At 38.6% G+C, this 144,179-nt stretch overlaps 1 protein-coding gene across 1 annotated transcript; it reads left to right on the top strand.

Annotated features, from left to right (window-relative positions):
* Positions 1-51,476: 51,476 nt before the first annotated feature.
* On the top strand, positions 51,477-126,139 carry KCNK2 (potassium two pore domain channel subfamily K member 2). The gene is made up of 7 exons (XM_041477065.1): positions 51,477-52,164; positions 53,142-53,452; positions 66,891-67,008; positions 100,582-100,742; positions 103,147-103,333; positions 111,630-111,769; positions 125,822-126,139. The coding sequence occupies exons 1-7, from the start codon at positions 51,477-51,479 to the stop codon at positions 126,137-126,139; spliced, it is 1,923 nt and encodes a 640-aa protein (XP_041332999.1).
* The last annotated feature ends 18,040 nt before the right edge of the window (positions 126,140-144,179 follow it).

Genomic DNA, 144,179 nt, shown 5'->3' with positions numbered 1-144,179 from the left:
AGTTATGTTGTTATTTTCAGTTTTTCTGATACAATTTGGTCAGGAGACAACATAAAACGAAGTAATAATAAATATTGGTCTGGTTCTGTAACCTTTTATTTGAGTGAGTAATAGCACTGAGACTGGAGGCATTGCTACTTCTGCAGGTAGAAGAACAGTGATGGGAACATTTTGTTTCTTAAAGATTTAATTCATTAATAAAGTACAAGAAGGATGTATAAAAATTCAGTGTTGCTGGACTTTTCAAGAGGCACAGCAACTAAACAAACAGCTGAACGATGTAGCAGCAGCAGGAGACCTGCTAATGCAAATACTTAGTGGTGTGACTCATAGAAAACAAGCTGAAAGAAAAACATTAACCAGCTTGCCCTTTCTCCCTCTGTCCTTCCCTCCCTCCTTCCCTCCTATCTGCTTCCCTCTCCCCCCATGTTCTATCTTAAAAGCACAAGCAGATCAACACCACAGAGTTTTTCCCTACTTGCGGGTTGTATATCCAAAAGAATTGGTAAGGAAGGCAAAGGTGTGATGTCATTCCATTTTAAATTGTAAACCAATCTATGCCAGTCTCCCTCTTGCTGAATCCCCAAAAGAGGTCTAAAGAGCTTTTCTATCTGTCTTCCTACATTTGTTAGTCACCATCTCAGTGGATAGGGCAAATCCAAACATGGAGAACAATCCTGGAGTAAAAAAAGCCATCAAGTCTAAGACTTCAAGTGTAGTGGTGCTGCAAAAAATTCCTTAGAGGCTTTAGAACCTAATTTTCAGAACCATAACTGTCAGACATAACTGTATAATCCCAATCTTCCACAATCTTAATCCAACTGGGATAGTTTTGGGATTTTCATATGAATTAATGGCTTTGGTTCTCTGCTTTCTTTCTCTCTGTGCTTCTTTCAGTGGATACTGTTAAAAGCTGGGTGAACTGTGATATGTTTGGAGTTTTCTCTGCAGTTGTCTGTGGCTTTATTATTCTAAATTTTCTTTCCAGGAAGCTGCAGTCATATGAATTTAACCAACATACCTCTCTCTCATTGCAAAGTGGTCACACTAGCAAAGGGTCACGTTTGAGTCAATGTGAGATTCAAATTATTAGAATTGAAAAGTATTTATTGATTGTAGTTGCCATATACAATTATCACTCAGGGAGGAGACCATTCCCTTAATTGGCTCCCTGAAGCACAGGCCTTACTTCTTTAGAGAAATTACCAACTGTCAATACTTACATTATCCTGTGAACATCAGTAGAGATTGTGCATATTGCAAATGCAAGCACACCATAAAGAGTGCCGAATTAAGATGCTGCTGAGATTATTCCAGCATCTTTTTTTTTAATATGGAATGTAAAAAAACTGCATTTTCACTCATCACCAAGCTAAACTGATGGGTACTTAGAAGTGTACTCACATCTGCTAATTTTTCTCCAGACTACATCTTAATGGCACAGTTACAAGTTACTCTTGGTTTTGCTGAAATTTAAAAAGTAAAATCTATCCTCACCATTTCTCATCTAATATATAAATAGCCTGATTTCTTTCTTGGAAACCTTAATTCTCACTGAAATAAACTGGTAGAGGAACACGTTTCTAAAATACGTTTCCTACCACTGGGAGGAAGTCTATCTTACTAGTATATTTATCATTAATCTGCTATAATGATCCAGAAAGTCAAACCAACAGGAAGGATAAAAATATAAAGGCAAGCCTTAAATAACTTGTTGATATTGAAGATTTAGAAGTAAATTTAACCTCAATCTCAGCTACAGTGACCACTTGCCACTCTGGTTTTGCATGGCATTTTATTCTGTGCTTCTTACTGGCTCATCAAACATCTATAGAGCAGACACTGTGCCTTGAGCCTTCATAAGAAGCTACACAGCCAAATCCAGTACCATAAGAGAAGGCAGGATTTGGGAATGGTGCAAGAAGTCTATTCTCTAAGCCTGTTAGTGGGTGCACCATCAGTACCTACCACTTTGCAGGCTGGTTGATTCTACTGGTCCTAAACTCATGGGGCTAATTAGGCATTACAGTGATGAAGTTCCTTAGCCTGGATGAACCCATCCATGAGCCATATGGAGCACTGCAGGAATTCTCTGTCTGGAGTGACACTCAAGATAGAAGTGTTCAGTCTGATAAAGGAGAGTATCTTGAAGCCATGTGTCAAGTTAGGCTTGGAGTGGAGGAGTTAATATCTTCACCTGAGATTCTGCTGAGTATTGCTTTTCTGTGTTTACTGCAGAAGATGCATCTGCACAGTGAAAGGAAAGATGAACACAGATTCAGTCTGTTTTTAAAAAAAGCAAGATCAAATATAGGTTTGCAGACAGAGCTTAATTTTTCCAAAATAAAACTCATGATCCAGTGATTCCAAGCCTTCGACATTCAAAGGAAAAACAATACAAATGCTGATGGACATGCATGAGCTTTAATTCCTGGTATTAGTAAGAATTCAAATTATTACTGTCGTTGTTAGTAATGCAATTATTTCATGAACAAGTTTAAAAATAATTAGATGAATCTGTTTTATAATATTTTCAACAGATCTCAGTCTGGATGTAGATGGATGATCCTTGTTGAAATGCAGGGATATCTGCTGAAATATTTAATATTTGTTACAAGGGCACATTCCGTGGCATTGCCATGTCATGTGTTACCTTGGCTGTAACATTATATTGCCTAAATCACTATGAAAGCACAGTTCAATGCATTGTGCAAGAGACCTGGTGACTGCTTCCCAGCAATGATGAGAATGAGTTATGAGCCTCTCTGCTTCTTCCTAAAATAACAGGGAATGAATTTCATGTGGGCAAACACTTGACTCATTCTTCTTGGAACTGATAGCTTACCACACAGGACTTGGAGGCTGCTCAGTGAACCAGTCCACGGTTCACAGGAAGAAGAAGCCTCCAGAGGAGCTCAGACACTCAAAGAATAGCATTCTTGGCCAAAAATAACTCTGAGCACTGAAAACAAATTGAAAAAAAAGTGTTGGTCTACTTGTAAATCTGTTGCAGCAACATGTACCTCCAGTCCTACTTGAGAGATGAATGGTACATCCATCTTTGTCTCTTTGCTTCTCTGTTTCCAACCAAAGCTTCTTCCAACCTAACCAGCACTATACAGGATATACATAGGCTTGTGACCATGAGTCACAGGATCTATGTCAGCTGCTGCTGGTGAGGACCCTTGTGCAAGATGTGAAGGTAAGAACGGCTGCCTTGGGGCAATTGCAATGATGCAGAGATATCTGCACAGGGGCTGAGAAAAGCAGGAGGGCTGAGGACAGGCTGGAACTGTAGTAATGGCAGTGTGAGAGAGGAACAGTCCCACAAAGGATGCTGTACAAGCAGGGTGGATAGGCATCATTCTTGGAGTGTCCTGAATGAATGTGCAAAGGATGAAATGCACCATGTTGGGTTGGGGGTTTCAGCAATATTTCATGTGGATGTGTGTGAGCGTTGGTGTTGGGGTGAGACGTACCCAGAATAGCAGAATCAATACATCTCTATTATCTGTTCACACCCGCTGGTGAACTGGAGGTCACCTTTCCTCCTGTATCCTCCACAGATGCTGTCTGGCTTGCTCTTGGGTCTGTAGCAGACTGTAGGAATGGCATGGCCAAATTTTTGAGTCTATGTGTTTTGTCTTGACTGACAGACTTCTGCAGACACTTTGGCACAAAGTAGAAAATGGCTCGCTGACAGCAGAAGGAATATGTCCTTAGTGGAGATGTGAATTCTTCCTTGGATGGAGGAGCTGCTGTGTACTGCCAGCCAGCATTCTTGCTGAATGTTAAGTTTCCAAATCAAAAAAATGATTTAACTGTACAAAAGGCAACATGTGCTATGAAATGCTGCAGTGCCGTTAATCTTTATGGACTATTGTGTAGATAGGGAACCAAGCCCAAACCCATCTACATACCTTCTTTCCTGCATTTGTGTTCACTTCTCTACTCCCTTTGTAACCATTCCTTTATGACAGTAATAAAACATTCATTCCTTGCTCACCGGTTTAAATAGGTGGATAAAGAGAGTGATCAGCCTGACAAAAGCAGGGCAAAGGGTCTGGAAATATTTGGTGAGAGTAGGAAGAAGAAGAATTGATCATTTTGCAAAATGTGGTCACTCTCCATTCCCTTGCTTCTGAAAATATATAATTCCAGTACTGGTATCAGGGAAAATACTATCCCTGGGAAAATTTCAGGTATGCCTGCTCCAAGAATTATACTTGACATCCTTGTTTCTATGCTAACAAATCAGCCTTCATTCCAGAAATGGCACGTGTCTCCAAGGAAAGATAACTTTTCGCTTCCAGAGTACTCATGGCCTGAGGCTGATCTCTGTAAGCTGTCTACAACTGAGGTTTCTCTGCACTGGGAAATTATATTCATGTTGGAAAAGGAATGCAGGAAATTAATGTGGTAACAAACACTGTGCTAAACACAACCATCTATATTTGGAGTTGGACTCTCCTTTGTGCTAAATCCTGCCTACCTATACAGGAAGCTATAAAAGGATCTTGAAGTGGATAAAATTATTAGAATCACAGCTTTTAAACACTACATGGAATATACCAACTTGAAAGACATGTTTAAACACAACTTACTGGTGTAAAGAGAGCATTAAAAAAGTAATCTAAAGGAGATTTATCATTGTCTAAATTAGTCGTAGCAGCTTCATGCTGAAGTTGAGTTTGTACTTGATAACAGAGATAAGTAAAATAAAAAACCCTGTGAATATCTCTATATACTCAATGAGGATCATGTTTTTATTTTAGTATTCTAGAAGAAATATGATTGATATGGTTATGTTCTCCTGAAGACACACATGCCAAAAAAACCTAGGAAGTATCCAACACCATTTGCCCTTGCCTATTCTTGCAGAGGGTTAGGAGGTACCATTTAAAAATGGCAGGCTGAGATTGACATGAAAATCCCATTTGTTAAATGTCTTTTAGGACCAAACTGTCTCTGTTCTACTCAGTTGATGGTTTTGTTAGGACCTATGCATCACTGGAAGTGCTCCCTGTTACAATATGTTAGTTTTGAACAAAGATAGGTTTCACCTGCCATATGTAAGTACATGTAATGGATTTGAACAAATCATAATAAGACTGGAAACATTAGACAGTAACTACTTAATCCTGCAATGATTTTATTAATTTTGTCTTTGTTTCAAAGGTAGTAAAAGTAATTGAAATGTTAATCTAGAATATTTACTAGGGTGTTATGTCTACTCTGTATTCAATTTATGTTGCAGGGCTGTGGGCTAAAGACGGAATCACTATCAGAAAAAATATTAAATTCTTGGATCTCTGCACTTTTGACTTAAGGGATTGAGCTGCATTAATTGTACTTGTTTTCTGCCCACAAGGTGTAAAGCAATGATCAAACAGTTGGCAAGCCTTATATGGCTTTGATATTGTTGTATCCTAACAACAATGGATCTGCAAAAGTAGAAATTTCTCTGGAAGTTAGCCTATAGGGTACCTATTTTTGTAGGCAAAGTTGTGCAGGTGTAAAAAAGTTAGTGAGGGTGTGACCTTGGGGAGTTCTATACTTGTTGCATTCGGATTCAGATCATGGGTTCTTTTTGCTGAGCTTGGATAGAGTTACATGAAATGTTTTTAAAATTAAGGGATATACATAGTACAAGGTGGAAAATGCTGGTGTTATTTTAAGTCTGTTTTTATGCAACATAGAAAATGACACAGCGTTTTGGATATTGTCCTGAGAAGAAAAGCCAAGAAATTCTGTTTTTAAATCCTGATACTGACACTTATAGCCAGAAAGAATGAGGTAGCTCCTGAGGCACAGTTACCCTACTTTTTCTGGAGGATCACTAATTCCTCTGTAGTTACTGTATTTTCAAAATGTAGAAACAATTCTTATATTATGAAGGTTAAACAGATTGTGTATGACAAATTGCATTGAAGAATGAGTATTGAAGAAATTACATACTCTTAAATAGGGCTCAGTATTTAACAACCTATCAGATGACTGGCTCCTGCTCCCTCTACCTTGCAACTATTTTGCAATTTGTTTTAATGACAGTAGAATGACTTCCAGAGTTTCTACAGTTTTCATCCACATTTTATTTGAAGGCTGCAATGCCTGTTCTATATTACTCTTTGTGTTGTCTCCAACTCCAGCTCCATGTAGCACTTTTAGTCCTGTGATGCTTCAGGAGACAAAACAGCTACTTAAGCCATAAGACCCTTTAGCATTTGAGATATTTTATCATGTATCTGAATTCCAGCATTATGTCAGATGCAGATTTTTCTCTACTGTCATCGCTCATTATCCACTATTCAAAAAGAAAGCCAGTGGTTCCATCAGCTGAGTACCTCAGTATATAGATGTGATCAAAGTGAAATCATGACAAATAAACAGAAAAGCATAATTGTACAATTGCAGGCAGAGAATCAAGTGTGTGCCCACTTACTCTATTTGGACTGGAGAGAACTATTGTTTTGTAAGAATAATTTCCTGGCTATGGGAAAAGGAACTTAAAATTTCTGGCATATCTCTTAATCTGAAAATTTAGGGTAATTTAGAGCTGCATGTGAAATTTTAAGTTAAGACCCAGCTCTGGGGAAAGTAGAAGTGTTGATGAAGTAAGTCCTGGTAAAATGATGACAGATAAGTCTGTGAGATAAATGGTGTGATAAATCTGTGAGGGTCTGCCAAGTGAGATGATTTTTGTTTATGCTGTTCTAGTAATCTGTTCTGTGTGTATACTTGTCTCAATTCTCAGACAGGTGCTAAGGTGCTGAGCTGACTGCCTCATTATTCTGGGTGGATATGGAGGTTATTGGAAGTTGTACCAGTTCCCCTCTGCATATGGGAATAGGCAATGCTGTATGCCACTCTTCCATGTCCTTGACCTGATGGCTTCACTTCAGGAGTGGGGAACAGCAGGGGTGGCCTCAGGTGCTTGTAGCCTGGTCCTGAGCCCCTGGCCTTGTACCATTGGCATTTTGGGTGATTTGTAGATCTTGCTCACTCTTGTCTACTCCCCATCTCGTTCCAAACAGCACAGTTGGATTTTGGCTTTACACTCTCACACAAGAGCTTCTCTCAAACCTCAGCTCTTGGAAGAATGAAGAGAGAACATTGTCCAGGTTTCCTAATGTGCCAGAGCCCCACACAACAGGTAGGCAGGATGTTATGTGACCATAGCCTTGCTGATGGACACAGGGCTATGCAGGATATGTCTCTCTTCCCAGAGCAGACATCCAGATACATTTTAGTAGGAATTCCTCACTGTTGCCTCAGAAACTTGTAGGGCTACAGTAGTACTTGAAAGTTCAGGGTTGCTCAAACCTCTGGAAAAGAATTTGGTCTGTACTAAGTAAATTGTATTGGATTCAGAATCTGTTGTTGACTTCCAGTTAAATCAACAATTATGAATGAGAAACAATTAAATACATTGCTTGCTAACTGCACAGAAGATGTATGTGTTCTATTACATCTCATTCTGTTATTTTTGTCCTTTGGTTAATAAATATAATAAACATGCCCAACCTAAATACATTACTGCAGGATGCTAATATACTGAGGATATTGAATATAATAGTTGTCCTGGAGAAATCGTCCAGCAGAACAAATAAGAAAATACACAAACAATTTTATTTGATTTGATGTGATTATTCTGTCTTAAATTTCTAAGGACAAAAATTATCACTCTAATTACTTTCTCAGAAGTCCTAAATAGCAAGATAGAGGAACAAAGGATAACCACCAGAGTCACAGACCAGTAACAGACTTAGACCATCTACAGTGAATTTCACTCTAGTTTATTTTAAACAGTTGATTGTGCAGCATATGCATACCTAAGGGAGTCTTACCTAGGAGAAGTAGAAATAGTAATGAAAAACATATTTGTGCTTTATAAAGGTATATATTAATGAACGTAATTTATCTGACCTTGGTCAAGCTTTGCTTATCTGTCAGAAGACTTCTCATCTTTTATGAAAAATGTATTTTCTGAGAAATAAATTATTTATTTCAGAGCAAGCCAGCTACATTTTTTCAGTGAAACAAACAAAATTCCCAGATTCAGAGCTTTCAAGCACACAAGAATGTTGAACTAGTCACTCAGTATTATTTTGTGTTCTTTTGTAAAGGTTTCAACACTGCAATTTAAATCAGCAGGCTACCTGTTCAACATGATTTTCAGAGAGATTCCAACTGAGCCCTGATCTGTAAAAGTATATACTTTAAAAAGGTTCTCATTTTTGTAGTGCAAGTACTCAAGGATTGAATGAAAGAGTGAAATCAAGGTGTGTATGAAGGCTTATTTTTAGTTTTGCATAGCTGGTTTGGTTGCAAATAGGATGTGTGAACTCTGTAGTAAGAATTGAAATGCAGACCACAACCATGTATTTCTTGAAATAACACATGATTAAATAGATATTGATACTTTTACTTCTGCGTGAACCATGCTCCATGGATTTCTTCAATAAATAAAAAGCCCCAGGAAATTGATGCTTTGAGCCTTCAGAGTCTTCACACATCCTTGCAAGACCAGTGCAAGAAACCTGCTTACTCCTTCTGTCATTTTTCTGTTATCAATCATGTAATTCATATCAAAGGAGTTGAATCAGAGCCTCTTATACATATACATGGAGCAGATAGCTCTGAAACCAGCTGCCTTGAAATACAAAGTTGTTCTTTGCAGGGAACAGCTCTAGTCTTGTCTGTGTTGGAGATATTCCCATATAAGTAGTATTTCCTGAGTTTTCCAGTGGTTTTCCTTAAACTTGACAGGCTCAGTTGGTTTTGGGGTTTTAGGCTGTCATTGTGTTCCATTTCCAAAATGTGACTGAAAGGGGCCTGTGCTTTAATCTCCATGTGACTGCTGGATTTTTATGTTCCAAACACCCACCATCCCAACTGCATATATCTAAAATATGTTCCATAGCTTCCTGCAAATCTCCATAGATGTTCACAAATATTAGTCATTTTGAGGAATGATGCTCTTTTTAATACAGACAACCATTACATGCCAAATAACTTTCTGACTCCTTACCTGTGCACTTGTATTGCTAAAAAATTGTTTGTATCATGCAGAATTGCAAAGCAGTGTAGATAAGTCCTTGTATGGCCTCATAGAATTTTAAGTTTACTGCTTGAAGGCTGTGCATGAAAGCACTTTGTGCATCATTAGCTTGTTCCTTGCCAGATGACGTGGTACCCACACAAATATTACCATCTGGTAACTTCTGCTTAAAGCAGCTGTTATCAGAATATTCCAGAATTTTAATCAGTTTCTAGATTTCTAAATTCCCAAGTCAAGATACCTTAGATTTCCCTGCAGGAAGAAGAGCTTCTTGGATGATAGGGCTGCACTATAACTTGCTGATCTCCTTTTTGAGCTGTGCCCATGCACAAAAGGGTGACATTCCAGGTGTAAGTCTTTAGATGACAATTGACAGGATAACTTCCTGTGGGAACATCTTCCAGGTCATACTGAAAGAACTAAGGACTGCAGAGTACATGAGGACAAGAGTTGTCTGCCAAATTGTGATGGTCTAAAAGTTGCTTTGTCTCTTGAGTTTTAAGGTAGGATGCAACAGAAGGTGTGTTGTTTATTTTTGTGTGATGCTTCTTAACGACTGTGCATTGATAAAAACAGCTACTTTTAGGTTTTGGGATATTTGGGTCAGATAAAAATAAAACACTGAAATAGCCTGGGCTAAAAAGGAAAGGAATCTTCTATACAGCTTTGCAAATGGGAAAATCCTAAATCATCGTGGGTTTTTTTCATAGGGATTTATCTGTAATTTCAGAAGGACACAGTAGTGGGAAGATATTGATTTAAAAACTGGCAAAAATAGGTCTTGGATTGCTGACATATAACAGTTGTGAAAACTTACCCTCCATTTCCTTGTGTCACCATAAAGTTTATGTTTTAAGACACAGTAATCACTTGTAGACATTTTGTTGTAATATCGTAGTACGGATTAGTGTTGATTTAGCTACAGACACTGGATGTAATTATTTCTTTACCAACACAAAGGTGGATTTTTGTCCAGTGAATTTTGTTTTCCAGTAAGTGGACTTTTGTCATTAATGTATCATGTAATGAGTATGACCCATAGTTGTAACTGTAGAAAACAATTATGTGTTGCTGAAAATTATGATTCTTTCTAGGAATTTTTGCAGGAGAGAAAACTGGGAGAATTATCACTAAAACAGAGGGTAAAATTAAATCCTCTACAGAAGAATTTCATTGTGATGGGATTTCTATGAAACAGCAGAATGTAGGTAGAAAAGTCAGTGGGTACTTTCTTTAAAAGTTTAGCACAAAAGAGTTAAAATAGAAATTTGCTATCATCTGATTTTACTTGTTACCAAGACAAACAACCAAAACCCTGCCCTCCCCACCCCCCTCCATAGTTATGTAATATTTTGTTTCCCTGAACTGTAAAAATTTGTCTGGTCTTGTTTTTCATATCCCCTTCTTATACTGGTCAAAATTTGTGTTCATATTTGCCATGCAGCCCTTAAAAAAACACCAACTGCAAAGACTGGGCTACTCTTCTAGGAAGTGCAGATACTAATGTTGCTCCTGGGAAATGCTCTTTTGGAGTATTTTCTAGTCTAGACCCTGGTGTATAGAGATATTACAAATAGAGAGGAGAAGTGTTTTACTGTGGTTCTTATGTTCTACAGATTCTGAAACCTCTCCTTTCCTGCTGAATTCTTATTAAATTTTTTCCACATTTGTGGCAGCTGAAGTTGTGTGGGATTGATGTCTGTCTGTCCCATGGAGTCTAAGAAAAGGTGGATTATTTGCCTCAGCAATGCCACAGAGTTGCAGATAGGTGGTTGGTGCCTTCTGCCATTGGCACTGCATGTTTTCTGCTGTTTGTGGTGAATTTCCTGCTCAGTTCTGGCAGAGTGGCTGGATACCCTTTCACCTGATACGGCCACTTCTCAGGTGATTAAGGGACTGGATCTCCTAGTTTTTCACAGTTATTGTCACTGGTTTGCTTCATGTCAGAGCACAAGTCAAGAGCAAGCCACATTTTTTTCTGTGTTAAATGGCTGCACATAGCACAGGAGATTAATTTGGATGAACATGCTGAAACCAAGTATATATGAGGACATATACTTTCTGCATTCCACTCACTCATGTTTAATGCATATTCTTTATTTTGTATGCATATCAGTCCAGGCAAGAGAGTGGGTTTCTGCAAAGCACTTTGTTTTTCCTTTTCCCTGGCTTCTCTGAAGGCAGAGACACGCTCAAGGCACCCACACTCTTTCATGCATATCTAGTGCTGTTCATCAATCAGAGAGCCACAGTCAGATCATCAAGGTACTTTGCAACCTTTGTCATGTACAGTTGCTGGTGGTTTTTTTCCCCTTCCAGGATATAATTGTTCAGTCCCTACTTTATTATAGATTTAATAAGATGTTTTTCTCAACCATTCAAGTGCTCTAGTTAAAGTACAATTATAGCAATTATATTAAGGAAAGTTTTGAGCTGAAAAAATGTACAAAGACTTATTTTGAAATGAGGCAATATTAGCAACAAAAATGACATGAATCTTGGAATTTGATCAAGATAGAGCAGATTAAAGAAGACCAGCTTTTGTACCATGATATTTTTTGAAGATCATAGATGTGTTGAAAGAACTGGGAGTATCACAAGAATGCTGATTTGGAAAATACAGTGGAATTAAATTGTTTCGTTCTCACTTGACTAGATCAAGAGTGATTCCATTCAAGCAAATATAATTCTGCCAATAGAAAACCAAATTAAATAGGAGGAGAACTGACTTAGAGAATCCTTTGAAAGCATTATGCACAAGTCAACTCTGACATTTTCTAATAACTCTCTTGAAAAAATCAAAACAAAACTGGCTCATTTTTGTTTACTTTTGTGCCCGAAACAACGCAGGAAAGTGTGGATGACAAATGTAATTTCAGTATGAATTGCATATATGCATGCACTCTACTGGTACAGAAATCATGGCACTTTGTAGGGCACTCTGTTGCCTCCTACTCCTCCAGTTTGACAGATTAAACTTCAGAATAAATAGTCATCAGGAAAAAGGGAGCCTGCAAAGCCATAGCATTTCATCAGTACTTAGCTTCCCTCAACAAAACTCTTCATAGGCAGAACACAAACAACAAGTTGTACATCTTGAGAACCATCTGATATGACTGAATTTCTGCTTGGTACACCAGCAGTGGTCTGCCTTGTGCATTCGGAGCAGACCATGACAGTAGTCTGATTTTATCAAGCCTCCTTCTGCAACACTCATATTTCTATGAGTTTTAGAGGATGTAGGGACATATGACTTTCTGAATATTTTTTGACTGTTGACTGATCAGGTCAGATATTCTGCTTTCTACAATGGCCATGACCTAATACTTTATACTTGCAAATAGTAACTCCCCAGATGTTGCCAGTTTAAAGACAGAAAGTAACTTGTCTTCTCCTGTCACAGCTTCAAGATTTTAAACTAATTATCCATATTCCTTAATCAATAGCTAACATTGTTTTAAAGGCAGCTCCACATACTCTCTGAACTTATATACTTCTGTTGTCACAACAAAATAATGTTATAGAAGAGTCTCTTTTTATAAAGCAAAGATGCATCTATTGTCTTTGAACTCAAGTCAGAAAAATGTAAGTCCTCTTCTCCCCCTCTCTTATATAAACATGGTAATAAGATCTTAACTGAGTGTATCTCAAAAATGAGAGAAGGAGAAACTGCAGCTTGCTCTGCAACACTACTGATGGAACTATTTCTGGTACTAAATTTTGTTCAGGTGTAAATCTGTGTTGGCTTGAGCCCTCAGCCACCAGCTATAGATTTAATAAATGTTTGGAGCTGGATGAATAATTCAGTATGATCTATTCTCTTTCAGCTTGTGAAATCCATCTTCAGGTTTCATCTCTCATGTATTTTTCCAGATACTACCTGAATCCTTTGAAAGCTGTTCTTGTCTCCCTTTGGGATAATGGTTCAAATAACATGAGCAGTCTCTCAAGTACTACAAGGAATTCTGCTTAAACAGCAACAAATGAAAAATGTTGTGCAAGAGCAAACCTGCAAAATTCAGCCCTGATATTTTAGTCTCTGAGTTAAATGGGAACATAGGTGATGTTCTAACATGGGTGAAGTGAATGGCACAGTTCCCATGGACTTGTAAAAGAGTCTGGTTTCAGATTAGGTCCCAGTTCCTGCATGTGAGAATGTGAAATTCAGAGCTGTGAACACAGTTTTGGGATGTGTTTTCCATGTTCAGCTCTACAGAATATGTCTTGTTGGTTTAAAGAAAGAGAATACAAAGATAACTGCAATTGTTGAATTGTAAATATTTGTACAAATGCTTATTCAAACTGTTTTATATAAGTTTTTATATGCAGAAAATTTCAGGTTGGCATGATTGAAATATGACATTCATACATTAAAGAGGTCTAATTTAATGACCTGGTGTAAAATAATAATAGATGATTCATTCCCCTTCCAAAAGCACAGCCTGACTTCATAGATGCAATATAAACTTGGTGGGAAATGTTGAAATTTAGGGTTGGGGATAGTCATTTGCAAGTTCAGAATGTCTTTGCTGGAAAAGTTGTTCTATAGCAGCCCTATGCCTGGACTAAATGACCATCCTGCATCTGATTGTATTTTGGGCTTCTGGTTCTGCTAGGCCTCCACTGCATTATGTGTTTGAGTTGATGTACTTCATGTCTTTCATTCCCCATTAGTAGAAGCCAAGATGCAGTACTTAATACAACTTATTTCTAACAGCTACGTAATGTTTCTTTCTTTTTTTTCCCCGTTTCTGTGTACAATCCACCCAGAATCCACTCTTTTCAGTGAACACTTTTAGCTACTGACATCAAGAAAGCAAAATTATACATTTTTAAAACAACCAAGGTGTGACAGTTAATGGTGTTATGTTGAAATAGGCATAATGTGGTGATATCATGGGCAGTAGATTGATGTTCTTAATTATTAATTTTCATGCTTTTAGGTGCTTGGATTTTTAATGTAATGTAATTGGTATCATTTTATCACACTGTTACGTTTAGTGCCTTCAGCTGGATTTAGGGATATGTGTGATGATTTGTTTTTTTCTTCTGGTAACTGGCAACATTCAGATGAAATGCAGAAACAACATGTAAAATGACAGGTTGGTGAGAAGAAAGGTCAGAGAGATATAATTCCCCCATCATGGGGAAGATATAGGCTAAACAAGGTTGTCAAACAGTTTTTCTCTTGCGACTTGTGCTGTGACAGAGCTGCTGCAAAGATTTCCAGCAATGTGGGAAGGAAAATTTATTTCTGTTGCAAAAGTTAATGGTTGAGGCTAAGACTGGAATTGGGTTAACTGCTCCTTGTCATGATTATAAGTGGTCACAAGGAAATTTAGTTTGGTTACTTACATTGCCCTATTGACTTATTCCTCAGCTTTCCCTAGGACAGTTGAAACTACCTTAGCTTATAAAGGATTTGGGAGGAAGAAAAGGTGTAAAAGCTTCTGCAGTTTTCCTGTTCCTGTCTTTGACTTGCTTTTCCAAGTTGCTACAGTCGACTCAGTAGAGATGGAGTCCTCTCCTGTATTTATCCTAGCCTGTATTTTTTTCCCCATCTAGTATGATTGTTGCTGGCCTTGAAATGTAAATTTATTTGTCAGAGGAGTGGGAGAACACCTCTGTATCCCTGTAAGACTTTTCCTTGACTGTGGAACTAACACTACAGGAGGAAGAAGGAACAGGATCCATTTTTGGTATGACTTCCCTCACCTGGTGAACTGGTGAAGAGTAAATTCCCTTCCTCAAGCACACCAGTTAGCAGCATCTCCCTGTATTGCTGCAGGAGGAAATGCATGCTTTTAACTATCTATTTGTAGAACCCAAATATCCATGAGTCCATGAAAGAACAATACAGTTTCTTGTTATGGAGTACAGCAACTTTGGAGTCCCTTGTCCTTTGGAATAGTTTGGGTACAGATTTAAACTGATTCACTTTTTAGCAGTGATTCTCTATACTTTGTATAGAAATGGCTGGAAATATTTATGTTTTCTCCTTTTGCCTGCTGGTCAGAAGATTATATTATGTTTCAGATCATGACCTGAAAATATCTAATGTTTGTTTCAGTGCAATGGAGAACACTTTGATTTTCATGGATGCTAGTTTGGATTTAGCAGCTCAGTACTTATTCATCTTTCAGACCATTAAATCTGACATATGTACTCCATGGGAAATAGAAATAATTTTGTTCCTCATGGTTATGAAATCATTAGAAAGGATGAGGTATATCTGTAATGGATGTCCATTAATATAATTATTGTATTTAATAATAGGCAACCTGTAGGCTTGGATTTTCTTAACGCTGTTACAGAGAGAATTACTAATACTGAACTTTTCAAAGGACCAGGGAGCTTTTGCCTTCCTTCAGATGAAGGCAAAGGGAGATATTCACACCACCCCTACCATCTGGAATATACTGCCCAGCAGCACTGAAAGAGAAATGTAGCTATTAGACAGGCTTTTGGTTCAACACATTTATGTGTTGATGTTTCTTGGGTAAGAATTTTCATCTCTCTACTATGGCAATGTAGATTTGAGACTTATACCAGAAATTCTGAGTGGGTGGTGGGGATGTGAACAACTTAGGAAGCCAGTCTTGCTCCAGAGATGCTACTTGGATGGCAGTCAGGCTCATCAGAAAGGCTCATTACAATTTCCTAATGTCACATTGCCATCATCCAACACAACAGCTTAATTAAATGCAATCGACATGTGTGAAATGTTTGAGTGTCTGGCATCACCTATTTTATGTATAAATATTTAAATATGATCTTATGGGGTATTGTTTTTCTAACATGCAGCTCTGTTTTTCTAAGACAGAGCAGCCATCCGCCTCAAACACACAAAAGCACCAATTTTTTATATAACTGAATGTACTCTTGTATAATTGAAATAAAGTTTTAGTCAGTTTCTGAAAAGCGACAGTAAATAACTCCATTTTCATGCTAGGAATGTGAATTTATGCTCTTTCTAGTGATACAGTCTCACAGTCTTCAAATTAATCCTGGCTCCGCAGATCTGTTGGGCATAGCAAGTTACTGCAGATCTAGCTGCAGACAGCATCCATCTGATTGTGTTCATCCAGCAGGAACAGAACCCAGCTTTCAAAATCCATCCTTGGCTGTGCTGAAATTGGGAGTTTGTGAGCATGTATGAAGAGATCATCTGCTTAAGGAAAAGCTGTTTCTCTCTTCTTTGGAGGAGGATGATCATACAAGAAAAAAAGAATGCAGTAGATATTTGAAAGCTATGCCAGATTAAAACAGGACAGAATTGGATTGTTGGTTATCCAAATTTCTGTTTTTGTACTCCATTCTCTCCTCCAAATTGGCAGCCTCTTCATGAGCACTCATTCCTTCCCCTAACTGTTGTCTAAGCAGCTATATCTAAGGCTGCTGCAATATCATTCATGATGAGAGTGCTTTTCTTAGAAACACAAGTTGTCATATTCCTTTCCCCTAAAAGCCAAATACATTCTCATGCCACACTGTTCCATGTAAAATGGCTGAAATAGTTCATTTTTCCTTCCCAGATAATGGCCAAAGCATAAATATTAATTTAACAACAACCTGGTGACTGCCATTAACTTACCTCACGGTTACATAGATTTTTCCATGGAGACATGGGGTGTCTTATTTTTGGGGGGAACTCCAGCTTAGTAAGGTGAGTAGGATGATGTTAATTGCACAGTCTTCCTTATTTCGTTAGATTTCAACCTTTCTGAGTCATCTGTTGTTTCCTTTTTCCATTTTGAAGTAATGAGTCTGTATTTTCCTTTGTTTTTCTCTGAATTTTGAAGTACTAATTGAACCTCCCCTTGGTTGCTTTATTTTTTTTCTATCAATCATTGCTTTTAAAACTCATATTGCTTCTTAGTCTTTCTGATTCTGTTATTGTATTCTAGTGCTATTTCCTCATATTCATTCTTGTGGTTTTTTTCCATATCCATCCTTTGACCTGTGTCTTTCTTACACTTTTTGCATGATTTATAATCTTAAATATTCATAAATATTTAAATTAAGAAAGATAAATTTTATTAATATGATATTAATTTCTTCTGCATCTTTCATGACAAGTACATAATTCTGGATATTCTTCTACATAAAAAAATAATCACATAAATACTTGTAGTCATTTGGATCTTTTAAATTATTATCACACTGAGTGAAAAGTAATGTCTCTTTAGTTTTGGTTTCATCACCTTTTACTTTCACTGCATCTGTGGTTTCATGTCAATATAATATGTAATATGAAAGCACAAGAAATGTTCCTATTGTTTAATTTTTGTGCCAACAGGTGCATATAGATGTCTATGCCTTTAAAAATGTGATTTTGCATCTAAAATTCACAATTTGGTCCCTGTGGATCTATTTCTTATTCCTTAGATGAAAACAAAATCATCATTGCACATACTTTAATTATACCTGAAATCAATGGTGCCGAGACAGTTTTACCTGTGCTGCTACTGAAGGTGCATAGGTTCAAACCCTTATCCTCCAACAGTTTCAGTAGATCAGAATTTTGTAGGGATTGCATGACTATTCTGTAATTGCAGTGTAATTGAGGGATTGAAGAATTATGCAGGAGCAGTTTTAACCCTAATTCTTCCAGTTCTGGCACAGTCAAGGTACCTTATTTTGCCCAAGGATTTGTATTTCTACAGTAGTATACAGTCAATATTGCCTCAGTAAAATGAAATTGAATACAGAAGCATTATTAGAGAACCTGTACATAGAGGGCTGGTTATTTAGGATCCATATGTCTTTGAGAGAGGAGAAATTTTTATTTAGAAAATTAGTTTACATTTCTAACTCTAAAGAGTTTTATGTGGGAATTTTCCAACGTGCTCTTTGTCATTGATTTCTAAAGGAATTAAATTCATCTGATAAGATTTGATAAGGAAAATACTTGCTTTGAGTATTTTATTCCTGAATTCATAATAATGTCATTCTTTCAGTGGTGCAGTTTGTCCCTATAAATAGCATATCTGGTATAAATATATGAAACAATCCACTTTTAGGAAAGTTGTATCTTCACTGGGCAATATAGCTGATGTCTTTATTTAAATAAGGAAAGCATTTGTCATTTCAATGAAGACAGTGACGGATTCAATAAAAGAGTGCACTCCTGGTTTATTTACCCACTCTCATTTAGGGCATGCTTGCTGAAATGCTAAACTTGCTCATTTCAGGGGTTAGCAGGTTTACAGCCTACCTGTGGGACAATTTTCAGGCATTGTGGCTGATGTGAGAAGTAATAGCTAGAAGCTACGAGGTAGCAAACAGCTCACTAAAAGCTGATTCACTGTAAGGCAGCATGTGAGTCACACACACTGTGAGTGTGGTTAAAATCAACATCTGCAATTCCTGAAACTCAGCTGGTTTTGGTCAAGAGGATAAGGACATAACTTCAGGTACCAGAGAGAGAGGAAGATGTTGATGTTTAGGAAGATGTTAAGGTCTGATTATTGGGTTTTCATGCCCTTGACAAGGACTAAGTGTGCCCATGGCATGAAACTTTGAGGGAGCAGCTTTCCCGTGTGCTCAGGCATCTCTGTGCACTGGCTTTGAACCTGGGCTATGTTTGGAATTGGCCCGTTTTCTCGGATACTAGGCATTGAGGCCAGTTACTCCACATGATGAAGGAAGTGGATGTCTTTAGCCTAGTACTTTTAGTAACTGACCGGTGGGAATAGCCTTGTGGGACAGTCAAGTGTTTCCTCTGTCTTTTTTGGTAGTTTTCCATGTCTTAGGTGTGAGGAAATCTGAACTTTGTTGAACTTTGCCAGCAGTAAAATCTTTTATTACCTTCTTCAGAGAAGGGCAATTTGAGTAAATTGGTTTTATTTGTTACAATATGTCAACAGGTTTATACCTCATGGTAGAAGGCAAAAACTTTGAATGATTTCTATCTTCTATTAGTTGATACAGCATAGCAAAAATTTCTCTGCTACATTAGAGAAAATGGTTCTGGGGTCAATTCTAAGGTTGGGTGTAGGTACACAATTTGTGGTAATTGGGAGTGGGGCTGTGGCAGAGCTTCATCCCTAATGGGCTACAGCTGTGAGAAGCAGGTGAACAGCATTGAAGGTAATGAGACATGGAGTGCCCAGGTGTACTGACCAACCACCAAAGGGAACAGAGGGCACACAGGTGCAATGCATGAACATGAAGGGTATAAAAGGTTGGGCTAAAGAACAAAAAGGGTGAATGCTAGCAGCCTTCTGAAGTGATGTTATTATGTATGGGTTGGTGTTTTCTGAACTTGTATGATGATGCTCTGTGTATTGAGGCTGTCTCAACTGTGGCATATGCTGTGACTGTTAGGTGTATTTTGCTGCTGTGCTCCAAAGCCTGCATAGCTGTGCGTATGCATAGTGTGTGGTTGTGGCACACTAGTCAAAACTGAATGTGTTTTCATATGCTGAAATTCTGCCAAGAGGAACTTGTAATTCATTCATGGAGTTTTTGATGGAAAAAGAGAGACAGGTAAAGCAATTTTGAGGGGTTAAGAATATTCTTGATCTCTACTGAAATGCATAATTTGGACTTTAGGGGGACTATATTCACAGCTGTAAATTGCAATCAGCAGAGGCAAAAAATATATAAATGAACAAAAATACAGAATAAATACCAAAAAAGGCACTAAAATCTTTTCATAAAGCAGATAAACTTATGGAACTAATTTTTGTGCTTTATGTAAGCTTAATTTTCTCTGAAGTGAAGATCTTCTGGACCATCTAAGTGTATACTACAGATGAGACTAAAGAAATCCTGAAAAAATATTTTTGGAGGCAGGGTTGGAGAGAAAAGAGTAGAGAAAAGAAAGGGGGAAACAGTAAGTCTAAAATTGAAATAAATATAGGATATATAGCTGTAATATTTTTTTCAGTTTCTAGAAAATGAAAATTACTAAAATGGAAGAGAATGAAGAGACTTGATGTCGGATGATGGCTGCATAGTCTTAGCCTATGAATGAGAGTTGCATTATTTAATCAAGAAAAGATAATTTGATCTGCCCTAACTCTCAGTGGAAAACCCAGCAGAGATCCCATTCCCTTAGGAATTCCAAGAAAACTTGTCAATTAGTCTCTTATTCAGAGTCTAAGTCTTCTCCTACTCTGGATTTACACATGAAGACTTTCATTAACTGTCTCATATGAAGTGACTACAATTCACACTTTCCTAATTATTGTCAGTACCCAAGTTCAGGCACACAATATTTAAAGGGAATTGTGGCAGTTGCTCACAAAACTGAGTTACACAATTTAAAAGAAATGAGACCAGGTAATTTGTGTGCTTCTGTAACAACCAAATGATTGAAAATAGTAAAGAGAATCAATCATCTGAAATAATTTTCTTGAACGTGCACACCAGACAAATGAACTTATCTGTAGAAAAAACAAGACAAGCACTCAAAGCAGAATTAGAGCAGAAACACATGCTATGTGGAAAATCTCTAGTGATCATTTGTGCTTTCAGGCTTGCTTTGACCACCTTTGGTCATTCTTGCAGTTCTAAGAATTTTATATTTATTTTTTACCCAAAGTTCCTGTGGCTTGGTTTTCTGTGGTATTGATTTTAGTTGGTTCTTAGGTGGTAGCATGTACAGAGAGTGGTAGTATTTTCACAGAGAGACAGAAGGATGGTTCAAAAGGTCTGTATCACTTCAAATTTAATGGGAGCAGAGGAGCATTGTCTATCAAAATTACAGGATAGCTGGGACCCTGTACTATAAATGTGAAAAAGTAGAAAGTATTCTCTAATTTCAAGTTATTACACTAATGATTAGTATCAACACACAGATAAGTCTTGCTGCAAGGCAGAATTTCCTTGAATTTGCATGTCCATCTCCACCATAACTATCTGGCTCTTGGTAAGAACGAAGTTTCAAAGTCAATTAAAAATACTACAGTGTTCCTGTTTTGTTTGGTCTTTGTCAACTACAACTCATACTTGCAACTTTTAACTGCAAAAAAAGACTAACAGTCAAAGATAATAAATCAAAACCCTGGTGGTCTACAGTATTTGCCTGATTTCAGGGCTTTAAGCAAAATATTAGAGCTCCTGGTAGAATGTTGTGAAACTATTTAGGTATGTGAAACTATTGTATTATCTATCACAGGGACTCACATATGGCACTTCTCCCTGTTAAGAAGTTCTATGAAAATCTTAAGAAATTACATCATATGACTGTACATGAGCTCCATGGTTTAATTCTATCACTTGTGGTTCTGTTTCTGGCACCTTGATCCAGATTAGCAACTTGTGAAATTCATGAGAGAAAGTTCATTTTTCACTGAATAGGAGTGGGAATGCGTTTTCTGTGACACAGCCTTCAAAAAACAGGTGCTGTTTTTTTCTGATTGTATTATTTTGAGGTCATCTTGGCCAAAAAGACTTAGGTATTAAATAGTGGCTTGAAAATGAAGCATGTGGAGTTGTTTGGCTACACTTTAAAATCTCAGAGGTCAAGCTAGACTTTCTTTTGCTGATGAAGGTATTCCTTTGTTTGTGCCTGCATAGATTTACAAATGGATTATATAGAATATTTAAGAGAGAGAGGGAAAGATGGTTACAGTCATTCTCTTAATCCCTCATGACATCTTCAAGTATTTCAATATGTCAGACATTTAAGAATAAGGCTATATGACTGCCATATTTCCAATTTACTTAAAATATGATTCTTTGTCTACTTTGTTACGTGACTGTAGTGCAATTATACTGTGATATGATTTTCTAGAATATGGAATAATTGCAACACATTATTTTCTTTTAAGGAATTCAATGAAAATATAAGAAATATGACTCAGATTAATGACATCTGAACTTGGCAAGTCTGTGAACAACTGAAGGTAAGGACATAAAAGAATCAGGATCCTTTTTCAAAATGTACATCTCTGATGTATCCATAATATTGCAGCACATGGGAAGACAAATTTCGAAAAAAAACTTAAAAAAAGAAAACCAGATTCTAAAGATTGTTATTCCCTCCTTAAAACCACTAAGTCCTCATCAGCATCCTGATCTGTAGCTATTGATACAGTTGAGAAAAGTTGCTTAACAACCTATTTTGTGACTGCTCCTTAGGAAAATAATAAATAAGAAAAAGAATTGTAGCAATGTCCATCTTCCTTCTATGAACAGTGGGACAAATTTTCTACTTGGAGGCACACCTGACATCCTGGGGACCTTTAGCAAGAATTAGTCTGCATGCTGCATGTGGTTCATGTGAATGATGCTTAAGAAAGGAAGAATTATTGGGAATGCTAGTTTTCATTTATTGATTTAAAGAAGGATGTTCTTTTAAAACTTCTGGAGCATTTCAGGTACAATTATTCAATTGTTTAAGAGACTCAAGTAATTTTGGTTCAGGTCTGTAGGCCCTTCTTAATATGTTGTATCAGTGACCATCTGTAAAGTATTATGAAAATGTACAACATTATATAAATGCCATGTGTCCGAACTACTGACTTTCCACTTTACCTGTATTTGTACATTTACTCTTTTGAACAGGAAATACGGAAAGATAAAATAACTGTGCTTCAAAAGAGAATATGTTGTGAAGAGATGACTTGTTTAGAAGATTTCTTAAACACAGCAATAAAGAAAATGCTTTATCTTAGAACAAAAGCATGGTGACTCCAGAATATTGCATCACCAAATGAGGAACCCACAAGCAAGACATAACTTTTACTGTAAGTACTGCTACTAAAGACAAATACAATGTTTAGTTAAGCTTTAATGGTTTTAATCAGTGTCCATTACAGATTTTCTGGATTCTTCACCTTCATTTTTAATGATCATATATTCTTCCTGGAGTGTTTGTTCAACTCTGTCCTCTGACTTCAAGATTTCAATCCCTTCCCTGAAAGGAAAAATTTCAGGATCAATTGGGCAAGTTTTGTTGCATATTCCTGCACTTCAGGTCATCCCATTATCTTTTCCAGTTTATCTGTCCTATTTTTTTTTTTTTTTTAACTTCAATTCTTCTGTTTCACATTTGCCTTGTTGTTTCCATTCCTTCCCAGATTTTAGTGATTTCAATGGAAATAATTTTGACAAGTTTTGGTCCTTCTCACTTCACAGCATTTCATCTCAGTACCCTTAGTTGTAGTCACTCCATTTCAAATTTTCAGGATTTTTCAGTTTCATTATTGAATGACAGTAAGTCTCTTTTGGTGTGTTTGTTCAACTCTGTCCTCCAATTTCAACATTTCAATGTGGATTAATTGGTCAAGATTTGGTAAATATTCTTGGCCTTCATGTCATCCCTTTGGCTTTTCTTGTTTTCGCGTCATGTCTTTCTTTTTTTTTGGTATTTCAGTTCTTTGTCTCTTCTGTCTCTTTGTCTGTTTTTTCTTCCCTGATTTTAAGGGTTTCAAATGGAAGAATTTTAGCATGTTTTTGGCTACTTTCCTGCACCCAATTTCATCTCAGTAATTGTTGAGTAGATGTTCTTCAGGTGGTGAACTAGAATGCAGAATTAGATAATTGATTAAGAATTAAATTTTAGGAAATGCTGGAATGATATGCATATCAATTTTAAGTATGTGTGTCCTCTTTTTGTTGATGGGTTTCCTTTGAAATGTCAATTTTGTAGGAAGGTCTTTTTTTGTCACAACTCTTGAGTATATATTTTATGTTTCCTATATCTGCATGGTATTTAGGAAAATTAGACCAGTTATCCAGTATATTATTCTTGAGAATGTTTATTTGGGAAGCTGGAGAGATCTGTAACTTTACCCTGACCACAAATATCACTTTTACACTGTGCATATGTTACATGTAGCAGTGTGATGATTAATTTGGAACTTGGAAATTAAGAAACTGGTAAATAGAGTGTTCTTTTCCTAGAAAATGACACTTTAAACATTACTTTCATTTAAATGCCTTAATGTGAATAATTACTATCGGAGTCAGATATTGGAAGACTTTGCGTTTTTATGTGGGAATTATCAGCAGGTATGTAAGTTTGGACTGCAAAGTTTGCTCAGGCCCTGAGGAAATCTCAGTCAAAATCTCAGAAAAAATTAATGCTTCAGTGCTTTGACCACATGAAACAGGAAAACCTGTTTGCAGATTCCTGTCAAACAAGGGATGGTAATTTCTACTGTAGTTTCTGAGTTAGACATGAGCTACTATAAGAAGGAGGAGGGTTCAGAATATTTCCCTTGCTTTTTTGAGTTTTTTTTTTTTTTTTACCTTTGCCCCCCCGCCCCCCAAATTTATAAAATATCTGCTTGTCCAGTGTTATGTTTGTGATTTTTCTTTCAAAGCAGGAATTTTCTCCTCCTGCTTGTTTGCCTGCAGTCCACACAGAGCATATAAGGTAAACACAATCTTGAGTAATAAACAGCCTTGGATTAGGCACAAAGAGTCTACTACCTTCACAGCAGAACCTTTAGTGCCATGCAGCAGAACTCTAGTCTCTGAAGCAGTTCTGTTGATTGCAGAGGTTTTTGTCTTCTTTTGAATTGCTGTCTGCAGATCAGAATTTCTGAAAGTGAGCTAGAATTTTTCTTTCTTTTGGATGTTTAATCATGCTGAAGTGATGGCTTCCAAAATACTTAACCCTCTTAACTGAAGGATCACTTCTCCTTGAAATAAGAGAACTGAACCTTAGACTAATTTTACTGCTTTAAGGTATGTACCACAGAGACGGATGTTCAGTCTGGAGTTACTGATTAAAAAGTCCCAGCCTGCTGGTGATTTCTCCTTGTTGTACTTCCTCTCCTGCTCTGTTATCTCTGAGTTATCAGTGATTACATACTTTTCTCTAGATTTAGTTTAACACTGCTTTCTCAAGCAATGTCAGAGGCTTTAGATAACCTGTCAATCATGAGCGTTAAAGCTGAAGAATGAGCAGTTTTACTTCTTTAGGAAGATAATGTACTCAGTCTTTCTTTTTTAAATACTGAAAACAGTTGTTTTCTATCAGGTTTTTTCCCAGGATTCTAGAAAGTATGGAAAAGAGCTGAGGTAAGTTATACTGAAGTACTAAGATTGCTGTAGCATCCAAGGGTAGCTGTTCCACTGCTTGAGGCACCACTATAAAATCATGACAAATGAAGAATACACTTGCAAAGTCTAAAGGAGACCTCAGGCAGGTTGAATGTAATTACATAGCTAGAATTCAAGTAAGGCCTCAGGACCCACCTGGGAAGGAAAGTGTTGCTCACCATTAGCAGGGTGCCAGGCAGGAATTGTGTTTATTTACTAGATAGAGTAACCTACAGTGCAGCCATAATCTTAGAGTGATAGAGTACTAAAGAGAAAAACATACTGTGTGAGTAATTTCCAACCTAATAATGAAGCATAATGGAATAGAGCCATCATGCTGTATTATGCAATCTGCATTTTATAGAATGTGTGAATATAAATGCAGTTATTTGTTGCCTTTTGGGAGAAATTGCACCAACTTAATGTTCAAAACCAAAAAGTATTTTTCAAAAGTAAAGTGAAGGAAGTAGCTACTCTGTCTTCTCTGAAATGGAAGTGTCATATAAGAGCTTGGATTTGTGGAACATAGGCCTTTTCTTTATCTTATCTGTGGCATTAAATCTATTGGAAAATATTGGAATAGATCTCAAAAGAAAGTTTCTGCACCATAGGAATGTGGGGCTAAATACCATAAAACCCTTTAAATACGAAAAACAAAATACAGACAAACCAACAAGATCAGATGGGATTTGAAGGTTGTGTGTAATGAATATTTAATATGTACATCCTTAGAGTTATTGATGCTATTTTAGTATTCCCATGATTGTTGTTTCCGGAAAAGATGTATTCTAAAATGAAAAAGGTGAACCAAGAACAGAAATAAGGAAAAATCATAAACAGTCTAATAGCACAAATGGCAACTCAATGTCTTTCTCTGAGGATGCTGAGGTAAAAGTCTTTAGGAGAATAGAAGAAAAAATATTTCTGGTATTTCTAAATGCCTTAGAAATAGGTATTATGTTGGAAAGTGGAGGAAAAAGAGCAAAAGACTGCCCTAGAACTGGCAGTCGTTCTTATTGTTCACCTTGCAAATATTTTTTAGAACATCCTAGATTGTGCTCCAGCCAAATGAATGATGTTTTGTTCCTGTAGCCTCTGGTTTCATTGGTCTTCAGCCTTTCTAGTTCTCTAGATTAGTTAAGGAGCTGCATCAATATATACAAAGATTATTTAAATTTATGTATGCTTAGTATGTGTGTTTGATGTTTCTCCTGGGCCTTGGTGAGAATTCTGCTTGGTCAAGATCTTGAATTTGGAAGTATACCAAGTGCAGGAACAGGGGAAAGCTGAAAAATGTCTGAAAGAAGATAATGTGTCAGGGTTTGGAAAAGATTGAGCAAAAAACCAGATGGAAATTAACTCCCAGTACCTGTCAAGTATGAAGTCAAAAAGATCTGCACTACTGACAAAGCATGTTTGAGGATTTGAGAAGCATCATGTTGAGATTAAGCAGACTTTTCACACTTTTATTTTAATATGATTGATTGACATAGATAAAATAGATGGTAGTTTAACTTGTTTGTATAACCACTTCCCATCTAAACTAATCTGCAATTAAAAGAGTGGATTTACTTCCTACATCCACTTTTGGAAGAGAAAGGAACCCTCTCTGCTGGCAGGCAAATTGACATAACATTCAACAGGGTGTAATGCTGAAATCTTCAGCATGATGTGGTAAGCCACAAAATAGCATGAAGACGAATACCTTTTTTGGCTTCCTTCCACTGTTTTATTTATTACATCCTTCTTTATTTTTCACTGGTGGAGAGGAAAAAGAAGTGCATGATTTAAAGTAGTTTTGACCACTTTTAAGCAGTTTCAAGTTTTGAGACAATACTTTCTACACAAAATATTACAGTAAATGCATAGAGTTGTCCATCTATAATTTTCTGACTTAAAGAGAGTCTGTCTTTCTAAAGGGAGGTCAGAGTGAGCTGGGAGAGGGATATTTTTATTGCTGTAGTATTTCCTGTAAAGATAAAATGCATGTTCACAGCCCAGTGTCATAAACCATAGTCCAGGTTTCCACAGCCCTACTTCACTTGGTTTTTTTCTGATTTCTCTTTCATAGCCCCAGGAGTTTAGGCCAGGAGCTAAGAATTCTTTTCCTAACTGTTCTGCCAGCTCATGTTGACTAATAAAAACCAAAAAGTTTGGGCAGGATCTGTTTCCTGTTGATATAAACAATCCAAAATCTTTGGGCAAAATTGTCCAATGTGATTTTTCAGAATAAGTACTGAGGAAAAATTGCCTGTGACTTTTGAGTTTTGGCCTTCAAAAGCACTGCTGCATGAGCACTCTCCTAAACCAAAATCAGTGATAACAGTTGTGGGACACCAGCCTACCTTCAGTGTGCAGCTTCAGGTCCAGCGCTTTGGAACGAGACGGAGTTTGGCTTTATTTGGCTGTTTATTGCTTGAAATGGCATGACCAGGGCTGAGTGGAGTAAGTGGATGCTCTGTTCTCCATGAATGACTGTAACTGTGATAGACAAAGTGCTGCCCTGCAGGTGTGTGAGGATACAGTGTCAAAGCAAGGGATTCTGGTGGTGGGAACAAGGTGTCCCAATGCATGAGCAGTGGCTGTGATGTTCCTTATGAATTCTCATCAGGCTGAACAAAGACATTGGGCCACATGTCTGGGAATTCTTGTACTTTGTTGTGCCGTCGCCATAACTCCAGCACCTTGCCCACTGTGTAGACACAAAAGCTGTTGGCTCACTAGCTCTTACATTCTACATTAGACTTCACAACCCCTTGGATTTTGTACAATGAGCTCTCATCCCACAGTAGCCTTCTTGAAGGTGCTGGCTCACAAGCCACAACACACTGCCACAATCTCCCCACTCCCACAACAAACTTCAGTATGGAGCATGGGGCAGAAATGACAGCCATGTGTGGCCAAGGCAAAGTATAGGAGGAGAGAAATAAGGACAGAAAAGGGAGAAAGAACAAAGAATATCAGTAGTCCTTAGATCCGATGTCTGGCCCTGCCATGTGAATGGTCCAGAGTTGGAGTTTTGAGGAAGGAGTGAAAGAGAAAGAGAGCAAGGGGGCCCAATCCCCTTTCTTTTGCATGCCTCATATGCAAACTAGGTAATTCATGCATTTTATTCACTTGTGCAAAGCCAGCCCTTAGAGCCCTCCTCCAGGAAGTGAGTTGAGGGGGTTGGACTGAGCAAGGGTCTCAAGATGAGCAGTCTCAGGGTGGGGCTACGCCACCTCTGTGGGACCCCCTCCTCCCATTACATCTTTCCTGCCACAACAGTCAGAAGGTTTGACCCAAACCACACTTATTTCTGGTTCTTTCCACAAGGTGAGTGGCCCAGACCAGCAGTGGCAAGGCTGTGATATTTAGTGCTCAGTCTGCATGGTCTGGGGAAAAAGAGAGAAGAACCAGGTACTTATCTAGGCAAACTAATATGTGTTGTCAAAAAGAGACAGAGCTTTCTGCAGAGAGCTTTTAAACTCCTGCCTCTGTCAAACTACACCAGACTGACCTTTGTACAACTCTCTAACTTTTGACTCCTGACTTTCTGTGCTTATAGTAAAGCAACCCCACTTCAGTAAAATAAGATAAAATTGTGGCAGAAAAAGTCTGGATTTTTAAATTTAATATTTTTCTGGATTTTTACTTTAATCTTTTTTGCTGAAATGCTGATAATTTACAGATCATCATTAGCAGTAAGCTTTTTCTCTTTATTAAGGTTTAGTGAAAACCACATTCCAAAAAGAAGACTGTTTAATTCTTGAAATTAATCCATTGCATTGCAGGGACACAGCAATCTAAGTAATCAATGGTTTTTATTTTTTTTTTTAAAAGACTCATGTGTTCTATGTTATGTAATATTGAAAGAGGTTTTAATACTTACAGTCTAGAATATGCTTTAACGTATATCCTGCCAGAATCTGGACACCGAACAATAAAGACAGGCTGTTCTGAGGCATAAAAGCAAAATTCCTTTGCAAGTCAACAGTGTTTCAAGCAGAAATCCATTTTCATGACTACATTTACTTCAGAAAAAATATGAAACTAAAGAAACTCAGGATCCGTGAAACAGAAAAAACATTAAATTGCCAACTGGTGAGCTTGAAGCATCAAATTTTGCAAATTTCAAGTTAAAGTAAGTTGGAAAAAAGTCCCCAATATGTTTTTAAAAAGAAAAAGAACATCACTCCTTTGCTCCACAACTACTAAAATGCTTTAAATAATGTTAAAGTTACAAGGAAGATGTTTTTTACCCCTACCTAGCATACATAATAAATTCCAAGGTACATGGAGTACCTATTTTTTCCTTGAATCGATGCTAAGACTGCAGAACTTCTTTATTTCCTTAAAGAATAGTCCTTTTGTAACAGACAACTTCACATTTTGTGGCCAGGGGCCACAAAGTTGCACTTCCAGGCAGCTTTCTTGAAGTGGGGAGTCCTATCTTCAGTTCTGGCTTTTAGGAAATGGATTTACAAACAAGTGACCGTGGCAAAAGTCTGCTTTGAAGTCTGCTTCCAGCAGGCAGGAAACTGTGCTCTGGAAATGTGTTGTTTATCTAGGGCTATGCTCTAAAAGTGTGTTGTCTATATAGGGCTGTGTTCAAATGTGAGGCCACAAGGCTGGTAAATCCCTAGTTCCAGAGAGTGTAAACAGCAAAAGTGTGTCCATGTAAAGCTGGTTCATATGCTCTCCCTGTTTTCAGGAAAAAATTAGGATATTTTAAGTTTTGATTTTAAACAAATTATAAAATGCACTTATAGACCCACAAACATCTCTTTCTAAGTAATGGAAACTCCTTTGAAATGTGTTAAAATTTGTCACAAAGAATCAAAGTTTGGTTTCATTACTACAGGGATTTGTTCTTTGAAACAATACCCAAAAGAATTTTGATCCCTGGAAATTAGATATATGTTAGTAAAATGTTATCAAAACCTAGAGGTTTAGGTTTGGGGTCAAATTAAAGGCTATTACCATCATTTGGAGTGTCCTTAGTAAAGGGATTTTCTGAGAGATCAGTAGATCCTACACAACTTGTTTAAACATTAAGCTGACTCTGTTAGATGAAGAATGCCTATTGCTTGTTACATGTAACAAAAACCCCATAATTTCCCTTTAATTTTGAGCATGGCTATGGACCAATTTAAAAGCCCCAAATATATCCTAACATCTCTTTGCATCTCGATTAAGTTTTTGTCTTAGTCTTGGACTCTTCACAAGTTAAAACAGTCACTTATTTAAAAGCTTGATGGCTAAACTAGGCAAGTATTCTATTTACTTTGGAATCAGAATTCAGATTAAAATATAACGTTTTTTTACTGATGGTATGTGGTGAGAAGAGAAGCCCAGAGAAGAACATTTTTTCCACAAAATGAATTGGTAGTTTTAGTTGTTGTACTGGGATGATGTATTGGATACAAATAGATCAGCTAGAAGACAACTTAGGGAAGCTCATATGTTAACTTTGTATGTTTATACTAAAAAAAAATGCTATGTGTACGTTATTAAAGAGAAATATTATTTTGTCTCCTTCTCTCCCTCACAGATTTGGAGTAATATATGGTGTATCATATTATAAACTGAGTATCTGTTAATACCAGAAAAAAATGTTTCATAACAACCATTTGAATAATGGAGTGTTGCTAGCTGAACTGATCATTTGAAAATTCATTGAGTTGCACAGTAATCACAGAATCTCCAGTTTTATTATCCTGTATGTCACTGAAAAATGCTTGCTGTTGTGTTCTCTTTTCATTTTCATCATGTTCAAAACCAGAAATGTATCACTGTCTAAAAGGTATGTTGGTAGGTAATAGAGAAAGGCAAGTGAAAGGTCAAATCTCTTGCAAACTGGTGAAACTAGTAACTTAAATTTAAGCAGAAACCACATTGCATGACCAGAGATATAGAATATATGGGTAGTATGATTTATAAAGTGAAGAATGTTATCATTAAGGCTGCTTGGGACTGCAGCATTCATGAATAAGGCAAAATTCCCACTGACCTGGTTTTAGATGTGTGCTGGATTCTTGGTTGGTTGAGTTAAGGATGTCTGCTTGGATTTCCTCTGCCCTATCTAATATCTCCTTTATTTGTTCCCACTCTGAACAAAAACACATGTACAAAACAAAAACTCCTCACTGGGAGACATGCCTACATAATGATTTTATCTTGCTAATATTGCCATTATTCCCTCAAATAGATCTTTCCATTTTCCCACTTCCCATTTGCTTTACATGTGCTCATAAAACAACATACCGTATTGAGAGCACTCATGTGCACACAGGAAAGTTGGTAGAATGGTAAAGCAGGTGTTGGCACCATGCTTTGTTTCCTCAGGCTTGTAACTCTACCTCTAAAGAACTCTTTGTAGGCTGTTGCAGGATCCCTTCAAAATCTTGCTCTGCCCCCATTCCTTGGTTGACAAGGATACATTCAGGGATGTTAGAACCATCCCTGAAGAGGCAGGAGGGATGCAGGGGCTATACCAGATGTGCAGGTTGATATTTGTTGCACAAAAGACAAGAGCTCAGATAATATCCCCAGCCATAAACACATGGCTTGAGGCTGTGCAGCCTCAATAGCTCTGAGGGCTGAATCTTCACCCCTTTTGGAAGAGCTCTCATGGTGTGAGTCAATGAGGCAGTGGCAGCTGCTTGTACCTGTGAACCCGTCCATAGGGCAGAACAGATCTGCCTTCACTCCAGTGCTCCTCCCATGTGAACAAGCCAGAGCCTTGAACTTGTGGTTACATATTTGGATGAGATTATATTTGATTATTGCAACACCACAGCTGCCCAAACTGCCTCTGGCCAGCTTTCCAGAAGAAAGGCAGGCAGATCAGCAGGGTCCATCTGTAACATGCACCTTACTGGCTGAACCTCATGTAAGTAGTCTGATCTCTCCCAGAATAAGTATTTGCTTCCAAGGAAGTCTAGGCAGGCAAAAATTAAACACTGGAGCAGAGTGCAATATTTTGCAAAACACTATTAACTTATATTACAAACTTTTTGTGAAGATGTGCTTCCAGAGTAACCTTGGCTATTGCAAAGATCAAAATAGAATTTGCAGATTTACAGAGGTGATTCTATCCCTCTACTACTCTCAGCTGAGACCCAACCTGGAGTGTTGCACCCAGCTCTGGGGTCCCCAGCACAAGAAGGACATGGACCTGTTGGAACAAGTCCAGAAGAGGCCACCAAGGTGATAAGAGGGATGGGGCACCTGTCCTGCAAGGAAAGTCTGAGAGAACTTGGTTTTTTCAGCCTGAAAAAGGCTTTGGAGTGACCTGATTACACCCTGCACCTGAAGGGAACCCACAGGAAAGATGGACAGAGTCTCTTTACAGGGGCATGTAGAGACAGGAGAAGGAGGAATGGCTTCAAACTGAGTGAGAGTAGATTTAGATTAGACAGTAGGAAGAAATTCTTTTCTATGAGGGTGGTGAGGCACTGGCACAGGTTGACCACAGAAACTGTGGATGCCCTATCCCTGGAAGTGTTCAAGGCCAGGCTGGATGGAGCTCTGAGCCACCTGGTTTAGTGGAAGTTGTCCCTGCCCATGGCAGGGGGGTTGGAACTATGTGGTCTTTAAGGTCCCTTCCAATGCAAACCATTCTATGATTCTGTGAAGTGATATCTGCTGCTACTACTAAACTTTTCCTAAGGCCTTTTGTAGGATGCTCTGGTGCTTCAGATAAGACATTGACTGCTTTCAAATGTTGTAATAATTTTAAGGATTTTGAAAACCATCAGTCATGAAGAGTATAAAAAACCCACAATTGCATATATAACCTGAAGTGGAAAGAAAGTATATATAGAAATAATGTGATGAAAAATCATAATAATTCTCACACTTTTGCCACAATCCGGTATCTTCATACCATCAGCAAACAAGGGCAAGACACTCAGGAGATGCCATGTGCTACTGCTTCCCTGTTCTTTTTATGTGCTGCTTGCAGTTGAGTTCTTTTTGAGCGTGTGAAATTGCTACCTGAAGAGACAGCTGTGGCTTTACAGTGGTTCTGTGAGTTACTGACAAAGGGCCACTCTCAGCCTGTGAAATAAAAGCCACAAAACCAAAGGAGAAAGTGACAGTACTTAGCCTTTTCAAGGTGGGGCAGAATTACTGCCTTTGCCAAAGTGTATGATGCAAAAGTAAAATTAATTTTAAAACTCAATTGAGATCAGTGCTGAAGTTTAGTAAAATCAGTATTTCACTTCAGATGTTTAACAAGAAAGTCCTGGGCCCTGCACATGAACTGTGATGCCACTTGCCTGTACAGCAAGTGTCCTGGGAATCTTGCTTACAACTCCTGCAACATCATTAGTCCTTTTGCTGAATGAATACAGCCTGATATTAAAATTCCAAAAGAAGGTGATATATAACCTCTGCCTTTTTGCCAAAGGTAATAAAAGATTAATTTAATGAAAAAGAATTTGTAGCAATCGGTATATTTCTGGTATTCATCAACAATGCACAATATATTAAAAATGCATCTGAAAATCCTATTCTTTATATGAATAAGAAGAAAAAAACTGTTTTATTATAAGTAAAATCCTCAGAGAGAAGAAACCATATGTTACCCACCTTGCAAAATACATGTCTTTGGTCTTTTATGTGCTTCATCCCATTAATCGTACCTTTTTGCAGCCTGTAAGGAGGCTGGAATACTTGTATTCAAGAGTTTGATTCAAGTTTCTATTCAATGGAGCTAAGTATCCAGCAGAAGGGGACAGCCACATGAAAAGCTCCCCCAGACTGCTATTGTGTGTTAAAAAGAAGGTACACAGATGAGGAATGAAGTCCTGTATAGAAGTCTTCTATAAGTTACCGATGCTACTGCTTCCACAGAAAGCTGAACCCTTGTGCAAGGATGAGAGCATCTTCACAAGTGTAAAGGCATGGAGTAGGGTGGCTTAAAAGATCATATTTAAAACAGGTGGTTGTAAAATGTTGCTCAATAGAGATATAATGATAGGAAAGAAAAATGCTTCTATCTGGGAAACATTCTTATCAACAAGCTTTTCTAAAGTATTTGGGATTCCTAGTAAAAACTCTCCAGAAATCCTGGGTTTAGGTGTGGGTGGAGAGCAGCTTCTCCACAAAAACTCAAGTGTATTCAAAGGTATAGGCAGACAGAACTGTGGAGGGGCAGTGATGGCAGAACTGTGGATGCCTTCAGCTGTATGACTGGAGAGTGTGTTGTAAAGCAGCCTCTATGACAGATGTCTAGGCAAAAAATCACCAGCTCTTCACCAGAGAACTTAACCTTACTTGTGCAGGTTAAGAATGGGGGAAAGTCTACTATTTTCTTTACTTAACTCAAACATTCTTTCAAAATACTTCAGCTAGGTAGGCTTTTGTCTGGAAACCTCTGTTTTGGCTTCTCAAGAATGTATTTACTGATCCATTGGACACTGTGCACTTTTAAGCTAACATTAAAATGGGCATCAGAAATCTGTTTCCTATAATCTGTGGGAAAAACAATGGGATGGGAACTTCGCTTTTACTGAGATTATTCAACCTTTCAGAGAGCCTTGGCCATGCACAGTTTTTCTGCATGGATGTAATTATTCCCTGTACTTTAGCTATGGGTGTCTTTTTGTATCTCTGCAGAGAGAGAACCTAGGGATTTATGACACTCATGAAAGACCAGTGCCCTCATCCAGGCTGGTGATAGACAGAGCAAAGCATCAGGAATGCACATCTGGCATAGTGGGAACAAGGCTCTGTGTCTGTTCTTTGCTGCCATGAGTTGGAGATGGTGAGAAATTTTTTTGAGGTGTATTAAAATATCTTTGGTGACAGAAGCCAGTTCTTCAAGAAAACAAACTTTGCTCACAGAAAAGCACTGGTCTAACTGAAGCTTCCTATGGGAATCTGCATTTCAGCTCTGCCATGACCAATAGGGCAACAACTTGATACTGCCAAGCTAGCTGAGGTGGTGGATCAAGCAGAATAAAACTGTCTCTTGACTGTTCAGTATTCCAGGTGAGGGCCCTGACCTGCAGTAATCCATCTTCTGACTACCTGACTACTCCTGCAGTCAGTGCACACACTGCCTTCTTACTTTAGTGCCAGCAGTTGCCTTCCTTTTTTCCCCCTCTTCATCAGCATTGGCCTCTGATGCCCTTTGATGAAAGAAGAAAAGGGTATTATTTATCCAAAGTGAGAAAAAAACCTCTTAACAGCAGAGAAAATGGAGATAGAAAAGTCCTGAAAAGAAAATATTTAGATAATCAAGCAACTCACAGTCAGCCCATACCTACTTTCCTGATTCATTTTCCTTGCTCTATCCATAAACATCTATTTTTTTCCCCTGTGACTGCCCTAGAAAAGTTTGTCCTCCTATTCCCAATTATATTTTTTTCATTTTCACATAGGACAAAATACAACCTCTTCTGCAGTTTACAAGCACATACTATAAACAGAAATATATTGTAGCAGAAAGTAACCTTGCTAACATATGCAAATATGTTAAAGAAGAATGTCAGGATTAGATTAGAAAGGGTAAAAATGGTTTAGTAATATGAAGAAGTAGCAAAAGCAGAAAAAGAGTGTTCCCACTGCTTTTTAAATCTGTCTTTAAATTATTTACTTGGCACTTTGACAGCTCACAATTTAACTAATTTCATTCATCTTAATATTTAATCACAGTTTTTAATTATACTAGTAACTTGAGGCTACTTCTTAACTCAGCTATAGCTTCATCTTCTATTAATAAATGGCACATACCCTTGGCTTTGACACTTACTTGCTGTAAGTGTTTTGGCTTTGGTAGAACATGCAGTTCAGGACACTGTTATTGCATCTTAAGTCTCAAATCTTCTTAAATTATCAGTACAGCATTTAACCCTGGTGATAATAATTTAACATTAAAATGTTCAGTCTTCACTATAATTCTTAATGCTACTGTTACTAAAATTGCAGAAGATCAGAGAACAAGTACTTATAAAAAAATCTTACTCTGAAAAATATTCTTCCAGATGATTTTTCTTCTCGGTCTGCAGAAGAGACAGTCTGGTACCTGAGAGCTGTGGGTTGGAAGAATGTTACATCTCTATGTGTGGCTGGCAGGGTTTGGGATGAAGGACTTGGGGTTTATTTTTGAACTGTGTGCCAGATGAACTCCCTTGCTGGGGTTACAGCTCTTGTGTGGCACTGGGCTGCATTGGTTTGGAGGCTGCTGGGGAACAGGGGCCATCTAGCCCAAACCCACCAGGGAACACTAAAATATCTGGGGCTTGCTGAGCTATCTCTCCCCCCACAGCTCTCTGACGTCTGTGTGGTTCTGTGATGACAAGGGAATGTGATTTATGGATTCAAAGTAGTTGACAATCTTTCCCCAGAGCCTCTGAGACCAAACTCCTGTTTTTGCAGGCAGCACGTCAGATAAATATTTTTTCTATAAATTGGCCACCCTCTATTTTACAATGTTAAGTTTTCATTCTAACCCTCCTTATTGAGAGATTGCTCCAGAAGTTGGCTCTTCTCTTGCTTTTTTTGTGATTCCCAGCCAAAATTTATTCACAGAATAAATTCCAGTTTTGTTGCCAACATGGTTCCTTAGCTCAAAAAAGACTATTTGATTGATCTACACACAGCAATCAAAGTCTTCTCAGTGTTCATTTTGCCAGACTAAGTGAGCTGAGCTCTTCCAGTTTCTTTTGAAATTATTCATCTAGAAATCTTTACTGTTCCTCTTTGGATTAATTTTTGTGGATTGCTGATGATTAGAATTAGGTGCATTTTCCCTCTGACACTTCACCAGGGTTGGCACACAGTACTCTGATAGCACTTGCTGGCCAAACCTCACCTCCTATGTACTGTTGATACAAAAATAACAAAATTAATCAGTATGAGCAAAATGGTGGATTTAACAGAACCGCTATTAAATTTGGTTAAATCAGACTACAAGGACTGAGATTATTACGCGGCATGTCTTTGTATTTATACAGTGGCAACACGAGGATCAGGAACCAGGATACAGTGGTCCACATGGGTAGTGCTATTTGTAGGTCATCTGAAAGGATCAGTACTACAAATGTGTGATGTTTGGTGGCTTTTTGCTCAAGGAGCTGGCCACTTTGGGCTCTATTCGTAATGTATTGAGTCTCCCCATCCACTTAGTGGAGACTTACTGCCTGTAAAAATTTCTTTCCTGTCACCTGTGGCCACAAAGATTATCTTAGGCTGAAGCAAGCATTTAAGGTCAGCTAGACCCTGAATAGTCTAAGTCAGAAGTGTAACATTTCCTGTGCGAAGTGTTGCTTTGAACCAGAACAGATCAACACCAAGAGGAAGAAGAGAAACATCAGCTTCCATTTCTTCCAAGATCCAGTGTTAAATATCCCTGTTAAATATTGTTAGTTTACCTGTTAACCATTAGAAAGATTCATCAGGGTTATAAGATCCAACCCAGGCACTTGCAGTAATTACCACTAAGAGCACTCTATGGTATCTGAAGAAGCAGCAGGAAAAATAACATACATTTGGTGTCAGAACAGCAAAAGAAAATGTGAGGGATGAAGGAATTGGAATAGCAGGTAAGGACTATAGCTATTGCTTCTGGGCTTCTTATGAAATTGATCAGAGGGATTAAAGTAGTGATTTTTACCCTTCAAAAAGAAAAGTTTCTAAAGAGTGAGGTGGGCAAAAGCTAGCTACTCTTCTTTTTCCATTAACCTCAGGCCAGAGGCAGTGGATGTAATTTAATAACCTACAATTAAAGGAGAGCAGTCTAATTACAAGTTTGTGATAAAAAAAAAAAAAAAAAGTCAGGAGAATCACACTCTTTGAAAGAATGAAGTTCTGAGAGGATTAATTGCAAGTGAAATACCCCAAAGAGAAATTTATTTAATGTTGTAAAAAACCCCTGAATTTTGCTGTTTATGGGATCCTAATTTTTAGATCAGATTGCAGTAGAGAGATCAAAATTGAGAGAGAAATATGGAATGAGATTCTGACTCACATTTAGAAGCAGCTGTGTTAGTGGGCCAGTCTGGAGAACACTTTTGCATGAGAATGCAAGTTTTAGAAAGAAAAGAGGTGATGGTACAGAAGATTGGACTGACAAATCTTAGTAAAAAAAAAGGATTGACAAAATAATTAAAAACCCCTTCAACAATTAACTTCTTATATGGAGCAAATTTATAAGTAATGTGAAAGTTTCAACTTGTCAGAACAAATGGGAACAAAGCAATGCCTGGCCTTGAGTGAGCTAAGAGACAAAGCCATCTATAGGAGGCCGTACTTAAAAGGAAAATAAGTAAAAGTATTCTGCACAGCAAAGAAGCTTTTCCTATGGAGACTGCTCAGATTGAGCCTTATATGAGATGACTGAAATGTGCCCTTGAACATGAATGGTACTGTTGCTTACAAACTGGATATTGATACTCAGATCAATATGAAACCTTAAATCAGTTTGGATACAGAGAAAAAAGCCCAGGTTGTACAGTGACAAAGTCAGTTCAATAACAGCTGTATACAAACTAAATGTAATTTCAAGGCCATGAAAACAGAATTTTACTTATTATTGAGAAAGATAGAAGCTGGAAATATGTGTGGTTCTTCTTCTCCTAGGGAGAATGTATAAACTAGAAAGCCAGAGGAATCTGGAGATAGAAAGAAAAACTGATTATAAAACTCCAAATTAATTAAGAAATAGGCAGCAAAGGAAAAATTAGGAGGGAAATTTCATGTACACACACACAAAAAAAAATTAAAATTGTCATTATGGTTGCAAAAGAACACTGAGAAAAATGTAGAATGGAAATCGCAAATATTTAAAGATGTGCATGATGAAAGAAATTTTCTATCCATGATCATGATATCCTTTATATGTTTTGGAGATTTTAGAAACAAATGTCTATTACAAAGGAAAAAAAATGGCCCAGTCCTCTCAGTGAACATTTACCACACAGAGATAAACCCCAACCTGTCAAAGGAAATTCCTTATATAGTGTTCTTAAGTCACTGTTTTCTAGATCCCCTTAATAAAAATGGACATAACAGTACTTTTTCACCTCCAAGAATTACTGAAACAGAGAGCACTTTGCAATGCTTAGCATATATATGCTATTGTAATGAGGTCAGTGCGCACATCTTACTACCTAAACTTGGTAGTCTGTATTAGGGAGAAAAATTTATGTTAAGGAATAAATTAATAACTCACTTTGAACAGTTTGCATTCTAAATTAATATGTGACTGCATTTTGGCTTGATTTATACACTGATTTTAAATATGAAGGGTAAGTGATTTCTATCATAGTTCTGCTTTATCCAAACCCAAGATGCATACTCGTTTTTCAGGCACAGTTTATATTAGTGTTTGCCTTTTGTGCTTTCCTGCTGTGAGTATTTTCTAAGACCTGTGCTCTGTTGAGCACCCACAGCAACTTCTTAAGTGGACAGGCTACTCCTGTGCCATGGTATGTGCAAGTGCTTCCCATTTCTTGGTGCTCAGAAGCAGGTGCAGGCTGAATGTCACTGCTGTACTGGGGCAAGACCCAGGTGTGCACCAATCCTTTGTCCCTGAATCCTGCAGACCCAGTTCCCATGACAAGGGAAGGCCAGGCCCAGCTGGAAGATGAGCCACAGCATGCTGTAGCTGGGCGTTGGTCTGCAGCATCCGTGCAGCAGGACCCTGGGGCGTGCCAAGGCATGCAGGGGAGCGTAAGCACAGACACTGACACACAGGATGTGAGAACCGACTGCTCCGAGTTTCCAGGCTTCCTTTGAAGTCGATGGGAACTCGCCTGAGTAAGGTACACATGAAAATGGAATAGAAGTGTTCAGTTTTGGCCTGTTAGGACATGGGTGTCAATAGAAAATGTTTCATTGCTGAAATCATAAGCAGCTTGCTAAATATTTGGGGCTTAAGAATACTCCACCCAATGGCTTGCTGATTAGAATGTTCACAGGGAGGTAGAAGATGTGAGCGTAGATCTCCTCTCCTGTCTCCTGGGTGAATGTTTCAGCCACTGACTTGCACTAAGTGGTGACTTTGTTCTCTCCCTTTTTCCTCCATTTCTTTCCATTTTTTACTCTGTCCTTGTTAAGCTCTTAAAAAAAAGCCCACCAAAACAACACCTGGAATCTGAAGTGTGGACACTTCCTCCCTTGACAGATTTAAATCCCAGAGCCTGACAGGGTTTAGTGCACTTCCTTTCCTTGGTGTTGCTCAGTGCCTAGCTGCTAGCAGTTCCTGGAAGACCACTGTGAGTTCTTCTCGTGCATGACTGACTTTCCCCACACAGGGAACACAGAAACTCAGGAACTTTGGTCTGCATCTGCTGTGTTTAACTACAACTAAATGCATCAGTGCAGAGCATGGCGACTCTCAAATTACTGTGTTGACTAAGCCCGAAGCCCAGAAGAACTGAAGTGAAATCACAAGAGATAATGACCATAAGAGAAACATAATCATGGCTGATTTTATTTTGGTGATGTAAATAAAATGTGCTGCATCAATACACAGTAACTGATGAGATGTGAGTCTGGACTGGAAGAAAGACAGGGTCAGTTACCCTTGTCCTCCCTTATTGAAGGCAACTAGACCATGTAATTCCTTTCACAAGCTGGTGACCCTCCAGCCTGACATTATACATTCTGTATAAGTAATAACTTGAGCTTATAGCTCGGGTGTAAGTGCAGTTATATGTAGATAAATATGTAGATAAAACAGATGTCTTGTATGTGCAAGTGGTATATTGAGCATGCATTGCAGTTAAGACATCAGTAATTGTTACATGCAGCTTCAATGTTACTTTGAGAGAAACATGGCTGGCTGGGACTCTTGAAGTATAAATTGTGTTTTTCCATATATAGCTTCCTGTTAAATATTCTACACAGCAGCCACTATGCTTAGGTTCTTTCCTAAGTGGTCATTTTGAATGGCAAGCGGTTCAGCACTTATTGACAGGCTGCTTTCTTGTTTAAAAATAGAAGAATGTGTGGATCCTTGTACACAGCAGGTAGCCAAGTAATAACGAAAGTGATTGATGATAAAAAGCTTACTTTCTACTCTCCTGTCATCAACAACCTATTGGGATCAAGAGAACACTGGGATAGAAATTAATCTTCCTTGAGTTATTCTAAACAGTCAACTGATAGGAGATTTCTTTGATCTCATTCAATTGAAATTGATTAATTCTGTTAATTACTCTGTTTGAACTGAGTTAGCAGGAATTTTCTGCGTGTTGCAGCATCCTTGATGGTTTGCCTTTTTGCATGCCAAACAAGAAAACTTGGTAAAGAATGTGAAAGCAGATGATGTCAACCTAGTGTTTGCTGATTTAGACTGATAATGACTATCAGTGATAAATATCTGTAGAAATTATTGGATGTAATTTGTTTCTGTACTTTGATATTTTACTGAAACTGTCACTGTTTAAAATACATAAACAGTTCTTGGGGCAGGAACTCATGAATTCTTCTGCCAAGGAAATGCATAATCACTAAGGTAGGAATATTTTCTCTCTTTCTCCCTCTGTCCATTTCATACCTCATGAATCTTTAATCCTATAGGAAGAACTGGGATTACATTAGAGTTCTTTAATACCTGCTGGACTATGGGATTGTTGTAAATCTAGGGTGTTCCCCCAAGCTTTATGCCATCTCCTTATTCCTGATGCCTGCTGGGAAGGTTCAGATTAACGTTAATAGTCCAGGACTAATGTCCTACCTGGAATCTGGGTTTTTTTTGGGTTAGCAAACTGAATCTTATGAGCTAGAGGAGATATTTGGAGTGCTTGGAAATGTACAAATAGACTAACATACACTGAAGGATTTGCCACATACCAAGGACATGGCTGCTTCAGGTTTGTCAGCCATCCTGAAGTCTGTCTTTGCTCTATCTAGCTTTCAGTCAAAAAGAAAACTAATTTATTGTGCTAAAATGTTATTATTAAAAAAAATTATCAGTGAGTATTTCTGGAGAGAGGTATGAGAAATGAAACAATAAAACATGTTGTAGGTACATCTTATTCTAGCTAAGCTTCAAACTGGTTTGTCTTTCCCATGTATCTAATAGGGACTTGAGCCAAAAAAATTTCCAAAATGCTTGTCACAGCTCTCTGATGCTGGGATCCATTTCTTTTGCATCCTGCCTGATACAGGTTAGTCTCTGCTCTATAAAGATGCCTTTGGAGTGCCCTTCTGTGACACTGTAGCTCAGCTGGAAGTCAGCAGCTTCTTGACTCTGAAGAAAGCCTTTATGCAATAGGAAGGCAAAACATCCTGACAAGCTCAGTACTTGCTCTGGGGATAAACAGGTCATTTACCTGTTTTCAGTAAAATTCTTTCTGCTGGTGACAAGGGAGGTGAAACTTGCTAAGAACCCATGTGAATGTATTGCTGTTTATAAAACTCAAGTGTAAAATCTCTTGTGCATAAACATATAAGTGAGAACAAAAAATATAGCTCAGTAATATTTCCTAGGGATCAGATGCAATCACAGAGCAGTGCCCTGGAGTCCAGTAAAGTGCTAGGATCAGTGATCTCTGAGTGTGACTTGCTTGAACTGGGCTTACTTGAATGCTGGAGTGATAGGCTCTCTCCAGGAAGGTTGAAGATGTGGATTTGAATGCCTTTATGCGGAAGAAATGCCTTTATGCAGAAGAAATAATTAGAATTATTTTTGCTTATCCTGAGAAAGTCTTGCAATCATTGCACTATTATGTAAAATCTGGAGGCTTTTCTTCTGTTCATGTTTTCAAAGAAAGCAGTAACCATATCTACTATTTGCATAAAGTTTGTTCTGCTAGCCTTCCAAACAAGCCAGGTGAAGGGCTATTTTCTGGATCAATTGGGCATAAGAATTGGGCATAATGCTGAGCAGCATGGTGGGAAGTGTGTTTGTGTCCAGAAGCAGAAAGCTTGTTCAAGAACACCAGTGGTGAAAACTGAGCCAGACAGAAATTAAAATAAATTGCTTTCTTTGGGGATCACTATTTTGCTTCTAGACACCTCTGTCCACATCAGATGTTACCTTTCATCTGCAAAATGACATAAAACCTCTCAAAGCAGCTGACAAAAAGGTAACTCCAGAACTGGAGGCAACATTCACATGCCATGGAAGTACCATAATTAAGGGAGTTTGGCTTGCTGGGGGTCAGGGTTCCCAGTTTGAGTGTCTGCTGGGAAGATCATCCCTGCCTTCAGAAGCTGGAAATACTTTTTTGTTAATGCTGCACAATCCTTTGCATGCAGCAGCTGCCTCTGAATTCCCACACAGCTGTTTGTGTGGGATTCTGCTATGATGTACAGCAGATATATCCAAGATATCCGAAATCCATCACATCTGGATTGTATGTATTTTTGTGGATTTGCTAGCAGGATGAAGGACCCGCTCCCTGTGACCCTGTAAGTTAGGAATAAGGGATGGGGTTTTGTTCCCACAAATCTACTTTACTAGTTATAATATGGTGATCAGAGCTGACCTTAAAAAATATTCTAGGCAATTTTTATGAGTTAGTAAAATCACCAGATCTTCTTTGTAAAATAAAGAAATTGCCAATAAGTCCCCAAGAATCTGGTGCAAATATTCAGCCTGAGGCTTCTTTACTCACTGCTTTTGTTGTATGTCTTTCATTGAGATACTCTTACTGGATAAAGCCTTAGGTAAATTTTTTGAGTCATAATCCCCTTAATATCCAAAGTTGTTATGAGAGAGAACATGAAAAAGCTAAGAAAGCAATAATTTCAGAAATTGGTTTCTTTATGGATTTTCTATTAACTTTTTCCTGGCAATCATGCTCATTAATTTGGTATACTCCCCTTTTTAACACACAACACACAAAATCACAGAAAGTTTACATAAATTGTTATAGGGGGTCACTTATGCTGTGTTTGTTGCCAATATAAATAATTTAGAAAAATAATTATTTTTATTGAAGAGTACCTTTTACACTAACAATGATTTTTTAACAATTTTACTCACCCTTTTTTTGTGATGGGGCAATTAATCTTTTTGGGCAAGTGATTACAAAAATATTAATCTGCTGAGAATTTTAGAAATAGAACAGCTTTTATATCCAGGCTGCTAAAATGTAATGGAAATTTCATAATATTAATTTTAGCTGTTTTATGTGAAGGGATCATACAAAATAACTTTCTCACCAGTCACAGCCCTAAGCGCATCTGGTTCTATTTGGTGCCTGGGGTATTACATCTGGGGAATATTTATATTTGCTGTGCAAAGAGGAAAATATGGGCCAATCTTGCCCTGTATTTTCTACCTATATTTTGCTTGGAGCCAGAGTCCAGCTTTTAATGTTCCCTCTACCAAGAGAAAATAAAACATAAAACTGTACAAGCCCATGGCTGAGTTTCCTTGCATACTTAACATCCGTGGCAGGACACAACAGAAACACCTTTATTCCAGCAAAAGTACATAGATTAGAAGCCACTTCAAAGCTGAAGAGATGAGTTTGCGCAGCCTGTTCTCCTGCCAACACAGTCCATAACTGCCAGTCAAAGATTAAACCACTAAGCCCTGAATTTCAAGATCACACTTTAAAGAAAATAGAAGGAAGTGCCTTCAAGGATGGAAGTGCTGAGCAATGCAATGCATGATGCATCTGAATGGCAGGAATTTGTTTCTTGCTGCCCAAATACCTTATGAAAACTGGGCTCTGCTCACCTAGCTTTCTGCCTGCATGGTGTTAGTGGCATCTTTGTCACAGCAGAAAGAACAAGCACTAGAACAATCTACTGAATTAAAAAAAACAAACAAACAAACAAAAAAAAAAAAAACCCAAAAAACAAAGAGTACCAAATGCTATCTTTCTTAAAAAAACCTGTAACATCCTTTCCAGACATATCTCTATGTAGCTGAACATAGAGTTTGCCAGAAAATAGTCTCTTGTGCATATTTGAAAATAATTCATAGATTTCATTACACTTTTATGGCTAAAGCCAGGTAGAGTCGAGTCTGGTGGTTTTATAACATAGATACTTAATGTTGTCCTTTTTCATCACCTCATTTATATTCTTTATTTCTGCTAGCAAATTCTTTCATTAGCCTTGCATGATACTTATTTAGTATTGCCAGGGCTATTTTCTCTCGTTTTCTCTTTGGCTGTTTTGTTTTGTTTCTTCCAAATCTGATTTGTGGATTACTCGAAAAGAAAAACACTAACTCTATTTTAGGTGATTTCCAGTGTCATCTGTCTGTATTTTATTTTATTTTCAGATTGTTGTGTCATAGGTCTGTGTCACTAATTCCAGAGTTTCCTAAAATGTGGATATAGTACTTTTACAAACACAATAAGTCCTCAGCTCCTCAAGGCATGGTTTAAAAGTGAGCCTACTGACTCAAGGAAAACTCCCTTCAGAGTCAGCACAAACTTTAGCGATTCTCATCAGGCCTGAGGTCTGCAGTCATACATACAGTTTTTTCTTTCAAAATATTCCCTGCTCTTTTCCAGTCTGCAAAGACAATAGAGAGATTAGGTTTCCATCTCATCTCATCATTTCATGGTAGCACCATGAAAATCAGTTGCAAGGTTGGTACTATTGGGTGTGGACAGACAGATATGAAATCTAGATATTCCCATTGTCTGCCTCCTGTTTTGAAGAGACCACAATGGCAAAAATGGAAAACAAATTATAAACCAGCAATTTTGTAGAACATTTTGGTGATTACAGAAAAGCATTTTGTAATCATCCCAAAGCACTACTTGCTGTCCATCAAGGACATCAGTAATTCAAAGTAGTCCTAAGTTTTTTCTGTGAAGAAATAATACATAATAATTGTGACATACAGCAATTCACATTTATCATTGATGAGAATGGCACTGGAAGTTAGTTGTAATCAATGCTTCTGAAGCTCTCCAAGCATAATAGATTTGTGGAAACAAATATGAAAAAAACAGTGGCAGAACATGTGATAAATAAATCGCATTAGGTCTGATAATATGACACAGGCAGGGAGGAAACCCACTGGGAGATTTGCAAGTCAGTAAAGAAAAATACACATTCACAATATTAATTACAACAGTCAGTGCTTTACAGGTTCTAAAAGAACTTCCCTGTTGCTGCAAGTGGATAAATAGATAAGGCTTGCTAGCAATGGAAAGAATTAGAACATAATTAAGACTGACAACTGAGCTGTGTAAAAATAGATGAGCACATGTAAACATTTTTTTCTAGTAATTGATGAGGTGAGAAACAATGGCTTTTCTGCTGAATAAGTAATTTGTCACACTGTAGGACAGATGCTCCTGGTAGGTGTAATAACTTGCTCGTGAGGTAGAACTCATTAATATTGTGTGGTGCAGTCAACACACTGGAGTGAAGGGATGCCATCCAGAGGGACCCTGACATGCTTGGGAGGTGTCACTCAACATGAGCTGGCAATGTGCACTCACAGCCCAGAAAGCCAACAAAATCCTGGTCTGCATTCCAAAGGAGCATGGCCAGCAGGTCAAAGGAAGTGATTGTCCCCCTCTACTCTGCTCTGGTGAGTTCTCGCCTGCAGTGCTGCATTCAGATCTGAGGACTCCAACATAAGAAGGACATGGAACTGCTGGAGCAAGTACAGAGAGGTAATGAAGTTGATAACAGGACTGGAGAACCTGCCCTACAAAGGCAGGCAGAAGAATTTGGGGCTGATCAACTCAGAGAAGAGAAGGCTGCATGGAGAACTCATAGCAACCTTCCAGAATCTGAAGGGGCCCTACAAGGAAGCAGGAGAGGGACTCTTTGAAAGGAACTGCAGTGATAGGACAAGAGGGAATGGGTATAACTTAGAAAGTGGGGAATTTTCATTTAGATATTAGGAAGAAATCCTTTTCTGTGGGGGTGGTGAGGCACTGGAACAGGTGGCCAAGAGAGGTTGTGGATGCCCAAACCCTGGAGCTGTTCAAGGCCAGGTTGGATAGAGCTTTGGGCAACCTGGTCTAGTAGGAGGTGTCCCTGCTCATGGCAAGTGGGTTGGGACCAGATGGTCTTTAGGGTTGCTGCCAACCCTTACCATTCTATGATTCTGTGATTCTGCAGTACATATTCTAGTTACCCTATGTATGCTTAAGTAATTTCAAAATGTGAATTAGATGAGATCACGTATTTTGCAATGGGTCTGTTTAGGGCTTTGCCATCTTCAGAGGCAGAGAAGGGCTGAGTACCACTCAGCTGCAAGTGTTTCCTGCCTATTGCCTTCTCCCCAGTGTTGGGAGGGTGTGTTTCCAGCAAGGTCACTCGGAGCAGCCTGACATCTTTGCTGCCTGTGAAGAACATGGTCTGCCTTCTCCTTTGCTCTAAAGAGAGAATGGCTGTGTGCCATTGGTCCTTCATTTAGTTTAAATTCCCATAGTAGGATACAACTAATGGTTTATGGTGAAATACAGTGGCATGGCATGGTCTTAATGTCATAATTATCCATAAAGAACTGACAGAGATCTTTTAATGTCTCCAAAGAAGTCAAGAGACAAGCAATTTGTTGAGTCCTGCTGAATAAGTAAAATGAACCTTAAAATTAACTTACTATGCAAGTCCAGTAGTATTTCTGCAAAGCTTTCTGGTAATAAAATCTAGCAGTAGCAGAGGTGTATCCTTGACTTTAACTGGGTGTAGAGTTTGGCTACATTCTGAAGAGAAGCAAAGGTTTGCTGCTATCATGTGATGAGGAAGAGGGGATGCTGTGTTCAGGAGGTCCCAAAGCCTATAGCAATACACTGTTTGATCAAAGGCACAGGTTCCCTGTGGTCTGTTAAACAGGTGCCCACATGAATAAGCTGCTGTTGAAGTCAGTGAGGCAAATGCCCTCACTGGAACCCTTGTCATAGCAGTCCCTTGGGAATGTAGAAATCCTCAGCTAAATAAGATTGAAGAAGGCTGGAACATGTGATGCCTCCCAATACACATCATCCCTCCCTTTAACCATCCCACAGCTGGTTAAAGAAGAAGAGCATTTATTGCTCACCGAGGTGGGGACTTAGCAGAAACCTCTTGTTCTGGGCACAAAGCAAGTCTTCTTTATCATCTCCCAGGGAGGGGATGGCTCCTGAATTAGGAAGAGGAAAAGAAAATGTTAGTGACAAGTAAGAGTACTTTTTACTTGAGAGTTTCAAATTGGTCTTTATAGGGTAATACTTCTCTGGAATAACTATTTTCCTGTAAGAGACCTCCTGTCCTATCAAAGCTACGTTTAGATCATCTGCAGCTGTTATTTCCATGAATATGGGATTGCTGTGTTTATCATGTAACTTTGACTTCCTCTGCATGCTGCATGCCTGTCTCTCTTGGCTGAGCCTACTTTTAACATTTCAAAGAGTTGAGCAGCTTCCAGCACCCACCGCCTGTGAGTATTGTGGTCATCCCAAACTCATGCCATTTTTGGACAGCATTTGACAGTTCTGTACTTTGTGATTTTTTCTTGTGTTAGCATGAAATGCACAAACCTGCTTATACTTAATTTTAGACAATTTTTTTCCCAGTTTGTTCAGATAAATCTCCTTGGCTCAGCAGCAAATCCATTTGCTTGCAAGGCTGGAGCTCTGTGCTTTAGCTCCTTTTATTACTTAATTTTTTCTGTGTTGGTTAGTGGGAAGTTTTGTCAGCACTGCATTTAAGTGTGTTTGTTTAGCAAAGCTCAGGCCTGATGCATCAAGCTGGTCAAATGTCGGTTCCAAATTTGAGGGCAAAGTGGTAACACACAATATTCAAACAATGTTTGGTGTACATTGCAAAAAAAAAAAAAAATATTGATGGGCACGACTCCATAGAGTAAAGGCTAGTGCTGTAAAAGACCTCCAGAAAATAGGAGTTGCTGTACACAATAGTTTTTATTGTAGACCAAAAAGAATTACTGGTTTTCTTGCTGAATGTGAAGATCAGTGCTGTATGTGGAGTGTTTACATCCCTGCTAGAAATGAGAATGCACAGCTCAAGTCCACTTGAAGTAAGTGGTAAGATGAGGATCCAGCTGAGGATTGCATCTGGGATCACAGTAGGTGGAAAATATTATCCAACTGGAAGTAGACATTGGAGATATTTACTAGGTAATTAATGGAAATAACTGCTTTCTCAGAGATAGCTCTTCAGGTCTTAAGGTTAAGGCACCAATGCAGTCGTTCCTGGAGCGGATCTCAAAATGGTTTCTTCCCATTGGGTGGAAACCCTAAATTTAAGGCCTGCTCCAAACCCTCCTGAAGCTATTGGAAGGCTTCCCATGGATTTCAATTTGTAGGCAATACATATGAGCCTTTTTAAGCTTTTAATAATAATTCCTTCTCTCAAAGAAAAACAAAATCTCATTCCAGATATTTAGATTGCTAAAGAAAGGCATGTAGTATTTTCCACAGTATTTTACGGAGACACAGGTTAGCATGGAGGAAAATGTTCATGCCTGTTTTTCCATAGGATGTTCAAAGAAATCATGCAAAATTATTATTTTCCATGAGATAGGAACAGCCAGTGTTTACACAGGCTAATAATTAAGAAATTTGCTGGAAAGAAAGGAGAAAATATGATTTTTTGGGGGGACAGTACTTTATATAAAAATATTCAGGTGTGAGAATCTTACATCTTTGAGAATTCCTTGAATGAGAGAGTATCAGCAGTCAGAAGCAGGCATTTCTCTTGTGTTTGAGTATTGGGTCTGTGTTGATGAAGCCAACCCTTTGACTGAAGATCTGCTTGCAAGGGGTTGTGGTACTGGGCCTGGAGGCTCTCGTTACTCGACAAGTGCTCTGCTGGTTCCCAGGGATGGGCAGCAATGAGCTACAGCTCACTCTGAAATAGCAGGGGCAGCTTCCTGCCCTGTGCTGCGTCTTGTGGAGACTTGTGGATGCAAGGGTGAGAGTGGTGTGATTGATGTTGCTGAAATTGGAGTCCAAAGGAACTCAGTATTACACATATTTGTATTATGTCACACTGATATGGAGAAGCGTTAAAATAAGTGACTTCTAAAGTGTTTGCTGATGGTGCTGCTGATTTAAGTGGGATTATAGCCCATTAAACACCCGATGTATGACTGTCTTTGGCCGTTTTACAGATACAGCCTCTGGCTTTAAATGCTTGAGACTTACATCCATTTGTTATGGTGAGTAATTTTTTAGACTTTTTAGAGACTAGCTGTGGGAGCAGTTTTTGGTTTCTCTTGGTAAATCCTCTTCTAGGATTTGTCTTCATGCTTTTCACCTCAGTGTGAACAACTGACCCATGGATGGTGTCACAGGTGACAGATGACTGGGAAATAGGGGAGTTAGCCCACGGCAAAGATAGCAAGGATAATTTCAGGATTTTTAATGGCAGAAAGCACAGTTGAAGCAGCATTTCTGATGTATCTATCAGACAGAAATGGAAGAAGGCGGTGCGCAGGCGGCGTGTGCTACAGGAGAGCCGCTATCATCCCTGACTCCCAGATCCCACCTAGTTAACTCCTTGCAGCAATACACCAGGGCTGCCAAGCACCGGGTAAAAACCAGGCCGAACAGGGAAGGATGGAACCGCTGGGCCCTGTAGCCCCGCGCCGTTTTCCGGCGAGGGTCGAGGTGTCCCCGCTTGTCTCCCCTCTCCTGCTAATTCGGTGACATTTCGGACAGTTCAAAAGTTCACGGGGAGGCTCTGGCGAGGCGACCGGGTGTGGGGCCGGAGTGGGGACCGCCAGCAGGTCCAGCCTCGCCGGCGGGGTTGGCCGGTGCCTTCTCCTCCTCCCTCTCTGCCTCCTCTCTCCTCGCTTGTTTCCAGGCGAGACCTTGGTCTCCGCAGGTACCGCTCTGCCTTCCCCCGGATCCCTTTCCATCTTCTCCCGGCGCCCCTGCAGCATCTGCCGGGAACCCAGCCGGGCAGCCTGCGCGGAGGGGCGCGCACCCCCGGCGGGCCGGGAGCGGCGCGGAGCGACTGCCCCCCCGCCGGCGGGGGGCGCGGAAGGGGGCGCGGAAGGGCGTGGGGGGGGCGCAAGCAGCGGTGTGGCTGCTCGCCGCCCCACAAAAGGCACCGCCGGGCTCGGGCTGCTCCGCACGCCCGGCGCACCGGAGCGCGCACGGACACGCACACACACACGGGAACTCACACACACACGGACACACTCGCACGCACTCACACACACGGGAGCGCCGCGATGTGCGATGCGCGATGCGCGACGTGAGGCACCTCGCACGCCGCGGGGCCGGGGAGAGCCGGCGGGATCTGCGTTGCCAGCCCGCCCGCCCCTGCCGCTCCCTCTCCTCCAGACCCATCCATCAGCCTCTTCCTCTCGGTCTGCTCCTGCCTTTCTTTTATTTTCCTTTTTTTTCTTTTTTCTTTTAAATTTTCTTTTTTTTGTTTTTTTTTTTTAAATTTGCTCTAACTGTATCTATCCAAGCATAGAAAAAATGCCTGCCCGTGGAGTGAGGAGAGGGCACCGGGTCGGTAAATAAGAAGTGAGTACGAGCACAATGGCGTGCCTCCCCGCTCCCAGCCCTGCGGATGCTGCATGCGCCCCTGCTTCCCCCGCACCGGACACCGGGATGCTCCCCGCGGCGGCCCGGGGCTCCTTTGTACCTTGCCTGGCTCCGTTCCCCTCCCTTCCCGGCCCCGCTCGCGCCGCGCCCCGGCTCCGCCGCCGGCCGCCTCGCCCCCGCGCCGCTCCCCGCGGCGGAGCATCCCAGCTGGCGGCAGCTTCCCGGGGTCTACCGGGGCTGCACCCCGCGGGGGCGGCGGGCGTCCCCCGGCGCACTGCACCGGCCGCGGGGAGGGGGCGGCGGGGCCGGCGGCGGTGCCCGGTGCCCGCTCCTTTGTTCGCCGCCGGCGGCCACGGCGGGTCGGCGCTGCTCCGGGCGGGCTCGGCGGCCCCGGCCGCGCTAAGAGCGCACCCCGGCACCGGCCCTGGGGGATCGGAAGGGCTCGGGGGTTGCCGCAGGAGAGAAGGCGGCGGCGGGAAAGGGGCTCCCCCCGCCAGGGTGCGGGACGGGGGGGCTGTGCCCGAGCCGCCGGTGCCCGTGGGGCGGGGGCCGGAGCTGTGGGAGGCGTGACCGCGGCGCGCGTGGAGCGCCCGGCGCCCACTCCGCGGGCTGTGAGGGGCGCCCCGGGTCCCGCTCGACCCGGGCTGGGGCTGCCACTCTCCCCCCGACCCCTTTTTCCGGAGCAGCGGTGTGTGCCGGAGCCCGGCGGGTTCCCAGGCGGTGACTCTGCCAAGTACCACCTTCCCTGCAGGGACGCATCCCATCACCGCCGTCCTGTGGGAGACTTTCCTATAGATTTAGATCTGAGCTTTTCCCACCAGCGGCTGGAAGAGCTGTCTTGGCCATTTAAAACGTACTGGTTATTCAAAACAATTTAAATATAGCTTGTGTGGTCACTGCCGTGACCATCTTCCCGCAGGAGACCTTTATCTGCACTTGATGTGGAGGATTTTTTTTAGTGCCCATGTACTTACTGGTAGTCACATGAGTTATCCAAGTACTTGATTAACACATTCAGCCACTCTTTTCCTAACCCGGTGGGGTTTTTGTAGCTGTAAATAGAAATACCTGGTCTAACAAATGCACGACTCTTCCAGTAAGCACACCTATGTTGTACCACTGTTTTGTGAAAGGTGTAATCAATAAACAATTAGCCTGTTAAGACCAGTATGATGAGCAATGTCTTATTTTTACAGTTGTGTCTGGGGAGTTTAGAAATGATCACACAGCTGTTCTCCGAAAGCATTTGCTGGATCATAGGACAAAATAGGTGAAAGAGATGAAGCTTTGTATTTTCCGGATACTTCTGTAATGCTGAGGTAGAACAGAGCTGGAAGGCTGCCTAGCAGTGCTTGAGAGAACAGTGGACATAAAGAATCTCTGCAACAAAATACTACCTTAGAGTAACTTAATAAAATGCAAGAATGTGGGGGAAATATTGAAATTTTGGAAATGATTCAATATTATACAGGGACAGACATAGAAAATGTTGCAAATGTGTTTATGCATGTAAGATGGACACTACTACTCAGAGAAACAGATATGTTGTAAGGTGTTGTGAGATTAAGAGAAAAATTAAGCAGTTTAAGAATTCCATTTAGAAGCAACAGAATTCGTGTAATCTCTTGGCAAGAAGTTTAGTTAGTGAGACCTGAGTGGCACTGTAAACATTAACTTTCTTTTTTTATTTTTGCCAGTGGCGGCACCTGACTTGCTGGATCCCAAATCGGCCACTCAGAACTCCAAACCAAGGTTATCATTTTCCACCAAGCCTACCGTGCTCACTTCACGGGAGGAAAGTGATTCAGCCATTAATGTTATGAAATGGAAGACAGTCTCAACAATTTTTCTCGTGGTAGTCGTGTATTTAATAATTGGAGCAACAGTATTTAAAGCCCTGGAGCAGCCTCATGAGACCTCCCAGAGAACCACCATTGTGATTCAGAAGCAGACGTTTGTATCTCAGCATTCCTGTGTGAATGCAACAGAGCTTGATGAACTGATTCAGGTAATCCATACCAAACCCCTCATCACCTTGCCTTAGAGGAACAAATTATATATGGCAGTACTTCCGTGATAAGGGGCAAAATCTTTCTAAGTGAAGCTCTCTATTGGCCAAGCGATGTAACAAGTGTTAAGACCAGAAGCTGAGCATTTGCATTTTCATGCAAAGCGTCATGGTTGAAAAGCTATTGCTATTTTTAGGTCCAGTATGCTTGGTAGAGGGCCTTTTCACTGAAGCCTCCCATTATGCTAATGAAATGATTATTCATCAGCAATATATATAATTAATAGTTCACAAAGGAATTGGTATATTGATTGTGCTTTACAAGTTCTGTCAATATTTGAAGTGCCTAATTCTGAGGAAGAAGCTACACTATCCATTGCCTTAAAGGACTCCTAATTTACTGTGATTTTTATCAAACTAGTGTTCCTTCCAGCTGCGTGTTTCTTTATATTGATTTTGTTTTAAGTACAGGAAAGTACCATGGACTTCCTACTTTGATCTTAAATCTCAATTTTCTCTGCTTCTTAAAGGCACATCCACAAATTATGTACATTGGTGTGTTCCTATTAACACTTTATTTAACTTTATTTATTTATTTAACTGTATTTATTCCTATTTAACTTTACCCTTGCAGGTCACCTGCCTCAGAACCATGGGAGATATTTATTTGCAGTAGCACAGAACTAGATCTAGAGCCTTATAAATCCCCTTCCAACTTAAATCTCATGTTCTTATGAATATCCAGTGGCACTGGAGGGAAAAGCAGAGGGCTGCCAAATCACATCAGTTCTGGGCATGGGACAATGAAATGCGGGACAATGAAATGAGTGAACAGTCAAGAGTTGGCAAGGATTGACTCCTTCCTTAGCAGTGGCCATGGGGCTATTTGGGTCTACAGAGGCCAAGATGGGACAGGGAGAGCAGGAGAGGGTGTTGGGCACCCAGACTATGGCAAGCAGGAACTCTGAAGCATGCCAGATGCATGGGCAGAAAAAATTTCTGGAAGTGTTTTTTGTCAGCAGATGTGGCTGGGAGTTTAGAAGCTGATTTTACCTCTCTAGACCAATGTGCATTGAACATCAGCATGAAAAATCATCAGTTTTGTTTTTTCAGTTTTAAATATACAATTCTGATATGCTGAGTTTTTTTTTTTTATGGTACACTACTTCTGAATTTTAAAGGTAAGCTGGGAAAATGTCTTGTATTTTGTGATTTCTCCCCTGCCTTGTTGCTAAAATATATTCCAGAACTGCTACCCTTAAAATGCCTCTCTCCACTAGTCCAAGCAGGCATGCCTGAGGAGATGCTGCCGATAGTGATTTAGATACTGTGTAATAACTGTGTTCCAGTGGTTTGACCAGCAGAATGTGAGATAATCTTTCAGAGAAATATAGAAGCACATTCTGATGAAAAATAACTCTTGTAGCTACTATAAATATCCTCCTATGAAATTTTTAGGTCAGATACTGTACTTGTGAAGATTAAAAAAGAAATTTTGAAGCAATATTATCTTACATCATCTGTGAGATGGACCTTAAGGCAAAAACTGTTGAAGTTTGCTCTGGAGTACTTAGATATTTTAGCATTTATGATTTTCTGCCCAGAAGCACAGATTGATAATAAAAACCCACTTCATCAGCATTCAACGCCCATTTGATATTCTGTGTGAAATAAATGAGTTTCAGTACAACCATTAGGGAACAGATAACCATATCGGCAACAGCTTCCATCTCCACTAATGAACTTGCCACAACCAGAAAAACACAGGCGTGTGAAGCATGGGGAGTGACACAGCCTCCCACAGCACATGGATGAGAGAGAATTGTGGAAAGAGTTTGCTCTGCTTGCTGTTGGGGTAAATGGAAAACTTAATTTGCCCTTGATTCCTTCTGCTTGTCTGTAAAGAGCACCATGATGTGGAGGTAGGAATGTGCTGTTACACTCCTTTCACAGGAGCAAAGCTTGGGCACAGGGAGCCTGTTTGGGTGGCTTGCTTTATGCAGAGAAAGTGTTAGTCAGTGACATCAAGTCAATGACATTAAGGGTTGGGAAATTCTGCTTTCCCAAAGTAAAATAGAAAAGCAATGGTAAACAAGAGTCTCTAATTCATTTTTCCAGGTCAAGGCTACTATCTTACTCACTGGGGTCATATTTTTTCCCTAGTTGCCACTTTGCCACAAAAACTAAATTAGTGAAATACATTTTTGCTCCCTGGGATTATGTCTGACTGCTATTACAATATAATGCAGCATTTCTTCAGTTTTTGTTGGATGTCTGTATGAATAAAAATAAATAGTACTTGCAAGGAAAAAGTAAGTGTTATTTAAGAATTCATTGAAAGCTATAAAACTGAAAATTAATATGTACTAGAGTAGAAGGGAGCTGGAATGATTAGTTTGTGTGAAGAAAATTACAGAGCTTAGAGACTGTAATGTCTTCTTTAATCAAGTATTTACCTTGAGTCAAACTATAATGAAATTCATTGCAAGTTTCTTTTTGAACTTCATGTTCTCAGAATCCACATACTGTTTTGGCTCTTTCATGCTAGTCATTGCTCAAGGTGCTTGTCATACCAAGCTTTTTCGATCTTCACAAACTTCTGCTCTGTAGTTTAATCCTTACTCTGAAGGAGCTTGACTACCTGAAGACTGTCCACAGGCAGTACAATATGTGATAGCTTATTCAGGTAAGCACATCAGAGAGACTAGGTGGAGAGAACAAATTCAGCTAAAAAAAAAAAGCACAAATGGAATGACAGTCCATTTTCCAGCAGTTTCCAGCACCCAGGAGCCATGGAGTTTCCAGCACCTTGGCTAAAATCTTCCTGTTGTCACAAAGCTGTTTAAAACAGTATTGTGTGTTTCTATATATACATACAGGATAAGGATTTTTCCCTTCCTGTTTTCTCCATCCTTATGTTATCTCACCAATCCCCAGTACCTGTCCTGGTACAGCATTATATACTGTTGCCAACTCTTCAGCAGGCACTGGTTTATTCCCTGGGTTTTGAATTCCTGAAACTTGTATGTGACTTTGTATTGTCCCATTGATTGTGTGGCTCCTCTGGGTGTACTAGGTGAGAATTATACTTTTACAGACATCATATATTTTATATAGATGTAAAATATGGGGCAACAGAGAGCTGCTATGCAGCCTAGAATATGTGCAAAGGTAATGGAATAGAGTGCTTTGAGGATGGCAATGAGGTAAATCCAGCTGCCTCAGAAGAAGGACCTGTATTTTCCTCATAACTTTTCAGCCCTGTCCAGCAGGTCCAGTATTGCAAATCTTTCAGTCTAAAGCACTTCAGTTACTTGTTGCCTCACTGTCACAGAATATACCTGAAATGAACAACAGCAGTGCATGACATTAAGAGGTATATAGGTATATCCAGGTACATAATTTGATATTTTGTGAGCACTTCCATTTAGTACCATATTAAAAATGTGTAAAAGTCATGCAGAGCATATCTGTACACCCAAGAGACCAGTTTTTCCAGGCAATTCCATCTCCTTTTGCTGTAGCCTGAAGCCAGCATTAACAACAGCATTAAGTGGATCACTGGATGCTGTCTCCAATGGTGCTGAGGTGGGCAGTGCACAGCACTCAGTGGTGGTACATCTAAATTTACAAGTAGAGAAATACCCCAGGAGGGAGGCTTGTAAAAGTACAAAAAGTGCCTGGGTGAGTAATGAGAATACAACAGAGCAGCAAGCTGCTCTGATGTTAAATGTTAAACTTCACTTTTAAAAAGTTTCAGTTGGAAGGTCTTGTGAGGATCTCATTTGGTAACAGATGAGAAAACATTGCTTTGGTAAAGGTTATTTGTGATATCTAATGCATTATAAAGCTGAAGAAAGGAATGTGGCCAGGTTCTTTCCTACTATTTCTTCTTTTGGAGAAGAGCTCTCTACAATTCATCATGAATGGTGGTTTGGTTTCTCTCTGTGCCTGCTCTCAATTTGGCCCTGCCATGCAATGCAAAGTAACTGTCAGGTGACAGAATAAAAGAGTAAATGCAGTTCAGACTGTGTGGATTTAATGAATGTATGACAAAATATATAAACCTGATCTTCATTTACACTAAGGATTTTTTATATCTTGCGTCCAACAATTTTTCTCTCACCACTGAGCCTTTTGTTGGTAGAAGCTGATAGAAACCTGGGAGTAATCCAGCTATACACACAAACAACAATAAGCATTAAAAAATGAAATAATTCTCTAACTGGAGCTCTTGTATCTAACTATTTCAATCTAATTCTAATTTTCTTTTAGTTTGTTGACTGTTTCCTATAGCAAGCTTGCCACTAAGCATTTAAAATGTTAGAAACATCTTCCAAACTCAGATGCACAAAATGTAATGCCAATAACTTTGAAAAATTTCCTGCTATATTTATGCACCTGTGAATGGTAGCAAATGTCAAGACACCTTAGGTTTCACTGCTGCTGTTCTGGTGGCACTCATCTCTTGCAGTGCTCTGCAGCCATGAGATACTTGTGTCTTCCTTCATGTCATCTCTTGGGGTTGTCTCTGGGAACAGGTGAGCCTGACTGAATTTGATATACAGCAGTGTCATAAAATTGTCATTACTGTCGTTTCATACACCTCATTCCCTCTAGAGGATCCACAGATCCTATGGAAGAAATCAGGTGCATGCAAAACCAGTGAATTTTCTTTCTCCTTGCCCAGAACTCATGTTGCTCCTAAGATGTAGGTATGTGGTCAATATTTTGTGTTGGGGGATGTCTTGGCATTAGAAGCAACTGTTTGACCCCTTGCCAAAGAAAAAGATGATTAGGAAAAAATAAAAAAAAGAGAAGAACTTTTTATGTAAATGCCATCTTATATTGCTCAGCAATTATTTGTTCACATTGACCTTTTTAAACCAAAATGGAAAAAAAAAATTATTTTAAAATCTAAGCAAGCTGTTTAATGCATTATTTTTGCATACAAAAAAGAGAAATAAGAAAAATTTTAGTTATATTATTTTAAATATCTAAAATGTCTCAACAAGCTGGTGTGAATTCTTATAGTTATTTTAGTGAGTTAATTCTGAAAATTAATAAAGCGTTTTCAAATAAAGGTACAATGGAACATAAGTTAATCATAGAACATAGTTAATTTCCTGTTCCTTTAGAAGAAAGGTCCTTCAAATATATTTATTCTGAAACCGTAACAAGTGGAAAAAATAGTCTTACACTAAAAAGCACAATCTTCTAATGTGTTCCAAGTGCTGTGTGTGGTAATTCTTGTTTTATAAAGCTTTCATTTTGAAATCTGAACAAATTTGCAGGGTGCTGCACCAAGCAGTCTCAGCAGTAATACTTTTGTAGAGTTTTAAATCCAGCCCCTTTCAGGGCATGTGGCTTCTTCTGGAAACTGAATGCCCACAAAAATGTGCTTGCATTTAAAATAAACAAACAAACCAAAAGAATTAATGAGCCACCAGGATTTGCTGAACTGACATGGATCCCACAAGTTGATCTCCTTGGGTTCTGTGCGGGCTTGTGGCTAACACGGGAGAGCAGCTCTCCGTGCAGGAATCCAGAGTTGTGTGCCATTCCTGTTTTCATCTCACATTTGTGTCAGCTGCATTGCCCCTTTTATTTCCATTCATCTCTTAGATTATGAATGAGACCAAAATGTTTTTTTTTTTTTTTTTGTTTTTTTTTTAAATCTCCCTTGAGGACAAATGCTTTTTTTTCCTCTTTATCTCTCTCTTGAGGGAAGCCTGACATAATTGTGAATGACATGGGAGCAGTGTTTCTTTCTTTAAACTGGCATCACCAGAAAGTCATCATGGCTTCTTCTGTGATTCATTTCTGTAAAAATATTTTACTTCAAAGTATGCATTTGCTGTGGTTCCATTTTTATAGTTGAAGGCAGGTAACTACATTAAGTTGCACCTCCATCAGTAACTGATTTTGTCTCTTTCACAGGCTTCTTTACAGTTTGCACTGTAGCCACAAGAAAATTATATTTGCCTGAAAATAGTTTTTTGGATATATATTTAAATTCCATCAGATAAGCTCTTTGAGCCCTGATTATGTAGAAAACTGTTAAAATAAATAAGTGTAAATCCTTTCTCTCCAAGAGATTATAAGGTATTTGAGTATGCTGTATAATTTTTTAAGATTGGAAAACACAGAGATGCAAAGGTCTTGTTTTCAGACAAATACAATATTTATTTAGAAAAGATTAAAATTTATTAACTAAACCTATTAAGCTTGAAACAAATTTTATTAATTCTTTGAATCACAGCATTTGTAGACATTTTCAGTCCTGTGAGCTGTAGCTTACAGGTACTCTAAGCAGGAACTTTTTGAGGTAATTTGAATGTACCAGTTTAAACCATAAATATTCTTAGTCTCTCCTTTTGCAATTCCTTCCATACTCTCCAAAAGAAAGCAGAAACTATGCCATGTCAGAATCCTAGCCTGGAAGCAGCATTTATGCTTTGTAAAACAAAGCCTTGAAAAGACTGGTAGACCAGCATAGAAGAAATTGAGGCTGCACTCTATTTTATTAATTTATATGAGGATCCAAAATACAATTGCATCAGGTTTTTTAATGTGCCATCTCCATTTCAGTTATGAAGCTTATGACAAATTGCAAATAACAGTAGCAGAGCTGCCTGTTGATGTTTTCAAAGCAATGAAAGAAGAAATTAAGGACTTTGAAAGCAGTTAAAAACGAGGCACAGGAGCTGTAGTTTGAGTTGTTGGCCTGGTCATGTGTCTGTCCTTGGTAAGATGTCTGCCCACCAGAGCACTTGGGCTTTATGTACTCTTAACTCTAAGTGTCCTGGCAGTCCTAACTTGTACAGTAACATCCTGTGTCTCTTTTTCCTCTTGCTGTGTCTGTGTCTCCTTTCTGCTTCACTCTGTCCAAAATAAATGTTCAAATGCAGTTGTCTCCTTCCACAACCCCTCCCCCCCAGTTCTACCTGAATCTCCAGATCAGAGAAATATTTATTAAATGAAAGATCTCTGTGAAAGACCTTTGACCACACCCTTACCCAGACCTGTGCTCCACACAGATACCCACCTGCTGCGGTTGGGTGTGGATGGGTTGCAGCAGCCCCTGGACTGTGTGCACTCCTTGCTTAGGTTCCTGCCGTTCTCCCTCTTCTGGTTCTGTCCTCAGCTCCTGGAAGAGGGATTTTTTGGCTAAACTTTCTCTTGCCTGGGAGCATTTCCTCCAGGGACAGGACAGCTCCCTTTTCTGTAGTAATTCTCTACATAGTGGTTAAGCCAAAAGGAATTTTTTAAAGTGGTTTTTATCCTTCACAAGCATTATTTGGGGGAAAAATAACAAATAAATTCTAACTGCCCTTGTCACTTCTTTGTTCAAGCAGATTGGTCTCAAACTTTTATTGCTGCTTCTAGTGTTGAGACCTGTAAAGATTACATTTCCTTCAGATGAACAGTTTTATGGACCTAGAACTTAGCTTAGCCTGATTGCATCTGAATGCCAGCTTTTGTCTTAGAAAGGGTGGCAGATATGACTCATTAGTAAGTCAGTTCTGCAGAACAGCTGTTTGCATAATTCTTCCAGTCTGTTATCTCAAGAAGCAAAGAAAAGCCTTCTTCCCTGAATGTGCATATGTGTGTGCATGCATATATATGTGTATGTACACACAGAGAATTTTTATACACATAGATACCCATGGGGTTTGTAAAGCATATTTAGAAACAGAAATGTTGTTCATTATGTTTCTACATGTTTTTAGTTTAAGTAGCTGTGAAAGAGTGTGAAAAGAATCCTTCAGTTCTTCAGTTTGTGGGGTACTAGTCTCCAGTGTAGAGCACACTCATACAAACTAAAAAGAAAAACAAGGAGTCACAGAATTATAATACAAATATTATTGCAATCTCTTTCAACATCAAGGCCCAAACCCATGTATTTTGAGGCTGGAGAGTTGTTTGTTAAGTGTTAAAAGCATCCTGGTGTGCCTTTGAACTGAGAACTAGGATTTCCATGTCTTGTGAACCAAAGCTAAAATAAAACCACAGGATTTGTGCAGTAGCTGGGCCATATGAGGTGTATCTTTACACTGTAAAGGGAGAGTGCCCTTGTCAAAAGGCAGCAGAACTACAACAGTGGAGCAAGAAATCCAGGCTGAGAAATGGTTTTCAGAAACTTTGAGGCACATCTGACTTTGACATCACTTGTCAAGTGACTGCCAGGAAGCACAAGCTAACTCCTGACAAGCTGGATAACGAAAGAAAGCACCCTCTGGATCTTATCATAAGCATAATTTGAGGTGATTCTATTTTAATCTTTCAGTAGGAGAGCTGAGAGTAATGAACTGTTGTGTTACATCATTTCATAGAAGTGAAGTGACTGGAAGATGGTACAAAAACATGTATTCAGAACCTGGTGTGGAACAAGGAGATGAGCATTGGAGTGACTGGTTTGACACATACTTATTTCTGCCTGATTTCCATGTGAGACAACAGTTGACTACCAGAGGCCAGCCTTCATACTTTATAAACTCTCCTTCTTTTCTTGTGTCTCTGCATCCCCTTACTGGATGTAGCTCTCTGGCCAGCAGGCTGCCTTTTGTCAGTCAATGCCATTGACTCCTTGCAGGGTCAGAGCACCAGAAGATGAAATTCCTGACCTAGAATTGTCTTCTGTTCTCAGAAAATGACTGTGCTGTTCAAAATACTGCTTTATCTCTTGTTTTGACTGAACTAAAGTCACAGTATTCTATGTCTTAATTTGCAAAGCAAAATTCAGCATGGCCTCTACAGAGAGATGCCTGCATGAACACAGGAATAACACAAAACTGCACAATGTATTTATTATAAAGTGTTTCTAAACTACATAGGAAATGAAATACTGACATTGAATTAAAATGTGATTGGTGTTCTCATGCTCCTTTTCCCAGTGTTCTGATTTCAAGCAAAAAATGTGTGGTGTGAAACCAATGCCTTTGCTTATGTGCTTCTGGAGCTCTGGTCATGCCTGGCCTGTCCACTCTGGGCTAAATCATTCCTTCTGCCTCTTTTCTCTGATACTCTGCTAAAGCTGTTCCCAAATGTGGCTGCAAAGCCAGCTTGTTGGGATGTGTAGGTGTAGTGCAAGTGAGGACTTGATCTCAGACACACTTCATGCCTATCCTAAGATACAGTACAGAGGCAGCCTAAGAATTCACCTAACTCAAAAAATGGGAATTTTCTAAAATTTTTAAATGTGTCAAAATTTTATCTCAATTCTCTTCACTATCAAAAAAAAAAAAAAAAAAGGCCTGATTTTTTTCACCATTACAAAGATAATTAAAGATGAAAAACATATTACTGTAAGTGTAACTTATATACTATAATTTTAAAAATCATGGTGCATAGAGGCCTTGACTGGATGCCATGTACTGGGTGACCCACCCTCTGCACAGTCCTCAGTCACCTCACATCAAACAAGTACTAGACAAAGATTATGGAAGAATGTAAGGCAAGTTAAATTGTTTGCATAATTTAAGAATTTAATCTGTCCACATCTCTGTTCCAATGCTGACTGATTCTGTAGTGTTGAAACAAAACTGATTTTTGAAACAATTTATTTTGTATATGGAATAAAATACTAGAAAAATTGCCACTGAGGAGGTCAGTTAACTTTAATAATGGAAAATAATTTTTGTAAGTCAAGAAGTTCCCATGTTAAAATCACACAAAGTGTTTAAAGTCTGTAGCATATGATGACTGTACAAGTTGTAGAGTTTCCATGATTCTGCTTTTAGATTAAAAATGCAGAGTTACTGTCACTGCTGTTTCAGTTAGGATAAACCAAAGATCTCAAGTGACTTCAAGAACTTAGGGATGGAGGGGAGGGAGGAAGGGAGGGAGGGAGGAAGGAAGGAAGGAAGGAAGGAAGGAAGGAAGGAAGGAAGGGAGATGTCAAACTCATGACAAATGAAGTTTGCAGTAGTAGTAAGGCATCAGTCAAAAAATAGGCTAAAAGACCATGAATTAAGGTGGCAGACAGCTCTGACAGTGAATAATGAGCCTGTTATTTGAAGGCTAAGGCTGAGATCCTGTCCCATAGTGAAGTTAGTGGAGCCTGGGTTTTTATTTGGGGCTAGAGAAGTGTTAATGTCCAATCCTCTAGGTAAGTTTGTGGGGTGGACATGTCAGAAAGATGCTACCCTGAAATTACTGCTCTGAAATGTACAAGTGTTAGGAGTTATGCAATATATTATTTTCTTCTTAAATTTTTCTTGGGAATAGTCCTGGATGATGGTCTTCTTATGATAGGGGATCAGACTAAGAAGAAAAGTTATCCTCTGATCCAAAGAACTGAAAATGCAGTCATCCTTCCTGAAAAATCTGCAGGCAACATTCAAAGACTTTATGAGACAGTTGATCTCAGTAAACCAGTAATCTTACCAACCTGTCACCCGTGTTAGTCAGGAAGATTCTTACAGATTACTCTGAAAGAATGAAATGCAGCAGCTTTTTTGGTATCTAGTCTAGCTTCTCCCAAACACAGTCACAGCCCAGAAGAAAGCATAACATTGTGTGTTTGGAAACAACAGCCCAGTGACGATGAAGGTATCATCTGTCCCTTTATGACTAAAACTATGCTTAAAACAATCAACAAATTTACAAATGTGAATCAGTAAATGTACAAAGAAAGTCGATGAGAAATGCTATCAGTATAAATAAAACATTTAAAAAACACTTATATGTGATATACAACTGATTTGTTTAAATAGGTGAATATATTATTTAATAAGAAAGAGTCTTCAGTTTGAAAAGAAAGAGGAAGGTGAGTGATCTGTAACATCATTAATTTCTTGACAGAGACAAATCAGAAATTTCTATTCAAGTGTTCCTCATAACACAAGAACTTAAAAAATTACTTTTAAGTACATACAAACTCTCAAAAGGGAAATATGCTTTAAATGATCCACAAGGAATTTGAAGATCTTACTGCCACAGAATGGCTTGGCTCCCAAAATACAAGTGAGCTCCAAAGTAATTAAATAAATAAATGGCAAAGCAATTCACCCAAGCCAATCTGAACACCACGATGCAGATGCAGCCTCCTACTCAGAAAGTCCCTAAAAGTGTGTGTAGTCAGAACTTAGGAGGCTGTACAAAAAGGAAGCATCTCTGAAAGCAGCCCTGATTATTTTTCTGATTGGCAGTTGGATAAAATCAGAGATGTAATAATAGCGGCTAATTGTCTTTTGTAGCCATCTGTTGTGCCTTGGGCAGTTTTGGGTTAAGCTGTATTTTTTTTTTTCCCCAGGAAAAATGTAGGTGTGGTAGATGAAGTCAGTAAATGCATGGCTGTAGTGGATCATTGAGCACTTTAGATTGCCACACCTTTCATATAAAAAGGCCTTGAGGTACATAAGGTTTCAAAAACATGCAGTGATGGTTTTACAAATCCATTTTATATCTGGATTTGTATAAAACTTGGTCTTGCTAGACTGTCTAAACAGGTGCATTGCCCTGGGTAGCATCTTCATCCAGTACATGAAACTAGAATGAAGCAAGAATGGTTCCAAAGATTACATTGATCCAGTGCTATATCATGTAATGTCCTCACTGGAGAGTGTGCTCCCATGTGCAGATATCAGGACCTGTGATGGCAGTTCTTAGTCCCCTGAAGTGTAACATCACTCAGTGAGCCCTGTATAACACAGCACACTGTTTACATTTCTTTGTCAATCAAAGGAACATCTGTGCTGTGTCAATTATAAAATCAATTCAAGGGATGGTTTTCACATGCCTCTTAGTCTGGTGTGTCCCTTCCTACATGGATGGAAACACCTGTCAGTATCAGTGCTGCTGTATTTGCTCCTGCCAAATTGTACATCATGTACTAATGTAGAAGATTTATGCTTCCAACACAAAGGAAAATTGAACTCTCTTCCCCCTCACTTTCCCCATCCTTTCTCCTTCTTCAGTAGGATTGAAAATTCCATTTCTTTGATGTCTGCCTTTCTGTTACTTGAAAAAAAAATAAAAAAAAAGAAGTTAAAAGTTTGTGTAAAGATACCCCAGCTGGCTTTCTGTTGATAACCCTGGATGGTGGAAAGGGTTTAGGTTTGGCAGGAAGATCCCTGTGGCTGCAGGGGTGCAGCAATGTATTTCAAAATGGTTACTTTTGTGCATCTGAGCTTTGAAAATGGCAAACTGAAAATGTTGGATTTAAGCTGGATTTCATGTTGGATTTAAGTCCCATAATAAAAAATAGATGTCCTAGTTAATCCCACATTGTTACTTCAAAATCTCTGCCCAGATCAAGTGACTTCTGTGGGGACAGTCTAGTAACAGAAATGTTTTCATTTCCAAATAATCAATGTCTTTTAGGACTGAAAAAATTATTATTACTGTACAACACTGTTCCTCTGCAACAGACTGCCCATAGGGAAGATGGCTCTGGTCAGTCCTCTTACTGAATATATTTATGTACCTAATTGTTGTTGTACATCTTGCCAAGCAGGAACTACTAGTCAGTTAAAATGCTCATTTTCACTTTGTGGTTTTACTTCCTCTGTTTTTTGTTAGACACCAATTATTACAAGTATCTTAATTAGAAATAAATCCTGTTTTAAAGTTAGGGAATTAAATGAAAACTTATATTTTAAAAAATATTTGTTGCAAGTTTAAAAATACTTTTTCTTTAACTCAAATACCACAATTACAATTGTTGCATCACAATGGCAGTATATATCTGCGATTGTGATGTAACAAAACAGGAATGTTTTATAATAAGAATTGACAATATTTGGTACTGCTGAAAGAAGAAAAGTTTCCAATTTCTTGAGACTATGAAGATGTCACTAGTGGCAAGCTTGTTGATTTTATTTGTTAGAACTGAAATTTTCAAGAACAGCATTTCTGAAGTATATAGTTGTATAGAGATACATGTTTGATATTTGACTGAATTTTTTGTTGCAATAATGAAAGTTTTATAATTGTATGTGTAATTAATTATTGAATTGTCTGTTTTATAAAAGTGTTTTCTTTCTTTGGAATTAATTTGATACAGAACAATGCATGGCCATTTTTTCTTGGAGTTTTAAAATGACTGTTTTTAAGAAGTCCATTTGCTTGCCTAACACAACACAGAAACATTGTGGGAAACTCTCGTTATAAATTTTGTCTAATGCATGTTTTTCTTCACCAAATAGTTGCAGCAGTAAAATAATTATGTTTGCCTTCTAAGTAAATAGAAATATCACAGATTTTGCATTCTCCCCAATGGTCTAGACTTTACAGCTCTTCTGAATTGCCTGGAGTTGTTGCTGAAGAAAAAATTGTAGCCTAATGGAGTGATAATGCTTGAGCAAAGCAACACAGATCCTTTTCTGATTTAGTGCTTGGATCAAATACTTAATGAATTAATCAATTTACTGTATAATATATATCTGAATACAATTGTTTCATGAATACTGACAAAATCTTTTTAAACTTGCAGCAAGTAGTGGCAGCAATAAATGCAGGAATCATACCTTTAGGAAACACATCTGCTCAGATCAGTCACTGGGACTTGGGAAGTTCCTTCTTCTTTGCTGGCACTGTTATTACCACCATAGGTAGGACACAGCTTATTATCTTTCTATAGTCAATGAGCTGAAACTCTTGATTTCCAGTGTATGCATATATTTGTTAATGGTAAATCTTCCAAATCTTCTGTTTAAAGTAGAGAGTTATTTTCTAGCTGCAGGGGCAGAAATAATAGCTGTCTGTAAAGGAGCCTAGCTGAGTGATTTTGCTGTAGAAAAAATGTTTGCTGTATGTTTCTCTCGAGTAACTGGAAGAGTTTGTGGAAATATTTTCTGGGCAAGATTTGGTCAGCTGTACAGTCACAAGTGTTAAATAGGGCATGATTTAAAGCACATGTGCATTAAACCATGACTGAGATGTGTGGAATTAAAAGCCTGTGTTCTCCCATTCAATATTATTTTATCTAAATTCTGTAACAGTCACTGTCCCTCTGAGCAGGTGTAAAAAGAAACAGCATTTGGTATTTCAGTTTCTTCCCTTTGACTATAATATTGTACACATGGTATGGAGTTAAAAACATTAATGTAGCTCATAGCTCACAAAAGGGTATTCACAAAGATAGATGGAAATTTGGAGATGAAATAATGAGAAAAAATGAGAGTAATATATAAGGAATTGTAGCACCTTTGCAATAATTATCACTACATAATATTTATATGCATATTGTGGTGGAAGAGGATGTTCTTTTCAAGTGTTGTCTGGACATTTTTTCTTTCTTTATGTAGAAGTGCATAAATACCATATTTTTTGTGTGTTTGAGTGTAAACATGTCTATATTTATTTGTATGAATATTGTGCCTATGTGATATTTTTCCACATCTAGAGTAACTGAAACACAGGTTTAGTGAAACCAGAGAAATTCTTACGTCATTGATTTGCAGCAAACTTACGGATTTCATAGTAGCACCTCCTCATGGTGATAAAAACACTCAAGTATTGAAAAATCTAATTAAAATTAAAGGTTATAACCAAAAAAAGCAAGAACTTTGAAAGGACAGGTTTGTGACCAGTCTTATGTTATCCTCTTTGGGCAGCACTAAACTTTATGTTGTGAGCATTCCTGGTCCTATAGAAAATGCAGGATAGTTGTTTCACTTCCTAATAAGGACAAAAGTTAACATATGAAAAGTGTTCAAAGAATTAAAAGGTCAAAAATTTTTTTAAAGCAGTGGAACATTTTGTCTCACCATCTTTTTTTTCTAAGTAAAACTAAGGATTTTCTAAATCAAAATGTTTTGTGATTTAATTTACTGACCTGATTCTACCAAGCCATGTGTAAATCCAGCTTAGAAGAGAGCAGGGATCTGCAAAGGCATCCAGACCTCTGATCCACTATTCCCAACAGGCAGGATACCCCAATATGAAATTCATTTGAAAATTAATATTTCAGGTAGTTTCTGTAGACCAGAGTTGTCAGAAGTAGGTCAAACTGGGCAACAGTAAATATTTGTTGCAAGTTTTTTGATAGCAACTTGAGAAAAAAATGCGGGAAAAAAGTCTTCCCTAAAATATTTTGGCTTTGGAGTGGCTGGGTTTCTTTCATCATGGACCCTTTCTGGTGGGAAGCTCCCAGCCAGTTGCAATTTTGAGCTTTTCTCAGGATCCAAGGGAAGCAAGATTATATGGAAGCTGTAGTGTGATTGGCGTTGTCTTAATGCTGTGAACCACCTTGCTCCCAGGGCTTGTGGTGTGACAGAAGGTGGTGCTGTGGTGAAAAACACTTGGAAAAGTGAATTACCTGGGAAAAGGGTGGTAAGCAGAACAGCTGAGTGTGCTTTCCCTTAATCTTTGTGTTATTACATGCCAGCAAGTGATTTTGTCTTCAGAACAGTACCTTTGTAACCTTTATGAGTAACTTTTTGAAAATGAAGACATTCCTTCCAGCTAGAGGGCATATGGTAATAATAACTTGATTTCTTAAGAGAGTCAAAATGTGGTTTATGAGCATCTCCAGAGAGCTGCCATAGGTTTCAAACACTACAGATATTCTCTGTGGACAAAGGCAGAACTGTGTAAATTCATAGAATAACTTTACAGAAATAATTTGTAAATGGGGTTTGATAAATATGAATAAAATTTGTAAATATTACATTCTTATACCTTAAGGTAGCCACAAGAAAATTATTTTTCTATATACCTTAAGAAGTACTTGCATATGAGGAAAGGGATTACTAACATTTAGAGACAATGATAGCTTTCCAGTGTTGCAGCAGATTTTGTAGCTTTCCAAACCACTTATTACTATAATTTTACCATATCACTTAGCCCACACTCTTCCTGTTGATGTGTAAGAATCTGAGATGTTCAAATGGAATCAGTAGTCTATGAATAGAATTTCTCAAACCTTCCTTTAATGAAAGCAAAGCCTTTTCTTACTGGCATGCAAGTAGCACTTGCATCCCACAAATATTTGGTTTCTGGGGAGAAGGTAATAAATAAAGCCTTCGGCATCTGCCTAAGCAATAAATAGCTGTTTTGCAGTTACTGTTCTTGTATCCCAGTAGTGAACACTGACATGAAAAGTATTGGCTATCTGTTTCGGTGGCTGCTGGAGCAGACTGGAACCATCTTCTGGATCTCCTGTAGGTTTCTGAAAGGCACTCTTATGGTGCCATTAATTCTCTAGAGTTCCAAAGCCAGCTCACAGAAGCAGAGGCAACACTTCAGAAAACGTGGCTTAGTATTTATGTAACACTTTCTGAAATCTGTTATAATCCTTCATGCGACTCAATAAATGTTAGTCTGCCTAATATAAAATTAGCAAAACCAGTTTGAATAGAATATGATGTGATACTGCTACTAGATGTTTTCTAAAAAGTGGATTTAGTTGAGAGTCATAATCAAACAGTTTCACAAGGCTTTCTTTAGAACAGGTCCTTGGTTTTAGCTTTGCATTTACTACTGTGCTACAGCACAGAACTTGTTTCAGGAAGGGTTATAGCTTTGGCTGGCTTAGTTAGGTGTTCTTGCTTGTGAATATGTTTCCAGAACAAATATACCTCATCTCAACAAAGAGATGTGAAATTGCATGATTATTAGTCTGTGCATATGGAATGGTTTCAGACAGTCTCTTAGAGGGAAAAGGGTAACAGAGGTAAATAGGAATATGAAATTATCTATGAAAAATATTGTTGCATTGTTCCTGGATACTGTGCATGCTGCAAAGTACAAAAGAACCTCTTTTTGTCTACCTGAAAATGTCATTATCCAGTCAGTCCTGCTCCAAGACCACATGACCAAAGAAAAGAAAAAAGAAGGTTGAGGAGAAAAGAAGAAAAATGGTAACCTAATCATAAAGCTGGAGATAATGCTGAGGAGGAAGGGAAAATAACCTTTATGCCTTTTTTTTTTTCCCCTCTCTTTTTAGTCTGAGAGCTCATTGCTGGTACTGTGCATGATTTGTAACCTCTGGTGCATTTCCTTCAATAGGTAGCTGGACTCAGAAATGGGCATACAGACACAGCCTGTACACACCCCAGTTTCCCCCAGATTTATGTTTTAGGGCTGGGGAAAGTTTTATATTGGCAGTAGGGTAAAAAAGCAGACCTGTCATTTTGAAGCTTGAGACCTGTGTCTAGTAAATTGGAAAAACAGAGAAGACATGCCAAGGCCTTGAGCTCAGCAAGTTGTTTTCCCAAATGGCTGGTGTCTCAGCACATAAAAAAATGCAGCGTCCTCAGTAATACAAGAAACTGCATGGCGAGAACTTCTACTAGCCTGCTATGGATCTTCATCTAAAAGACCTGCATTATTTCCACTCTTAGTCCAGACAGCCTGTCATGATTTTTTCAAGCACTGCAAGGTAGACATATGGGAAGAGTGTTTATTCAGCCTCCTGGAAGATGGAATGCCTTGGATGGCAGTGGAGAGCAGGGTGGCAGTGCTACCAGGTAGCTGTGGTTTGCCAGAGTCCATCCTTTCAAACAGAGCTCCTTTAATGCCTTAGCACTCAAGGATGCATCGCAGCCCCACTGATGTCCAAATCCAACGGTTGCCAAAAACTGGGTCCAACAAATCCAAAAAGGAAGAACACATAATTTCTTCTTGTCCATTTCCACTTTCGTTGCCACCAGCCCTTGATTTTCGAACCCAACATCTGGTGTTCACTGGAAACTGAACCTTTTGAGAAGTTTATCATGACTAACGTCTTTAATTTAGGTTCATTAAGCTAGTTATGGGAATATGGGGATTTGGGGTCCAAAAGTGTAGCAACCATTATTAAAGTGTGCAAAAGAATGTGAATATTTAAAAAAAAAAATAGAAAAAGAAAATAGAAAAAGAAAATAAATTAGTAAATATTTACATTTAAGGGAACATCTTCAGATGTGATACTGAAGATACTGAAAAATAGGTTTATGTTTTTGACTAGAAATTTCAACCTGATTTGTCATTTTTAAAGCTGCAATTAGTTATATAGCTTCAAATGCAATTTCATTTTAAGGAACCGTTCCTTCTGTCATTTTCCCACTGGCTGGACAAAAGATTTGCTTGTGAAGGCAGGGTATTTTACAAAGTCTTATTACATTGCTTGTTGATTTGAAACAATAATAAAATCCTGCTGCTAAAACTGTCCCTTCTGGCACCATTCCAGTGCATTTTTGAAATACAAGGTAACAGAATAATGTGCTGACAACTAAAATATACAAAACACTTTTGATGTTACAAAAAGACAAATATTGTTCATAATGAGATGTATTACCTATTATGTCAGATAATCATAAAGCTAAAAATGTGCAAATGACATTGAAAATTTGTTCTCCGAGTTCAGAAAAGTAAGAAGCATCACATTATCTTAGAACATGTTATTTTTTAAATTTGTTTGTGCCACCAAGAAGAAACAAGGATTTTGAGGTTGAGCATAAAAGCTTCATTTTACAAGACTGCAGCTTATCAGAGTGTAAATACTTGGATTTCTGTTTATGTATTTGTAAGGGAAGAGAGAAGAAGCAAGCAAAAGAAAGTGAAGTGCAAATGCTGAGGTGATTGAGGAGGGGATTGGAGAAAAACTCCTGAAATTAAAAACCACAACATACATTTACCTGAAAAATTCCTATACGTGATTTTTATCCATCATATCAGTAAGTAAATCTGCATTTGTGTCCATTACTTAAATGAACTTAACTCTTGGTGGACATTTGAGTATAGGGTTTCCAAGGACCTGTTTTTTCAGGGCTACTCTACTAGAAATAATCTTCATCAATGCAAGATTGAGGATCTTAGCCTCTATTGATAGCCTGGCTGCACAGGTCCAGACTTCACAGAGCTTCTTGCAGGAGTTTGTGTGTGGCAAGGCTGAGTATAACCAACTGATAAGACCAGCTGCAGAGCAATGCAGAAAAAAAAAGTGGTTAAAATTTATGGTCTATGAAAATGTGGTAGTAAGAGACATGCTACACAGGGCACTGGGGAATGAAGTGGAAATGCTCCTTCCATCTCGCTCTGCAGAGGACTCCATTGAAAACTCCTGCTGCTCTCCTGAGAGTCACATTGACTCTCAAAGTGTGTTAAACATGTATATCTCATCTGATGAGATGTCAACAGAAAGAATTTTTAGGTTTAAAAAAAATCCCCCTGAGATCTCTTCAGAACTCATTCTTTCCTCCAGGTTAGTGCTGTGCTTACCTTCTTGTCCCTGTGCTGCTGTCCCTAATAGTTGTTGGAACTAAATTAGGTTTTTATTCTCCCTTTGCTCCATTCTAATTTATTTCCTTTGCTTCTTTTGTTGCACTTTTGAAGAAGTGTCTGAATTTGACCCAGTTATTGGCTGTTGACAAATAGTGCTTCAATTGTGCTCTGGAGAGACCTGTTAGGATTTGGCAATACAATCCTCCAAATATTTCATCTGAACTGAGCATACTCTCTCCCAGGGCAGTAGTGACTAAACAAGATTTCCTCTGTAATTATTTCTCCCAGGAAGAGTGAGTTGAAAGTGTATTACCACTATGCCCTCAATTTTCTCCTGCATTTGCTCAGGCAGTGGGAAAGAGGGCTTATCTGACTTGAATGCCAAAGAAATAATACTGGACTGTACAAGATACAGGAGCAATAATTAGGATAAGACTGCTGAGAGCTAGGGAACCTGGGACAGTGGTGGAGAAAGGACAATGTTGAAAAGCTGAAAGGAAATTATATTAGATGAAGAGCTCAGTTAGAGACATTGAGGGCTTGTATATCAGAAAAATTGAATTAAATGGAATGAGCAAATCACAGAAAACAAATTGAGCCTCACTGACCAAAATGATTTGGACTAAGAAAATACTCAAAATTGCCAAGGGTAGTTCTGAAATTGAAAAGTGCAAGTTTATGGAATGACACACAGCTTTAATTATACAGAGAAGTGATTTTTTTTCCTACCAGCTCTGGTTTGATGTACAGGAATCTGATGTGCAGGCATATGGTAAATTGCAAGCATTTGCATATTCTGTGGGCCATATTCAAGGTCTGATATTTCTGGTGATATTGTTGCTTTAAGTTATCGGCTATATTAGAACAGGTTAGGGTGATGTAGCCTCTTAGTTGTGTGAATACACAAGGGAGGTTTTTTAATCTGGTAAGTTATGAATTCTGGACAAGAAATTTGGCAATGGATGGTATGAAAGGATGCTGTCTTTAGGGTAGGTGGTGGCATCAGTGACAATTCATATATTTTTTGACCTGATCTTTCTTTTTACACATTTTTATTCTTTCAGAATTATGATTCAGAGCCCTGCCAACTAATTTCTTTGCTTGTAACACTGAGTTTCTGGCTACATTTATGTTCTGGAATATTTTTTCTGACCACCCGGAATGTTCTTCTACACTGATGTGACTTCATTAAAATTAGTTTTTCATAAAAAAGCTTTTAAATGTCTTTGATAAGCTTCCTGCTAGGCAGCACTGACAGTTCTGTTTTGGTGTGATTTCTATTTATTGCTGGATCTTGCCAAACAAGAAGGAAGATGTACCATTTTTGCAGTTTGATGTACTTGCACTTTTTGAGCTTTTATCTTTTTTTTTTTTTTCTCAAAACCTGAGAATAGTTGTGTTAAAACAGTTTGCCAGATTTGCAGCTTTCCATCACTCCATTACCTTTGGTAATTTCCTGAACAACAGGCCATGTTTAAAGCAGTTCTGCTTAGAACTTCAAGTCATGTTGTGGAGTGAAAATGTCAATTTGTCAGTTGTGACAGTCCCCAATTCACACTGCAAATGAGCAGTGAAGTTTCACAGCTTGCTCTGTTAATTCCAGTGTGCTAATGAAATTGAATTTTGTTTTCTTTATTCAGATTTCTCATCGCTGGCTGATTAGAAAAAGGTTTCTGAGCCTCCTGATCATGTCCATTTCCATTCCCAGGTTACAAAAGCTTGTTGCTATCAATAAAGGAAAGGATGTGAAGAAGAATTGCCAAGTAGGGTTACACTGTGTGCAGAATGCTAGGATGAATGGGATTATTTCCTTCTCCCTTTTTGTTTATTTTTGTAATTGGATAAGGAGCGGTGCAACCAGCCATGAGAACCTCACATCTTATAAGAAACAGTGGCACAGGATTTTGGAAAACACTGAAAAAAAGAGAATGTTTTGTGTTTTACCTCTATATCAGGGTCACTGAGTGGGTAAGGTTTAGAGGCCAAAATAAAAACACCTGTTCACAATGTGTATCCCCTCAGGATGGTCTGTTGGTAAGTTTTGACCGTGTTAAGCTGTTTATGCGCTGCTTCTTTCACAGCTGTTTCCAGTTTGATTAGCTGAGCTGCTAAGCAGAAGCAGCTTTTAAAGAGGGAAAGGCAGCTATAATCCATCACAGATTTGTTCAATTATTTTTTGGGGTTTTTTGTTTATTTGTTTTTTTAGTTTTTTGGGGTTTTTTTTGTGTTTGTTTGGTTGGTTGGTTTTTTAGGTGAGGACTCATGATATAAGACTAGCATGGGGGCATGTAAGCGCTCTTAAAAGCAAAGCTCACTATCAGCTGGAATTTCTGCCTACTGATCACCATAGAAAGTAGGCACTTTTTAGGTACTTATAGCATGATTCTGGATGTTGAGCAGTTTTGCAGATCTGGCTGAATTGCACGTGCTTTTTTTACCAGGTAAAGTGCCTGCCTAATATAAATCATGCTATGTTTGCCTGTTGTGTTAATCTGAGTGTAGGATAAGGTGGTTTATCTCCCTGGGAATTAAAATCTGAAGAAGGTTGCTTGTGTTGTATTGAGGCTTTGGGTGATGTACACATCACCTGTACAATTCCCAAGTGCCAGGAATGTCCCTTGGCATTCTGGCTGATCAGAGCAGGGGCATAGCTGGGCCTGGATATTGCAGTGGTATGCTGAATTGGAGAGCTAAGATCTGCTTAAGGAAGGGTCTAGGTAGACCCTTTAACCCATATTCACCCAAATGTTTTCATGCAAACTTGGCTGTATCATTCGCAACAGCTGGTCAGGGTTACCAGTTGATTCTATTTCAATGATTCAGAAAGATAACCTTTTTTCCCCCCTCAAGAATATAGAAAGGATGTAGTACTGATAGTGTAAAAGACCTTAAATATTTCTTGAACTGCCACTAGTATAAAATCTGCTACCTTGTGCTAACAGCATTATGGAGTAAAATATCATTCAAGTATCACTACAGCAAATGGGAATATCCATTAGCACTTCATGAAAGTGTTTCCTTTTTATACAATGAGAGCTCTCTATATTTTATAGATTTCTCATTACTGCCAGCAGCTTGATTCCATTAAAAAAAAAAAAAAAACAAAACAAACCAACTTGAAAACCAGAAGGGAAGCTGGGTAGAAATACAGGCAAAGGGGAAATTAACAAAATCCATTAACATTTTTCAGTGATTTTTGTCTGTATTGAATCCTCTTGTGCTTTGGAGAATCTCCCCCTCTGGTGTCGTCTTTTTGCAAGAGCTGTATTAGTTGGTATGACTGCAAGCAAAGTTGTAGTTTGCATCTCAATGTGTTAAAAATCCATATTTTTCAAGAGTAAAGGTTGATTTCTACAGCAACAAGCATTGCATATGCAGATATATCACAAGATCAAGAGGATAAAAATTGATACATTTTGATTTATCTGATTTGAACTACTAGTGCAAATATAATTGTTCAGTATAACGTTACAGTCTGATGACTCCAATTTTTGATTCGGTAGAAGCAGATGGTTGCAGAGGACATGTTAATTGCAAATTAAAAGTAAGCTAAGTAGTAAGGAAGACTTGAGGGATGCATAATTTAGGTGATCGTGTGGAAAAGTCCTATATGTGCTTACGTATGTTCTGGTCATGCTGAGTTTTACCAATGTATAGATGCTTTTCCAGGTGGGAAAAAATGTGGTGTAAGTTAAAGGGAGGATAATTGTCTACTTCATACTAGCTAAAAGCAAATAAATTGTGTGGCAGTACAGCTATTATCCTGTAAAACATATGATGAGTTACTCTCTTGCTCAAGGTGTTCTTATATTGAGTATTACTGGTTAAAATTTTAGTCTGGGCTTGCACAGCAGGACTGGGGAGAACAACATCTTTGTCCTTCTAGATAATGTACTTTGTGAAAACCATCCTCTTCTAGGTGAGACGGTTTCTGGGGTTTTTTCTGTTTGTTTGTTTGTTTGGGTTTTTTGTGTTTGGTGTTTTTTTAAATTTGTTTTTGCTTGGTTGGTTTTTTCAAAAGCAGTTAGAAATACTTTGTAAGAAATTAGTATCTTAAGTATTTAGATTTTTGGTTCTGTGGGAACAAATCTGAAGATTGTTGCTCCTTCATGACTTCACTGGAGATGTGATTTCCTCCCTTTCCTGCACTTGTGTGGGTGGGATTCTGATGAGTTTTGCTGAACCAGTAACAGAGCATGGAGAAAGCCAAGTGTAATTAAAGACAAGACACTACTTCATTTGGACATCTTTGCTGTGGTTGCTTCACAGCAACAACACAAACTGTGCAAATTCAAGACTCCCTGGACAGAAATTTGTTCATGTTTTCAGTTAGCCTACCTTACCTGCAGGGATCCTTAGTCAAAACCAGCTGTCTACCTGAAATCAGTAATTAAATATGCTCAGATACTGTGGGAATGGGAGTATGACTCTAATATTTAGAGGGATAACAATGAAAGTATTTAGCAGTGTGAGCAGGAAAAAGAACTACAATCTTGAAAACTTAAATGCTTTACAAAATCCAGCTATGCTGAGGTGGCTTTTAATGCTTTGAATGTAAGCATTGTTTCCATTCCACAGAACTCGATATTCTTTATAAATTGTGTGGTTTAAGTTCTAGTATCCAGTTTTAAACCTATATCTGGCTAAAGATGATCTGATTTGAAAACACTGGTGGTATTTTGTACCTGCTAGAATGTCACGAGGATTTCTGAGGTTGTAACCAAAAGGAAGAACTAGATATATTGGCTTAGCTCTTCCTTGTTTCTCATAGCCAGACTCCAACTGTGACTTCTAAATAATTGCTTCCTTGCTGTCATCCCGTGTTGCTGTATAGATTTTTCATCTCACTTCCTTTCTCCAGGTTTATAAGCTGAATTAAATACCTCTCCAGAACGGATTGACAACACTTGCTTGTGGGCCCACACAAATAACACTTGTGGGCCCAACAAATAAACTCTTCTGTCACTGGCATTAGTTGTGCATCTTATTTTAGTTCAGGAAGGATTTTTCGTTTTGGTAAAGATAGGTACTTGAAGGATCAGGTTGCTTTTAGTATTTGTTAGCATTTTGTCAACCTGTGAAAACTTCTTCTGTCTGAAGACACTGCATAGGGAGGAAATTCTCTCCTTTTTTCTACTTTTACAAATTCAGAATATTTCAGTTGTCTTTTTTTAACTTCTCAACCACTATCATTCGGCATAGTGAGGATTTGTCATTAACCTGTGAATTTTGCAGACTTTGATTCTGAAGTCATGCTACTGGATCATGTATTAGTGGGGACTTGCTCAGTTTAGCTGAATTCTTTGGAGGGTGTGGCACCAAACTGGTACTAGGGAAAACGTGGATGGATGGATGACTTTGGCTCGCAGGTCCTTGAGGCTTTCTTGCTGTGTGATGCGTGGTGGTTGCCATCTGCTGTGCTGGTCTCTGTGCTGTTGTTTTCTGTCTTGTTTATTTTGATAACAAACTCCTGGAAGCAATTATTTTGGGTCATAAAGGTAACAACAGAGGCAAGCATCCCGAGTGTCTGTATTGCTTACAGACACTTGGGATGACTTAACTGATGACATGTTAGAGAGGTATCTTATATTTTGTGGTTAAAACTGCTAATTTTTATCTCCTAGCTCTGCCAAAAAATATTTTGGCATCAAAGTTCTCTCAGATTAAGGAACTGTACTACTTTTAATGTACATAATCTATTTTTCTGATGCTTGAATACTATTTTAAAAATTCCACAACAAACTAACTTAAAAAGACTGGAACTTTTTTTTCTACTGTAGTGGCAAATCTTTCATTCTTACTCTATAATCTTATAGTTAAATAAGATGAATAATAAAATCTGGGGCTATTAAAATTATTCTCATTTCAATTTTTAAGTAGGTAACATCCTCCGTTAATTTTAATTGCTTAAAAAGGTCTTTGATTATACATTTTTGGCACCCACTCTAAAGTTCTGTTGGCAGTCTGAATATAGTCTTAGATTTGGACATAAATATAGAATCATACAATTATAGAACAGTTAAGGTTGGAAAAAATGTAGTTCAACTGTTAACCAACTAAACTGTGTCCTCAAGTGCCACATTTACATGTTTTTTTTTAAACAATTCCAGGGACAGTAATTCCCCTGGGTGGTCTGTTCCAGTTCTTGACTGGAATATGCTGAAATCATCAAGTGCTGATATCATCAAATGCTTTTAGGAATCTGCCAGCATCATTGCTGGCTTAAACTGTTTCCTCTCTTCACACTGGTCTGCAGATACTGATTCATGCATTTATTGCACCACAGATTGATAAATTCCCTCTGGTCAGAAAAGCACAGATTACTTGCAAAAAGCCCGACATTTGAGCTTGTTGAACAACGATGGCTGCTGCTTGGAGAAATGGGTGCATGAAAATACATCTCCTGGAGTTTGGCATGCGTTAGGGCACTAAGAGTCGTGGCAGTGAGCCTCGTGAAGGCCAACAAACTTTTTCTCTCTGTCTTGCTTTGGTTTTTCCCTGTTGGAAGAAAGGATGGTAGATATGACAGGACATGTATTAGGGGCTGTTAACTTTGCTCCATGCTTTGGACAGCACAACTGGAGAGTGAAATTCAACGGCCTGAGAAAGAACTCCTCTGGCCATATATCTGTCTACTGTCTAGTTCAAAACTGGCCAGAGAAAATGTTCTTACCAGAACAAGAATCCATTATCTGATTCACTGCTCCATTATAGATGATCCAGACAGAGAAATATTTAATTTTTGTGTTTCATTGTGGGATTTATTGACCTTCATCTGAGCCCTGAAGTGATGTTTTCTTAGGCTACATAAAACTGTAATTTAGGTTTGCACTTGCCTAAAATGCCTTATTTTGCTATGAGATGGTTTGTAGATCTGTGTGAAGAGACTTCTATAAATTTGTAATGACTTATGATGAATATATTTTTCACCTTAGTAAATAGCTTTCAGATCTGTCTGATTTCATGTCTTGTCTGAACTTTTGACTGCTAATTAGTCATTATTGTTAAATTGTTCAGAATTTTCATGTCTACAGACAAATATGAAAGGTAGATTTGATTGTTCAACTAAACCCGTAGACTCTTTGTCCACTATAAGTCAGTGAAGACTTGGAGAGGTTGTTATTTGGTAGTCATTGGTCTGTGGTTTTATCTTGCAATTTTCAAGCTGTGCTGTAGCTATGATTGGGGTACAAGGAGCAGTAGCCAGTGTGGTTCTGCAGCAGTAATTAGAGAAGAAATGAGTCAGTGCTATCAGAAATACACACGTTATAGCTGAGCAATTGCTGCAAGTAGAATATTAAGATCAAGATAGTTGTCAGATGGGAGGGAAGATACTGAAATGCAAAAATTAAAGATTGCATTGCTAGGTGTCTTATTAAATACATAGATTCTCAGGTAACTCTGAGTGGTTTTGGTAGGCATCACAGGAAAAAAATGCTGGCATCCCTGCTGATTTTTGTGTACAGGGTGAGCTATGAACTTTTTCTTCTTTATTTTACTTTTCTTTGAATTACTTTAGGAGAGAGCAATGATTACCCCACTGCTGTGGTGAGAAAGCTGAATTGCTTTTATGTCCAAATGTACACTGTCAGTTTGTCTGGAGCTTGGTGCAGAAGGGGTTTTTTTTGTATTAAAGATCATCAGTGCGCTGCAGAAACTAAGGATTGTGCTCTGTATTTTGTGTTGTGTTCTGCCACCCTTCAGGTTAACCAGTCCTGGCAGTTGTCCCAGTGGTAGTGAGCTCGATGAACCTACATGATAATTTAATATGGAGAATATTCAATCCTAGACAGAGAGAGATTTACAGAGTTTAAAGCACCTTTGGAGATCAATGGCAACAATAGTAAAGGAGAGATAGACAGGAAAGAAATTGGTAATTTAAAACATTAATTTAAAATTATTTTTAAATTAATTTTTTTATTACCTATAAAATTAAAATACTTCTCAGACAAGTCCGGTGAAGGTAGTTCATAAGTGTGGGAATGATTGTAGGAGTAGTTGCAGGAGTAGATTGCAGTAGGGTAAGGTGACTATTACCCTGTGGTGTATCAAGAGTTTGGAAGAATGTGTTTTTTAGGGATTTGTTCTTTTATGAACAAGTCTAGCTACATACTGATAAAAACCATAGCAAATTATGATTGAGAAAAATGGCTGTAATATGACTTGAATTCACTAACAGGTGATTATTTTCTCAGAAGAGGTATGATTTGTAGAAAAGAAGGACTATCTTTTACTAGAGCCACTCAAAACAGCTGGAAGAAAAGATAAGCTTTTTGGGCTTGGCTGAGGAAGGCCTCATTTACACAAAATACTGTTGTTTTTCTAATTGTATCCAATGTTCTAAAAAGACACTTTGCTTTCCTATCATTTTACTCCACTTATGTTCTTCTACCATCCTGATAATAAGAGAGCTCCCTATGAATCATTTGAACCATCTTGCAGGTATTGAGAGGCTTATGCCTCCACTCTCACAACAAAACATTTAAAAATGTGTATTGTTCTCACTTAATTTTTAAAATCAGATTTCCATAATGACATGCTACTGCATCATCATAAAAATAGCAAGTACAGAACTGACAGTGGAAGTGTAAAGACCCATCTGTGCTACTCATTTTTTTTCTCCCACCATGTTTTATATTTGATATTTAGAGCACCCCAACATTATATATTAATTGTCTAATACTTCTCTGAGTGGTAACTCATGGAGACTAATTAAAAGCAATCATCCTTTCTGTAATTTGCTGAAAATAAGAGATTAGATTAAGAATAAATTAATTTGGAGATATGATAGGTAATGAAGCATTCATAATTACTTGTCAGTCAAGAATGTATTTTTTAGTACTTTGTTTTCATTTTAGAGATATCCCCTCTCCAGGCTAAACAAGTCCTCTCCTGTGCTCTGCAGCCTTGAGAGAGCAAGAGAGGTGGGAATCAAAGAAATACAGAGACATTCCCCTAGAACTAGAAATTAGATGTTGATGGCAGGATAAGAGCCATATTCAGCTCTCATTAGCATTGAGAAATTTTGTATGTGACTTTTAGAGAAACCAACCCCTCATGAGTTGGTGGGAGTGGGAGGCTTTACACTGCAGTGCTCTATAAACCCTAAGTTTGACAGACATCCGAATGTATGTGCATGAATGTGAATATAAAAAGTTATCCATTATGGAAGTGCCTGGTCATGGCATGTTCGCTGCCAACAGAGGTGCTTGCAGCAGTGGGCAGCATGGCTCTGCTGAGGACACATGCTGTGCTGTGTTTCAGATGAGTGACAAATACGTCATAGCATTGTCCCTGTCTCTCACAACTGCTGCGGTTGTAAGACGGTTCATTCACTGGAAGCAAAGACTGAACTGCTTCATTCTCACTCTCATCCAGAGAGTTCAAGGTTTTCCAAAAGATGATTTTTTTGTGATCTACTTAAAGCACCCGTTTAGTGATGGGCCAGAGGAAGGAAGTACTGAAAGCAGCTGAAAGACGTGAAAGATTGCCAGATGCCTGCTAGAACAGTGTGTTGCTAAGTGGTCACACAGAGAGATGATGGAAACTTCAACTGCAGCCCTCCGTGAAAATGCTCCCACAGAGATCTGCTTATTAACTAACACCAAAAATTCATATCAAGGGAAGGCAAGATGGAAAGCAGCTGGGATGGTGACTGCTTCATTGACCATTGGACCATTGGACACAGAGTAATACAAAATGAGTTCTGTCTCTGGGGATGCTATGCCTCTGTCTGGCATACAGCTTCTGGAAAAATTGTAAAGAGGATACACGTACAAAAGTGGGATGTTCCTCTGAGTTATCTGGAAGCCCAAATGGCCTCCACATCATCCTGTGCTGGCTGCTTATTCAAGCCTCTTTCCTCTCTCCTCATCTTTTGATACCTTTTGATAATATAATTTTTGTGTTGGTTCATCTACACCCACCTTGTTTCCTTTTCCGTCGGCCCCACTCTGAACTCACCTGGAAAAATGACCACAGAAGTAACAGAACCGCCTTACCAGGGAAGGCTGCAGCCTACATCTGAATGAAGAAGGAACCTGGAGACAGCAGGGCCACCATCTGGGAATGCTTCATTTTATCACTTTTATCACCTACTTTTTGGGCTAGTCCAGTGATAAGCGCCTAGTAATAAATCTGTCACATAATACATTGCATATGGCACTATCATTAAATATAGCTAGATACTAAATCACAAAGAAATTTCTAGGGAAATTATAATCTAAACATTCCAGAGAGAAAAGCAGATTTAACATCTGACAGTATTGATACATGCAGCTAGTAAATCTAAACATGAATCAGATAGAATCATATCCAACCATGGAAATTTATAAATAATGCCTGTTGTGACATGTGGTGTAGTTAAAATGCTGGGTCCTGAACCTACAAACATCTGTGTGTATGCCTGGTTTGAGAGGCATGAGGGAGTTCTCTGTGAGTCACAGCCTTGGAGGACTCCTGTGGAAAAGGGATGATTTTGAGGCTAGAAGACAACATGTGCATGGAAGTACTGTATTCAGTATTTGAGTTCAGTGATGCCTAACCCCAGAGTTTTTGACCCTCCTGATTTGATCCGTGGTAAAGACATATGCTTCTCAAGGCTTTCTGTAGTCATGACATTTTGTTCTTGCTGTGAGGCACTCTGGTAATATTAATACAAATTAATTCAAATACGCTGGAAAAAAAGAGTATATTTTTTTGCCTTCAGTCTGGGGAATACCACCAGGGTCCAGAGTAAATGTACTTTTACTGAAACTACTTCTAGGTTTCTTGGCTATAATATATTCTTAATTCCTTCAAATCTATGCCATTCTAGTTTTCAGTTGTTTATACTTTATCTTTTCGTTATTTTATTTTGATGCTGCTAAAGTATTCTCTGACAATCTGTTATTTCATGTAGAAAGATTTCAAGTCCAATGCAATGTCTCTGAGGGATTTTTCAAGCCCAACCAATAGCTTCCTCAGAGCTAATGGGGAATTAGAACAATTTAAATAGAACAGTGAAAGACCTTCAGAAAATGTCTTTGTATGTAAGAATATGAAGACTTCTGGTATTTGGCTACAATTACATGGCTCAGCTATGCCATAAGAAGAACAGTATGACACAATCTGTGTACAATAAAAGTCTTTATTTCCTGACTGCACAAATAATGTACATTTAAAGGTACAAACATATGTTTATACATATGTGTTTGCATCAATGTCTTTTAAATATATGCATGTGTTGGCATCTCTCCAAGAAATATATGGCTTTATCTTTTAATGGTCACTTACTGTAGCCACCTCCAGACAAATAAGTGTATGTTAATAGCTTCTGTTCATGCAGAAATTTCTCTTCCATTTGATTGCTTTCCTGCAAACAGGAGAAAGGCACGAAATACACATAAGAGAGCTCTGATTTTTCACAGCTGTTCAGCGTAAGATCATGTTCTGGGCTGTTTTATGTGTTAGTTTACATGCATCTGATACACCTTGGTAGTTTCTGTATAAAGTCTATTGAATGTACTTGTTTCTGGGATGCAATGTCAAAAATTATCTCCTCAGCAAGTGTGTATATAAGTAGACACTGATTTGAAACCTCTGGTACCTGAAGTTCCAGTCTGAACTGGGGTGACAGATGATTTCACAGCCAAATGGCTGCACCAGTGCTGACCTGTAACTTGTGGTGGTGATGTGGTGACATTTTGGTCTTCTCTTTACCCTGATACTTCCCTGAGTGGTGGGAGGGTGAAAGCACTTCATGTTCTGCAGTTCTGTCCTTCTGAAGCTCATGGCTGACAGGTGAGCTTGAGTTTCTGATTTGTAGTTCTGAGTGATAGCAGCAGTGATCTTGGATGCCTGTACTCGGTCCCTTTGAGAGCAGTGTAGTGTTATGAAATGTCTCTGAGGGATTTTTCAAGAGTCTTGGGAGGTCTAGCAAGGATCTAGTTTATGCAGGTCTAATCTCTGGTAGAAAAACTAAATATATTCATCTTCTAGAAGATAATGTCTTAGCAACTTTGCTGAGCATTCATACTGTGGTCTGTGCCTCTGCCTGAGCCCTGGATCCTGGTCTTGGTTTTGGTCAGAGAGGTTTTATTGGAGCTAAATCCTGTGGGGTTCAAGAGTTTGTCAGACTTCTCTGCAGGGTCTGTTGCGAAAGAAGTGTGGGAGAAAATAAAAGAAAATTAACTCGATAACAGTAGGTGAAAAATAATTTTCTGCCTTCTTTTTCTTGCTCTTCATGTTCTGAGGTTTCAAGGCTCTTCAGCTGGGACATCTCATGTCACTTCTATAAAAAATGCAATTCCTCATCCATTTTATAGAAGATAACAAGCGGCACAGCTACAGGGGTACCTGATAGCTGATGCCAGAAACAGTTGTGGGGAGTAACATCTGAGGATAGTGAGTGAGCAGTGGTAGCCTTTGTACCAGTTTACAAATGCAGTGGGGCAGAAGGACACCACTTGTAGCTTCCCTGAAAAAGAGGAGTAGAGTTAGCAGCATGTCTGGCTTACTTTTTGTCACAAAGAACCTGGAGAAATTTTGAATAGCTGATTTTTTTCATCAGGGAGCTCTTACAGGAAGAAGTTGCATTATCATTTATATTCTTAATTTTCTTACATGGTAGTCCAAAGGCCAGGGTGTACATTCAGTTTCAAGGTCTATATTTTCATATCCATGACATTAACGTTGTAGGGTGATATTTGTTCTTGAATCAGCTTGAGAGTGGTAGGATTTAAAATGAGTGATAGTAAAAGGGAAATATTAGCTGCTTAAAGAAGTGTGTAGCTTTTAGTTCCATCCTAAAAAATTGATTTGAATTTCCTTCTCTCTCAAGCTGATTTGAGAGCAAAGTTTCTCCTAGTCTTGCACCATTGTTACTGGCAAGTCTGCATCCAAGAATATTGATGCCAAGTAAGAAATTAATTTTTTGTTGGTTAAATGCTGCCGTGTGCAAAGATTAGATACTGAATAGAGAGAACTTTGGGTTTGGGGATATTTTTATGTGGAAACCTGCATTTCCTAAACTAAATTGTGTAGTAGTTTGTAGCTTTTCAGTTGACCAAAATGATGGTTAACAGTGGGAAACAGTAGGGAAGTCTGGCAGTGCACTGGATGTTTATTAGGACTCTGTAGTGTGTACCAAGGGTTTATGAGCACAGGGCTGAGCCATGCAGCTGAGGCACACCATGGAGTTTTTTCAGCTGAAGAGGGCTGCATGGAAAGCTCGATTCCGGCCTCTCTATTTCTCCACTGCAGACATCACAGTTATGATATATATTTTTTCCCTCCAGTTCTACTGATATATGAAAATGAGCATCTGGAGGCTATTGTTCAGGATAGAGGAGGTAGCATCAAGTGGCTTAGTCATATCCAGTAGCCTTTTTAAAGACGTGCAGGGAAATAATTTTGGTATATAGAGCCAGTTACTCCCTCTCTAGAATTGCATACACTTATTTTCAGGTCACTGTGTTCTTTGCTTGAATTGGAAGAAGCATTGCCTATATAGAAAGAGATAAATATATATTTAAAATGATCCTTTTTTTTTTTTTTTTTGGTCAATACTTACCAGAAAATATGTTTAACCTCAAAGGCAGATTATTTTGATTATTTTTTTGAGATATTTGTTGAAAATAGTTATATTATTCTGGTAGTTGATTTACATTTTAATTGGCAAAAGTCTTCTCAAGATAAGGAAGGAGGTTTTTGTGTTTCATCATCAGCATATTGTGATGTCCAAGTTCTGAGGCATCTCATCAGCATAGGCAACCTGAAATTTCACTTTCAGAACTGTGTCCAGTACATGTTGGTGGTTTTTTGAGGGGTTTTATATACCATTGAAGATTCTGATCTTTAAATTTAATTCCTCTTTTTCACTTCAACAGATAGGAGGCTGACTCTTTTTATGGAGACTCATGATTTGGTCTGTTTTCATTACAGTGTGCAAGTACTTGTAACTTGTATAAGTGAATACTGAGGGCAAGAGTGCTTACTATCTTTTTGGAAGGACATTTCTTGTTTGCTTCAATAAATGCAGCAATATGGATTCATAAGAGGTAGTGTTAGTGTATTTCTGGAACACTTTGATTTAGCTTGAGCTAATTTCTGGAGCAATTTTCTTGACACAAGTAAAAAGGAGAGGCACATCTGTTGCACCTAATTAATTTTTGTGTGTGGATGCTACATTAGTATAATTGAAGACATGAAAAGAATATGATACTATTATGTAGAATCTTTTTATGTCCTCTCTGTATCCTGAGTGTGATTGTATGCGTGTCCTGTATCTACCTGTTCTCATAATGGCTATTTCAATTAGAGGCAACTTTGGATTATTCAGCTTTACCTGTGTGCCTTCCGCTAGAAGGCATCCTTAGCCATTATATACTACTGAAGGATGAATTTGAGAATAGGTTCCATCTGTAGGTATTTCATTAAGGATTTATTTAGGTTCCAAACTTTTTATCTATATTGATCCTTCTAAATGGTAGAACTATGTATAAATTAAATTAAAGTAGAATTGTTTAGAAAAAGTATTTCTAGTCTGATTGTTCATAATTTTAATGTATGCAGTGTTCTAGGCTTCAGGTACCAAGGAATCCAAATTACCAGCAGTCCCTTCTGGAAGAAATGTTATGGCCATTCATGCATTTGTAATTCTTATAGTGTGGGATGTTATACTCTTTGTTTTCTTTCTTTTGTTATGTTCTGAATACAAAACCACTACTTTGGATTGATTTTGGAAACTACAGTATGGAAAACCTTTAGGTCCCAGGGATTCTTCCTTTTGATTGGGGCTAACGTATCTTGGACCACAGAAACACAGGACAGTAGTTTTGGGGAGAAAACTTTCCGGGAGAAAAATTTCCGGGAGAAAAATTTCCGGGAGAAAAATTTGTTGCTTAAATTATTTTTACTTAAATACCTAGAATGCAGGAGGGTTTTGATTAATGTCTTGGTAGCCAGCTGAGAGCCTCAAGATATTTTGATTTTGGTGTGGAAAAATTTAAAATGTGAGATGATAAATACCATAATATTTGTACAGCACTTAAAGAAAGGAATCACAAGATTTACATTGTTGAATCCCACTTGGGAACAGGAATAGACATATAATTTATAGACTTATAGAATGGCCTGAGCTGGAAAGGACTTTAAAGATCATCTGATTCCTTCCAACACCACCACCATGGGCAGGGACACATTCAACTAGACCAGGTTGCTCAAAGCCCCATCCAGCCTAGCCTTGAACACATCCAAGGATGGGGTATCCACAGCTTCTCTGGGCAACCTGTGCCAGTGTCTCACTACCTTCACAGCAAAAACCATCTTCCTAATACTCAATCTAAACCTGCTCTCTGTTAGCTTAAACCCATTCTCCCTTGTCCTATTCCTGCAAGCCCTTGTAAAAAGTCCCTCTCCAGCCCCCTTTAGGTACCAGAAGGTGCTGTAAGGTCTCCTCAGACCTTCCCTTCTCCAGGGTGAACAATCCCAGCTCTCTCAGCCTGTTTACATAGGAGAGGTGCTCCAGCCCTCTTATCATGACCTCCTGTAGACTTGCACCAGCACTTTCACACCCCCCTTTGGAGACTCCTGAGCTGGATGCAGCAGTCCAGGTGAGTAGAGGGGGAGGATCACTCTGGTGCTGGTCACACTTCTTTTGATGCAGCCTAGGATATGGTTGGCTTTCTGGGCTGCCAGCACGTATTGCTTGGTCATTTAGCTTCCATCTGTTGGTGTGTAAACATAAATAATTGATTTGGATGGCTCTTCTCCTGCCAAGAGTCACAGAGCCATACTGAAAAAGCAAAATGGCAACAAACATGTTTCTCCCCCTGTTTTTGTGTTGACAGATTAAGCTGCAAGATATACCTAGCTGACACAAAATGCTCTCACACATAATTCTGGTCCCCCAAAAAAATTCCTTTAAAGGTTAAAGAGAACTAAAAATTTTGATATCTTAATTCCTTGCTGGAAAATTAATTCTTATAATCAATCTTAGGATTATGGTATTCTCTTGATGAATAGTTTCCAGTAGAATCAGACAATTGCAGCTTAAACAGATTAATGTAGACATTGGATGGGATATTTTTAAAACAGTAACTGCTTTCCCAGTTATACCAGTTAGGTTCCACTCTGGTTGCTTGAGAAAAATGAGATCCTTTAAGCAAAAGCAGGTGGAGTTGCAAAATGTTTTGAGTAATATCTTTCCATGCTAATTCCATTTAGGAGTCCTGTTTAAAATAGGAGACAATTTTCTTCTCATATTTGGACACTAGCTAGTAGCTCTAACTTCCTTGTTCAAGCTGAGTAAAAAGCAAGTAATGTTGGGGAAGTATATATGTCATTGTTTTCTCTGTTTGCAGTTGTTAAACAGGCTTCTGCAAAATCAGCTGTTGCTGTTTGCCAAAAAAAATTGAAGAAAGTAATTTGCATCATTTGACATCTTAGAAATGCTTTAGGATAGACATTCTTGCTTATGTTGGTTTGATTTTCAGGATCACATATTCCTAAAAAAAAAGGGAATCTTGGAGGGAGAAGATGACATCTGAATTTTTTTTTTTTTCTGGCAAATAGCTTCTGCATGACAATACAAATGCATATAAAGAAAATGAGTGCAGATTTCTTTCTCTATATTGATTTTTTTTTCCTGAAATATATAATGGGAAATTTTAAATTCCATGCATTTTCTTTTCCAAACTGACCCTTTATGGAATTCACAGCAGTTAAAATGTTGATGAAGCTTCCCCTATAATTAAGGATGAGATCTACTATTTGCTAATTCTGGTAATAATAGAGTAGTAGTGACCTTCAGTGGGCCTAATTGGCAGATGTTATTTTCTGAAACACATTTCAGAGCGTGATAATAACAATAGAAAAATTAACATATGCTACCTGCTGAAAATGCTATTAATGTGCTTCTTATTAGAATATATGTAAATATTACTGATCTTACCTCCCTTTTTTAATCCACCTTAAAAGACTGAAAAAGAGTGCAGGGTATGCTTTAATTAATGTGTCTTCTCAGTGTAAGGACAATTCTATTTAAAAGTCATTAAGATTTGTTGTCCTTAGCTTGAATAATTGATGTGCTGTCCATATCTCCATATGTAATTTCATGTTTTAGGGGAAGAGAAACAATATTATTTTATATTCAGGAAAATGTTTAACTTGTTTTTCAGTTCAAAGAGATGCTGTGATTTTGATGAAAAGGGAGCTGTGGCTTTCAGAACATGTACTGACACTTAGGGAGAGACAGAGAAAAAAAGTAAATGGAGGCTTTTGTGATTTAAAATTGGCAGAACTATTTATTCAAAGTAGGAGCTAGATCAAACTTTCATCCATTAAACTTAAAACTTTTATATTGAACAACATCAATATGTACTCCTCAAAGGCCATTCCTTCTCCTTTTCTGCCTTCATTTTGCTGTTTAGCAGTGGTGATGCAATCCAGGACTTCATTAGCTTCTGGTAACTTCCCTGGGTCATCATTTGCTTTCAAGTGTGCTGTCAGGCTCTGCACAGTACAAAATGCCCTCAAGGACTTTAGATTTAAATAGGACAGAAGGCTGATAACCTCCACTGGGATCTGAAGCTGGGGCTGGGAGAATACCTGGGGGTCTTTTGGGAAGACCAGGGAAGAGATAGGTTGTACATTGTGCCTCACAGCCATGAGGGTGAGAAACATTAAATATATGAGCTGGTGATCTGAGATTAGATGCTCAAGCTGTTTTCCTTTTGATTTTCCCTATTTTCATTCTCTTTTTTTTTCACCTTTGCTTTTAGAAAATTCATTTTTTTTTTTTTTTTTTTCCCTCTAGGTTGGTGTGATTGGTCTGAGACCATATTCCACACTGGTCTAGAGGAGAGTATATCCATATACAATAGTCCAAACAAGACCCAAAGCTGTGTTTGTAGAGGCAGATGTCTCAGTCCACACTAGCTTATTTATATTCCAGCTGAGGGCTTTGGAGGGTAGGAAAAGAAAAAGAAGTGGAATAATGCTTGAGAAGAATCTTTACATGTAGGCAACTTATGTATTTTTGTTTTAGTGTTTCTTTCCCTTATAAACTGGAATACAAGGTTTTATAAATATAAGATCTTCAGCTGAAAGCCTTCTTCTCTGTCTCATGAAGCATTCTATTCCTATTTGAACTATTTTTATATGTGCAGGTGAGGTGATTAGAGACTCCTAAGTGATTCCACTTGCTTTGTAAAAGAAAAATCACAGCCTATATACTTAAAAAAAAGGTGTGAAGGTAATAATTGCTCACAATTTGCTATGTGCTGAAATTCCTGTAAATCTACTGTAAATCATACTGTCTTTTTTCAAAAGCAAACAGGGAATATATACAAAATACTTCAGTGTACTAAAAGCAAAAAAAATTGGAATTTATTTTGCACTGCCTGACAATAATAATTTAAATGGCTTTACAACATGCACAGAGATAATTTTACATTCAATTGTGTTTTCTGTTAGGAACTTCTGTTTAGAATCACAAACTTTTATAAAAAACTTATTTGCTGTAGATCCCTATCTTTCGACTGCTCTCTTTGCCAAAGAATCAGTGAGAATATCTAGAGTGGCAGCTCACTAAGTGTCTTGGATGAAGGCATGGAAGAGGCATGGCAAGACCCTTCACTCAGTGAAAAAGGCATTGCTGGGATGCTGGAGAGGCATGGAGGGCTCATCCTCCACTGCCTTTTGAAGCATTCTCACTGCAGAGGAAAATCCCCCACACCTGCATTGTTTAAAGTCACTAAAAACTGAAAACTCTGGAAGCAGAAATTAATTCTTGTTCTTTGGAATATTTCTGCTGTCTTGTAATTGCACTTTCTTGAATTGCTTGGATAATGACATTTTATCAAAAATCTTTTGTTACATGGTGTGGAATTCTGTGAAATTAAAGAGCTGGTGACTGTGATTTCTATCATGGCAGTGTTGAAAAATCAGCTGAAAATTTGTTAAGAATTTCCTTTGACAAACTATGTGCTTGTTCATCTTAGCAGATGTATATGCTAAAAGAATGAGTATGCTCATGCTGAGTTATTTAACCTGAATAGAGATAAATTTAAACATTTTTCAAGTTAAACATGTTACTTGCTTTGCTGAATCAGGCACATAACACATAAGTAGTTGGAAGTCAAAGGATAAATTCAGTGGAAGTTACTTCTGCGTGGTGCTTCATTTTCTTCTGTTTGTAGGATTCTATATTAGTCTTAATTCCAAAGATTACTGGAGAGGAAAAAACAGAATAACAAGGAATAAGAGGCTACTTCACACCTTCATGCACCTCATGAACCTCACTGGCAAAATATTAATTTTATTTTTAAATAAAATAATAATATGAATACAAATCTTCAGAGATTTTTATTTTAGAAACTTCATAGTATTCCTTCTTTTTTAACCTTAACCTTTTTTCTTTTATAATATGCTGGTAGCACTGCATAGAGAAGCATTTTTACTAGTAATAATAAAATACTCAGCTATTTGACATTTTTCACAAAATAATGTGTTTGTATATATTTTCTGTTGAAGACATATAATCTTTCTTTTTATTTGTCTTATAAATATTAAGCAAATCTGTATTTAAGTATGTGCAAATGAAGAAATTTTCTATCCTGGTAGAGATAGCTCTATAGGTATTTCTATCATTGTTGCCCATCTCTCCCAGACTGCTGTTTTTGCCAGGATTTCCCTGGATACATGGGCTGTATATGTGTAGTTTACAAGGAAGAATAGATTCAGAAAGAAAAAACTGATGGGGCAAAATAATTGCATTTTTGAACATTGACATGGGGAAAAGCCTCTTGAAGTGAAGGAGGGTGTGTGAAAAGTTTAAAACCAGATGGAGGATTGTAGCTTACCTAACAGGTCAGGGTACCTGCAGTCATTTTGACCACTTGTATCAGCTTGTCGTGGTCCGATCCAAGTCTGCTGAGTGCAGGATTATGGGATTTGCAGTTCTTGTTTTAAATCTGTGACTTCACTGACACCAAGGTGTGTTTACGGTTTGTTGCTCTAAGTCTGGCATAGCTTAATTTGTGAGTACTCCCACTACATTTTATTTTTTGTAGGGAAGACGGAAAAATTACAGGCAGGGTAGTTTTGTGTTCTGCAGGAAAGCATATGGATTGCTTTGCCCCAGCATGGGGAGGCCAGCAAGAGTCTGTTTTACCCAGCACTCACTGAGAATTGATTTATTTGTAAACAAAAATACAAACTTGTTTCTAGGGAACAAAAAGATTGTAAGAAAACCATCAAACACTACAAAAAGTTATTTCAGATTTCCATTAAAGTTGTAGCATCAGGTTGTTTTTATCACTACATGGAAAATTCACCATTTTTATTTTTCTGTCACCTGGAACAATGTATTTGATCTACACATCAGCTTATTGCTAATGAAGGTTTTTGCAGAATGAGTGTTGCTTTGTCATATTTTATATGTGTTTACACTTGATAAGAATGTGTGGCTCGTAAAAATTTCATGAAATGGTGCAATATAAACTTTTCGCTTTAAAGTACATCATGTTTTTGCTAGCTGTGTTAGCCTGGCATCTTGCTCCCATGAAGCAATCTTACTTAGAAGAAATAAGCAAGTGGGAATTTCTGTTTTTTGGAGCTGATTCAATGTTGCTAGAATAAGAATTAGAGGTAAAATTAATGCAAACAATAACAACAACAAAAAGGAAATAATTGAAAAAGCACAGAAATTCTACTACTGATGAGATGTAGATGCTCTTTACTGGGAAAGGAGACAGCTGAATGAAATGCAGAATCTGTGCTGGGAGGCAGAGCCACCTGAGTTGATGTGGAAGCTTCTAAGAGTATTTTAACAATCATTACCAGTTCCTTTAGAAATTGCCTTAGCAACTCAGTGTGAGCTGTTGAATACTGCCATATCCATACAGGGACCTTTCTTGGAATACTCCTTCACCACTCCAGTACAGCACTTTGACTTGAAGGAAACTTACTTTCTATGAATATTTATAGCCTGTTCTTTTTCAAGAAGTTTTATTGATTTGATTAGTGCTCCCACAGAACACAGATGAAAAGAAACCACTGAAAGGAGATCAACCTCTGTCTTGTCAGTTCTTGAATATTGCACACTTTATTAACGTCAGTCTAGGCTTTCCTGTTATTATTCCTAGTTATAAGAGAAGTATTGGTAAGATCTTTTTTTCAGACAGATTAAAAATCAGTATTTTTAATTTATTTTATTTTTGAGAGAGAACATCATAACCCCCTAAACAATCTATTTGCAGTTTTGTGACACAGAATTATGGGCTAGTGCTAAAAATCAGAATCTTGTAGTTTGGGATCTAGAGAATACCAAACACTCAATAAACAGCAGCAGTTTGTCACAACATGGTTCCCAAATCATTGTCTGAAATTGTGAGTATTGGCTTCTAGAAGCTGGAGTGGGTGAGTGAAGTGGTTGAGTCACCAACCCTGGAGGCATATAAATGATGTGTAGAAGTGGCACCTAGAGATGTGGTTTAATGGTGGGCTTGCTGGTGTTAGGTTAGTGGCTGGATGTAGCTTTCCCACCCTAAACAATTCTATGAACAAATTACTCCAAACTTCTCTAAAGCAAAGATTTTCGGTTTCTTAGCAGACCATGGTCTAAAATAGAGAGAACTTCATCTCTGTTATTGCACAGGGCTCTTCCATCAGGAGGATTCATGCAGGAATTCCTCAAACTTAAAAGTTAAATTATTTTCTGTACATGCAGTTGATGAATTTACTTGAAGGAGGAGCACTATCTGTATATTCATGATGGGATTCCACAGGCAGCAGCTTGTGAGAGAGGGCTGCGATACATAGCATGTGCATGGGTGAAAGAATTCACATGTATATATAGCACAGAAATGTACTTTCAAAGCAAAAGTATTTGTATTCAATTAATTTGGCATTTAGATTTTAAAGTAATCCTTGTACTTGTTCAACCTTCAGATTCTTTTGCTCTGTGTTCAGGAATGTATGTGCATGCACATGTGTTGGCCCTGACAGGAGGGGAGTCCAGAGTTTTTAGATATTGGCAACACCTATCTCTGTGTATCTATATGTTGAGCAAGCCTGAGGGTCTTTGAGGGCTTCAGATGATAAACTTTCACTAATTAAATGTCAGTGTAATGCATAGTGCTTAGCCACTGATTTGGTGTGAGTTATGGACCTAAATGATATAGAGAATTTTGGACTTCCTTCTGTGCTTCGGTTACCTGCCTGTAAAAAGGGTAAAAGGAATTTTCTACCTACGTTGTGAAGTTGGGAGGGAAGTCACATGGAGAACTGGAAAAGCCTTACACTTGTACTATCCAAAGCCGTAAAACCTCATGGAATATGTGTTTGTAAATATGCAAATATATAGCACAGGCATACACCAGCATGTCAAACTGGAAGTGTAGGAAAGGGTTAAGAGAAGGAAAGGAAAAGGGGATTGTTTTTTTTCACACAATGAGCACAAACATGGAGGTTTTGCTATTTCTGCAGTGTATGCAGGGATTTCCCCACATGGGTATGGGGAGCAAGTATATAATGTTTGTACCCAGCATGGGTACAAACATTGCCTTTTGTTTAATGATTATGTCTAGACCATTATTTATGCTAAAAGGAATATCTTATTCATCTGTGATTAAGTCATATCTCTGCTTTGGCACTGTTGGGCAGGGATGTATTTAATGCTAATCTCCTGAGCCCAAGTGCTGACCCAAAGGGAAAAAAGCATTTTATCTTCTAGAAATTCAATGAGGTATCTTTTATAAAGATTTTACCAGATAGCTCCTCAGGGCCTGGAAAAAGCATATTTTGATCTCTTAAAATCAATTTGACATTCAGTATCAAAACCCAAGTGTGCCCTTTGAGAAGGACCATCACTATAATTGAGCGAGGTGGTGAGGGTGCATGTGAACCCATGGCAACACCACTGTCAGTGGCACACACAGTTTGGTGACTGAGGCCAAGGCCATGGCAGCTGCTTCCCATGGCTCCAGCCTCCTGGGAGTCAGCAGCCAGGAGCTCTGCCTTTTCTCTGACTCTATGAAATCTCAGTATCAACTTTCTGTAATCCACTTTTGTGTAATTAAGAATGTGCCTGTTCACCAAATTATTTATCCTCAGTATTGAGCTCTTCCATCAATGGACTGCATATCCAAACCTACTGCTAAGAGTAGTTTCTCATACCTTAAAATATACAGCATTAACTTGGGATAATTTAAACTTTATTTATTTTTGATATCTCATGAATGATGCCTTGTTTAATTTGAGGTTTGTCATAAACATGGAGAAAACATTTGCTTGTACTTGAATTTACATTTCCTTGTATAAAAAGAAAATGTTTCAGAACTTCCCCAGAACTTTCAATCCCACTTGAGGTACTTGAAATAAATGACTCAGAGGTGGTAGCGCTGTCTTCCAGTCAATTTAGCGAGTAAAATCTAGTCTTAGAATTCTCAAAAGTACCTATAATCTCTCACATGAGAAATACTTAACTGCAGCTAGATAGTTTCAGTAGATACCCTGCTTTGTCTAGGAATTTTATGTAAAAAACATGCTCATTTGGAGTCTCTATATTTCTAACTCCACTTTGAAAATGTGTATCCACAAGAGTTTTCTGAAGATATTGGTTAACTAGAAAGCAAAGGAATCACTCTCTCTAGTTAAAACAGAAAAAAATTTAAATTAGTTTTCAGTCTTCCTTTTTATGAAGGTTTGAATACAAGGATGCTTGCCATCTAAACAAAAGTGTCATGTCAATTGTATGAGAATTTATAGTATTTCAAGCTTTTTCATATTTGTGATAGAATCTATTGTTTGTCATGGGGGAAGACTCAGCTAGAATTTGAAACTTCAAACATTGTTTTGCTCAAAAGCAGTAGTATATAGTTATTAAAGTTACTTATATCTGCTTAACAGCGAATCTGCTTCTCATGGGAAAGTTACAGATGCTTTCATTCTCCCAGAAATATGTCAAAAAAGATTATATGAAAGTAAAGAATCCTTCAAAATATCTCTTTGTTTGGGTTTTTTGGGGTTTTTTTTGGTTGGTTTTTTTTTTTTTTTTTTTTTTTAATCCTTTTCATTTTGCATACCCCTGCTTCCATCTCTATAGCTGACCAAAGGGATACAGATTTCCTTTGAACCTTATTTAACTCTTAGGAGTTTGGAGCTGAAACTCTGGAATATGTTACTTGTTTGAGTGGAGCAATTAGTTACAATCTACTTACAATGGGCTTTTATTCTTAATTCACACAGAATCAAAGAATCAGAATTCACTCAAGGTTACTGGAAGCTCCTTGTAAAATGCATTTCTTGTCCACAGCTGCTTGTCAGAGACAAGTCCTGTGTTCATTAAAAGCATACTAAGAATTTAGCAGAAGATGAAAGGGATTTGGTGAAATTAGAAGGCAAATCATCCTCCTGGTTATGAAAGTGAAGTGGGGAGGGTGCATTGGGGAAGGACAGTCTGAAAAGGGTACTGACAGTATTTTGGATGAAACAGATCCCATTTAGCAAGTGAAATTTTGTACTCTGTACTGCTCATGGCAGATAGCATTGATTAAAAGCTTTGAGGGAAGCTTTCTGATGAATTTAGAAGTTTAAATCAAGCAACTTGATAATTTCCACAATCAAACCCAAGTATATTGTGTTGAAGTGGGGAATGGACCGGTTCTAGGAATTTCCCCCTCAGAAACAGAGGAAGGGATGAGCTTCACAGGGCTGAAAATGTGAAGAATAAGCGAGGCACTGAGGCTGCCTGTGCAGTTGCAGTGGATACATCCTGTCCTCATCCCATCCAAGCAAGGAGCTCTGAGGCAGGGAAAAGCCAGCAGACCATGTTGTCATATGGCTGATTCCCCAAGGTTTGCCTGTGAACAAAGTCCTAGACAGACTTTATGCTGCTTCTTGAGTGGAAAGGGGAACACTGAAGTAAAAATATGCCAGCGAGCTACTGCATTGCTACTGGGGCTAGACATTCCTGCCCTCCACATGCAGGAGCTCTGTGGTACACAGGGATATGCAGCAGCATTCCTATGACCATGTTCTCTTCTCCCAGCAGAGTGCCCAAAATTAAGTTTTCCTTGTTTTTTACCTAGCAACAGAATTCTTCTTTTTTTGTCTTTGTTATAATTATTTAAAGAAAGAAATAATACTTTCCTGACACAAACCCCTTGGGAATTACATCAACCATATGAAATATAAATACGTTTTTTCTCCTGTTGTATAAATAATGGATTAGGTTTTCACTGGAGAAACTGAGAGTAGGATTTAAGGACAACTTGTGTAACTCTCAAAGTAGGCTGTGGTGTACAGCAGCAGACTGTTATAAAACATGACACAGTAGGAAATGTGATTAATGTGTGATGGAAACCCCTTGGTAGATCAGGTCACTAAAGTATGTACCCTACCCATGGTTTGTCTTATGCTCAGTGAGCATCTGGACAGAAATAAACTGCTATCTGGTGGTGTGTTATTTTATCCAGTAATGTGTGATTTAATAATACAATTGTCACAAAATACCTTTTCTGTGTTTATGGAAGAAAAGCATTTAGCAGTTTTTAGGATAAAAGACAAGAATTTGAGCATAAAAATGAACTACTATTCTTCCCTCAAGGAAGATACAAGTCTGATTTAGGGAGAACACCCAGAGCTGAATGTGAACTTGGTGTCCTCATACCAATTAGCAGCAGATGAGAAGCATGTTGCAGAGCAACAGCCTATGTAAGAGCTCTGGGATGCTCACAGAGTGCCTGCTTGTTTTATGGGGCCAGCCAAGCAAAACTGCCTGCTTGGCATGTGCTCCACTGGGCTGGTGTTTTGTCACTGTTGCAAGACATTGCTTTTGTAGAGAAGTAAATAAAATGTGACTGCCAAATCCCCTAGCATGAGTTTTCTAAATCTGGTGTATCCAGACCCCTGATTCGGAATTGCATTAAGACCTCCCAGGAATTCTAACCTGGAACAATTCAAGCTTCTGTTGATGCATAAACAGGCATGTTTATGAAAACAGAGTAGCTTGGATCTGTTTGTCCCTTTTTGATTAGTGATGAGCTAATTTTATTTTAAAACTTTACTCCTTGGTGCATGAAGGGACAGAGTGAGCTCAGTGGAGCTGAAATTTCCTGAATTATCATTTTAGCCCTGACTCTGGTTTAGGGAAGCATATTGGGTTAATCTAAAGTTGCTGTGACTTTTTCCCAGTTTTCTGAGTCAGACTTTCTTTCATATATTAGTGCAGGGAACACTGACAAATTGTAGGACTCTGCAGCCTATAATTGATATTTCCAGTTATTTTGTTCTTTTGTTGTTGTTGTTGTTTGACAAGGTTTATAAGTCAAGATTTAGGTAAAATTTAAATATCAGCTTTCTTTTCTCTGGCTGAATTCTATCAATATTGCATTTGTTGTTTACAGAAGTGCAATCTGAAAACTGAATTCAGAGGAATTATCTAGGAATAAAATATATTCCCAGTGTGATATATTTTTATTGTAATGAATCATAAAATGGCCTGGGTTGGAAGGAGTCTGAAAGATTATCCAGTTCTTACTTCCCTGCCATGGGCAGGGACACCTTACACTAGACCACATTGCTCCATCCAGCCTGGCCTTGAACACTCCCAGGGTGGGGCATCCACAGCTTCTCTGGGCAATCCATTCCAAGTTAAGTGAGGGACAGTTTTGTCTTGTGTGTTCTGAAAGGAAAAAGTAGTTTTAGCAACAGAGCTTTGGTGTAGCTTACCTATATGAGAGCAGAACCAGAAATTAAGATAATAGGTTTAATTAACAAAAAAATCTACATTTTAAACCATCATGCTCAGAATCTTTAAATACGAATGCTGATAAATAGCTAAGACATTCATTAAATGTGCTCTATATAATAGGAATTTTGTCAGGTTGTGAAAAAATGTTAAGCTACTTTGAAAATAAAATTTGTCAGATTGTTTCCAGAAAAATGGATTTTCTTTGGGAGATTTGTGTCCATATGATGTTTTTCTCATGAAAAATTTAAGACACTAAGACAAATTTCTCAGCTACATGCCAAACCACTTTGCTGTTTATTTGCAAGTTATTTTTCTAACAAGAAGGTAATGTTAAAAGTAGCTTTTTTCTAATTTCTAAAGATAAGCCTTTTTATGACAAGTTTTCCCTCTTGCCTCCTTTGAAGGGTGTGTTGTTCTGCTAAAAAGTGAAATAATGTCAGAAGTTCTGAGATGCTACTGCTCCCTCAAAACATTATTGATCCTTTGGAGGAGAAAAACGTTTGAATTAAAACTCAGGACTTAGTCTTATGAAACTTTCCTGTAGGGTTCTGCCTGTGTGACCTTGTCCAAATCATTAAATACTGATACTGGGAGATGTACTGAGGGCATTCCACAGGTGCTGGGCCCTGTGCTCTTTGTATTTAATTTTCTCTGTTCTGAGTGGACCAGCAGCAATGGAGCCGTCAGAGGAATTTGGGGTACTCTTTTACACAAACCTGTGAAGACAAATTATTTCCATTTTCAAATGGACAGAGCCATGAGCTGTATCACTAAGCTTTGTTCAAAGGAACCAAAACCTTTAATAATGAAGAATCTAGGCAGTTCCATTTATGGTAGAAATCCCTGTTTTGCTCATCCAAGTGGTTTAGGCTTTTTTTAAAGCCACTTCACTTTGAAACTTGGTCCATGTGAAGGAAAATGGTGTCATTTACAGGTGTTGTGTAGTGTTTACACCTGTGTAATTTACAGGTGCTGCAGCCTGTTAAATGCCCAGTGACAGACACTGGCAGGCTAAGGCATAGATCAACCAATTGCTATTAACTACATGTAGTAGATGATAAGAGAGTAGCTCAGAGAGGATTGTATGACCTACATTTTCATTTAATTTCTCACTATGTTTGCTGTGTCATATGGTTAACCTGGTTAGCCTGTTTTTAACTGTTCTGTTTCTGCAATTCTTTGAAAACTTATAATGTATGATGTGTAACCTATTAAACATCTCAAGTTGCTTGTAATTTAGGCTTTGGAAACATCTCCCCACGCACACAAGGTGGAAAGATATTCTGTATCATCTATGCCTTATTGGGAATTCCTCTGTTTGGTTTTCTGTTGGCTGGTGTTGGAGATCAACTAGGGACAATCTTTGGAAAAGGAATTGCCAAAGTAGAAGATACCTTTGTTGTGAGTATGCTGACTGCCTCATTTTGTTCTTTTCCTGCTTGCTCTGAATCTCACACGTGAAATGAAAAGCCTGAAAAACAGGGTATGGCTCATTGTTGCAATCAGATGTACAGGAAAAGGTAGAAAGGACTTCGGCACAGTCTGAACTTGCTAATGAGCACCTCTGAGAATTAGGTGAAGACATATTCCCTACCATTTTTATGGTTGGGAAGAGGAATAAGACCTAAAGAATTTTGGTTTTGCTCTGTCCTTGTTACTCGTAAGCTTGCTGTGATGCTTACCCTTAAAGGTTTTTATCTAGATTGTGATAAGAAATGTATTCACTGAAATTTTTGAAGCAATGAATGCTTAGTAACCAACTTTGTAGCTGTTTGCATCAGCACTGCAAGTGTTAGGACTGGTTTTCCACATCAAGCCCTACCCTTGCATGCAGGACACCTTTTCTTTATGGAAAAGGTCTGACATGGCTTTGGTTTTCATGCAAAGCAATCTGGGCCTGTGCTAAGTAGTCTTATGCAACAGGCAAACGCAAGCTTGAAAGCTTTTTGAGAAAAGGCATGCATTTTCAGCTTTGAAACATCAGTTCGTGTCCAGACTAGGTACTGGAGAATAACATAGATTTCCATTGAGATTTGTCTGAAAAAGGAAAGAACATTCCATGAGAACATTTTATAATTTCTGGGTTTTCATAGCTGATTTTATTTTTTTATAGTTATAGAAGTTCTGAGATCAATTTGTGCCTCTTTTTTGCTTGTAGAGATAATGATTTTCCTTTTTTTAAAATTCTGGGTGTATCCCTATAAGAAGAATGCCCCAAGATAAAAAGCAGTATCACCCCCTCTTTTGACAAAATCTGAGTGAAAACATTGATCTAGATGTTGCAGTCTGGAATACTCTCTAATTCTGTTATTAGCGTGCCTAAAGAACTGGGAAATGCTGATGGGTCAGAGCAGGTGTAATAGCTTGTGTTATGTTGCCATAACACAAGCTATTACTCTGATTTGGGTTACAAAAGCTCGACCTTGGTCATGCTGACTGTAAACACAGTTCCCACTGAAACTTAAAAAACAAGAAAACATCCACTGTGAACAACATAATTTCATTTTCAGTTGATTTCTGTGAAGGTTTCTTGTATAATCCCTTCTTTTAGGTTAAACTGACATGCATTGGAGGGATGAAAAATGGCAAATTGGCTGGGCATACAAAATGGAATTTTGCAGGGGTCTGTTCTAGCTGTAGTGCAGTTTAGAAAAATTTTAATAGCTTACACAACAGCTAAATGATGTGGTTCATTAAATCTGCAGATGGTCTCAAGCTGGGGAGACAACTAAAACTTGGAGGATCAAAATGATCTTAAAATTTTTGAAAAGAAGTCTGACTAGATAGGATTAAATTTAAGCAGGACAAATACAAAGTAATATATGAATATAATAAAATACGCAGCTGCATGCCAGGAAACAGCTGTCTAGGTGCAATTTTATGGAAGTGTTCTGTGGACTCTAGAAGTTAACATGCTAACATGGGTTAATGTCATACTGCCATGGAAAATAGGCAAAGCATAAGAAAGGCTCGTTCCATCCCATTTAGTGCTATTTTTTCATATCTATTTTTGAGTACAACACTTAATGAAACATGGGCTAGTTTGCTGGTGCCAAGGGATTGCAAGAAAAATAGGAAGGGGAAGAAGAGGAAATAAATAAATTTGGTTAAAAGAACATGTAACTGATAGAGAACTCCTGTGAAAGTTTGCTGGAAAGAGAAAATTAACAATTTCTGTATTTGTCTTGGATAAGACCATAAACAGTACACTTAAACAGGAGTTAAGATGTAGGTTAAGCATTAGGAAAATTATCAGATGACAAGAGTATGATCACAGGTTGCCTGGCCAGTAATATATTTTCAGTGGCTTAGGTGGGTTTATTTCGCCCTTGGGCAGGTTTGGCTCTCTTACATCCCTTCCAGCTCTGCTTTGTAGGATATGGTTTAGCCGATTATTTGATTGCAGAGAACTGTATGATTAGAATTCACCTTATTTAGTTGATTATTTGTGGATATACAAAATGAGAGAAATTGCAGGTGCATGCACTACTTGAATATCTAGACAGCCCTCAAAACTTTTACATCATCAGCTGTTGGTTTTACTGAATGCTACACATCCTGCTCACCTGGGAAGAGTCCAGCCCTGCTCTGCATTGACTGCTGGCAAATGTTTCCTAGGATAGTCATGCTTGCTTTGAAACCCTTTTCAGAATAAAATCCTGCTTGAATTTTCCTGTTTGTTTGAGAATTATAATGCAGTGTCCTCTAGAGCTATGTAGTGCACACTAGGAGGTGATGGGTACTGATGTGCACAGGTGCAGTTTTATTATCAATGGGTTTCCTGTCTTTCCCCTTCCCTTTCCAGAAATGGAATGTGAGTCAGACCAAGATTCGCATCATTTCAACAATAATATTCATACTGTTTGGCTGCGTGCTGTTTGTTGCCCTTCCTGCAGTTATATTCAAGCACATAGAAGGCTGGAATACATTAGATGCAATTTACTTTGTGGTTATCACTTTAACTACCATTGGATTTGGTGACTATGTTGCAGGTAAGATGTTTTTCATAACTCTTTATCTTATAATGTTTTGCACATTGATATTTATTCTGCATTTTTTTTTCTTTGTTTTGGGACAGATGTATCTCTCTTGTGGTACCTCTCTCCCAGTTTTATCCTTTATGATTCATGTGATGGGGCCTGTCCTCATTTAGATTGATGTAACGGCATAGAGATAGGAGGTGGGACACTGAAATTCGTGGTGCATTTCTCTGCCTACTGCTTTTTCCTCTTCCTATCCTATTAAAAATTAAGTAGAGTATCATTTAGGTAAGGGTTTTGTTTTATTTTTCTTACAGGTTGCAAAGAGCAAATACTAATTGAGTATTTTAATCTGAATACATTTTTCAGCTGGGCTTGTTTGAAATGCCTCACCCTGTGAAGTGATATTGTGTGTATCTGTTACTTTCAAAATATTCCAAAGCTCTCTTTCTGCCATTGAAATGTCTGTATTCTGTAGGATCTGCTGCATCCTACTCTGTGACTCTTTGTCAGTACACATTTGCCCATGTGCTTTTTGTAATGTCAGGAGAAGTTTTAGCACAACCCATAGATAACGTGTCCAATTCTTATGGTTCCATTAAGATGATTTGTAAATCACTTCGATATACTGAGCTAAAAAAAAGTCTGGGCCAGCTCTCTGTGTCAACTTTTTTCTTGAGAAGATGTCAGGGGTGTTAGTTCACCTCTTAGATTTGTGTAAGTAAATGCTGTTTGTGCTGAGAAAGCATGTTGATGCAAGTCAGTGATGTGTAGAGGTGAGGATTAGAAACTCAGAGCTTTGTGGTCCAAACCTGAGACTTGCTTTCCTTGGCCTTCTGCTGATACAGAACCATAATTTCTCTCATGAAATGCCTCTCTTCCCACCTCTGAACTCAGTGCAAGGCAGAGGTGGCTCACAAGGCCTTTTGCGCTGGTCTGCTCTCAGTGAGAGGCTATGCTGGAGGGAATTGTTTTTAGTAGACACTCACATGCTCTGGGCTCCTCCTGTGTCTTGTCTGTGCCCATGGCTGTTGTGTGAGTCCAAGTGTGCCAAGCTGAGGTTCTCAGGCTGGGTAACTCCTCTTGTAGATGTGTCTGAAGTTTTGCCTTGATGGCAGTAAAGGGCCTTGTCACTGGCAGAGATTTTTCAGGTTGATGAGGTCCAACAAGGACCTCTAAAATGTCAGAACTGCTTGACACATTTGTAAATTATGTGGATAAAATGGGGATAAATTTAGTTGTTGAAGATACTAAGCTACTCAGGCAGCCTTCATTTTTAGACTGCTTACAAACTTGTCAAAGATTCCTGTAAACTACAGAACTGAGCTGTAAAATAGCAAATCAAATTTCTTTTGACTTTTACATAGTTATTTGTGATGTTTCCAAATGTCTTTGTATGTGTCTTGACTTCTGCCTTTCCATGTTCTTTCCCGTATTCTTTTTCTTATTTTCATTTTGTCTTCAGAATTTGTGATTCTGGTCAGATAACAACTAGCATTAAATAAAAAATTTATGCTGTTTCTAAGTTAAGAATCTGGGTGTTTTAGACTTTCATTCCTGAAGGGTATGTGTATGACAGGGAATAAAAATGATAGTGTATTAAAGACCTGGTTTTATTTACTGTAAAGCATTATGTGAAATGGCCCACTTGGCTCTAACTAGAACACTGAGTACATTCATCATTATTCCCATTATAAATTTCCATAGACTTTTCTATTTGTAGATCATTTGATAATTTTTTTTCCTACATTGTCTGCTTTTTAATTCTACCAGGAAACACTTTCTCTTTCTACAGAATATCCTTGAACTATATTGTTCTATAGCTGATGGCCTTTTATGGTTCACTTGAAAGATGTTCTTTATTTAATTTCAAATCCTACTGTAAGTCCATTATTTCAAAGCATCAGAAATGTTGTCTACCTTCTTTGAGCAACATGCATAAGACTTGTATTTGAAATGCAATGTTATTGACTTAAAGGGGCAGTGGGATTTGTACTTGCAGAGACAATGCTCAAGAGAACAGGGTTAAATGGCTGTCTCCATCACAACAGGGAGGTTAATGTTCCCATGGGACTATATTCTGACAGGGATGAAGTCGATAATATCTTTGGGTGAACTAAATACTCTGATTTTGGCCGGTGACTTGAAGGATTTTTCAAAAATGTGTTTTCTTTGCAGTATATAATTGGCCAGTTAAATAAAAATTTTGTAAAATAGGTAAGGTATTAATTGATTTTGCTTTGCATTGTGGAAGTTTTCAGTCATTGGTGTGTATATAAGCACAAAATTATTTGAAGGAAAATGACATTGCAATTCTCAATAGAGCTGATAAAATTATTCTTAAGAGCTAGGCTTCCTATTAATTTTGAGGAAGCATGCAGAAATTTTTTTCACCCCAACAAATTCATACCTTTTTTTCATGATTTTTTGGTTTGCTTGTTTCTTTTTTAGGTAAGTCATAACTACAGAGTGGACACTAAGGGCCACTGATATTTTTGTGGTTTTGGGGTTTTGTCTGGAGAACTCTCCTTGAAGTTTAGGAAAACTGAGTGTCACAAACAAGGGAGAAATACAAAGAGTTAAGACCTGTAATTCTGTATAAGGCTGTAAAAGAGGTGGTCATAATAGAAATTGTGGTTCTAGAGCATGCTGGTCTTGGTTCTGGTTTGCCATGGTGTGGCAAAAACCAGCAGACAGAATTATGCTTCAGTCTATTTGGTGCCTAGATGCAGCACATTTTGAAAAACTTACACTGCCATTAATTTATTCATTTTTCTGACTTTTTTTCCTTAAAAAATACTTACAGTGAAAATTTCCTTCTTCCACTTATTGTTATAGTCAAACTTAAAGCATAATGCTGGGCAGTGATGGTCTGATTTGCAATTATATTGGAGTGTACTTCTTGCAATAAAAGTCAAATTGATCATTCTTTTAGCACTCTGGAGGGCCCACATGATAATCCATATATGTGTGTCAGTTTTGGCCCATAAAGTTCCTTCAAAACATTCAAATTCCTATATATTTGAAAAATTTAAAGTATTTTTTTCCTAGGAACTGCCATCTCAGAGAAAAAAACCATAATTTTACAAGCCCCACATAATCCCATGGTTGTGTTGACATTTGTGTTGGTGTGTGGGGAAAAATTTCCAAAATACCTATCATTTTTCACTAACATGAAACTTTCTGCTTTCTGGTGCCACTGCAAGTAAGAGCTGTAAAGAAGCCCTGAAGAACTTTCAGGAGGTAAAGAACAGAGTGTTACTCAACAGCTGTACCAAAAGGGAACCAATAGCTGAACATGTAATGGTATCATTAACTGTAGTACAGGCTGTTATATTAGAAATTCTTTTAGTTCTCCAGGATTTTTTTTTAACTTTCTTTTTTGTCCTGCAGACCATGTACTCTGTTTGCAGAAACCAGAATAAGGAAACGTTCCCTTTGTTAGTCAGAGTCTAAGGTGTTGTTTGGAGCCTGTGGAAACTTCAGCTGGAGTTTCCATCAGTAAGAAAAGCCTGAAGGAAAACATAATAGACTGATCTCTCCTGGTGCATACAAGGAAGGAAAAGATGAAAAGGCCTTGCAATTCATGTTCAAGAAAATATATGAACAGTATTCCAAAAAAATTGACTGCTTCTCTGTCTCATGAAATTACTTGATTTTTCAAATTCTTGGAATTGTTCAATTTTTTTGGAGGGAGAGAAATTATTTTTTTATTTTATTTGAGGAAGGATTATTGTAGCTTTTTTGCAAAAAAAGAAGAAAAACTGTACTACAGCCTGCACTGCCTTATGAATATCAGGACATAGTCAAACATCCCTTTTCTGATTTTCAAGAGAAAACATTGACTTTAATATGACAGAAGAAAACCCAAACAAAACTATTAATATCTTGTGAAAGAGAAAAAGAAATCTTCTCATGTTCAATGTGTCATGATTTCAGTACAATGAAATATATTTCTGTGACTAAAGTTTGCACTGAGGCACGTGAATATATCAGTATAATTGGCAATATATTGTTCACGTGTACAGATAAATTCTTTAACTTGCAGTGTAGTTTGGAAAGTATATTCAAATATTTCTAATGGCATCAATCTAACAGGTTTCAAAGCTAAATTAGGTGACATGTCCAAAACTTGACTAAATTAAGTAGAAGGCAAAAATATAAATAGCATATCAGTAGTCTGTTTCACAGTGGAGCATAATGATGATATAAGATTGACTCAACTGGTTCAGTGAAACAGATCACAGAATTCTGAAAATGTTACTTTAAAAATGTATTGCAACTCTCATTACTTTTGTGAGAGTTTGGGGTTTTTTTGGCTTGATTTATTTTCCATGTTTAAACCCTGATTTTTAATTCACTGCTTTTTCACTCTTTCATTCTGTAATAAACTCTGATGTATTGCCACTGTGATACACATACCTGGCTCTGCACTGTGTTGCTTGGCCTGAGACCCAGTTTGTACAGAAATGAGATATTTTAGTCTCATTTAATGTCACTGACCTGGGGCACTTGACCTGATGGTCATAGCAGCCCAGTTGATCTGCTGTCACTGTGTGATACCACGCACCAGCAGAGAGAAATTGCTGTCCTGCTGAGCCAGGGGCGTGTCCAGCATCCTGGAGGAGAGCTCTGTGCCCTCCCACAGGCTCCAAGTCCTTTTTTGGCATTTAGAAGAGCTCTTTGCCCTCTCGGGACTCAGTGTCCATAGTCGGGGCTCTCTGCTGTGAGCTGAGCTTTAAGCTGAAGATGGAGCACTGGCTTGTTTGATGTCTGTGCAGGATAGCATGTGAGGAGTGTTTTAGATCTGTGCTTTGTTTTCTGAAGTAGCTCTCCATTTTCCATTGAGTGGCATCAAGTGGTTTCTCTGGCCTACTTACATTCCATCTCTGACAGTGCATCTTGGCCCCAGCCTTCTGCGCTTCCACGTTGCCACATGAACTAGTCTTTCTCTGTCCCCCCCTTTTTTTGCAGTCCTCAGAGGCAGTTCCTTTCAAGCTGCAGGGCTGAACCTCCATGTGTCTTTGAAGTGGGACAAATTGCATTTCTGGATTAAACATGTTTGTCGCAACAGGGATGGTGGACAGCTACTTGTTATTCTGCAATTAAAATTGGATTATATAATTTTTCTATATCCAGACTAATTTTTACTGCTGATGAAAAATTATAGACATTTCCTTGTTTGCAGTGCCAACTTTTAAATAACCCATAAATTTTTGCTGGTGTGGAACTAAGATACTCAATGTTGACAGCACTTTCTATTCTCTCCTTCTAATTTTGAAGTAAAAATGCAAAGCCAACCAATTTTATAGAAATAATTACATGTTTCTATTTTGAGCCAGTTACTGTAGAAAGAATGGGGAGAAAGAGTGACAACAATGAAGTCAATTATTTACTTTCAAAGGGCTTGTTTTACATAAATAAATAGAAATTTATATACTTGTAACCCTGATCTCTGACCTGAGAACCAGAATCTGTCCTAAAGCATGCCTGAGATATTCACTAATGTCTTTCTTCACTGAAACAGAGTTCTTGACCTTAGTAAGGAATATGTTTGGGCCATAGAACAATTTATGTTTTCCAAAGTGTTGAAAATCCCAAATAAAATTTATTTGGCAGATGTAAGAATGATGACAGCAGCAATACAATAGCCTGTGATGATGATGGATGGGAAAACTTTTTCTCATAGTCTTCAAGCAACTTTAGATCAAATCTTTACCAGAAAACATCTTGGCTATAAACTGTGGCTGCTCTTGGTAACAGATTATGGCAGTGAGATTGCTATATTTCTTGTTCATTGTAGTTTTAACCCATTTTGGGTAGAAGCTAAAGAAAGCTGGGAAAAGCTTTGTCTCTCAGCCCACAAAACTGGGTTTGCCAAACAAGCAACAAACTTCATCTTCTGCCTTCTCAGCATTTTGCTTCCTAGAGGGCTGCATGAACCAATTTGCTTTGCAAAAGAAACATGACAGTGTATCATATTGATATGCTTTTTATGATGTTGCCCATAAAATCATTAGATTATCTCATATACTTCAGTGCAAGTATATTTAGCTATGCATACTCATACCCAAATGCATTCATATCCATTTAAGTGAATTTTGTAGTTAATGAATTCTTGTAGTTTAAATTCAGTTGAGTTGTGATCACATTTCTCTATGAAATCCTATTAAATGACATTCCCAGGTAATTTCATTATGGCAGTTTGAGCATCACAAGAGAGCTATGTCAGGACAAACATCCTCAGGTATGTCTCTCTCTCCCTTGAGATTTGATTAAATTGCAAAATCATCCAAGGAGTCCTTGAAATTGAGAAGCTGAACAGCTTATAAAGGTTCTAGCTTTGAAGCCTTACCCTAGAGTATTTATTTCTACAGTTTTACCCTAGAGTATTTATTTCTTTAGTTCTTTATTTCTTCTTGGATACCTGTTGTCCCTTTAGCTTCAGGAGAGCTGATCTTCTTTGGGCATGGCTAGATGGAGCCATCTCCTGGCCAGACAGCACAGAAAACTTGGTTGAAGAGGAATATGTCCTAAATTTTGCCCCGGTGATTAACTTTGCTGTGAATAAAATAATTATGAACTGTGAGAGAAGTGCTTCCTGCAGACTGGCAGAGTTAGGTTCCAGTTTCAGTTTATAAACATCATATGCCAAAAATTAAAAACCAACCATGTGGATGCTTTCTATGATACTTTGTTGCGCATTGTATGAACAGCTGAAGAGAATGAACCACCAGGAGTGGCCCATTACTATAGCAGAGACATAGTGGTAATCAACCATTTTCTGAACTACAATAAATTTTGGGCAAATCATCCCTAAAATACTGTTTTACTAGATTGACATGAGATGAATGTTGTTGAGAAATGATTTGGTGTTTTGTTTATCTTGTGATGTGACAAACTCAGCCCCTTTGGTGGCTGGATGTCTTCTGTTCTAAAGAGAGCCCTGTCTTCTGCCTCTGCTTGGGACTACAAAGACATCAAGCGATATCTGCTTTCACAATGTGGATTCATCTCTTGGATGGCTGAGCAAACCATTGCAGCTCAATGCTTTTTTATTTTTTTATGAAAAGATGTAATTGACATCAAAATAATTTCTGTCTGGGAGGGGTTCCATACAAAGCTAGCCATCAGTAAAATTCTTTGTTATTTGCATGTAATCCCAGTCATAATAAAGCTAAATAAAAACATTATTCTCTATGAGAGTCAATCTCAGTACCATAACAAAGTGCTTGATATTTTGGGGGCAATTTTCCTTTGATTTGCTTCAGTATAGAATGCAGATACATAAAACAATGGACTATGTACCTGTACAGGCTACTTTAATGTGCCTGAGAAGGTTTTACTGCAGAGTCTCTCCAGTTATGGCGAGATACACACATCAAACTTCTTGCAGCAGCCAAAACTAGAAGTCTGGTTTTATTTGTTGTAACACAGCTGAATTACAAGTTTATGGCTTCTGTTTTATTGCATGGCAAGATGTGAAATATGAGTAATTTGGTGCTGTCAGAAGCTCTGGATGAACATAACTTATTTTTGTGTGGAAATAGGACATCTGTTCCTGATAGCTGTATTACACCTGAAACCTCTATTACAGACACCTCTGAAATTTATACTTTTTTATACTTTAACACTGAAAAGAAATGACTGGTGCTTATGGCAGTGGGATTCAAAAAACCTGCCTTCAGCACACTTCTTTTATCCACCTTTTTTTTTTTTTTTTTTTGCTAGGGCTGGGGTAGGGGGGTTGTGATCAGTTCAACTCAAGTCCCTGCACTCTGGTTTCCTTCTGCAGAAGATAATGTTTGCCTACCCACCAGGGACACTTGTTAATGCAGGTGCTACTCTTTATTTACTGAGTGTAAAGATTTTATTTAAGTATTGAGATGTTATAAAATTCTTGCAAAAACAGATTTGTCAGGATATGAACACATTGCATTCTTTGGAACAATACAAAAAACTCTGGTACAGCGCTGTCTTTTGGAGCAGGTGGCAAGTAATTTCATTCAAGCTATCTTCAGTGTCCTCTATCTTAAACGATAGTGTATCAGAAGTTGAATCAGTTTGTGCTCATTCAACAGTTATTATAAATTGTTAACAATCTTTGTCTAAAATTTGCCAACTCCAGACATTATTTTTAGGCGTGAAATAATTTATATAATTTGTTCAAATAAAAAAAAAAATTGCATGGGTAAAAATACAGAAGGTGTAAGGAACTTAACTTTGTTTTCTAGGAAAATGAATTTAAAAACATCTTTGCACCTATAGCTATTAAGTGTGAATTAATTTTTACTGTATTGTTTTTCAGGGGGATCAGATATTGAATACCTAGATTTTTATAAGCCAGTGGTGTGGTTCTGGATCCTTGTTGGACTGGCTTACTTTGCAGCTGTCCTCAGCATGATTGGAGACTGGCTAAGGGTCATATCAAAAAAGACAAAGGAAGAGGTAAGAATATTTTGAAAATATTCCTGTTTAAAAACTTTGACTAGAAGCCAGGTGAGCTTATAGCTGCTTTTGCTCTTAGGGTGCATAGGTCAAAGCTGTTTGTGCATGAACTGTAATGCTGCAGTTCCAAGTAGGAAACTTGGTAGCAGTCCATTCAAACATACAGCGTTTTATTTTCACATGTCTGCATAGAAAATTAGATTAAATGTATTATTAAATTAAGTGTATGTGAATAGTTGCACTTGATTTATGGGGAAAAAAAATCCTAAACTACTGTTCTTGGTAGTAGGATGTAGGCCTTAATTTTTAAGGCAAAAATAATTCTGTTTTGTTTCTATCAGTGATGCAGGTATGTAAAAAAAGTACTTAAGTGGTTATATTTGAGATACCATGCTTTATAGTGGTAGGAAAAGAAATTTTTCATATAATGCAAGGTATTGGAATGAATTGTTTAACTATCCTTGGGTGTATTTTACCATAACATCTTCCACATAATTATTCAACATTTGTAGTCAAGTGTATTGCTTTCAATTGAAATATGTTTTCATTTGTAAATTTCACTTGTTTTCTCTTGTTTTCACTTATATTTATAATCCCAATGATACAACATTTTGCGTTAAATTTTGTCTTTTAAGAAAATGTCCTGGTTTTGAAAATGTTTGAGGGTAAATAAAATTTCCTTCAATTGTAGCGTGCATAGTTCAAGTTTTACTGGAAGTCTGAGAAATTAATTGTGTTTGAAGTAACATATTATTTCCCTCTAATTTAGCTTGAGTTCTCTTGCACGCTTCAGTTGCTTTATGCTACTCAAATACAAAAACTCTAATTTGTTTTTGATGGAATGAATATGTTGGCTACTGTGCAGTGGCCTGCTACTTACATTGTTTTGAATAGTTTTCCTAGCTGTAGGGCACGGCATCAATGCCTAGATGTATTCCTGGCAATCCTGGAGTTCCCAAAGCCTTTGCTCTGAAGGGTAGCTTTCACTGGCTGCAGTCCCTCAGGGTGCCTGCCACCTTCTGAGCAGGAGCAGGGGTGCTGCTGACAGCAGGTAGGAGGCTGGCAGCTGGGATCAAGCTGACATTGTAAGGAATGTGGGGTTGAGAAGCCATTTTCCATTGCCCTTGCTGTGCTCATGGTTAGAGACAGCACCGTGACAGGTCTGCTCCAAGTGCACTTTTAGCAGCAATTCATAACCACTTAGCCCTGATGCAGAGGACAATATTTATGCTAACAGTTTCAGTTCAAGAGTGGCATCTTTTGCCACATGCTGTAAATTTGAAAGGGTATTTATGACTTCCCTTCCACAATGAGCTTTACTAATGCCCTCCACAGATAGGGAGCAGTAAGTACCATTGAGTGTTCCCATTTGCAGGTTCAACAGCTGACAGGATCACAGTTCTGTTTTCTAGAAAAGCACTGAGGGTGCCTTTAACAGCCAGCCTTACAAGGCTTACACTGGCTGCAGGGAAGCCAGTGCATCACCTCAAATGCTAGTAACCTGCATGGTTGTATTAGGTTATTTTGAAATTCACAATTAGATTGGTCTCACCCATTTTCCCCTCTGCAATAGGAAGAAGTAGGAGAACACTGGCACAGACTCCCCAGGGAAGAAGTCACAGCACCAAGCCTGCCAGAGTTCACAAAGCATTTGGACAATACTCCCAGGCACACGCTGGAATTTTTGTGCAGGACCAAGAGTTGGATTTCAATTATCCCTGCAGGTCCCTTCCAACTCAGGATATTCTATGATTCTAAGAGTAGTGTTTCCTCTGGGCAGTGTCCTGGTGTCTAACTCTTGTCACCTTAGGGTACTTCCTAAATTGTCTTTAGTTTATCCAGGTTACTTGTGTCTGGATGTTTTGGAAAAAATATGATGTGACTGAGACATTATGACTTCAGACTATGCAAAAATATTCTCCAGGCTTGTTATTGCTGTATTTTCTCAGACAATGTTGACACATTTTAGTTCTTCACACTACTTCCTAGGATTAATCTGATCTTTAACCTCAGTTTTCTCATATTCTTTTTTGTTATCAGACAGATATCTTAGTATTTTGACTATATAGTTGACTATATAACATATGGAGGTTTTAATCGTATAGTGATGATAATATATTAAGAATGTTTGAAATTTGTAGCTTTTTGTGAAGCTATTTCAATATAGACTGACTCTGGAAAGGATTTAAAGACACATAAATTCAAGAAACCCAAGAATACCTCTAACACATCAAAAGCATTCCTATTTTTATGGGGGAAAGCTCTTTGCCAGGTTATGCAGTGCTGAGCTTTCTTTTCTCAGGCACCGGGAATGTAATCTTTTCATTCTTTCTCACCTTTACAGCCTAAACAAGCATATTCATTTTGTCTACAACAAGGAAAACTTCATTCTTCAGATATATCAGGGTTCTCTTGGCTGAAGCAGGTATTGGGAATTCTGCTGTATACAAGTCTCATGTATGTTAGGTTAGATTAAAGACAGACATAACATAATTGGTGCCATTTGTTCAATTAATCATATCTCTGATGGTCAGAAATCTCTCTCCCTACTTCTTAGCCCATTGCTCAGGAGTGTGTGAGATTTCATAGCAGGAATAAAATGCTTTAGCAGTTTAAAATTCGATAGTTGTAAAAATGGCAGAGATCAGTTTGAGAATTGAATTATGAGATATACGTTGTGTGGTAGTTAGAAAACACACCAAAAAAACCCATCTTCTATCCTGATGATACTTTGTAGCAAGAAAGTAATATAAATATATTGCATTTTGTTATAACATTGGCTATAAGCATTTTACAAATACTCACTTTTCTAAAGGTTTCATTTTATGATAAAAACTGCTGCTCTTAGCTTATTCTTGCTGTCTTCCTGGGAAAATCTGAGTGAAGATGCTGAAGGAATTTAGTGGAAATGGAGTTATCAAGTCTCTTCTGTGCCAGCAGAAGCCAGATGAGACTGATTTTTTTGTCTTTTTTTCCAGTTAAACTTCAATTTACAGTGGATTGTTCCAGCTTCTGTGGATGCACATTATAGCAGAGGATCCTCTCTACAGTTCCAGTATCCATGAGTGCAATGAAAAACCCTCATTCAAAACATGGAGTGTATTTTTTACCTGTCTTGGGGAAACATTGTCAGTCCTTGGGTAAATAGCCCCTTATGCCTAAAACTAGCCTTTGAAGTGGGAAACAATGTTATATATTAAAACCTATTGAGATGGAGAGCCCATGAAAAAAATCTACAGAACTGTGATCAATGCACTCTCAAAACTGAAGCCGTTCAATACATTTCCTAGGAAATAGGCTGCTGAAAATTTTCCTGAAAATTATGGGGATTGTTATGGGTATCAACAAATAAACAAGGTTTTTTATAGGACTTATATCCTGCTTTCCATGAAGAAAACAGTAGTCTGACATGTTTTAGATACAGGAGCAGATCATTCAATAGTGATCAATTGTGCTGGTTTCAGCAATCTAAGCAGCAAAATCTTGAGAATGTTACCTGAGTCCAGAGTGAGACAGAGAGGTTGCAAGTGTTGTTCTTTGCTTCCCCCCAACAACCAAAACTAGATATCATCAGAGGGATATCTCTTTTGGTAGGCAGATGTAATATTTTTTGCCTTTTCCTGTAGTCTAAAGTAAAAAGTATCAATAAATATCAGCATAATTAAGGCATTAAGGAAAGTCCTCCTTATTCCAGGGAGGAACCATGCTGTTAGTGGATATCACCTAAAATCTGTAGTTCTATTCATATATTTTAACATAGTGGTCTTGTTATTAGAAGAAGTTTACATAAGACTTTGAGGTAAAAATGCATTTCACTGTTTCAACAAAATAAAACATCTATATTCTTTTCAGTCTAGCAGGAACGTTTGCCATATGCAAGTGGATCTGAGACCAAAAAAAGTCTGATCAGAAGTGTACTAGTCCACAGAACTGCTATATTTTGATATTAAAATCCAGATAACCAGTATGTCAGTCAGTTGCTCTGGTGGCTTTTGCCTCCTGAAACACTCTGGAGAACTTTAAATGCATCAAATAGGGAGGGAAGTGAAAGACAAGTAGAGACAGAAGTGGGAGTTTTAGAAGGCTAGATCTGGAAGCCAATCATACAGTAAGATAGATGAAATGTCAGAAAGTCACTGGAACATGCTGTGTGCTGTAATCTTAAGTAGGCGATCTGTCTCTGAAGTTCAACCTCAGCTATACTAGCTTGCCTCAAACTCCCTCCTCTTCATTATTCTCTACACTCTGATTACTCAGAGCACTTTTCTGATTTTAGTGTCTTTGAAAGATAAATTTTCAGCAGGATTTTTTCCTTGTCATATTTTTTCTTTTACTTCTGTGTGCATAGCTTCTGAATTCCAGAATTTTCAGCAAAAAATGCCTACCCAACCAACAATCTTAGGCATTTGGGCTATAGATCCTGGAGGAACCTGCTCCCTTTACTGTGTATCAGGAGTCCAGGTGACAGACTTACATTAGACATCAGCTCAGTTTGGACAAGTCATTTTTTCATTCTGCCTGTCTGTCTTTTGAATTGAGCAACATGCAGCCAGCTTTTAAGACCAAGCCTAAAATTTCATGAGAAGTAGAACATTCACTCCTTGTGGAAACTCAAGAGGCAGCTGCTATATTTGATATTTATAAACAAATTCAACAAATTTGACTCATCTGAATCATCATTCAGTTTAATCTTCTTGGCACCAGTGACAGAGCTGTCACTCAAGCCTGTCAAAACAGAATTAGACTTGTCATGATGATGCTGTGGAGGTTATTGCACTCCGTATATTATTTGTTGCCTTTTTATTAGCTTTAGGCTAAAGGTGCTCACCCAGCAAAAGAGACCCAGTGTAAAGAGAACTTGAGCTCACTTCTCATAGCCCCCAAAGAGAGAACCTAGATGTAGGCTTGTATGCATGAAAAAATTGGCAGACTCGAGAAACAGTTTTGAAGGGTTTTCACCCTCCAGACAGATTGTCCTTAGAGGCTGAGTAGTGAGGGTCTATGACCAAAGAGGAAGAAGAAACTGTTCAGTTGTTCAATGAACTCTTGACCTGGCTCTCCCTGTTTCAAGAAACAAAATCTGTTCACTTAGAAATGAAGATGGTAGAGAATAACTCTTCAGCCTGGTGATCAGAGTCACTTGCTGGTCCATTTTACATTGTTTCAAGTGAGATGGGTCAGTTTCTGTTGAACAACTGTTTGGACTTTTCTTATATCCACTCCCCCAACCAACCCTCCCACCTCCTGGCAAAAGAAAGCAGACAAGCAATCCAGAATGTAAAAGAACAGGCAAAAACAAAAACAAAAACAACCCCCAAAACAAATCCCAACAAAGCAAAAAACCCAAAACCCTAACCAACCAAAACCCAAAAAGCCAAACCAAACTGCAGCAGTTTTGCAAACTTTATATCCCCAAATTCACTGAATTGGTCAGGCTGATGTGATGGAAATCTGTTCCTAAAAAGCACTGAACTGGAAATATTTGTGGGAGACAAATACAGTGTCAAAGCCATGGCGTGTAAAGTAATTTTGCAAGGCAGTGATTAATAAGGGTAACAATTCTAAGATGTGCAAGCAGGGAATCATCAAGTTTCTGTAGGAAAGTGGTGGTACTGCTGCAGATATTGTTAAAAGGTATATTACTGGAAAACAGCCCCTAGATTTGTGGTCTAAACTTTAGGAAGAATGCAGACAGCTACAAAAATGGCAAGGGAAGCATCTGAAGAGAAATCTGGCTTGCATTAAGAGGTTTTTTTTTTCCAATACATCCAAGATGTGAAGAAAAGTCTATTTGGGAAGTAACAGCCATGTTCAAAAACATTATTATTTTTAATAATTTCTATGAGATGGGTAGAAATATAAAATCTTTCTACAGACAAAACAACTCCATGTCTCCAGTCAAATTTGACTAGCAACAGGACAAAAAATTAAACCGAAACAAACCCAAAATAAAAGGTGGGAGTCAGTCTCTCTATAGCAGCCCAGAGTCTCAGGGATGTTTAAAGAGTGGTTTTGATGCAAGGAGGAGATGGAAATTACTGACTGCATTCTGAATGCAATTTGTTCTCTTCCTTTCTATGAGTTTAGGTTATCCTGGTGATGTTCCTGAATCTGCCCTAGCAACAGTCTGTAATACTGAGTTTCTATATTGATCAGTCTTTTAAAAGTCTGCTGTGGCAATGTGTGCAATAATGAATAGGAAAGAACATCTTGTTCTGAGAATTCCAGGAAAACTAAACAGCTGATGGCTTTTGACACTTTTTTTGAGATCTTTCCTCGTAGTTTTATGTACTTTGGACATGTGATGCTTGCTTCACTTCAGATTCAGCACACACACAGATAACATCTCCACAGTTTTGCTGTGGTTATGTTTATATTTGTATCATGCCTCTTAGCTGGGCATACCAAGCATTTAGAGACTGCTGTTTTGTTACTGCATATTGAGTAGCAGGTCCTGGTGGGGTGCTGATTACAGGAGATGTGCTGCCAAGGACACTTCCATGAGGAGCAGCATGGCCCAGGGCATGGGGACAGTCAGTGTCTGTCATGCCAGACTCTGTGCCTGGCCCTGCTCTCCCACAGTGTTAAGGGAAGAATTATTACAGTGAAGGCTGCATGCAGCAAGGGAGTGAAGGCAAGAGCTATTGAATTCGCAAAAATAAAACTAGAGCAATAGACTTATACTTCATAATAAGAGAAATTGATTAAAGAGAGATCAGTTACAGCAATGGCATTTGCTGGAGTTAATTACCCATGAAGATTCCCAGAATGTATATTATGATGATCTACATTGAGAAATCTTAAATTTTGGAGATAGTATAATGCTTTGATTGATCCTTTGTTACAGTAATAAATATATCTGTGGTTTACTGTGGGCTGAAAATATTCCAGATTAAATATCACTGATATCTTCATGATTAACATTCCTGAAAATCTTTCTTTTTTTTTTTTTTTAGGATAATCTCAGTGCTTGGATATTGTTAGGAAAAGACAGCAGAACATGTTACTAATGCTGAGTGTATGAATCTAATAGCTGTCTTGAGGATGAGTTCCCAGACAAAGCAAGTTCAGCAGAATGCCCTTGCAAGTAGGTGTGTTGACGCTGAGGAAAATGCTTTGCAATTGCAGATAAAAGGGACGAAAAAAGCTATAGAATACTGCCTTTCACAAGGGATAGTTGTAAAACTGGTGCTGAACAGCTGAAGTAGAGCTTTAATATTTCACACAAATATCACTCCGGATATTGACACTAGAAAGTTAAGAAATAAACAGTTCTTTCTGGTACTTGACCAAGTAGTTACTATTATAATTCCTTACTACCAAGTAAAAATTAGAAGCTCTTTTTTTATATTTGTTCTTTTTTAGAATATCTTTATAAGCTAAAAAAAGTCCAGTGAGTTTATGAAACAATTGTTGTCTCTTTCCTCTGGGAGAAAGTTTAGGCAGTCATTCAACTGCCTGTGGCTTGGATTTCATTATGCTTCTAGTATAGTTTTTAAAATGTTTGCTATTCCTGGTGCAGCCAAGTTGTTGACTGTGTAGCACAGGAAGAGGAGACACACCATTCCCCTGAATCACCTTAGGCACAGATGGTAGAGCTTTTATGCAAACCTATGTAGTTTCTTGTGGCTAATACAGGTGCATGTCATTCACTCTCACCAGGTTGAAAGAGGAGTTGGGTGGCTCTCTGAGGCGCTGAAACCACTAAATAGAACTGATTTTTAAAGTTCTATTTAGAACTTTATTTTTAATTTTTATCATTGGAAGTAAATAATAAATCAGAACAATAGAGAGTGAGAAAATCAGGCCTATAACTTGTCTATACTACTGAGACTACACACATGCAGATTTATAAAAAGACATGTCTGATGGACAATATTCAATAATAGCTCTGAGGAAATACCTAGCATAGCAGTCTTCATATTTATGGAAAAAACAAAAGGTGAAACAAAATAACTGTGTTGACTCTTAATATATCTGCTTCTGTTTTGTAGGCATGATTTTTAAGGCTGTTTTTATTTTGTTGAATCAAGCCATAATAGAGGAAAAGGCCATTTCTTGCATCTGCCATCTGTTACATCTCTACAAAACATATTCCCACAGCTGCCAACATAAATGTTCCTCCACAAATAAAATAATCAAAATTTGTAGGCTCTCTGCATTCCCGTTGGAGAATGTGGTTTATTCCATCCAAGGCATCAGATGTGTTCATGGAAGTTATGTGGGTGAAACAAAACAATCATTGCTCACCAGAATGAACTCACAATCCTTGCTTATTATGGGACTCAACAATCCCGTTTCTAACAGGAGAGCCTTGTTCCCAAAAATTTCTGACCACCATGGCTACAAAAATACAATTGTCTATTTAATTTAAGCCTTACCCCAGAAGACGACAATTTCACAAAAGAGAGTCTTTTCCCCTCTGATATTTATCTGAAAAACAGAGGGATGTGTATACCAGTGAGTGGAACCAAAAAAGGCTTCACTTACTGCTTCATGTGTGCCATTCATCTTGAAATCAAAGTCTGGTACCTTGAAGACCTGGTGAAGGAAAGCTACCTGCTGCAGGACTGAGGTTCTGACAGGATGAAGGCACAGAAGAGGGTAGTTCATCATAGAACATGGTGGACCTGGGAAAGCTCAGCATGGGTATCTCATTAATGCCTGTGGTATTTCTTGCATTTTGTGACTGTTTACCTTTAAAGACAAGTAGAGCACACTCTGTTCGAAACACCTCTCCACAGGTATTTTGTGTATGTACTAATAACACTATAATAGCAGAAATACTGAAAGCCAGATCATTGCTTTGGGAATTTTAGATTAACTATAAATGCAATTCACTTCATGTGCAGGAAATGCACAGGTTTCACTAAAATTTTTTGTGAAGCTTCTCTTTTTCTCTTCTGCACTCTGGTCTTCTCTAGCCAATGGAAACTGAGGTAGAAATTTGTGTCCAGCAGCAATTTGCATGGGAAAAGGCAGCATATGCTTGCCCAGAATTGCAGGAAAGTGAGATGGCAGATAGGAAACCCTTCTGATGCACTCAGGGATAAACCTACCCAGCAGCTGAGTTGTTAAACCCATCACCCCTCTCTGCACCTACATTTTTTTAAAGGAACTTTGTGAACAATTTCTGTGAACACTGGCTGAATTTCCTGAGAGCTAAGGCAAAATGTTATGTTCTGTATTCTGCTGCCTGCATAATTTGACATGTAATGCACTTTCTAGTTTTGTCTGAGTAGCATATCATAGAGAGGTTAATTGGATGTGTTATTTTTAAGTAGCAGGATAAAGTATACTGCAGAGGAAAAATGAAGCTATGAAAATTTGGAGAATGCATTAGGGATAAATGCAAGAAATTATATACTGGGAAACATCTAGACCATTAAGAATATCTGTAAGGAAGGGCACCTGTTTTTCACCCTAAAATGTAGTCAAATGGATACCACCAGCTCATCTACTTGCTTTTTGAATTCAATTTTTTGGCTTGCACTAACATGCTCATCACAAAATGTATGAGCCCTGTATGCCAAAGGGAAACAATATAATGATCAGCTATGACAGAAAAAGCTGCACACATTACTTAGAAATATATGTTTTCATTTTCTTGCATGGCATATATAATGCTATTTTTTCTTATTTTCTACTCAGTGGTATACGTCCTCCTGAGTATATAATAGCTTTCATATCATATATCTGAGCTCCTACAAGTAGGATATATTTCTTCCCCCTTTGTAAGCAGAAGTAGATTAACTGATCTACTGTGATGTTTTTTCAATAATATCCCTGTGACAGAGGAGCAAAGCTAAGGCAAAGTTAAGTTAGGCAAGTGCATTTGTCTTGGTCTATTTAAGGATGTCCTTAATTATGCTTTTGATTGTTTATTTTCCTGCTAGAGCACAGATGTGGCTTAATTCAAAATACAGATTACTTGTATATGGCTACATGGCTTGTGCCTTCCAGGTACTTAATAGGATGACTGGTCTTCCTGAACGGTGGGGAGTTTTGCATGCATTAGCATTTGGATAATTTTGTGAGTGTCCGGAAAGATTCTCAAACTCTTGACTAGTATAAGGAACGAGAGGAAATGTACTGAAGGATAAGGCAGGTGCTTCAGTAAGTTCAAATGGTTTTTTAGTTTCAACAATAGCATCCCTTTGCTACATTCTTGCATTCTGGTTTATGCTGTTGGCCTTTACCCAAGCGTGGAGCTCAGCTGGAGAGAAAGCTAAAACACAGTAGAAATGAAACTGCACAGGAACTTTTGACCCTGTTAGAGATATTGACTGAGAGCCAGTTCTAGAACATTATTAATTTAGATGGATTTTGGCAGGAGTAAGTGAAGGAGTGGTGACTTAATGTCCATGTTTTTTTTCTAGTTCTGTCAAATTCAGTATATCTGTCTTGAAGTTATATTGGTGATTGTGTATGTGTGCAGCCTGGGAAACTGTTTGGTCATTCAGGAAGCTCATGCAGTACTTTATTGGTGTCTGTCTGCTTTTCACTACAAAACCCCCCCAAAAAACCCAATAGTGACTTTAACAAGAATGAGTAGAACACTCTTCACAAATGGTTCAGAGGCAGTTTCTCATTATATGCTAAATGAGTAATTGTGACATCACCACCACAGGTAGGCACATAAATTGGCACAGACATTTGGAGTTGTTACTGGACATGACCTGTGGTATTTGAGACATCCTCCCAGGGTTGTTGGATATGGTGCAGGTCATACGGGATGCCCTGGCAGTGTTAGCTGGAAGACAGGCAACCTGGGCTGGGCAAGGAATTGGGTCAATGCTATTCATTTGTTGGAAAAGTTGTGGGTGTTGGGTTTTGGGGGTTGTTTTGGGTTTCTGGTGTCTTTTTATTTTTAAGTTTTTGTTGTTGTTGTTGTTTTCTGGTGAAGTGTGCTGTGTGGAATACTTAGTTGTGTTACTATATACCATAATTCTCGAGAACTTGTTATTGAGGCTTGTCTTCCCTGAAATCATAAGGCAGTAGGGTGCTGCTTCCTGCTTCTTAAATACATAATACACTTTTACTTGCTGTTGATGTTCAGCATAGCTAGGTTGATACTCCTTGTGAAATATGTGTAACACCTTGCAGTCTAATTTGGATTTTGATGTGGAGGAAGTAATACAGGAGCTGGGATAGGGACCGTGTCCCCATTACTAGTAGCATTTCTCTTCCCTGAAGGTTAAAGTGAGAAGAATCACCAAATTAGTGCTGCTTCTTGTATGACTGAGTCAGGTGCTATCACTATGACATGTTTTTCCTATTGCTTCTGAAATATTCTGTGACATTCAGCCTTATGTTAAGTATGTAGTTGTCAATAATTTCTGTGACTAAGAGGCCTTGTCCTCATGTCACACTGCCCCCAACTATGACAGCAACAGAGTCTACAGAGCTGTGCTGTAACGAGGCAAGAGATCTAGAGAAAAGTAAATTGTTGTTACAGTATGTAGGTATGCCAAGAATTTAATTTCTTTTGAGCAGCACAGGCAACTGGCATGAGACATTTTTCAGTTGTTAGAGCCCAGATGAAGAGGAGCTGTAATGCAGTCTGTTAAAATGTCATAACCTAAGGACAGAAAGAACCTGAACATATTAGAGATATGTCCCTATGGATCCAGGAGGGATCAAATTATATAAGCAAGGTACTAATGTGAACTGGTAGTCAAAACGGTACATTTCTTTTCTTATAATCCTTTTCTTACAACCCAGCTTGAGTCTGGAAGTGCTATGGAATTGAGAGTTTTGTTTCAAAGAGGTAATATTTTTGAATGCATCTCAATTCACATGAAGAGTAGGGGCCAAAAGCAGTGATTTGGGGCATGCATAGTTCAAACAGCACTGAAATCCTGGTTCCTAATGTGTTTCAAGTCTCTCTGTTTTTCTACTAATGCATCTTGATTCTACTTAGCAATAGCGTTAATAACAGCATGTTTCAATTTGTATTTTTCTCCAAGAATTTTAATATAAACCAACATCACAACTTTGGTGTATGGGCAGGTAGAATTGTGTCCACCATGCTAGTGTTCCACACCACCTTAATTGGAATGAGCCTGTCTCCAAAGGCACATTTATTGATGCTCTTCAGCTGGCTGCATGAACTTGCTTCCCCAAAGAAATCTCACTAGATTCAGACATCAGATATCCCAACTAGTAGGATTTTAAGATTCTCCTGAAAAACTTGAATGTCCAGGAACAGCTTGCCCTGTGCAAGACAGGTCCATCACCAGGAACATTCTGAGTTTATCACACAAACTTGCTTACTTCAGAAGCAAGGCCAGTTGATTGTCTCTCCTGGACAAATATGAAATCACATGGGAACATAAAAAAAAAAAAAAAAAAAAAAAAAAAAAAAAAAAAAAAAAAAAAAAAATTGAAAGAATAATTTTAAATCCTGATAGCATCTCTTGAATGTGCCCAAATGCAATGCCAGATATGTGTGCCTGAGCAAAATACCTGGTCTGTTAAACACTTACACAACTGGTGAGCGGCACAAATATATACAGTAAAGGGGAAACCTGTGTACTGGCTCTTTGCTCCCCCTAGACAGAGCCATTGTCCAGGACCTGGGCAACCTGCCTTTAGTAAGGCTTAGGAAAAGGAAAAAACTGCTCCAGGGTGTGCACTGATACTATTTATCATATTTTTATTACTTGTTTACTACAAGTAAAATATTGGAGCAGCTGAGATGCTTCAGCATTGTAGATTTCATTATTTTCAGATCTGAAGTTTAGTGTGTCTGATCCTAGCTGCACAAATTAAATACTAATAATCATTCAGCTAGGTGAGTCCTCTGTGTATTGCAGACCCGTGTTTTAGAAAACAGACCTTTGTCTGCATTTGTCATCTGTGTAATTCACTGAAGTGGAGATGAATGTAATAAAATGACCCTTGGGTAAAGAGATCATCTTGTTTTGTTTCTGGAGGGGAGAAAGTTTTCCTGAAACTCTGTCACTCCTGGATGAGCTGATTAATTTTTACCTTCATTATATTCCTGTTTTCCACTGCACTGCAAAGCATGAATAAGCTTGTGGCTTTTTCTCTGATGGTTTGCCCCCTATATTTCTCTGTGTAAATTCTTTTTTCATTTCTTTGCTTACTAAGTCAAAGTTTGCTTGCCAGTGATTGAAATTCTGGACTGAACAGTACCAATTAGACTAATTTATGTGGGTTAAATTCTCCTGGAATGCTTCACTATATTCCCTGTGCTATACTTTCCCAATATTAAGCTGTTGAGGGAGAAGAGATTTAAAGAGAAACAATCTATTTCCTTTTGAGTTACAATGAGATAATATCAACAAAAGGTGCCTCCTTTAGTTACCTACATAACTTATTTAATGTAGCAGTGGTTTGACTGAAATGCAAGTGCAAAAGTATAAATAGTAAACAAATGACAGGCCACAGTTTACCTCAGACTAGATCTGCTCAGTTTACCTTATGCCATATCTGGGGAAAAATAAGGATGATTTGGGATTCAGGCTGGGAAGCAGACATGCCACTGAGGTGACTTTTAACTGTTCCTGTGTTGGTGCTGTCTTTGAGCAAGCACAGGAAAGAGGATGCAAACAGCCGATGGTTTCCTTTGAAAAAGCTTTTCTGTATAAATTTAGAAAATTTTTTCCAAGTCTCCCAAGGATCTTTCCAGAGACAGAGAAAGTGCTCATAAATAACCTCTTACCCTAGTAACAATACATAACACAGCCTGGATTGCTGGGATTTCAGCATCCCCTGACCAGCTAGGTATTGTGCAACTGTCAAGCCTCTGCAACTTCTCTGTATTGCTGTCTGCCTGTGATAACAGTAAAAAAAAAAATCAGCCGAAAAGATTTTTGTGATTTTGGACCTGTTAACTCTTACTAGTGCAACATTTCTTCTTTAGCTGCTGTCAATAAAAGAGTGAGTCTTTGGCATGAGAAATTTGTGCTAGTGGCAGCAGCAGCTCTTTGGCAGCCCTGCACTCTCTCCATGCTCCTGAAGATAAACAGTGTCTGAAGTCCTTGGTGCCATAATGCTTCCTTTTTATTGCTTTTTTTGCTGCAGGTGGGGGAGTTCAGAGCCCACGCTGCAGAGTGGACAGCAAATGTCACCGCCGAGTTCAAGGAGACTCGAAGGCGCCTGAGCGTGGAGATCTACGACAAGTTCCAGCGAGCCACCTCCATCAAAAGGAAGCTCTCTGCAGAACTTGCCGTCAACCACAACCAAGATCTGACCCCCTGCAAGAGAACACTGTCAGTGAACCACCTGACCAGCGAGAAGGACCTCTTGCCAGCTCTGACAAAGACGGACAGCATTTACATGAATGGTTTGACGCCGCACTGTGCAGCGGAAGAGATAGCCGTGATCGAGAACATTAAGTAGCCATGACTTTGGATCCCAGCCCTTGGGAAGCTCTTGGCTTAGACTAGCCATACACCTTTTTTTCCCCACCCTGTCGATGACCAGTGCTAGCAGCATTTTATATGTGTGCATGAGTTCCACAGAAAAACTACAGTCCCGAGTTACCATTGTATCTCTTCAGAGACACATAGATGAATGGCACTGCTGTTTCCAAAAGATGCTGGAACAAGCAATGTTTTCTGCCTTTACCTGCCCAGACTGTTTTTCACTTCTAATGTGCCATATGGCCTCACAAATGAATCTCACTTGTTTATGGTAACAATGTAGCTTTGAGGGATCAGTCCTTAAAATTTCAGGGTCTACCTTACTGAGCCTAGGAATGGACCATTTCTGGACTACAACACATTTGTAAATGGCAAGAAATTCTTATGCAGCCTTTTACCTAAGAAATTTTGGTCAGTGCCTTATCTTTTGAAGAATCAGAACCTCTACAGTTCCTGTACAACTTTTATTTGTTTGGTTTTTTTGCATGAGAAGTGTATTTCATTTAAGCCTTTCGTTCTTGAAATGGTGGTGTTTCAAAGGTGTCTGTTGTGAAGATACCAACCAGCATGAATGAATGCCAAAACTCAACAATCATCAATTGATGTTGTTAGCTCCAAATTTAAAGGCACTGCAGTTTCAAAAGTTGCAAACCTGTCCCCCAGAAGCATTTTGTTTTACTCAGGTCCAGCTGATACTTGTTCATGCTGACTTGTAGGATTTGCAGACCCTTCATGCTGACTTGTAGGATTTGCAGACCTTTCAGGTCTTAGTTTTCCAAGCAGTGTTCAGCAGTTGTTTTTCTGTGCATTAGATGTACCAAAAAAATCTGCAGCTTATCTATCACCAAATTATTTGAGCAATTATAAAGAGCAAGTAAAAATTACTGTTTTGATGAGAGGCAAGGGGAGGCTTTAAATTGCTGTGTTCTAATAATCGCATCCAAAAAAACCAATGCAGAAGAATACAGCTATTTTTAATAAACATAAACCTTCTGCCAGATATTTGGTATAAAAAGGATACTTAATTTCCTTTTTAAGCCAAGTCACCCCAAAGGCTACATGATATTTTACCCAGGAATCCTGGTGAAGTGTTTTCCTGAATGTCACGTGGGCTGCCTGTGCCAGAGCTGTGGCTAACGTGGGAATGCAATTGAAACTGGTATCACTGTGACTTTCTACATTTCACATAGAGATGGCTCTGAATATCAATGCAGGCATGAAGAAGAGCTGATAAATAGCACAATCTGAATACCGATGATTGTTCAGACAGGATAGGCTGACAAGAAGCAGATCTGAACCAGACTGTGGGTTTTCTTTATTGGTTTTAAGAAAACACATTAATTTTGTACCTTCTGTTTTGCTTATAGGTGTACATGAGATTCAGAAGAAATGCAGGATGGAATGGATAATTTTGCATTTTTTTCCTTATGTTAGTCTCTTGTAACCTGGCTGTACATAAAATGAGTAGAACAGGCCTTAAAGAAAAATTTAGGCTCTGTAAATGAAAAAAAATGGGACACTGCTGATTTGGCATGATTCAAGTGGCAAATCTTACAGCATCTCTGACCATTAGATAACATGCGAGATATGAATGTTCATGTTTTTTGGATGCTTAGCTTGTTTTCTAATAAATATAAGTTAATATGTACATTCAGTGTAAATATCAGTCAATTAACATTTACAGAGAGTACGCTTTTAAAACTAAGAAAGTTCCATGACACAGCACCGAGCAATGCTCTTATAACAAAGACCCTTGTCTCCCCAGCACAGTGTTCTGAATGTCCACATGGCAAGGGTTCTTCTTGCCATGTATAAACTGTGAATTGTAATGAAAAATAAAGTTTTTAATTAAAATAAGTTTTCCTGAATCTCCTGCTTGCTACAACTGGAATGCTAAGAAATAATTTGTGAAACTGATTTTTATGCTTTCATTGGTTACAGAGTATAGCAGTTTGCCACCTGCTTTAACTTAAGCTGGTTTAGCAATAAAGGCTTGACTTATCCAGCACAGAAATTACTATTTTTTTCCTTGATATTAAAAAATATGCTTTTTGGTTGCTATACCTTAAGTTGTGTTTCTTGCTATTTTGTTTCAAAAACTTATCAGGATTCTGTTTCTTCCATCATACGCTACAGAGCTTCTGGCAGTTGCTCCATCCTTGCCCCGGGGGAGGTGCAGGAGGCTCTGCCCCTCTGTGCTGCTGGCTCTCCTGTGTTGCTGGTACCTTTCTGCAGAGTGTGTGAACAAGCACCTCTAAGGACAGTAGCCTTTCATACTGCAGCAGTTCTCTCTATGGTCAATATTTTACAGGGACCTCTTTAATTAGGTCTTGGCCAAGGGAATGAGAACTCACACCAGCCTGCTGGTAAGTGAGGAAGACTGGGTTTTTTGTATTGTTTCAATCTGATGTGTGTGGGGTGTGTGTGTGTGTGTGTTTTAGTGCCTTTTGGATCTGATTTTTCAGAAAGGGACAGGTAATGGTCGAAGTTTATTGTCCTTGATTCCCTGAGATATGTTAGATTAAAGCCTTGTTCCTGTTACCAACCTACGAAAGTGCTGGGTTTTGTGGTTTCTTTCATTTTAAAGAGTCTCAGGACCTGCTGAAAAGACCACATTTTTTTGGAGATCCTGTGGCAATGTTTGAGATACAAGCATGGATAATTAAACCCATTCTGTTTTTATTTGCTTTGACTTTTGAATATGATCTCTGGGGAAAAAATCGCTGTTAATTTATATATATTTCTTTTTTCACTTTTGCAAAAGATCTATATTATCCTCCCTTATCAAAATAGATTATGGGGAGAAAAAAGCATAAATAAATCCTTTATTTGGAAGTTGAATAATTGAAGGAAAAAAGTTGCCTCAGTCCAGGTGGTTTAGATATACGTATCATGATCCAAACATGTCCAATGTCATTAAAGTTATTGGAAAATCTTTTCTTCCCTCTCCACATACCTTAATAGACCACAAAGTCTGAGGATGGCACAGTTAATTTATAATACTTCAGGAACTCAAAGGTTGTTCTCATTATTCCCATAAGAGCAGACTTTTGTATTGAAAAACCTATTTTTCTTGCCTCAGGAAATTTTACATAGCTCATTTTCCCTTCCAAAAATGGAGCTACCTAAGCATGAATTAGGATCCATTTGTACCTTTTTCTCTGTCACCCATACATGAAAACATTTCAGACGGCTAATATTCTTGGTACTTAAGCAAGCTTGTGGAAATGGTAAGGGGCTCTTTTCTTTAATATTGAAAAAACAAAAAAAAAACACATTGGAAAGATGCCTTCTGGATGAGAGACAAATTGTGGCACATAAGAATCTATAAAGACACATGCTACCTAACAGAACAATTTATTTCTCAGTATTACAGTAAACACTTCATTTAAAAAACCAATTTGAAATCTCTTGAAGGGGTAGCTAGAGGTGATCTGTATTGTTTGTTGTTGGCTGTGGTAATCTTGTAATTTTTTTTCTTTGTATTTTTTGGTGTGCTGTACCTGCTAAAGTGCCTATGTTGATGAAACCCTCAATTTTTGGGTAGCCCTGTATGACAGCCGGGGAGATGAAGTTGCAGAGAATTTGTACCATTCCCCATTCTTGCTTGAGTACTTGGCAAGAACTTTCTTTGGCATCCCGTCCATGTGCTTTGTAGCCCCAAGCTGCCTCTCCCCTTTTTTCTAATATTTTGGAAACCTTGAGATGCTACTGTCAGAGCAGTGAAAAGCATGGAAGGATCAAACCCAGAAGCTTGCAGAATCTCATGAGCATCCCAGCCGTGTCTCTCACTCTCTCTCCACCCTTCCTGATTCCATAGAAGGAAAGCTTGAGGGTAACAGAAACCCACAGAAAAGCTGAACCTCTAAAGTTTCCACCCTTGACCTGATGTGGACCTTCCTTAGGTCACACTGTGAGACCAGGATGGCAGATGGGAGATCTGAACATTTGTTTGGAGTTCTTCCTCCTCCAGCATTATTCCTACACCAATGACCTCTAAAGGGGAACACAACACACCCTGCAGAAGAAGAAAGGAGGCTGCTCTGCTTTCAAAAGCAAAGTCAAATCTACATGCACATCAAAAGTCGATGTACACTTATAACTAATTGCTGGGAAGGAGATTTTCGTGTCAGGGAAAGTACCTACAGTGTCGAAATACAGCAGTAATGCTTCTAATAAATTCCTGTCATAGAGTTCTGTGGTAGTTAACTTTTCTTTCCTACCTAGCAGTACTGTTTGAAAGGATTTTATACATATGGAGAAATACACATTTTTCCTGCCTTCCAGAGTTAATTATTTCATCATTTAAAAAAAAAAAATCATTTCTGCTGCCCTGCAGATTAAAATGAACAACATAACCTTATAGTGAATAAAGTGTTCCTTTTGGGAAAAGTAGACAAGATGCTGATGCTGATTTAGTATTATTGGAAATAACAAGCTGTTGAGCTACATGGAAATTAAAAATGTCAGCTTTTTCATTTGAACAAGCATTCTCTGCTTTGCCAAATTATTGTTACAATTGTAAAGAGCCTTTGTGAGAATCGACAGGTATAGTTTTATTGCACTTGGAAAACTTGAGTTTTTCAATCTTGAGCCATTGTTTATCATGCTTTTATGAACTTTCAGAGGAATATATTGAATAGGGTTGTAAACAAGTACATTACTTATTGTAGAACAAGAAGTCCCCTTCATGCATAACAACTGATATATTAGCATATGCAGATTTATGTTCTGAACCCAGATATATTTGTGCCTTTAATATGTATTGACATTGTTGCATCTTAAATTGTCTAAAAAATCCACTTTGTTATAATGACTATAGTTTCATATAAACTCAGTGATTTGAAAATATAGCTCAATTTTAAGTCACTGTCTTAGAAAATCAATAACCTTCACAAGTTTTTATGAATTATAACAGTCTATCAGCACTGGTGATGTAATAAATAATACCTTATTGATTACCTGGTTTAGTTATTTCTGAATATTATCTGTTTTCCTACCATAGTTGCTGGAGACAGATAATTATGAAGAAAGCAACTCATCTCCATGGTTTGTGATCAATACACTATGACTGGCTGCTGGTATGAGAATTCTTAGTGGTTAAAATGAAGGTATTCTGCTCTGCCCGCACTGTTACTAATTATTAATAGTAGCATTCATTAAATTCTCTGGGTGCACTGATTTTTCTGGGAATGTCACAAAAGTGTTTATATAGACCTCTCTAGTTTGACTTTGGCAAACAAATCTACTTAGTGAGAAACTCCTTTAGAAGGATTGACTGTGTTAATTCAATTGTTAATAATAGCTAATTCTCAAGACTAATTATATGCAGCCAGACCTTCATCCTTCAGAGAAAGGCATATAGCACAATGTATAAAAGAGATCCTGATGGGAATACATTATTTGTCTTTAGCAATAAATAACAATTTATTGAAGTTAATCAACAGCCTGAAATGACTCCTGAAACAGCAGTTTAGTGTTGGCTCCATTTCTTTTTATTTCACTATTAATTTTATCCTTCAAATTAAACAGGGTGTCCTGAGAAGTTTTGCTGAAGCAATACACTTGCTGTGAAAGATGTATTTTAGTCTTGGGCTCAGGGGTTACTGATACTAACCTTGCTGAGTGACTAGAAAAGTGAACATATATATTGAAAACTTTCTGACGGGAACATGAGAGAATACATCATTGTACTGCTGATTTTGACTTTTATACCAGTGACAGGTCTGCTTCTGTTTTGTGTGGATTTTGCTTTTTCTGCAAAATTATAGTATTCGGTATTCATGTACTCAAGCATGCAAAGCCCACTAGATATGGTATGTAATGTGATAAAGAGAGGTTCTGCTTTAATTATCACAGCTGTAGTTAGCATACCCTTCTCTGTAATGTATTGGCATTCAGAACCGTTTGTCACCTTGCTTGTTCTGTAACAGAAGAGAAGGAATTTACAGATTTGAAGGAATCATATTGCACATTTGGACAGAATAATAGCCTGAGAGTTGCAGTCTGGGCCCTTCTGAGCTGCAGACTGATAAGTCACAAAGTCTGAATGCTTTTTTGATAGAGAATACCACCGTGGCTTGTAGCAAAAAGAAGCATAAAAAATTAGGCTCTGCTTTGAGAAGTGAAAGTGGGAGTAACGTGTCATGTACCATTGTACTTCATAAAGTGGAGGTGGTACAGACACAAAGACCTTTTCATTTCTGAGTGTCCTCAGGGACTGTTAGGAGAGAGTCAGAGTGTAGCCTGCATTATATCACTGTGCTTTTGCTCTTTTGCAAGCTCTGAATGTGCCCCAGCTGTAGAGGCACTGTACCTTCCTGGGTGCCACTTGGCTGGCAGTGGTGGGGTGTCTTCACAGGGGTTCTCTTTCTCTAGCACAGGTGGAGTAAGAAGAGATGGGTTGGGCTGTTGTAGAAATAACTTCTCGTCCTTTGGAAAGAGGCAGGACACACCTGAATGCTGGACCAATTTCACTTTGGCTAATATGAAGTCCTTAAAACTGTTTTATGTAGAGAAATGTTTTTGGAAAAATGGATTCCTATTTGCTCTACCAAGATGAGAGCAGAAGCTGCAGTTTTGTTTCACCACTGCAGCTGCATGCTGCTTTTGAGCTTGGCTTGTCTCTAAATGAGCAAGACTAGCACAGCCTTAGCAGTGGAAGTGGTTTCTGCTTGTGTAGGCAGAAACTACAAGAAAACCATTCCTTAAGAGTTAGAAATTAAAACATTCCTCCAAATTCAAGCTGCTGGTTGGTGATCATGGAATCAGGTTTAGAAAAGAAATTTTTAATGTGAGTGTAGAAAGGCTGCATTTGCACATTGCTCCATACTTACTGTCCTTTAACAGAGCTGCCTGCTCCAAGAGTAAAGGATTCCATTGGAGAATATGTAAAGCCCTTAACTACAGAGCACACCATAAACCTTTCTTATTTTCTGTTACAAATCCAAAGACAGTTTCCTAAGCAGGAAAAGGAGAGTGCAGAAATGCACCAGTAGCTACAAAGATAAGTCAGGATATTTTCCTTTCATTATTTTTCTTGTTGTTTCTGTTTGTCTGTGGGCTAGAGTTAAAAGACTTCATACATTTTAATGTGGCATCTTGCATATTAAATGTAACTCGTTGAAGCAAATTTATGTGCTGTTTGCCTCTGGTTTGCACATTTTGGTCCTATTAGAAGTTAAAAAACATTCTCCAGTGTAGGTGAAAAAGAGCTATTTGTGAAAAACATGTGTGAGAAATAGTTAAGAAAGAATAAGCTTCTGACTAGTGTTTTCCCAATTAATATGCCAGAAATGTTGAAAAAAAAGTATGTTATTGTGGAGACCATAGCATGATACGATCATGTGCAGATCAGCATGGGGCTGCCATGCCTCGCAGTACCTAAGGGAGCTGTTGGGATTGCATGCAACAAGCATGGAGCTGCTTTCCTACCTCTTCCAGCTTGTCTGCCTGTCAGTTTGGTAATTTAGCAGCAAAAAACCTCCTTTTTGAAGCCAGTTAGAAGAAGAGGAAGACAGGGGACACTAACCTGAACAATGGGGACAGCTGTGTTGATTATATCGAGTTCTCAAGTGTCCTTTTCTCCACGTGTGCTATTTGGGAGCTATGTGAGAGACATACCTTGACAATTGAAGTGCTGTCTCATCTCTGCAGATATATAGCTTGGGTGAAACTGTCTGTAAGCCTCCACTAACTCAGCAATAAAGAAACTAAAAATGATTTCAAAGAAATAATAGCAGTTTTTTGGAGACAGTTATTATCTTGGGGGCTTTTGATGGTCTGTCTGTATTTGAGCTATACCTGAGGTAAAGTATTATTACAAATTGGCATGAAAAATCAGGGTACTCTAAAGTCAGGTCCTTTACACCTGATTTTGTATTTCTTTGACATCTTACAGATAATGATAAACACCAGAATTAAAAATCACTACCCTGAAAATTCCTTACAAGAATCCCTGAACAACAAAACCCAAAACCAAAACAGTCCAACAGTGGCAACTTCATTGTTTCCTCAGTATTTTCCAGCAATATCCCCCCACCCTAATGTGACTTTTTCCATCTTTCCCTTTTTCCCATTTTATTTTACATTTTTTGTGTTGTTGGGCAGAGAGAGAGGAATTTGAGTGTTAGGTTTGTGTACTCTATTCCAGTTTGGGGCTTACGCAGGGAGCAGAAAGATTAACTTTTTTTAGCATAGGTAACAATTGCATTGGGATGTCTCTTTAAAAAACCAAAACCAAAACAACCAACCAAACAATAACAACAAAAAAACCAAAACCAAAACAACCAACCAAACAATAACAACAAAAAAAAACTAACATGGAAAGCATTCTGGATTTGTTTTTTTTGTTTTCTTTTTACCGTTGCAGATTATAGAATGACAGAATATTCTGAGTTGGAAGGGACCCACAGGGACTACAGGGATTACCAGAAATCAAGGTAATTTCTTAAGTGGGTGTTGCATCTGGGGATGGAACCCACTGCTGTGTGTGTTATTAGCAGCATGGTCTAACCAACTGAGCTGATCTCAGGGTCTGAGTTCCAGCACATTCTTCCCTTTGTGCTTGAGAAAAAACTCTCTACAAGTATTTTATCCTCTTTTATTCAATCTCTAAAAAATTCCCTTTTACAGTGGTAAAAAGAAAGTGTCCTTTATGGCTGCTGGCATGCCCAGAGCAAATTTGTTGTGGTCACTTGTTTTATTTCTATTTTGCTGAGATATTCCATATCTCTCTGAATCCTTTTCTTATCCTGGGATTTGGAGACAAGAGTTACCTCTTTGCCCTCTGCTCCACTCTCTGGCCTGCCCAAAGAGGTTCTTTGTTCATGGCTCGTTCATACTGTAGAAATGCAGATTCATGATGTGATCATACAGTTGTTATCTTTTCACTGGCTTAGATACTAAAATGTCTCATTCCTCTCTTGTGGCAAGGCAAATTAGTAATTTTGAATACCGCCACCATGCAGACTCCCAGGAACTTCTCATATTCCCTTGAATCCTTGGTTTGTTTATTGCCTTGTACATCTAGTGAAGTGCAGGGTAACTCTGAAAAAAGGAAAATTGTTGCTTATAGAAGAAATCTTTTTGAATGAGGATATTAAAAAAATTACTGTGTGTTCATGGAATTAGGATGATGCTATAATTCTTAACTAATGCAGTTTACTGGGAAAGATTTGTGCCATGTAATAAATAAATAGTAGTGAGAAGTATGGGAAGCACAGATAAGTATGTAAATTTTAGTTGTAAGGTTTATTTGAGAGCACTCTAAACATCTGTCTAGTCATCGTAATGACAGGCATGTAAAATTAAAACCAGCACTTGGGGTTTGGACTTTTCCCCTGAGCAGAACTGCTGGCTCACTGCAACTTCCTAATGTTAGACTGGAAACCAGCACTTGTAAAATACCTAATTTTTCTTCAGAATAGGCAAACCTTTGAGTACAGACTCCTGAAAAGTACATGAAGGGGAACAGACTGTGGAGCCATGCTTTAGGCTGGAGCTATGGTTACCTCCATATTCCCTTTCATGGGAGATGACAGCAATTATTAATTTACTAAAAGCTGTGCTGCCAAATTTCAGCTAAATGCTGGACATGAATCTGCTTTGATACATGAGGTAGCCAGATTGGTGGAGTGCTTCAGGGGTCAAAAATCTGAATCCATTGGCAGATACATGAAATAAAAAAAAAAAAAATACACAAGAGAAAATATAAAAGGAGAGTCTTGCTTTCAGCGTTGCCTCCAAGAATCAAAAGCCCAGGAGGCAGAGTCCTGTTTTTCATGTCAAATAAGCTGTCACTAAAGGCAACATGAGAGTCTTCTCACAGGAAGCAGTTATTTAAATGGATGTCTTTCCATCTGAGCAGAATATGAGGCCACAGTCTCATTTCTATACCTCTTTGACCAACCCTGTCTCCCAGTCTCCTCCTGAGGTAGAGTAAAACAGGGCAGTTACTACCCAAAGGAAGGGAAGGATTGGACAGAAAAAATAGGAACACAATGATTGTGGAGAGAATTTCAATGCTGTGTGCTTCTCCAGGGTTCTAAAATTTGGATGAAAAGTGTTGTTAAAATGTCTTTCCAAGCATTTTCTTTGATCCTATTTTTGAAATTTTGCTATTGTGTAGTTTCTGAATAAGGGCAATACCAACAAAAGTCTTTTCTTGCAGTTTCTTCTCACTTGTTTGTGCAGTTGAGCCTTGCATATAAATATCACAACTACTTCTGCTCCAATAACCCACAGAGAGATATTGTCCTCAGAAAAAAGTGGGAGAGTGAGGATATTGCAGGAAAGGCTTTGCTCTAAACTAACAACAAGGTTTAATAATTGCAAAAGCACAATTTGTGCAGTGAGTGGGAGCTCAATACCAGTGCAATTAAGTGTAATGACATCACTAATCTGCCCAAATGTTCATTCAGCTTGGCAATCAAATCTACAAACCCAAGTGGTGGGGGACCTGCAGCCATCTCAGCTCAGTGTCCCTGTAGCTGAGTGGCAGAAGGGCCAAAAGCTGCTGTGTACAGCTTGCAGCCAATCCCTGTGGTGGAGGGACACTGAACTGGAGCTGTCCTAAGCTGTGCAACCTCTGTTCCCTTCAGACCTCCTCTGCTGGCTCTGTTCTGGAAAGATGTACCCTGTGTATCACAGTGACAAACATAAATTCAGGCTGGGAGCAGAATAGTCACCTTACTGTGGCACCTCCAATCACCTGAGTTTCTGGGAGATTTGCTGATTCAACTGGCAAATTTCTGAATGAGTGACAGTGAGTGTCCTGAGCTGCCTGGAGGTGAGGGAACAGCTGCCTCAATGTTCTTTTGAGGTTCTTCATTCTGCAGAGCAGCCAAACCAACTAAAGATGCTTTTTCCACCCAAGGTAGTGCTTGTCCTATCTTTGTCACTCTTGGTTTATTCCATATGTAGGAGCATAGATGGGCTGACAGATGAGGGTTTTGGTTTTGGGTTTTCTTTTAATAAATTAAGCTAGGAAAAGGAAGTGGGTGAAGGGGAGGAACTCAGCTTTATCTTCATCCTTCTCCAATGTCACTCCTCACGCCACCTGAAAATGTCATCAAAGCCTTCAAGCCCATAGAGGGGAAAAAAAGGTCATGGTATCACTTGACTAAATGAAAAAAATAAAACACCCACCCTGAGAAAACACTTTCTAAGGCAATCTTTATGTATCTAAGACTCATAAAAGAAAGGACACAGTATGTCTAAATTTTGCTTTGCAAGTCACATGGAGATGACGAGCACAAGAGATGAGGCTGGAATATCATGTGATGGGACTGATCTATTTAGTCTTGCCCCATTTTTAAGTGACCTCTGTGCAGCTGAATTCTTACAGTATGTAAAAGCACCTGTCAACTACTGGTTTGGGGTTTTTGTGTAATAAAATATACAGTTAATTAGTATACATTAGAATAACTTTTAGCCCTCACTTTTATTATTTTAAAGAACATTTTCCTTCTAATTCATAAGTCTTCAAGTTTAAAAGATCAAGCTTGAGGGGAATAAATCTGAAATGACAGAGACAGAGACCTCTGATCAAATGAAGGAATGCTAAGCTTTTCAGCTAACATGAAAGACTAATTACTGAAGTGAGATTTAATAATTGATGCCTTCATTCAGTATAGTTCTGAGATTTAGGTCCAATAAAGAATTTATGTACCTAAAAATAGTAAATACAGGACTTAATTTTCCATCATTTGGTCCCCAGATAGGGACCCCGAACCTTGTGCATATTATTGAGGCCCTAGAGCAAAAAAGCAGTGAAGAAAATGTCTCAGATCACCAGATGGGGGCTAAGCTTGGTGCCTTCAGCCTGCCCACAATTAGCCAGGCTAAACGTGACTCGGTTGATGATGGGGGGATGTGGCAGTGAGGGGTGGCTGAGCAGCAACTCAGCTCTCCTGCGTCTGATAAGAAACATCAGGGTTTGCTAAACTGCCATCTCCTTTAGCTCCCCATTTAATCCTCGTGTTAAGACCCAGTTTAAACAATATAGATGTCAAAAAAGCAGAAGGAAGCCTTATATTCAAGGTGTGTCTGAGGATGCTGGGACATGCTTCTTCGCAGTCCTTGAACCAACGTGTTACTGAGGTTTTTGCCCCGTCAAAGCACTTGGCAGGACTTTTTACTGTGCAGTCAAAGGAGGCTGAAGTGGGTTTTGCTACTCTCTTTTTACACAATAGCTCTTACCCTGGAACTCTCTGGGAGATTGAACTTCATTAGCTGGAGTGGATGATTTACTTCTCCTCCTTGAAACTGAAGTGGAAGATGGCAAAGGATGGAGCTGAGAGGTTGGAGGACCTGCAGCTCAGGTGCAAGGTAGTGAGTCCCACACAGCTGAGCCCCATTGCTGACTCACTGCCCATGTGAAGCACAGTGATGCAGAGTTAACCAGCTCTCGAGACAGAGATCGGCAGGCATCTCCAGCCTGGGAGACATCTCTGGGTATTAGCCTAAGGAGTCAGGCTGCGTCTGGAAAACAGCCTAATCCCAAAAACACTGTTCTCCAGGATGGAAAGGATTGACCCAAGTCTTCTGGTAAAACACGGTGGAATTGGGGCCTGCAGCCAGGCGTGGTTTAGACCTCAACAGTCTCTGCTCTGGCAGAGCAGAGGTGGGGGAGGTGACACCAGGTGGTGCAGATGTTTGTGGTGCTGGAACTGATTGTGGAGGTAGAGGTGAAGGGGTGAAGGTGGCTGTGGTGGTGAGGTTTCTCAGTCACTGGGCTGCATGGAGAGTCTGAGCCTGCACAGAAAATTGTGAGGATTTGAAATGCCCTTGGATCATCACTGGTGCATCCCAATCACCAGTGCACAAGTGTAGTGATTGAGCTAAAACTAAGGGGGAGGGTTGTGTGTGGTCACTTGCTACTGTTTTGAAAGGGCACTGACTTCAGGCCATGTTGGAGAAAGGGGAGGAAGGTCTGTCTTGATGGCAAGAATCCGTGTCTGCCAAACACCCAGTGCAAATAACTAAATAACTATTTAGTGCGATACAACACTAGACTATTGGTGTTTTGCTTTGGTTTTCCTGTTTGCTTGATTCCTTGCTTGGTTTATTTTAAATAGATGGATGAGGGTTTGCTGCTGTTTTGCTTCCCACTAAGATTGCCAATGACTGGGGGACTGCAGGTTTATGTGGCTGTCAAATAGCGGGGCCTCTCCAGAGGTGAACTGTATCCAGATGGGGAATCAAGGGACAGGTGGTGGGGAGCTATACTGCTCCACAATTCAAGAAACTAATATTTTCTAACACACCATGTTGCTGCTTCTCTCCCAACCTAGAAGTGAGAATTTTGTTAAGTCTGATATTGCTTTGTACTTGAGCCAAGTTAGTGATGCCTGCTGCAGAAAATATTATGACTGGTGGTGACAAGTTAATATTCTTCCTACAATTATGGCATTCCTGGAGAGCTATAGGAAATGTCCCAATGATATTAAGTAAACTAGATGATAGGGAATCCAGCAGCAACCCTGCTGCAGAAAGCAAAATTGAGCAGAAGCAGCACATTAATCAAATGCTTAGGGGAAAAGAAAATGTGCTGTGCAAAATCAGATGAGTTGCCTTTTACAGTTCTTCATGGTTTTTATGTTGATAGCTTGCTGAAAAAAATGGTTTTTCAAGTCTATTGCTGAAGGTTACTTAATGAATGTGGGGTTTGCCAGATATAATTACAATGACAAAGTAATTATCAGTGTGTGCTACTGCTTCTCAGAAGAGAAATCAAGCAAGTCCACATTTTAGTCCATTTTCCTAGAGGAAAAAGTCCTGTGTGAGTTGGCTTTTCTATAAGTTCCCCCTTTGGCCCTTTGTTTTCTATTCTCTTTTGTCTTTGGTCCAAATTAATCTGAACTGATGCAGTGTGAAGAATGATACCTAAAAATACATCATTATTCCCAGTCTTATTTTTGTGTCTCTGTTTGCTTGTTTTGTGTTTACAGGGGAGATTTTTTTTAATGGTTTTGTGTGTGTATTTGTTTTCTAAATAAATAAAAACTGTAGGGCTGTCAGGTGAATTTATCAAACTAGGAAAAGCTAAATGTGGTTCTGAAAAGTGACAGTAGGTTTGGGTATACAGAAACAATACTGAGATAATTCAGGGAAAATCACTACAAACATACCAAAATATTAGATGGCTTTGTTGCTCTGGCTCTCAAAAAAAAACCTACACTGCAAGGCTCCCTTTTTGGACTCTGGCTGGATGCCCAGTGCCTACCAAATTCACTCTATCATGCTCCCGCTAAGCTGGAGAGAAAGAATGTTGAAAGGCTTGTAGGTCAAGATAAGGAAGGGTAGGGAGGGATCAGTCTGCAATTACTGTCCCAGACAAAACAGACTCAAGGGAAAATTCGTGTAGTTTATTGCCAATCAAATTGGAGCAGGATAATGAGAAATAAAAGATAAGTCTTAAAACACTTTCATCCCACGCCTCCCTTCTTACTGGCCTTAACCTTACTCCTGATTTTCTCTACCTTCTCCCCACCAGGGTCTGGGGGAATGGGGGTTGTGATCAGTTCATTGCTCGTCTCTGCTGCACTTTCCTCCCCAGGGGGAGTGCTGAGTACTCCTCCTACCCTTCCCCTGCTCCACAAGAGACAATCCTCCACAAACTTCTCCAGCATGTGTCATTCCCACAGGTTACAGCTCTTTGTGAACTGCTCCAGTGTGGGTTCGTTCCACAGGGTCCAGTCCTTTAGGAACAGGCTGCACTTCTGCGGGTCTCCCACAGAGTCATAAGTCCTGCCAGAAAACATGCTTTAAAACAGGCTTCCTGCTGGGTTACAGCCTTCTATCAGGCATCCACCTGCTCCAGAGTGGGACTCCTGCATGGGCAGGATAGAGGTCTCCTCCTCCATGGACCTTCATGGGCTGCAGGGTCACAGCTGCCTCACTGTGATCTTCATCACTGGAATCTCTGCTCTGGTGCCTGGACCACCTCCCCCCCCCTCCTTCACTGACATCTGTTGGCAGGTCTGTTCCTCCCATTTATTTTCACTGCTCTCTCCTGCTGCAGTTGGTGTTGCACAGGTTTTTTCCCCTCTCTTCCTAAATACATAATCCCCAAGGTTTGCCATTGCTGATGAGCTCAGCCTTGGCCAATGATGTGTCCATCTTGGAGCTGGCTGGCTGTATGCGACACAAGGCAAGCTCTTAGAAACTTCTCACAGAAGCCATCCCTTGTTGCCTCCCTGCTGCCAAAACCTAGCCTTGAAAAGCCAATACCTGGTTGCAATAAACAAATATATAGATTTATTGTTTGAAACTTCCCCATAAACAATGGTTGTTTATCACTTTGTCCTTCTGTGTTGGTTTAATCCCCTGGTTCTGTCCCACATCCCTCTGGGAAAGGCTGTGTTCCCTCTTCACTCAGAGCACTCCAGCTCTCACTTTCATGTTTGCATGAAGGTTCCAGTCCTGGCTTTGAATCGACTGTTTACTGACATTGATGCCAAGCTATGGCAATAGGACACAGAAAGCCATGTACAGGAGGCAACAGTATCTGGAATCAAGGGCTTTTGGATGGCCACACAGGAATGTCAGCTGAGCTACTGTGGGCAAATAGAGTTAGAAATGTTGTGTTTACTTTTCCTGCAGAGAAATGGATTAAAAAGCAAACATTGCTAGGTTCTGGTTTGCACCTGCCAGATGCGTGTGCTTGATTATAATATCTTCCTTTTTGCAATCAGGAGGAATAGACACTTCCTTCTTCCTTTATTCTGTCCTGTCTCAGCCTGCTTCCACTCTGGTGCTCTCTTTGTACTGACTACACTGTAGTTTGTGGTTGCTTTGGGAGTTGCAAATGCTCTCCCCTAGCCCCAGGCAGATCTTTCCCTGAGAGCATCCCTCTGTGCAAATCCGTCTGCTCGGGCATGTGTATGACTGAGCTTATCCATCTTCATCCCTGGCATGAGCAGAGGGAGCCAGGAGTTGTGGGAATGCCCTTGGAGAGTCTGGGATTTTTTTTTCTGCGTGTGTCACCCACTGGCAACTTCACATTTATGTCAACCTGCAAAATATTTCTAGGGTCACTACTTGCTGATTGTCTGACCATGCTCTAATCTGTGCCTGTAGAGTTTGTAAGAAATTTTGCATTTTTGCATGAATGAAATAAGAATTGAAGCATGTCTCTGAAAGTGCTGGAAGAGGCATCAGACCAAGGACTAAAAGAATGGCCTGTGCCCAAAAAGAAGCATGCTGCTGCCAGGTTGCTGTTCCCAAAAGTAAAATTGAGAAATGAGGTTTTTATGTTGTGACTGTGCTGGCAAGATGACAGCACAGACGACTCCTTGGTGAAAAATCCTAACAACAGGAGGCATGTGGCATTCTTTTCCATGACAGCTAAACAATAAAACAAGAACTTCCCCACCCTCAATGCCTTTTTTTTTCTCCACCTCTTTTCCTTTTTATTTTTTCTTTTCTTTTCCTTTTTTTTTTTTTTTTTAAATTTTAGTTTTTATTCATTTCTATATCCCTCTCTCCCCTTACCAGGAAAACCCTTGAGCAGTAAATTTTGCTGGCTTTTGTGGCATGGTGCTTTCCTCTCATTCCAGAGAGAACCATTCCAGGGCAAATGTAAGATGCTTGACTGCACCACTGAGCCATTGTCACATGCCAAAATCTTTTCAGCATTTCATCAAAAGCATCTTAAACTAGACTTCTTATCAGAAATATGCAAATATTTTAAAAATATTTATAAACCTAGCAGGTGTTTGTGTGCTTCTCTGGTAAACTTTAGAAGATCTGAGAGTTTTTGTTATTGTTGATTTTGGGTAGTTGGTCTTAGTCTACAATAGTCCTTCAGGCAATTTTCCTGATTTTATATTATATATGTATTTATATTTCTTACTCCTGTGGTCTACTCCCAGCCAGCAGCTAAGCACCATGCAGCCACTTGCTCACTCCTGTGCCCCCAGTGGGATGGGGAGGAGAACCAGGGAAAAAAGGCAAAACTAATGAGTTGAGGTTAGAAAAGCTTAATGATTGAAATAAAGTAAAATATAGTAATAATAATGAAAAGGAGATAAAGAGAGTAATAAAACTCAAGAGAAAAAAGTGGGGCACAACCCAATTGCTCACCACCCCTTACTGATGCCCTGCCTGTCCCCAGACAGTAATCAATGGCTCCTGGCCAACTCCCTCCAGTTCATGTACTGGGACTCTCTCACAGATGAGTAGTTAGACTGTTTAAAGAATCACCATCAAAAGTATTGGCAAAAAGCAGGTTCTAATATGAATTTATGAATCTAAGGCCAGGTTTACTCTATTACTTACTACATAGAGGAAGGACACATAAGAAAATTTATTTAGAATCGATTTGGAATGATTTACATGAGGATTGAGGATGCAAGAGAGGAAAGGGTGCAAAGAATATGGGTACAAAAAAATAAGGGTGCAAAAGGGTTTGTCAGCACTTAATCATCAGCAAATTTAACATTTAAAAAAGCAATTCTGTAGGATTTGCTACAGTTATAACCATGACTTCATTATAGATTCACAATAACAGCACTCATACCATAATCAAATCCTAGGCAGAGAGGTGTGTGTACATCTATATGAAGATAAAGGCTCCCATCCAAAACTCCCCTAGGGCTCAGGGAATACTCACATTCAATCCCTTGGTGTTTCTCACCAGGCATGAGCTGCGCTTGGAGCAGTCTCTGTGTTCCAGGGGTATCAGCCTATGCCTTGTTGTCAGTGGTGGTCCTTTGAGTGTGGCAGACTTGAAGGCTCTGGGGCTCTGAGAGGTGTTCCAGTCAGGGGGAGGTGCTGGCACAGCCAGCTGCAGTCCAGGAGAGCTCCACGGGCCTCATTTGGGACTGCTGTTAATAAGATCGCAAGATGATTAGCTTCAGTCATCAGTAAGTTTCCATCCTGACCATATCCCATGTTGGGAACTACTGGAAACCATGGTCCTATTTCACTTGGGCTATGATGCAGGTAGGGAATGTCCCAAGGCTGGCAGGGGATGACTTATTATCCTTTGTTCCCCACCTTGGTCAGGCAGC

This window comes from Pyrgilauda ruficollis, unplaced genomic scaffold (genome assembly GCF_017590135.1).
Source record: "Pyrgilauda ruficollis isolate IOZ18807 unplaced genomic scaffold, ASM1759013v1 scaffold4, whole genome shotgun sequence".
Taxonomy (NCBI): Eukaryota; Metazoa; Chordata; class Aves; order Passeriformes; family Passeridae; genus Pyrgilauda; species Pyrgilauda ruficollis.
Note: the sequence above shows the minus strand (reverse complement) of the source record. Positions and strands in the feature narration are given on the sequence as shown.

Bases quoted from the DNA above. Each gene is read 5' to 3' on its own strand.
- KCNK2 (XM_041477065.1), top strand. From the start codon at position 51,477: ATGCGCCCCTGCTTCCCCCGCACCGGACACCGGGATGCTCCCCGCGGC. The intron at 52,165-53,141 runs GTGACTCTGCCA...TATTTTTGCCAG, and splicing joins GCCCGGCGGGTTCCCAGGCG to TGGCGGCACCTGACTTGCTG. The intron at 111,770-125,821 runs GTAAGAATATTT...TTTTTGCTGCAG, and splicing joins CAAAAAAGACAAAGGAAGAG to GTGGGGGAGTTCAGAGCCCA.